Source organism: Malus domestica, chromosome 13 (assembly GCF_042453785.1).
Source record: "Malus domestica chromosome 13, GDT2T_hap1".
Taxonomy (NCBI): Eukaryota; Viridiplantae; Streptophyta; class Magnoliopsida; order Rosales; family Rosaceae; genus Malus; species Malus domestica.
The window spans coordinates 7,633,844-7,755,739 of NC_091673.1; the positions used below are offsets into that span (position 1 = coordinate 7,633,844).

At 38.1% G+C, this 121,896-nt stretch overlaps 14 protein-coding genes and 1 long non-coding RNA gene across 23 annotated transcripts in view; 8 read left to right on the top strand and 7 right to left on the bottom strand.

Moving 5' to 3' along the window:
- Positions 1-1,397, bottom strand: part of LOC103452081 (putative ABC transporter C family member 15) — a 6,490-nt gene extending 5,093 nt beyond the window's left edge. Inside the window, exons 1-2 of one of the 2 annotated variants that reach the window (XM_008391564.4) lie at positions 1,184-1,397; positions 60-1,002 (exon numbers count right to left, since the gene is read on the bottom strand). In XM_008391564.4, the coding sequence (XP_008389786.2) occupies positions 60-888 (829 nt within the window). In that variant the 5' untranslated portion in view covers positions 889-1,002; positions 1,184-1,397. The remainder of the gene's footprint in view (positions 1-59; positions 1,003-1,183) is intronic. The other variant, XM_017337052.3, reaches the window with a different exon arrangement.
- Positions 1,398-41,878: 40,481 nt separating this feature from the next.
- Positions 41,879-43,695, top strand: LOC103452084 (mitotic spindle checkpoint protein MAD2). The gene is made up of 7 exons (XM_008391569.4): positions 41,879-42,213; positions 42,332-42,347; positions 42,478-42,608; positions 42,696-42,816; positions 42,928-43,031; positions 43,118-43,239; positions 43,359-43,695. Exons 1-7 carry the CDS (start codon positions 42,141-42,143, stop codon positions 43,413-43,415), a joined length of 624 nt encoding a protein of 207 aa, XP_008389791.1. The 5' UTR covers positions 41,879-42,140; the 3' UTR covers positions 43,416-43,695.
- A 1,678-nt stretch (positions 43,696-45,373) lies between these two features.
- On the bottom strand, positions 45,374-49,456 carry LOC103452087 (trihelix transcription factor GT-1-like). 4 transcript variants are annotated; one of them, XM_070810427.1, is made up of 5 exons: positions 48,699-49,404; positions 46,899-46,937; positions 46,293-46,439; positions 45,902-46,126; positions 45,374-45,766 (listed from the first exon to the last, which is right to left on the bottom strand). In XM_070810427.1, exons 1-5 carry the CDS (start codon positions 49,234-49,236, stop codon positions 45,564-45,566), a joined length of 1,152 nt encoding a protein of 383 aa, XP_070666528.1. In that variant the 5' UTR covers positions 49,237-49,404; the 3' UTR covers positions 45,374-45,563. The 4 variants fall into 4 exon arrangements, with proteins under 4 accessions (XP_070666528.1, XP_070666529.1, XP_028946723.1 ...); XM_070810428.1 differs by having other exon boundaries at positions 46,293-46,421; positions 46,896-46,937; XM_029090890.2 differs by lacking the exon at positions 46,899-46,937 and having other exon boundaries at positions 46,293-46,424; positions 48,699-49,456.
- A 65-nt stretch (positions 49,457-49,521) lies between these two features.
- Positions 49,522-51,698, top strand: LOC103452085 (uncharacterized). 2 transcript variants are annotated; one of them, XM_008391571.4, is made up of 3 exons: positions 49,522-49,653; positions 49,748-49,932; positions 50,462-51,698. In XM_008391571.4, exons 2-3 carry the CDS (start codon positions 49,788-49,790, stop codon positions 51,472-51,474), a joined length of 1,158 nt encoding a protein of 385 aa, XP_008389793.2. In that variant the 5' UTR covers positions 49,522-49,653; positions 49,748-49,787; the 3' UTR covers positions 51,475-51,698. The 2 variants fall into 2 exon arrangements, with proteins under 2 accessions (XP_008389793.2, XP_008389794.2); XM_008391572.4 differs by having other exon boundaries at positions 49,534-49,653; positions 50,478-51,698.
- Positions 51,699-52,149: 451 nt separating this feature from the next.
- On the top strand, positions 52,150-52,697 carry LOC103452088 (uncharacterized). The gene has a single exon (XM_008391575.3). The coding sequence runs from the start codon at positions 52,388-52,390 to the stop codon at positions 52,571-52,573; it is 186 nt and encodes a 61-aa protein (XP_008389797.1). The 5' UTR covers positions 52,150-52,387; the 3' UTR covers positions 52,574-52,697.
- Positions 52,698-54,076: 1,379 nt separating this feature from the next.
- LOC103452089 (F-box protein SKIP14-like) lies at positions 54,077-57,892 on the bottom strand. Its single transcript, XM_008391576.4, has 2 exons — positions 56,166-57,892; positions 54,077-55,764 (listed from the first exon to the last, which is right to left on the bottom strand). Exons 1-2 carry the CDS (start codon positions 57,099-57,101, stop codon positions 55,210-55,212), a joined length of 1,491 nt encoding a protein of 496 aa, XP_008389798.2. The 5' UTR covers positions 57,102-57,892; the 3' UTR covers positions 54,077-55,209.
- A 2,385-nt stretch (positions 57,893-60,277) lies between these two features.
- Positions 60,278-64,195, bottom strand: LOC103452090 (uncharacterized). The gene is made up of 6 exons (XM_008391577.4): positions 63,926-64,195; positions 63,676-63,812; positions 62,574-62,926; positions 62,023-62,119; positions 61,650-61,931; positions 60,278-61,527 (listed from the first exon to the last, which is right to left on the bottom strand). Exons 1-6 carry the CDS (start codon positions 64,065-64,067, stop codon positions 60,529-60,531), a joined length of 2,010 nt encoding a protein of 669 aa, XP_008389799.2. The 5' UTR covers positions 64,068-64,195; the 3' UTR covers positions 60,278-60,528.
- A 1,664-nt stretch (positions 64,196-65,859) lies between these two features.
- LOC103452091 (probable thimet oligopeptidase) lies at positions 65,860-73,182 on the top strand. Its single transcript, XM_008391578.4, has 20 exons — positions 65,860-66,139; positions 66,315-66,436; positions 66,954-67,117; positions 67,308-67,398; positions 67,566-67,745; positions 68,124-68,204; positions 68,375-68,455; positions 68,813-68,905; positions 69,153-69,233; positions 69,310-69,472; positions 69,565-69,685; positions 69,775-69,847; positions 70,226-70,333; positions 71,179-71,276; positions 71,357-71,402; positions 71,566-71,662; positions 72,042-72,115; positions 72,186-72,290; positions 72,479-72,559; positions 72,712-73,182. Exons 1-20 carry the CDS (start codon positions 65,983-65,985, stop codon positions 72,820-72,822), a joined length of 2,127 nt encoding a protein of 708 aa, XP_008389800.2. The 5' UTR covers positions 65,860-65,982; the 3' UTR covers positions 72,823-73,182.
- Positions 73,183-74,984: 1,802 nt separating this feature from the next.
- LOC103452092 (serine/threonine protein phosphatase 2A 57 kDa regulatory subunit B' theta isoform-like) lies at positions 74,985-86,989 on the top strand. 3 transcript variants are annotated; one of them, XM_070810430.1, is made up of 3 exons: positions 74,985-75,206; positions 75,409-77,066; positions 86,412-86,989. In XM_070810430.1, exons 2-3 carry the CDS (start codon positions 75,864-75,866, stop codon positions 86,769-86,771), a joined length of 1,563 nt encoding a protein of 520 aa, XP_070666531.1. In that variant the 5' UTR covers positions 74,985-75,206; positions 75,409-75,863; the 3' UTR covers positions 86,772-86,989. The 3 variants fall into 3 exon arrangements, with proteins under 3 accessions (XP_070666531.1, XP_008389802.3, XP_070666532.1); XM_008391580.4 differs by having other exon boundaries at positions 75,002-75,253; XM_070810431.1 differs by lacking the exon at positions 74,985-75,206 and having other exon boundaries at positions 75,300-77,066.
- Positions 86,990-88,223: 1,234 nt separating this feature from the next.
- On the top strand, positions 88,224-91,669 carry LOC103452093 (serine/threonine protein phosphatase 2A 57 kDa regulatory subunit B' theta isoform-like). Of its 2 annotated transcripts, XR_011574501.1 has the most exons (4): positions 88,224-88,612; positions 88,765-90,479; positions 90,816-91,275; positions 91,368-91,669. XR_011574501.1 is itself a non-coding variant. In XM_070810432.1 (3 exons), the coding sequence occupies exons 2-3, from the start codon at positions 89,268-89,270 to the stop codon at positions 91,170-91,172; spliced, it is 1,569 nt and encodes a 522-aa protein (XP_070666533.1). In that variant the 5' UTR covers positions 88,224-88,612; positions 88,765-89,267; the 3' UTR covers positions 91,173-91,669. The 2 variants fall into 2 exon arrangements, 1 of the variants encoding a protein (XP_070666533.1); XM_070810432.1 differs by having other exon boundaries at positions 90,816-91,669.
- A 77-nt stretch (positions 91,670-91,746) lies between these two features.
- Positions 91,747-93,226, bottom strand: LOC103452404 (stemmadenine O-acetyltransferase-like). The gene has a single exon (XM_008391892.4). It carries the CDS (start codon positions 93,148-93,150, stop codon positions 91,843-91,845), a length of 1,308 nt encoding a protein of 435 aa, XP_008390114.2. The 5' UTR covers positions 93,151-93,226; the 3' UTR covers positions 91,747-91,842.
- Positions 93,227-93,966: 740 nt separating this feature from the next.
- Positions 93,967-95,294, bottom strand: LOC103452405 (serine/threonine-protein kinase 1-like). The gene is made up of 4 exons (XM_017336804.3): positions 95,103-95,294; positions 94,674-94,874; positions 94,507-94,592; positions 93,967-94,323 (listed from the first exon to the last, which is right to left on the bottom strand). The coding sequence occupies exons 1-4, from the start codon at positions 95,112-95,114 to the stop codon at positions 94,128-94,130; spliced, it is 495 nt and encodes a 164-aa protein (XP_017192293.2). The 5' UTR covers positions 95,115-95,294; the 3' UTR covers positions 93,967-94,127.
- Positions 95,295-100,740: 5,446 nt separating this feature from the next.
- Positions 100,741-104,738, top strand: LOC108170964 (uncharacterized). The gene is made up of 10 exons (XM_070810433.1): positions 100,741-100,947; positions 101,113-101,155; positions 102,317-102,399; positions 102,485-102,846; positions 102,968-103,182; positions 103,286-103,345; positions 103,426-103,518; positions 103,948-104,019; positions 104,118-104,183; positions 104,273-104,738. The coding sequence occupies exons 3-7, from the start codon at positions 102,371-102,373 to the stop codon at positions 103,516-103,518; spliced, it is 759 nt and encodes a 252-aa protein (XP_070666534.1). The 5' UTR covers positions 100,741-100,947; positions 101,113-101,155; positions 102,317-102,370; the 3' UTR covers positions 103,948-104,019; positions 104,118-104,183; positions 104,273-104,738.
- Positions 104,739-113,009: 8,271 nt separating this feature from the next.
- On the top strand, positions 113,010-115,762 carry LOC139190739 (putative ABC transporter C family member 15). The gene is made up of 5 exons (XM_070811198.1): positions 113,010-113,430; positions 113,524-114,085; positions 114,223-114,387; positions 114,500-114,797; positions 114,899-115,762. The coding sequence occupies exons 2-5, from the start codon at positions 114,041-114,043 to the stop codon at positions 114,988-114,990; spliced, it is 600 nt and encodes a 199-aa protein (XP_070667299.1). The 5' UTR covers positions 113,010-113,430; positions 113,524-114,040; the 3' UTR covers positions 114,991-115,762.
- Positions 115,763-115,863: 101 nt separating this feature from the next.
- LOC103452102 (uncharacterized) lies at positions 115,864-116,629 on the bottom strand. The gene is made up of 3 exons (XR_531746.3): positions 116,494-116,629; positions 116,273-116,360; positions 115,864-116,179 (listed from the first exon to the last, which is right to left on the bottom strand). It is a non-coding gene; the product is annotated as an uncharacterized lncRNA (long non-coding RNA).
- Between the last annotated feature and the right edge of the window lie 5,267 nt (positions 116,630-121,896).

Sequence of the window (121,896 nt, forward strand, 5' to 3'; positions counted from 1 at the left end):
AAAAACGACTGAAAACACAGAAACTGAAAAGAAAAGTGATTCAAGAACAAAGGTTTTACCTGCAAAAACACCGTTAACGGATAATGATATTCGCACTGCCCGCATTATGGAGTTTGGCAACGAAGAATCCTCCATCTTCTGTTTCGTCAGCAATTCATCGAGCAAACAGGACGCGTATTCTGCTTTTTCGGAGGGAGGAACAGATGGAATATGAGGCAATTCCAGCTTTTGGATTCGACCTCGTTTGAAAAGCGGGTTCAGCCATTGAAACGTAACCTTACTCCAAATTCCAGCATTGGTAAAAGTATCACTCTCTTGGGAGGGAATTTCATTTTCCTTCTCAAGCAATGGGTGTTTAAGGTCATTGCTTTTCTGAACAAAACTAAAAGCACAAAAACAAAGCAGTATTGACAAAGGAAACGAAGCGAAATCGACTAAATTAGCCTTTGGGAAAATATGTGGGAAATTGTAGGATTGGAAGTGAGCAACGAGGTAAAAGCACACAGAAAGTGAGTAAAAAACGCAGGAAAATATCCACCAGAAACCGAGGACCAAAGGCCACCTTTTTGCCTCACTGTGAGTTCTGTAATTCATTGAGTAAACTGTAATTACTGTGGCAAAAACCCAAGTCATGCCTGAGAAGATGGATTTACAGCTTACAATTCCACCACCCCAATACTCATAAATCCCAAAACCAAGGTAAAAACTTGAGATTAAAGCATTTGCAGAAAAGGTGACCAAATCAGAAAATTTACACCCTCTATCTTCTGCTCTATATCTCAAACCTGTTTGGCTACCATTTCTTCTTCCCCTCGTAATATCAAGCAAAACCCACGTCAATAACACTACGAAAAACGCTACATTCACGATCTCCAGAGAGATATCCATCAATGGAAGAAATAAATTCAGTAACTTTTTGAAATTGTAACCAAGCCCAACTCAAAAAATATTAAATAACTCTGGCGGCTTCTACGTACGGAGAGGGAATTTAATCGGCGAGACCTGCACAAGAAGCGCCAATTGGATAAGAACAACGGGAACCCAATTCAGATAAGAAGGAAAAGATTGAAACCCAACAACCCAATGAAATGTCGCAGTTGCAAACAAAAAATTTGGGATTATATAAAATGGAGAGGAAAACAAAGAAAAATGGTGGGCTGAGTCGGTTTTTATTGAAGCGAACCTGTGAATGTCTGAGAGGACGCACGTGGACGGAGGGTAGTGACGAGAAAGATCAAAAGATGCTGAATGCTTTACACCTGCTGCTGGTGGGTCTCTCTCTTCTCTCTCTCTCTCTCTGAGACTGTGAACAGTGCCTTTGGACACTTATAAAGAACAGTGGAACACGGACTGAAGAACGTATGCGACATGAAGTTCGAAGCTTTGCATTCCTATATATATGAAATAATATGACAACATGGTGAACCATGATTTTTAATAGATGATCGTTAAATGAGAATAAAAGAATGTAAATAGGTTCGATCGTCAAAGTGCAATATGAAGTTATTCCGATTCTAAAATTTATGAGTTCATTATTTATTAAAATGATGACATATTTAAGCTAGAACTGCAAGCAACAGATCTAGTGGTTCACTTTGTATATGTAAGAGGTCTCAATTTCAATTCTCATGAACTCTGAGGACGTTGTATATTTGTGTGGAGTTCCATATTTGTGGCCAATTGTGTTGCTTAACTCAAATCACTCTTCCCTCACAACATGATTAATTACTTGGTTTCGGAATGAGAATGAATAAGTATGAGAAGGAATTATTATCTTTGCATTCCTATTTATATGAAATAATATGACAACATGGTGAACCATGATTTTTAATAGACGATCGTTAAATGAGAATAAAAGAATGTAAATAGGTTCGATCGTCAAAGTGCAATATGAAGTTATTCCGATTCTAAAATTTATGAGTTCGTTATTTATTAAAATGATGACATATTTAAGCTGGAACCGCAAGCAACAGATCTAGTGGTTCACTTTGTATGTGTAAGAGGTCTCAATTTCAATTCTCATGAACTCTGAGGACGTTGTATATTTGTGTGGAGTTCCATATTTGTGGCCAATTGTGGTTCTTAACTCAAATCACTCTTCCCTCACAACATGATTAATTACTGGTTTCAGAATGAAAATGAATGAGTAAGAGAAGGAATTCTTATCGGATTATCCTGTACTTATTTTTTCATGTATGTCATACTCGTACTTAATTTTTCATATATGTCATACCCGAAATCAATAGGTTGCCATTCCTTTACATACTTCTATGGTAAAGTTTATGCACAAATATATTACCCTTGTGGTAAAATATTGTTATATATTCAAAAGTTTATGGAAGATGAAAAGAAATAGAAGATAATCAAATTCAATTTTAAGAGGAAAATTAGGAAAAAAAAATAGAAAAAACCTCATGTAGTACTAAAAATGAACTATCCACATCATTATCCAAGATTATTTTTGTCCCCATCAAGTTAATTAATCATTGATTTATTTTAAAATATGAATTGGGACCATAATCTAGTAGCATACCTATGTCATTAATTATTTATCAATTTACTGTCTTTCTCTGTGGCCTGAATTTTCAACCTTTCAATTTCTTGAAACTAAATAATGTGCTCATGCATGTCTTCATTTCAAGGATATAAATTTTCAACCTTTCAATTCCTTGAAACTAAATAATGTGCTCATGTATGTCTTCATTTCAAGGATATAAATTGCACATTATTCGCCTATTTGAAATCTAAAAAGTTCAATTGGAAGATAATTAAAAACATGGTTTCATTACATTAAAATGATATCACATGGTACTTGATTCTGCAATTGCGGTCCAGCTAATATCACATGATGTCACTGATAATTATTTTATTGGTGAATTGATTCAAGCTTGCCGTTCAATATTAATGCATGATTGGAAATATGATATTTGACATATCTATCGTGAGATGAATTTTGTTGCTGATAAGTTGGTCAACCTGAGCCTCTCTCATCTTTTGGGTACAATCTATTTTGAGCAAGCTTCAGGCCATCTCCAACCGATGGCTGGCCAGAGGGCTCGTTTTAACCCTCTGGCCCTCCAATATTCTCCAAGATATTAATATTTTAATGAACAGTACAAGGCCATATTTGCCTCCGTCTCCAACCGAGAGTCAGAGGGCCAGAGGGCTCGGTTTAGCCCTTTCACAAAAAACCGTCTCCAACCGAGGGCCAAAGGGTCATAGGGCCAAACATAATTTATTATTTAAAAACTACAACTTAAATGTTTTTAAATGTTTTTAAAAATGTTGTTTAAGTTTCATGTTGTATAATTTTTATGTTGCTTAATGTTATTTAATGTTGTTTAATATTGTTTAATGTTGTTTCATGTTACTTAATTTAATTTAATGTTGTATAATGGCTTAGGAAGTTATAGGAAAAAAATAGAATTTAAAAAAAATATGAAACAAATTTTGTGAAATAGAAGTTATAGGAAAAAAAATGGAATTTTAAAAAAAAATATGAAACAAATTTTGTGAAATAGAAGTTATAGGAAAAAATGGAATTAAAAAAAAATATGAAATAAATTTTGTGCAATAGAAGTTATAGGAAAAAATAAAAGTTATATGAAAAATTTTGTAAATAAAAAAAAATAAAACTGTAAAAATAAAAAATAAAAAAAATGCAACGGCGACTAGCCGTTGCATTTGAATTTTTTCTTAAGATAATCGACAGTAATACATTTATATTAAATAAAAGCATGTATTTCTGTCGATTATAATCGACAAAAATAACAAAACATTAATAAATAAATAAAAGCCAGCCAGCCAGCCTTCCAGACCTCTCCGATTCCGTGGGAGTCTCCCAGATTCCAGAGCCCTCTGGCCTAACCCTCGGTTGGAGACGGTTTTCGGGCTATTGTCGGCCCTCTGGACCCTTCGGTTGGAGATGGCATCATCTTCTTGTAAGCAATTATTAGTGTTCAATATTTATGAGGTATCTCGACCTCGCGAAATTATTTTGTAGTTTCTCTTTTGTCGGGCTATTAGTTCATTTGTCAATTTTTTATACCACATTTATATAATGTATTTAATAGAGATGAGACTCAGATGTGTTAACGGACTCTGCTTCTATTTGAGAGGTGCTACAAATATAGTATAAAAATGTGATAAAAGTAACATTACTCGCATTTTATTGATTTTGGTGTGTTTAAGTCAAAACTTTAACAATTAAAACCTAACTACAAGATCAGCACAATAATATTAGTAGATAAGGATAAAAAAAATTCAGAAACTTTGGGTGATTCTCTACATCATCATAGGCTCATAGCTACCAAAAGTAGGCACACAATTGATCGATATTATTTGGTGCCACATTTGTTATAAACGTGTTTATTTATATAATATACAAAAATATAAATTTGTCATTTGCTCATAATTTAACACGTTATGTAGACTAATAAAATCGCGTGAATGCGTTTGACCAAAACCAAAAAAAATTGCTATAGTGAATTGGCAAAAAGAATGAAATTAGTAGGAAAATTTCTCCATCACTTGGTTCCTATTAATTCCTAATTTGCTCATATTCCAAGTTTTTTACTCACCTCTAAAGTAAGACGTTACGATAAAAATTTCGATAAAATTGTATGATCAAAACACTTCTTGTAGTAGGTGAAAGCAACGTAGAATTGTATATAACTAGTCATAAGACACGTAAGTAAGAAGTGATTGGACATCCTTACCTAAATTGTTCTCAAACCACCGGAGAACAAGAAGAGTGTTGGAGTGATGATTTTGGTGAGACAAAACTTGCTGAGGGCGTGTGGCTGGCCTATTGGTCCGGACCACCCGCCTCACTTTAACTGTAGCATACACGTGGTGGTGGGGACTTGGCCGTGTGCCGGGTAAATGCAAACCACTGTAAATGTGTGCGTCCCTCGTGCCAAATGTCAGCTCTGTCATTACCAATTTCGGATCAGGATCCCTTCCTGAGCAAAGAATGAAGATCCTCCTGATCAAGTTCATCGGACCGTTGAAATTTTATCCAACGATTACAAACAGAATATCTCTCTAAAAATTATAATAATTGTAATCATTAGATAAAATTCAAAAGTTCGATGTGCTTGGTTAGAAGGATCCTCATCTTTTGCCTAAGGATCCCGATCCACCAATTTCCATCTAATCACCACTTAATATTAACACGTGTTCTGCTAATGCTATTTTTTACCAGCAACCACTACACCACTACTTAGTTCATCCCACGTGTTATCTTTTCTTTGAAATTGTAACTGGTTTTGTGGGAACAAAAAAGCACATGAAAAATGAGTACAAATTGTACCCACAGGTGACAGGATCCTCTCCGATCTTTTTGGTGAGGATTCTGAAGATCTGTAAATCGTGTCAATTCATTGTATATTATGTAATTAGTTTTTATTAGGTATTGTTTGTATTTAATTTTAAATAAAAATATTTAAAATGATTTCTGACCGCACGATGTACGAGAAACGAATATGATTAGTAGATCTCTGACATTCTCACAAAGAGAATCCGACTAGGATCGGGATTCCAAATTGTAAAACTCACGAAAAAAATGCTTATGGGTTGAAGGGGGAAAAGTTTAGCCAAAGCCTACCTTTTGTCTTATGAAAGCCAACAGGATACTCCCCAGATTCTTTTGATGAGGATCCTTTCTGGATCCTTTTGATGAAGATCATGAGGATCTGTGAATCGTGTCTGTTTATCGTATATTGTGCAGTCAGTTTTTATCAAATACAATTTGTGTTTAATTTTAAATAAAAATATTTAAAATGATTTATGACCGCACGATGTATGATGAACAATTAACATACATGATTCAAGGATTCCTGTGATCCTCACAATGAGAATCCGACGATGACCCAAATTCTTATATAAGGTTGTCATATGAATATTGGTAAGTTTTGAAAAGATTGTTACTTTTGTTAAATTTCGTGCATGCATTTTTTTAAAAGAAAGTATAATTTTGCTCACCATGAGTAATGATAATACTTACCATTCTATTTATTATTTGAGATTTGCACCATACCACTACTTAGATCTCGATTCTAAATTCATCAATTGATGATAAATAAAGTGGTGAGTCTCACTATTACTTGAGGGTGACAACGCAAAAAATATTTTCTTAAAAGAAATTGGAAACTTGATGATTTTCTTAAATAATCACAAGTTTATTTGGCTTCTAAACAAAATAGATGTCGAAGTTTGAAAATAGTCAAAGAGAAATGCTAAGAAAACTATCTTAAAGTGGGATCTTTATGAATTTTCTGTCACCTCATAATTTAACGTTAATTTTCGTACTAATATTAAAAAATATTGTGCCATAAACATAAGATGGGTGATAGTTCATAAAGAATCTTACTTTTAAAAGAGTTTTTTTTTTTTTTGATAAACTTAAAGGAGCCTTCTTAGCATTTTTTTTAGTGAGAATAATTCACTACTAATCAATTTTGTTATTATTCGCAACTTAGCTACTCGTGTAATTTAATAAGTGTAAGTTTCATAAAATTATTAATAAAACCATTCAATATTAAAAACATTTAACTTTATGATATTTTCGATGTAGATGCTTCAAAGGTACCAATGAGGTCCTCATTGTTCAAAGTAATATCATGATTCATGGATTATTCTGTCACATAGCTTTGGAGTTTTCTGCAATAAAATAGTGAGCCTTTTGCAGCTTTTCAATTTTTCAACTTTGTATCTACTATGTATATAGTGTTTGTGTCTCCTTTATTGTATTCCGTGCAGCCATCTCTCACATGCTTTTGTTTTGTATATCTTTATTGTTCAACCCACATGTGCCTTTTGGCCCCCTTTTGCAGGGAGATGGATTTTATGTCCTCTCATTCCCATACCCTCTTTATAACTTTTTTTTTTCGATTATGGTTAAGTCACGTCAATATTTTATATTAATTTTTTTATAAAAATAATAAGACAAAAAGTAAATATTGACGTGGCTTAACCGTGATCGCACAAAACATGAGTGTATGGGGAGCGAGGGCAGACAATCCATCTCCCTTTTGTAGAGTATATGGAATTAATTAAATTGTAACACTAGAAGGGATACATGTTGTTATACACACACACACAATAACAGAGAGTACACACTTTGAGTATGTGAATAATTTTTTTTAATAAGTGCATATTTTTTTTAATATTACATAATTACTATTTTGTCCTCCTTATATAAATATTATGTATCAAAAGTGAGGGTAAAATTGAAATAATAAGTATATGATTGTCATTTTATGAAAAAAAAGGTAAAATAGGAAAAATAGATATATGATTGTCATTTTGTCAAAAAGTACAAAATTACTATTTTACCCTCCTTTTGTCAAAAGTGAGGGTAAAATAGGAAAAAAAGGAAAAAAGTTGACAATGATGGTTCTCTTAATAGATATATATATATATCGACAACAGCAGCCTCTAAGGCCATCTCTAACCAAGGGTTGGCCAGATGGCTCATTTTAGTCATCTGGCCCTCAAAGATATTAATATTTTAATGAACAGTACATGGCCATATTTGTCTCCGTCTCCAACCGAGAGCCAAAGGGCTCGTTTTAGCCCTGTCACAAAAAAACTGTCTCCAACCGAGGGCCAATGGGTCATAGGGCCAAATATAATTTATTATTTAAATTTAAAAACAACAACAACTTAAATTTAAAAATTACAACTTAAATTTGAAATAGAATGAAGTGAAATAGTATGCAAGGGTGAAAATTATGTAAGAATTGGTGTAGGAATGGTTTAGGTATTTATAGAAAAAAAAGGTTTAAATTCATAAAAAAAAAAAATGTAAGGCAACAGCTAGTTGCAGTCGGCTAGCCGTTGTATTCAAAATTTTAAACTATTCGTGTCGGTTATAACCGACACGATTCCGCCTATAACCGACACGATTCCGCCTAGTCAAATTGATTCTTGCGATGCCATTTATATTCAAATTACTATTCATGTCGGTTATAACCGATATGATTTCAATAATAAAAATTATTCATGTCGGTTATATTCGACAAGAAATCCGACACTTTTACACAAAATTTTGGCCAGCCAAGGGTTGGCTGGAAGGGGCTAGCCCTCTAGCCCTTTGGCCCTTTCAGATTATGTCGGGCCCACGAACCATCTGGCCTAGCCCTTAATTAAAGATGATTTTTGGACTATTTTCGACACTCTGACCCTCTTAACCCTTCAGTTGGAGTGCATATCTCAAACCTGACCCGAATATTCTAAACTAGCATCTTCAGTATACCCTCTGATATCAAACCCATGCATGCGCATCAGTTTCCATCAAGACACAGACCGCACGTCAAGTCATTGCAGCATTTCCCCGAAATTAGGATGAAGTGTAAACCACAAATCTAGAGTGTGCAGAAATGAGGAAATGAATGAGCACATGGTGTCGACATTTTCTGGAAAGCTCCAGCACGGATGATGAATCTTCATATGCATTCCCTTAGTTTGTATACCACACTTTTAATTTTGGCCACAAATTTTTTGACCCTTTGCATATATTATGACCCCAATAGGGCAAATGACCATACACACATTTTTCATTTTTGTACCTGCAGAAGTTAGCTTTCTGTGTCTTGCTATGTGTGTGTGTGTGTGTACGTATATGTGCGCACAAAAACTTGGAATATTCAGCAGCTGGCAGGTAGTGCAATATGCATTGGAGATATAGGTCATGATTGGATCTTCCAATTGCCTGTAGATATCGAAAATGGATGGGTCAGTACTAGGACTGGGCAAACGGGTCATGGACCCGCGGGTTGGGGCGGGTACGAGATGGGTACATATATTGTAAATTCAAAACGGGGAGGGGCGGATACAAATTTCAAAGAAAACGGGCCCCTGGCCCGAACCGTTTCAACCATTCATTATAGGGAGATTAAATCTCCAAGGTTGATAACATACACTACTACAAAAGGGCTTTATGGTACCGTTTGGTACGTGAGATGGGACATAACACAGTGGGATGAGGTGTTCTATCCCGCGTTTGGTACGCCAAATTGAGTGGGATGCGTTGTCCTGTGGAACGAGTTTTAGCCATTTTTTCGTTCAACCTTCCCCTCTGGAACAACTTGTTCTAGCCCATGGGACACATAATTATAATTTTTTTGGAAACAATACCCCTCCTATTTTTCATTAATTCCACTCTCTACCCTCCATCTCTCTCCCGTAGCCCCCCTTCTCTTCGAACCCAATCCCAGCAAATCTATTCGAACCCAATCCCAGCTTCCTTCCACAGCCTCCCTCCTCCCTGGTTAATGCCACGGTCTCTAGAACAATGCCATGGAAGGTTGCTTGATGAGATGCTCTCACAGCGGCGCTCTTCTGAAAGCCCTCAAACCTTTCACTGCATTCTTCTTCTTCGCGTGCGTCCTTCTCTGCTTTCTTCTCCTCATCGTGGCTTTTGCCCGTTGATTACTCCATCTTAAAGGCTCTATTTTTCTGGGTTCTGATCAGAATTTTGTGCCATTGTGTTTTGATCCAATCCGAGATTTTAGTCTCATTTGTTCAAATTCCTTTTTTTGGGTTCTTATTTTGTATTTTGTCAAGTTCTGAATTTTTGTGTTTTGTTTTGTGGTGGGTTAGTTGTCTGCAGAGTGAGGCTCAGTGGTGAGCAATGGCTAACAGGAATCTGGAGAAGTTGGCGTCCATTGACGCGAAGCTTCGGCTTCTGGTTCTGGCTATAAAATTTGGTTTCAATTGGTTTGAGACGTTCATGTTGATTTCGATTGGTACCCATGATGCAAAAAAACTTGAATTTGTGATTGGAATATGCTACATTTTTATTCTACTGCTAAAAGTATGGAACTTTGTGTGCGAATTTGAAACTCCTTATCAATTTTGTTTGAACCCTGTTTGTACCATACTTAACCAATCCCGAAACTACTGAGCATTGGTCAACGTTATACCGTCAAGGATCCAGAAGAGTTTCATTCCAACCAGGAGGCCAATCACAGTACGACACGTGTCGACATCAGAAGCCAATCATAGCACGACACGTGTCAATATCAGAAGCCAATCACAACACGACACGTGTCAATGTTAGAACAAAGCTAGAAACTCTATTCTATAAAAGGAAATCATTCTCCCATAATATTGTCTAATGTCATTTGTACTAAATCATTCACTAGTACTCACTAAAGGAGAGTTTGAACCTATGTGCTTGTGTAAACCCTTCACAATTAATGAGAACTCATTTACTCCGTGAACATAGTCAATTTGGGTGAACCACGTACATCTTGTGTTTGCTTCCATGTCTCTATCCATTTACATACTTATCCACACTAGTAATCGAAGCAATCTAGCGAAGGTCACAAACTTGACACCTTCTGTTGTACCAAAGTCCTCACTGATTTTGTGCATCAACAAACCCTTTTGATTTTGGTGGATTAGTGGACCCTTTTGATTTTTTTTGGGATTTGATTTTCCTTACAAAGGTTTATAACTTTTGAGGTTTTGCAGAAGTTGATTGGGTTCTGGGTTGAGTGTTTTGCTTTCTTCCTCTCTGTGAAAGGAGGCTGGATTTGTGAGTTTTCTGAGATGCCAATAGTTCTGATCAAATTAAATAATTTCTGGATTATGTTAATGGAGTGGTTGATCAAATTTTGGGTTAAGCATTTGTTATTGCAATGTTGTTGACATCAATCCTTCTGTTTACTGGGAGCAATCTGGGCATGCGAAGAACAAGAAACATATGGAATAAGAGAAAGCAGCAAGACGAGAGAGATAAAGTCAAATAAAAAGGGTAAGTTAGTCATTTAATCCTGTTCCGTCCCGTTCCATCTTGCACATACCAAACATGACATGAAATCTTTGTTCCATCCTGTTTTGTCCTGTCCCATTCCATTCCGTCTCGTCTCGTTTGTGTACCAAACGGTACCTATAGAGTCGGTAGGTGATGTCGGTTTAATAAAATATAGTGGCAGACAAGACATCTGTGACACCTACTGAACATGACGTCGGATTTACTGTTGCTTGTAAGCGTTGTTTGTACCATACTTGACCAATCCCGAAACTACTGAGCACCGATCAACGTTATACCGTCAAAGACCCAAAAGAGTTTCCCTTTAACCAGGAGGCCAATCACAGCGCGACATATGTTGACATTAGAAGCCAATCATAACGCGACACGTGTCAACATCAGAAGCCAATCACAACACAACACGTGTCAATGTCAGAATGAAACTAGAAACTTCTCTTCTATAAATAGAGATCATTCTCTAACAATATTTCCTAATGTCATTTGTACTAAATCATTCACTAGTACTCACTAAAGGAGAGCTTGAACCTATGTACTTGTGTAAACCCTTCACAATTAATGAGAACTCCTCTACTCCGTGGACGTAGCCAATCTGGGTGAACCACGTACATCTTGTGTTTGCTTCCCTGTCCCTATCCATTTACATACTTATCCACACTAGTGACCAGAGCAATCTAGCGAAGGTCACAAACTTGACACTTTCTGTTGTACCAAAGTCCTCACTGATTTTGTGCATCAACATTTGGCGCCGTTTGTGGGAACGACACTTATTCCCACTCTCTTTAGCTTTGTTAAGCTGGTTTCCACCATTCGTACACTTTCTTTTGACTAGACATCCCTCTTCAACGAAGGAAGCCACAACACGCAGAATGACACCCCTCTTGCACTTGGTGCGAGACAGCGAAAGAAGGAATGAAAGAGGGTTGCTCTTCAAGCTAAAGTTGATGAACTAGAAGCTCAGAACAACAAGATAACAATGAAGAATGAGGTCCTCCAGGAGCAGTATGAGAAGCTCTTAGAGATGCTCCAAAAAACTAGGCGTACTCAAACACGCGAGTTCGTTATCCATGTGGACATCAACCATCATCTGGGTGCCCCCAACACTAAGGGTCGCCTTCATTTGACATGGGTATCCCTGATGAGGATCGAGCTAATCATCAAAACATTGATCAACATGAGACTTCTCTCAACCCAACTGCTTCGACCCGAAGTAGGAGAAGTGGAGAAAGACACCTCATTACAGAAGGAGTGGAAGAATCGAAAGCCTTCTTTCACGACTGTCGAGATTTCCTAAAGCAACATCGAGATAATCCCATCCATGTAAGCTTGAAGATCAATAACCTAAGGGTCTCTGAAAGACTCGGTCTCCTCCCATGTCTCAGGCCGACTACCAATTTGGGGAAGGGGCAACAAGTCCTAGAGAAACACGAAGGTATAGGGGACTCAGAGATGTTCCGACATATATACCTTGGAAGTCAGTACGGCGAGTCCAGGGAAAAATCACATGCTCTTGATCAAACCTTCATACTTCCAAGAGGATATGGAGATTTACGAAAGAAAGCTCCAATGGTACATGACTCCACTAAGGACCCTCTTGTCCTACAGCTTCTTAAGGAAGTAAACAAGTTGAAGGCCGAACGACAAGCTGAGATATCTGATTGGAACCAACCTAGGCCTGGCCCTCTTACAAAGAGGATCCTCGACACCCCCTTCAAGCGAAGACAAAACAAAAGCTTGGTTTACAACTCTATACTAGAAGTGAGGACCCAATTGAACACCTTAACCTCTTTGAGTCCACCATGGCATATCGGATACACACCGACGAAGAGCGATATCTTCTCTTCCCCTCCACTCTCTCTGGCGGAGCTCTAAACTAGTATTACCGTCTTCCACCTGAGACAGTAGACTCATTTGAGAAACTGAGGAAACTGTTTGTCTCTCAACACATCTTCCAGGCTGATCTCTTGCATTCTGCAGATGACTTGTACACTATTCGCCAGAAGCCGGACGAGTAACTACGAGAGTATACCGGTCATTTCAGCCATGAGTATTCTCGCTGCACTGAGGCAGATGACAAGACCACCCTCAAGGCCTTCACGGCAGGCCTACGTGATTGTTTCTTCAAGTACATGATCAATTCCAACACTTGGAAGACTCACTCTGAGGTGATGGTATATGCTTATAACCATGCATCTACAGAGGTAATGACATATCAAGGGAAACTCCCACAGCCACCCCTTATCAGCAAGTAGGGAGTGGATGCTAGATCCAATCAAATGAGAAGGCCCCGACCTTCCAAACAACAGTGGTGCCTGCCCCTGCCTTACTTAATACTTTGCCAAGTCAACAGACATATCAATCTCAGGGCAAAAGGAAAGATTTCCATCCTCACCAGTCTTATTTTAGTAAAAGGAGTAAGGGACACTACCGCGATAACTAAGGGTATCGCCACGATAATCCCTGACCCCAGGTAGTCAACACAATGGGTCAAGCATATGTCAGGACAACCCCTACCCCGAGGTATGAGGCATACACACATTTGAACACCACATGCATGGCCATTTACCCCAGCATAGCACACCTGATACCGAACCCAAAGCCGAGGCACCCGGATTACAAGTCCACGAAGAACATGGGCACGTTTTGCTGCTACCATGAGTATAACGGCCATGATGGCGAGAAGTGTATCACCCTTCGTGATCATATTGAAGCTTTGGCACGTGAAGGCAAAATTGATCAATTCCTCCTTCACCCTTCAAGGGGTAACCGTAACCAACACCAGGTGAATGTGATATATTCCATAAGTGGTGGAACACCCATATCTAAATCTTCCAACAGGGCTATGAAAAATAGTGAACGAGCTTTAAGGTCTGGCCACCAAGTGTTTCACGTGGAAGACATCAGGGGAGGTAAGTATCAAAAGCCTAATTGGGATCCAATATGTTTCTACCCTGAGGAAGAAAGAGGTATCATCTACCCTCACAACGACCTATTGATTGTGGAAGCTCACATAGCCAACTTTGAAGTACGACGAATCCTGATAGACACGGGGGCTTCGGTCAATATCATGTTTGATGAAGCTTTCAGAGCACTTAATGTAGCTGAACACTTGCTCGATCGCTCGATTTCCCCTCTGATAAGCTCATCCAGTGATATCATGCAACCTTTGGGGAGCATACACTCACCTTTCACCATTAGTACATGCCCTTACACAGCTACCATTACCACTAACTTCCTGGTGATTGATTGCTCAACGGCATTCAATGTCATATTCGGACGCACATGCATCAAAAATCTCAAGGCCATGGTATCCACACATATGTTGTTGATGAAATTTCTAACCCCCTATGGCAATGGTTACATCAGAGGAGATCAACTTAGTGCACGATCATATTACAACACTTCGGTCAAGCAACAGCACCCGCATGTGCTTAAGGAAACCTTTTCTATACATGACCAAGTCATAAAGACCAGCTCAGACGAAGCCAACTTGGATTTTCACGGTGGCAACAGTCAACCCGATGATCCTCGAGATGACTTTTTCACCCAGCAAACACAACCCGCTAAAGAGTTAGAGAAGGTCTCTATCTCAAAAGATTATCCGGATCGCATGGTGAAGATTGGCACCACCTTGTCACCACTCATTCGGTTGGCATTGATCTCTTTTTTTTGCAAGAGAACACTGAGGTCTTCACCTGGTCATACGAAGACATGCCAGGTATCTTTCTCGATATCATCTGTCATCGCTTAAGTATTGACCCCAAGACCAAGCCAGTGAGACAGAAGCGAAGATCTTATGACGCTAAATGGTACGAGGCAATGAAGGCAGAAGTTGAAAAACTCAAAGGCATAGGCTTCATCCGCGAAGTCAACTATCCAACGTGGGTAGCAAATGTTGTTCTTATTAAGAAGAATACAACCAAGGAAAGTCTCTTCCTTCAAAAGGTCTTGTGGAGAACGTGTGTCGATTACACCGACCTAAACAAAGGATGCCCGAATGATAACATTCCTCTTCCTCTTATAGACAGACTTATAGACTTTAAGGCAGGGTGTGAACTTTTAAGCTTCATGGATGCTTACTCAGGATACAACCAAATCCTCATGAACCCTCCGGACCAAGAACACACAGCCTTCACTACTGACAGGGGACTATATTGCTATAAAGTCATGCCCTTCGGCGTAAAGAATGCAGGAGCAACTTATCAGAGACTGGTCAATTCAATGTTCGCCGAACAGATTAGGAAGAGCATGGAAGTTTACGTTGATGCTATGCTAGTCAAGAGCAAACATGTTAACCAACACATCACCAACCTATCTGAAACTTTCACCATTCTGAAGAGGTATCAAATGAGGTTGGACCCCAACAAATGTGCTTTCGGCAAGGCTCTGGTAAATTCTTAGGCTTCATGATAAGCCAACGAGGCATTGAGGCTAATCCTGAGAAGATCAAAGCAATCATCGACATGAAGGAACCGGTAATTTCAAAAGACATCCAAAGCCTTAATGGCAAGGTGGCAGCCTTAACTAGGTTCATCTTCAAAGCCATAGACAGATGTGCTCATTTCTTTAAAGCACTTAAGGGAAGTAAAAAGTACATTACTTGGACTGATGAATGTGCTGAGGCATTCAAGAACCTCAAAAGACTACATGAGTAAAGCCCTTCTGCTCTCCAAACCTGAGGTTGGTGACACTCTCATTATCTATTTGTCAGTATCGGCTTCAGCAGTAAGTTCCGTTCTTATTCGAAATGATGGTAATGTCGAACGGCATGTCTACTACGCTAGCAAGGCCTTACAAGATGCAGAGACACGATACTCCAACATTAAGAAATTGGCTCTAGCATTGGTCATGTCTGCTCGAAAACTTCGTCCTTACTTCCAAGCACACTCCATCATCGTGTTTACCAATCATCCTCTTCGACAGATACTCCAAAGTCCTGACACTTCCGGGTGAATGATCAAATGGGCGATAGCATTGGGTGAGTTTGACATCTCCTACCAACCAAAACTAGCTGAGAATGGCCAATCAGTGGCAGACTTCATCGCCGACTTCACATATCCTGTTGACATTGTTTTTATGCCTAAAGAAGTGGTTTCATTACCCTCGGAAGCTTAGAAAATAGAACCAACAGCCCCAGCATGGAGTCTATATGTTGATGGCTCGTCCAACCAACAGGGTTATGGAGCAAGACCAGTCCTTACGACCCCCTGACAAACTGGCGATGGAGTATGCTCTTCGTTTTAAATTCAAGGCGTCGAACAAAGAGGCCGAATATGAAGCCCTCCTAGCAGGCTTACATTTGGCCAAACACCTTGGGGTTAAACGAATTGATATCTTCAGTGACTCCCAATTGGTGGTTAACCAAGTCATCAACAACTTTGACGCTAAGGATAGCTCCATGGCAGCATATCTGGCACAAACACAATTGTTGCTCAAGCAATTCCACTACCAGATCACCCAAATTCCTCGAGTGGCAAATAGTCATGCAGATGCTTTGGCTCGCCTTGCCTCAGCGGTGGAAGACAAGATTGGGAGAAATATTCAAGTCGAATTGTTGGCAGTACCAAGCACAATAGCTGCAGAAGTGTGCAACTTACAACAAGGGGATAATTAGATTACCCCAATTTATAGATTCCTTACTCATGGCACCCTTTTAAATGACAAAGTCCAAGCTAAGCAGATTCGATACAAGGCTACCCATTACTTAATTATTAATGACCAACTCCACAAGCGGGGTTTTAACCTACCATACCTAAGATGCCTTACGCCCGCAGAGGCAGAAACTGTCATTCAGGAAATACATGAAGGAGTTTGCGGAGATCATGCTGGATCTCGATCCCTAGCACACAAGACTTTTCGCCAAGGATATTACTGGCCAACACTCCACCAAGATGCCATCAGAATATCCCACTCATGTGATGAGTGTCAACGCTACGCAACTATTCCTCACTCCCCTCCCGAGCTGCTCAGTTCTATGATCAGCCCTTGGCCCTTCGCCCAATGGGGACTTGATTTGATTGACCCAATGCCTGCAGGGAAAGGTAAGGTTCACTATGCAATTGTTGCAGTCGATTACTTCATAAAGTGGGCCAAAGTAGAATCATTGGCAACCATTACTGAGGCAAAAATAGAAGACTTCTTATGGAAGAACATCATTTGCAGATTCGGCATTCCCAATGCGATAGTCACTGATAACGGGCGACAGTTCGACAACAATAAGTTCAGGATGTTCTGCTCTAAGTTCAACATCAACTTATGTTTTGCCTCCCCAGCTCATCCCCAGTCTAATGGACAAGTTGAAGCCATCAATAAAATAATCAAGCGAACTTTGAAAACCAGCTTGGACAAGGCTAAAGGTTGTTGGCCAGAATTTGTACCCCAAGTTCTTTGGTCATACTGCACTTCGTATCAGACATTAACAGGAGAAACCCCATTCTCACTTGCCTTTGGTACAGAGGCAGTTGTCCCAGTTGAGCTTGAGCAAGCAACGTTCCGAGTCCAGAACTACGTGCAAAGAAAAAATGACAAACAACTTACCCTCAACTTAAATCTAGTCGAGGAACACATAAACCAAGCTCACTTGAGGAATGTCGCCTACAAGCAGCGCATCTCCAACTACTATGACTCAAGGATCAAACCTCGTTCTTTCAAAGTGGGGGACTGGGTATTGAAAAAAAGATTACTCTGCAACAGAGTCCCGAGTGTAGGAACACTTAGTCCAAACTGGGATGAACCGTTTGAAGTTGTTGGCATCAGTCGCCCTGGCTCCTACAAGCTTAGAAGCTCTAATGGCAAGATCTTTGGCCATCCATGGAATGCTGATCACTTGAAGTACTATTACAAGTAAACTCACATTGTACAAGTGTTAGGCTTCAGCCATTCAACATCATATGTAACGAAGACTATTTGGCATGAATTCAATAAAGAGGTGATTTAGACAACTCGGTCATAATCCTCTTACATTCCTAGCAATGAAACACTAGGGTTTAAAGCTTCAACATGAATGCTTCCAACATGAAACAAAGTCTAAGTATATGTCAACAAGACTATACAAATAAACGAACAGCTTCACAGTATACGTTCAATCATACATTCCAACAAATTCATACATAAGCCAACTGTGCTTTGAAAGGGTTCAACATACTTTGTGTTATTCGACACTTGCTACAATGTGCTTAGACACATTGCTCTTATTCTTACCAACTAGGTGATGAAATGTGAAGAATGAACTCATCTTCATGCCTCCAACCAGGTGATGAAATGTACAACCCGTACTCTCCTCGTTCCACCAACCAGGTGATGAAATGTGATGAAAGGTGATGAAAGAACTCACATTCGTACCACCAACCAAATGATGAAAGGAACTCACCATTCATTCCACCTACCAGAAGACAAGTGGTACAACTTGTACATGTAAACTCATAGCATTTACAAATAGTAAAAAACCCTCAAGCTTGACAACTCAACTAAGGGAGCACTTATGCCCAGCAAGAGTTATAGTCACCAACAAAGTCTTATTGCAAGCCAACAACAATTTCAGTTCATGGCATACGAAGATCAAGCTATTCAGCCCTCTTTCATCTGCTTCAAACATTTCCCCTCTGTAACAATGCAAACACTACAACTCGTAGAAAGCTTCACACACTCTTGATCAGGACAGTGTGAAGCTAAACCAATTTATGGTGCCAACAAGAGCTTCATCAAATGAGTTCAACCACAATTCTCAAAAGCTTCACACACTCTTGATCAAGACAGTGTGAAGCAAAACCAATTTATGGTACTAACAAGAGCTTCATGAATGGAGGGCAACCCTAATTCTCAAAAGCTTCATACACTCTTGATCAAGACAGTATGAAGCAAAACCAATTTATGGTGCCAAAAAGAGTTTCATCAAAGGAGTTCAACCACAATTCTCAAAAGCTTCACACACTCTTGATCAAGACAGTGTGAAGCAAAACCAATTTATGATGCCAACAAGAGCTTCATCAATGGAGGGCAACCACAATTCTCAAAAGCTTCACACACTCTTAATCAAGACAGTGTGAAGCAAAACCAATTTATGGTGCCAACAAAAGCTTCATCAATAGAGGGCTCAAAAGCTTCACACTATCGTGATCAAGATAGTGTGAAGCAAAATCAATTCATGGTACCCAATAAAAGCTTCAACTCCAAAGCTTCACCTACAAAGCTTCAACTCCAAAGCTTCACCTACAAAAGCTTCAACATAAAAGCTTCACCCATAAAAGCTTCACCAACAAAAGCTTCATCAATGGAGGACAACTACAAATTCTCAAAAGCTTCACACTATCTTGATCAAGATAGTGTGAAGCAAATCAATTTATGGTACCCTTCAAAAGCTTCAACTCCAAAGCTTCAACAGAAAAGCTTCACCCACAAAAGCTTCAACACAAAAGCTTCAACTCCAAAGCTTCACCTACAAAAGCTTGACCCACAAAAGCTTAACCTACAAAAGCTTGACCCACAAAAGCTTGACCCATAAAAGCTTGACTCAGAAAAGCTTGACCCACAAAAGCTTGACCCACAAAAGCTTAACCTACAAAAGCTTTACCCACAAAAGCTTCACCCACAAAAGCTTCACTGACAAAATCTTGACCCACAAAAACTTCACCCATAAAAGCTTCACCTATAAAGCTTTAACACAAAAGCTTCACCTACAAAAGCTTCACACTATCTTGATCAAGATAGTGTGAAGCAAAATCAATTCATGATGCTCAACAAAGCTTTAACCTCAAAGCTTCACCTACAAAACTTTAACACCAAAGCTTCACCTACAAAGCTTTAAAAAATATATATATATATATATTTTTTTTTTCGGAAATTCAAAAATTCAAAAATTCAAAAAAACAAAAATTCAAAAAAAAAAAATTGCCTAGGCCTCATCTTCTTTGGGCCTAACAACTTTCATAACAAATATATATGAAGAAGGAGTTTTGGGCTACCACTTAAAAAGGAAATGCCTTATTCGTCAACTTTCTCGACTGGAAACTTGGGGAACTCCTACCATATGCTACTGCACCTTGATACTCGGAAGTCTCACGACCACTCAATGACTCGGATTTTTCAAGTCTCCAAACGAGAAGTTTTCCACACTCAGGAAATTAAGGGAGCACTACCTCAACCTACATGCTTCACTCAGAAAGCTTCAACATACAAGCTTTAACAAAAGGAAAAATTTAAAGAACTTAATGAAGAAGGCCTTGGTGTATTTAACACAATACGTTGAAATGAAGCAAAGTTTTTTTATTGATATCTCCAATAAGTTACAAATATGTACATATACATGAATCAAAATAAACAAACACGAGCAAGTTTTCACAAAGGTTGCTCAGAATAAGTCTCAGTAGTCGGCAGAGCCCCAGAAAAAGAAGGCCCCAGAAGGTGATTATTCGGAGCCTCAGTACTAGGCAGAACCCCAGAAGGAGGAGGCACCGAATGTTGATCATTTGGAGCTTCATTACGCAGTACAGCCCTAGAAGACGAAGGCAATAAATGCCTTTGGAACAAACCCACGAACCTCTGATGATCAAGTAAAATCTGACCATCAGATTCCTGCAGCTGGTCGAGCTTCCTTTTCATGTTTGTAACATAGTCATGTGCCAGCCTGTGCAACTGTTTATTCTCATGCTTGAGCCCTCTGATCTCCTGTTTGAGACTTATCACTTTAACCGCCAATGATTCAACTTGGCGGGTTCTAGCAAATAGACGTTGGACCATATTAGACACAGAACCTGCACACTGAACATTGAGAGCCAGAGAATCCTTAACAGCCAACTCATCAGACCATTTGGAAAGTAGTTTGTTATCTTTAGGAGTGAGAAGGTTTCTGGCCACCACCGCAGCGGTCATATCATTTTTCATCACAGAGTCCCCAATGGTAAGAGGACCAGTAAAATCTGACCATCAGATTCCTGCAGTTGGTCGAGCTTCCTCTTCATGTTTGTAACCTAGTCATGTGCCAGCCTGTGCAACTGTTTATTCTCATGCTTGAGCCCTCTGATATTCTGTTTGAGACTTATCACTTTAGCCGTCAATGATTCAACTTGGCGGGTTCTAGCAAATAGGCGTTTGGCCATATTAGACACAGAACCTACACACTGAACATTGAGAGCCAAAGAATCCTTAACAGCCAACTCATTAGACTGTTTGGAAAGTAGTCTGTTATCTTTAGGAGTAAGAAGGTTCCTGGCCACCACCGCAGCGGTCATATCATTTTTCATCATAGAGTCCCCAACGGTAAGAGAACCAGTAGGGGATAAGAAGGATGAGTGCCATATGTTGTCTTGAGAAGGCATGGCTGCCTTTTCACGAAAGTTCAAGTTAAAACGACTGTCGGATAGGCCAGACATTCTCAGAAATGATGAAGGAGAAATGAGGTGCAATAAATCTCTGAAGTAAGGGGAAAATTCCTACAAGCAATAACTCTCTGAATGTACTTCTTCCACACAATTGGTGCCCTTACAAAAGAAAGGGCAACATGGTTGTTGGTTCAAAAATCGAAGAGGCACCACTCTCTGGATTTCGAAGAGGCACCACTTTCCACATGCAACATCAGCTACTCGGGTACCACAGATAACTTTGCCAAAGATCTCTGACAAAATTTAGACACATAAATTTTAAAGGTCCAGCTACCCTACTATTACCTACAAGGGTAAAGGAACAACGCCACTGCTTGATAACTAGAAAGTCCCAATGTGTGTCAACCTCCGTGCTCCGTGGCAAGGCAGATTGGCAAAAATGCCCAACCTTTACTCACATTCGAGAAAACACTCCCAACAAGATTGCTTGCTAAAAAATCGAAGAGGCACTGCTCTCAGACTCCCAACAAGATTGCTTTCTCAAAAATCGAAGAGGCACCGTTCTTTGAATCTCGAGAGCCAGATCCCCGACAAGATTGCTTGTTCGAAAACCAAAGAGGCACCGCTCTTCGAACTTCGAGAGCCAGATTTCCTTGGATAAAGCTTGTCTGCAATCTTCACACAGAATATCAGCTTTCCAGATACCACATACCACTTTTCAAAGCGCTCTGACAAAGTTAAAACATGTGAAGCTTGCAGCTCCCACTACATTGCTATGACCAAGAAGGGTAAAGGAATAGCATTATTACTTGCTCAAAAATTGAAAAGGCACCGCTCTCCGAATCTCGAGAGCCAGACTCCCAACATGATTACTTTCTAAAAAATTGAAGAGGCACCGCTCTCCGAATCTCAAGAGCCAGACTCCCAACAAGATTGCTTTCTCAAAATTCGAACACCGTTCTTCGAATCTCGAGAGTCAGATTCCCGACAAGATTGCTTGTTCGAAAACCGAAGAGGCATCACTCTTCGAACTTCGAGAGCCAGATTTCCTTTAATAAAGCTTGTCTGCAATCTTCACACGCAACATCAGCTTTCCAAATACCACACACCACTTTTTCAAAGTGCTCTAACAAAGTTAAAACACGTGAAGCTTGCAGCTCTCACTACATTGCTATGACCAAGAAGGGTAAAGGAATAGCATTACTACTTGTTGTTAAGGAGACTCCTATATATGTCGACCTCCATCCTCCACGGACAGGCAGACCTGCAAAAATGCTTAACCTCTCGAAATACTCAACTTTCTTCCCCCCCCAATAATACATATGCAAACCAGCCACACAAAAGCAAGAGTATCTCATATCATCAGGGTTAAAAGCAAGAGTATCCCATATCATGCTTTTTCCCTGTCTTTTCCTTTGCCCTTGTTCTTACCTGCAAGACAAGGAGAAAGAAAGCAATCAGTCAGCACTTGGAATCAAGCTTCCAGTCAGGAACTGACTGCCTGGAACCCCTTGCCTGATTACTTACCTAGCATTGCTCTCGAGTACTCATCTTCAACATCTTATGCTTCCAGAAAAGATACCACATCTGCCTGAGGAACAGATAGGGCAAGTGAGAAGGATACAAGGAAGCATGTGGAGATAAGCGCAACAGAACATGTGCCGATTCATCTATTACTTCGTCAACAGAAAAAGTATCCCATATCATTAAGGTCAAACACACTCTTGATTTGATGGACTTGTTTTAATCCTCAAATTCTTGAGTCAGCCTTATACTTTGGACGAAACCAGAAAACCCTCCAGCCTAGTTCAAGAATAAGTTTGTGGAAAGTTACTTCTTCAAAAGCAAAAGTATCTCATATCATCTCTTCTCTATTTGCTTCTCCTTATCCTTGTTGTTGTTTACGACATAAGAAGAAGGAGAACAATCAACCGGAAGCCGAAGTCGAACCTCCGATCCAGGTTGCTTGCTTGGAAGTTTGATTACTTACCTTGTCTGTTACCTCTTTCGGCAAATCTCCTAGCTCGGCGACTTGGGGGACTCTTACTATAGGGTTTTGTATCGCACTAAACCAAGCCTGAAACTACAAGTAAACTTCAAGTGAAATTGATACATTACCTTGTGCATCTTCATCGGTTAAAGATAATAAGAGTGGCAAGTTGCCAAATAATATTAGAGTACGGGTTGTACATTTCATCACCTAGTTTGTGGCATGAAAGAAAGTACGGGTTGTACATTTCATCACCTGGTTGGTAGCATAAAGATGAGTTCCTTCTTCACCTGGTTGGTGATAACAGTGCAAGTTGCCAAATAATATTAGAGTACGGGTTGTACATTTCATCACCTGGTTGGTGGCACAAAGCTAAGTTCCTTCTTCACCTGGTTGGTGATAAAAGTGGCAAGTTGCCAAATAATATTAGAATACGGGTTGTACATTTCATCACCTGGTTGGTGGCACGAAGGTGAGTTCCTTCATCACCTAGTTGGTGAGAATAAGGGCAAGGTGCCAAAGCACATTGTAGAAAGTGTTGAATGACACAAAGTATGTTGAACCCTTTCGAAGCACAGTTGGCTTATGTATGAATGTGTTGGAATGTATGATGTTTATGTATGAATGTGTTGGAATGTATGATGTTTATGTTGATTGATAGGAGTGATGCTTATGAATGTTTTGCTATGCATGAGGAAATCCATGCTTTTGATATGTGAACCATGTTAGTTATAACACATATTATCACTTATTTTGTGTCAAAGTACGCATGTTGGAGCTCTGAGTTGGAGTATAGAGGTAGGTCAGTGTAGACCAGTGTAGACCAAGTGTTCCAATGCTAGGAATGCAAAAGACTCAGAAAAAGTTGTCTGGATTCTTTCTTCTTTAAATGTTTGTCGAATGGCTTATGTGACAAAAGATTTCAAGTGGTTGAGGGTCAAAACATTTGTAATGTGTATGCCTTCTTATAATAGCATTTCCTTCAATACCTAGTCCACCACTTTGAAGAGTGAAGCTTGGCCCCTGATGCGTAAAATAAGTTAACACACAAATTAAACCCTCTTGTTGACAATTGTAGTATGGATGTAAGTAGGGTATCGTTCTAGGCCGGGGATTAGGAGGGATTGCTAATCTATTCTAAATTAATTTAAAAATATTAAATAAGACTCAAGGACACAAAACTAGGCTAAAAACTCTAATAACTCGAAACACACTTAGGATAACTCAAAATAATGAAAACAATCAAATTAGACACTAGGAACTGCAATGGACAGAAATTGAATTAAAAGACTAACAACAAAGAAAACTAACTAAATAAAATAATTTAATAATGGGGGGTTTGGTTTTGACGAGAAGTAAATTAAACTTAAATAAATTACAGAATTGACAAAAACATGAAATTAAGGTGAAAGGATAGGTGATGGATTAGCTAGAGGGTTCTTCTCTACACATGACACATATGCAACCTAAATTGATTTTCAGTTGTTCTTTCAATAAGTTGTGAATCTCAACACTTCAGATTAACCGTGAACAGCACTTTTTTAATCTTCAAGTTTTCCTTAAGTTATTGAATTGGACGGGAAAACGCATACAACAATTCAAAAAATTCTTCAAAAGTCCCCTACGTGAAAAGCACAATAGAGATACAATCAAAGATCATTAAACTTTGTGAAAACTATAAGCATTGACGAGGCATTCGTAACTATGAAAAGCATGATACTCTTGCCAAGAATTCACTTAACACGATTGTGGATAACAACCTTCATTACTTGTGAATATAAGTTCATAACGATTAGGTGAAATTCACTTATATTCTAGCATCAAATTCATGCATGTAAATTAAGTATGCATCCTTAATCGACATACAAAAATAAGTTATCAATCAAGCAGTTAAGCAAATTAAATCACAACTCAGAAATCACAACTGAAGGTAATCAATTCATATTACAAATATATTCATGGCTTTGAATTAACCTCTAGCCAAAATAAATTTAATTACACATTATTAAAACAGAAATAAAATATAAGTTTGGAAAGATTAAACCGAAAGAAGATGATTTGCTGCTTCTGTCACTAGCTGCCAGGCACTGGAGCTTCGCCCTGTCAGTCCTCACATTTCCTTTCTTTTCTGCACGTTCTCACCTTCTGACCGTCCTCACTTCTGCTGCCCATGATCTCTCCTTCCTGCTGCTATTTTATTCTTCCCTTTTTTTCTTCCAGCTCACGCTGTCTCTCTCTACATAGCTGCCAACGCAGCCTTTCTCCCGCGTCTCACACGCCTCTGTCTTCTTGCTGTGCCCCCTGCTTTTCTGTCAGTCCCTCACCTTTATTTCTTTCTTCTTTCTTATTCGCTTCCCTCACGTCTCTCTATCCTCTCTGACCCCGTGCTGCCAAAGGCAGCTCCATCTCTCCCCCCCAATTGCGTCTCTGCGAGCTGCTTTCTCCTCTCTATCTTATTATTTTATTTCCCACTTTTCCAAGTCTTCTCTGTCTCCCTCCTCTATCCCTTTCACGCCTTGGATTCTCCTTTTTCTTCTTCTTTTGTATATCTTTCTTTGGATCCCTCATTTCCTGATTATTTCTCCCCCGTATGCCTTTGCTTTCCATTCTTTTATTCCCTTTTTTCAGCTGCCCTTGGATTCTTTCACCGTTCTTTTCTGCTCTGACTCCTTCACGTGTCCAGCTCCTTCTTTCTTTTATTCTTTTCACCCTCCCGTGTGGACTCACTTCTCTCCCACGTCAGTCCTCTCTTGGATTCCCTTTTTTTCAGCTTTCTTTATTTTTATTTTTTTTCATTTCTTTTCTTTATTCTTTCTACAAAACATAAATATGATGATGTTTCACAAAAATAACGTAAATAGCTCAAAAATATAAGGAACTAACTAAGAAAAGACGAGTGAATTCGAAGTAAAAATATATATAAATATGATCCGATCAGCCCCATAATCATAATAGTCGACGGTACATTCACCCCTGGTTGTCTTAATACGAACTTTTATCCCTCTTGTTGTAATGAGCTTGCTGAGAGTAAAAATCCTTCCCCTTACCAAGATACGTATACGTTTGGTTACTTAGTGAGTAGCTAAATGAGGTAGGAAAGGATGCAATGGGTGTCTGAATGGCCAAGATCTCCTCACTTGGTAGAACTTGACTTCCACTTCCTACTTGTTGATAGGGGTTAACATATGGGGGTTCCCTTGGTATGTCCTTACCTTGGCAAATGCATGATTATAAGCTTGCATCGTTACCTCAGAGTAAGTCTTCCAAATGTTAGCATTGATCATGTACTTGAAAAAGCATTCATGCATGCTTACTGTGAAGGCCTTGAGTGTTATTTTATCATCTGCCTCAGCACAACGAGAGTACTCATAGCAGAAACGACCGTCATATTCACGCAATGACTTATTTGATTTTTGACGAATAATGTATAGCTTATCAGCGGAGTGTAAGTGATCAGCTTGGAAGATGTGTTGAGCCACAAAAAGTTTTTTTAGTTCAGCGAAGGAATCCATAGTATTAGGTCGAAGATGACAATACAAATTGAGAGTTCCAATAGAAAGAGTTGAGAGGAATATGAGACATCGTTCCTCATCATTGTGTCTTCGATATGCCATGGTAGATTCAAAGAGGTATATATGCTCAATCAGATCTTCCCTCCCAGTATAAGATTGCAAGCTAAGCTTCTGTTTCGTTTCTCCTTGTAGAGAGTCGCCAAGGATTCTCTTTATCAGAGGGTTAGGCCTTGGTTGATCCCAACCAGGGATTTGGGCATGACATTCGACCTTTAGCCTATTCACCTCTTCGAGGAGATGCAAGATAAGAGGGTCCTGAGTGGAGTCAGGCATCATTAGAACTTTCATTCGTAAGTTTTCCTTATCCCTTGGAAGTATGGAAGTTTGGTCAAAGGCATGTGATTTTTTCTTAGATTCACCGTACTGGCTTTCAAGATGTGCCATTTGGAAATCCCCCGAGTCTCCTTCACCTTCTTCTTTCCATTCCTTCTACAAGAATGTGCCTTTCTCCACTTCTCCTACTTTGGGTCGAAGCAGTTAGGTTAAGAAAAGTCTCATGTTGATCGACATTTCGATGAATAGCTCGCTTCTCATCAGGAATACCCATGTCGAAGGTAGGTGACCCTCCATGTTAGGGGGCACCCAGTTGATGGTTGACTTCCACGGGGGTGATGAGCACGTGTGTTTGAGTATACCTAGCCTCATTGAGCATCTCAAAGAGCTTCTCATACTGCTTCTAAAGGACCTTGTTTTTCATTGCTATCTTGTTATTATGAGCCTCCAACTCTTCGACTTTAGCTTGAAGAGCAAACTTCTTTCGTTCCTTCTTTCGCTGCCTCACACTAGGCGTGATAGGGGTGTCATTCTATGTGTTATGGCTTCCTTCGCTCCCTATGGGATGCTTGGTCAAAAAAGAGTGTACATATGGTGGAAACTAGCTTGACAAAGCTGAAGATAGTAGGAATAAGTGCGTTTCCCACAGACAGCGCTAAATGTTAATGCACAAAATCAGTGGGGACTTTGGTACAACAGAAAGTGTCAAGTTTGTGACCTTCGCTAGATTGCTCTGATCACTAATGTGGATAAGTATGTAAATTGACAAAGACATGGAAGCAAACACAAGATGTACGTGGTTCACCCAGATTAGCTACGTCCATGGAGTAGAGGATTTCTCATTAATTGTGAAGGGTTTTCACAAGTACATAGGTTTAAGCTCTCCTTTAGTGAGTTCTAGTGAATGATTTAGTACAAATGACATTAGGCAATATTATGAGAGAATGATCTCCTTTTATAGAAGAAAGTTTCTAGCTTTGTTCTTACTTTGACATGTGTCATGCTGTGATTTACCTCTAATGTTGACACGTGTTGCGCTATGATTGGCCTCTGATGTCGACACATGCCGCACTATGATTGGCCTCCTGGTTGGAGGGAAACTCTTGTGGATCTTTGACGGTATAACGTTGACATGTGCTCAGTAGTTTCGGGATTTGTCAAGTATGGTACAAATACATGATAATGACTCTTTTGATAACTGAGGATCATAGCAGGTTAATCAATGTTTATTTAAGGCCATTGGTTGATGAGCTAAAGGATTTATGGACAAACGGTGTGCGCATGAACAATAAGTCCACTAGGAAGATGTTCACTTTACGGGCAGCAATTATATGGACTGTCAACGATTCTCCAGCATATGCAATGGTTTCTGGGTGGAGCACTAAGGGTTATATTGCATGCCCTGTATGCAAGGATGATGTAACATTTGGTTAGCATGCCAAAAAAGTTTGTTACCTTAGTCATCGGAGATGGTTGCCATAGGACCACAAGTGGCGAGAAAAGGATAAAGAGTTTGACGAAAACACAGAGCATCGCCTCAAACCTAGAAAATAGTCCAATGATCAAATTTTGTAACAGCTTAACTGTTTGGATTTTGCTCTGTTCAGGAAAATAGTGGGTCGAACTTGACTTTCTACACATATGAATTGGATGCACAAGCTTATGTTTTTTGAGCTCTCGTATTGCTCGAAACTAAAATTGAGACATAACCTCAAAATTATGCATGTTAAGAAAAATGTCTTTGACAAATTGATGGGCACCATTCTAGATATCGAGGGTAAGACAAAGGACACAATCAAAGCTCGTGTTGATTTGGAAAGAATAGGCATATAGAGGGGTTTATGGATGAATATGGATAATGATAAAGCTAGAATGGATCTTGCGTTTTTTTTCCATGAAACCGAATGATAAAAAAGAGTTTTTAAAGTTTGTATCGTTTGTAAAGTTTCCCGATGGGTAAATTTGCTGGACTAAAGAGCCATGACTGCCATGTGTTTATGCAACGCCTACTTCTTGTGGGTATTCAACACCTATTGTCGGAAGATGTAGTGAAGCCAATCATGTTGTTGTTGTCTAGATTTTTTTCCCAATTGACGGCAAAAACGTTACGAAAGACAGACGTTAATCAATTGCACCATGACATTGTCCAAGTCCTATGCAAGTTTGAGATGATATTCCCTCCAACTTTCTTCACAAGTATGATCCACGTGATTGTTCACTTACCCGAAGAGGCATTGCTTGCTGGTCCTGTCAACTATCGTTGGATGTATCTAATAGAAAGGTATATAATCCCCATCATTTGTTTATGCATCATTAGCCCACGCTTACTAATTTGTATCATATCGTTTTATTTTGGCAGGCTTCTTGGGGAGCTGAAAAAAAATGTATGCAATAGGGCGAAGCCCGAATGATCAATTATAAAGGCTTAGGTTCAATACGAATCGCTTACTTTCTGTGGAATGTATTTAAAAGATGTGGAGACGACTTTCAATCATCCTTAGCACAGTAATGACATGGGTGTGAGAAAAGAGAAACTTTCTATTTTTACCCAAAGCGCACGACCTTTTGGAAATCTTGTATGAGGTGAGTCATTTTCCAAAAATGACATAGAGGTAGCGTATTGGTTTGTACTGAACAATTGTGATGAGATAATGGCATACTTAGATGAGCATGAAGAGATGATGAAGTGAGAACATTCATCACATTTGTATGCCAAGAAACATCGAAAATTGTTTCCACAGTGGTTTCTTGAATATGTAAGTTACAAGTGTTTTGTATTTGACATATATATTGTAGTATTTAATTTTCTCAAACTAACATGTGTATGTTTTGTATAATATTAGGTGAATAAATTGAAAGCATTGAATTCCCCCACTTACAGTGAAGAGTTGTATAACTTGGCGTTCGGCCCTATTCGCGCTGAATTGTTCTCGGGTTGCCATGTTAACGGTGTCAAGTTTTTGGGGACTACACGAGATGACAACTTATGTACGCAAAATAGCGATGTCCATGTCCTAGGTGGAGGCAAAAGTACGAACATTGATTTCTATGGCAAACTAACAACTGTCGTGCAATTGCTTTACAAAGATCGATACCAAGTTATCATGTTTAAGTGTCGATGGTTTGATACAAGCCCAAATAGGCAGGGAAGTGTTAAAATCAACCATGGCTTACTATATGTGAACATTAACAGAACTTGGTACGATGACAACCCTTACATTTTGGCAAACATGGCAAAACACATTGTGTATCTAGATGACCCTAAAGCTAGGATAGGTTGGAAAGTTGTTCAGAAGATGGATCAGAGGAACGTGTATGCTATACCAAAATAAGACCCAATAGACAATGACGTCGACAACGTCGCTGACCAATGTTTAGAATCTTCAATGGAAAATGATGCGGAAACACTTCGAGATACAAATCTTATCCAATAATTGTTTCAGATACAAGGAGTGTCTTCAATCGAAATACCGATTCAATCAATTACAATAGACCTCAGTGATCTTCCACGATACAATGTTGCAATGGGCCTAGATGATGACGGTGACATAGTTATCGAGGAGGAGGATTGGCAGACTGAAAGTGATGATAACAACGATAACAAAAGTTATTATAGTTTAGATGATGATTAATGCAATTTATTTGCGACTTGCCATGTAAAAATGATAGCGAAAGTTATTATTATAAATAAATTGGTTTTATTTGAATAAATATAAATTTTAAAAAATTTACCCGGGTAAATTAAATTTTCAACTCATTGTGCGACGAACAAAATATTATTTGTCTCACGAATGGCATTTGCGCGACAATTAATTACTCTTCATCACACAATGAGCTGAAAATTGAGCGTGCATGAAAATAATTTCGTGAAAATTTGAATTTATTGCTCGACGAATATCTTTTATTCGTCACGCAATAACTTCGGGATTAAACTGAAATCGCAAACACTTTTCCACTTTCCCCTCACCTCTCCTCTTTGTAAACTCTCCCTCTGATAGCCATCTCCCTCAGCTCTCCCTCACACTCTCTCTTCCTCCTCTGGCACCCCCTCTCTCTTCCTCCTCTGACAACCTTGTTTCTTCCTCCTCCGACAACCCTATCTTTTCCTCCTCCGACAGCGCTCTCCCTCTGAGGTAAGCTTCAATTTACTAAACTCTAGTCAAATTAGGAATTAGGGTTCTACAATTAGGGTTTTAATGTTTTGAATAATTGCTTTGATTTGATAATTGCATTGAATTAGGGTTCTAATATGCTTTAGGGTTCTACAATTAGGGTTCTAATGTTTAGCCTAAGTTCCATGGAACTTCAAAGTCCCTCATCCAAATGCGCATTAGTTGTAAGTTTTGCCTTCATTTTCTTTTGGAAACAAGTTTGAATCTTGTGTGATGAATGTTTCACTAGATTTTTACCAGGGTGTGGTGCAATTTGGAATAGATAAAAATTTAATAAGTGGGGTTTACAATGCCTGTAAGTGTACATTTATGGTCATAGTGCCGCAAAAAAATTGGATATAAATTAGGTTCCTATCCTTGTTTTGATACTCCATTAATTAAAACCTTATTCCTTTTTAATTTTTTATCAAGGTCCTTGGTATTAATAACATAATTAATTATTTCAATAATAAAGTAGTTTTATTTCTAAGTATATTCATTTAATGTTAAAAATGTTACAATTAGTATATTTATATTTATGGCTAAATTTTTTATCATATATTTTTATTTTTAGTTTGTACCCATTTTTAATTTGCAATCCTTTTTTAATTTGTACCAATTTTCTTTTCAATTTTAATTTGTACCCATATATTAATTTCTTTTTGTGCCCATATTTTATAAAGTTTTATTTGTATTTGTACCCATATTTTATTTATTTATATGTACCCATTTTTAATTTTGCTAAATGTACCCATGCTAATTATATGTACCATTCATGTAATTTTTTTCAAATTTTTAATCTTAAAATGTACTCATTCTTAAGTATACAAATTTGTTATATGTAAAATGTACCCTTTATTTAATATAAAATCTATTCAATTTTTTTTTCTAATCCATTTTTAAACTTATATGGGTACATTCTTTTTTCTTTGATTTGAGAATGTATCCATGTTAAGTTTAATCGAATAAATTTACTAATTTTATTAAGCCTAATATCTTTTTCTGTGATTTGGAAGAATGTACCCATGTTTTGATACAATAAATTTTTGGTTAATTTTGATGAATGTACCCATGTTTATACACACACACACAAAATAGTATATTTATATTTTAATATTTTTAATCCCACAAATTATGGTTTTTCATTTAAAATCTCATTAATATAAACAACTATAAATTTCAATTTTTAATTTAAATTATATAGTAACATACATAGAAATAAATTATCACATTAATTTCAGAGACTTGAATCAAAAATTGAAAACCAACAAGGTTTCAGTTAAAGAATATTCACAGCTAAGGACCGCATCCAAAGTCTTCCTAAAAAATATAACCATTTTCGAAGTTCTTTGTTAGTTGGGCATTATCTGTAGGGGTATTTCTTTTGTAAATACATCTTTTTATGTCAGGTTATGGTCTACTAATTGTGATGAACTGTTGGCTCATCCATAACAGTACTTGCATTTTTAAAGAAATCCATTATAAGCATTTAGCTATGCAGCTGGAAGTTTATTTATACCTTACTTTTGCGTAAAAGTAAAATCTTCCGGATACCAGTTTGCGAGGTTTCAAAATTGGAACAAATCTGTTTGTTTTGATGGGATTCTCTTTGCGGGTGTGTGTCTGTTGAACTAGTAGAAAGTTTTACTTTCTAGAAGACGTTAGAGTTCCGTTGGAACCTAAACTGTTGTGTTCATGCACGGAAAAATAAACTATTGTTCATGACTACACTTTTCACAGATTGAATTGGTGAACTGCGTTGGTTGGAATTGGTGAACTATGTAGTACACTTGCATTTTTCTTGGTTGGTTATTTTTTCTAAGGAACTCTCTATCTCACATTTATTTTTGCAGCTTCTTTATCTAAAAGTGCGTTTTCAGTTGTGTTCTTACTTTTTAACTTCATGTTCTATGTGTCCTTAAAAGATCATTCTTGATCTGTAATTATAGGGTAGGTCCTAAATATTTTCTAGTCATACTTGATAATTTTCCAACCAAGCACCATGGTTTCGGTATATGTCGTTAGATTCAGCTCAGCTTACATGTTCCAGGAACATCTATGGGAAAGATTTATCCTTTTCTATACATCAATCCCAATTTGTAAGAATTAAGGTTAAAAGTTTGTATTTTGACTATTTTCTTAACCCTTTTTATGCAAAAAATTATGGCTTGAAGTATAAGCTTGACTTTCATAGCATTTTGAAAAATTAATTTAGCATTAGACTTAAGCTTATATTTTTGGTACTAGATTTTATGAAATTTGTTTTTTTCAAGATGGAGAAGATCCAAGCTCATAAGAACTAGTTTTAGATTCTTCCATTAACAGATAGTCTCATGTTATGTTGTGTTCTTACTTCTTCATATTATTGTATTGCACAAGATATGCAAGCTTCAAGAAAGCTTATGAAATGTCTATGGCAGAGTCCTCATAAATTTTGGTTTAATCAACAATCGAAGAAATAAATGCCATCTTGTGTGTGACGGGCTGGTGTACGACCCACACTCTGAAAGTTCCCATTTAGTTGGACTATATGTTTTTCTTCTTTCTATTAGTGTATCAATTGCAGAAATCTAACTTTTTTTCTCTTGCTTCATATTTTGTTAATTTGTGGTTTCTCTTCAAACAATAATGTGAATTCAATGGCAATGCTTTTTATTTTCAGTTGGAAATAGTCTACCTAATATGCACTAATATGCACAATGTTTTAATTTGGCTGTTTGAATGTTGTAATCGTAATTGGTTGTTTAGCCATATATATGCATTGAATTTTTTTTTCCTTCTAATTGTGCAGATGTCGCAGCTTATTAGAAGTCATAAGGCGGTGACGACTGCACCCCGTTCAATGCCCCCACCTCCTACTGCAGCCGCCACTACTCCAGCAGAAATGGATCCCAGGCTAGCTAATTTGTTGGATCCGGTTGATCTGGTTCGTCCCCGGGTCCCCCAGACGCCAGCATCATCAGCCTCTTTAATGGCACTACTTGCAGCTAGCATCATGTGTGGTCACCACCATCTCTGCAAGATTGACACAACATCGGCATCCACTACTGAGGCCTTGGGGTCACAACTAGGTAAAGTTCAATAACTCCCTTTATTTCCTTGTGAATTTAGTCCAAATAGGAGTGACTCGCTATTAGAATCAATGCCTTATAAGATATATGATACGTAACTCACCTTGGTCAAGTTTTCAGAAACCCATTTAGTTCATTATGTTCTTAATCAGTTTGGAATGGTTATTTCATCAAGTTTGTCTCTCCATGCCATGAGTTGTCAATTTAATAGTAAATTTAAAAGGGCTACACTTAGTTTTGTTCTTATTAATCATCAATCTGCCATAAAATAGTTAATAGACATTTATAAGTCAAGTGTAAGTTTTCTACTGACTTAGAAAAGGGACTAGCCAAACGTGGCCATGCCATAGCAAGGGGCTACTTTTAAATTATATAACATATCTTACATTACCTTTGTGCTTCCTAGACTATCCTTTTTCCTTTGTTTTACTGAAGTTGTTTTGAATTTTCCATAATAATTCCTTGTTGTTTTTGTATTCTTGTTTCTAGAATTTTGCTAAGCTATTATGATCCACACAAAAATTTAGCTTAGTGGTTTCCATGACTTGATCCTGCATATGAATTTAAATTTTGTTAGTTTCTCCAGCTTATTGGAAATTACTATTACTAGTGTGCTAGTATAAAGTTTAAGTGACCGGCCTTTCTTTCAATCAAAATTGTTACATAATGCAATTGTGCGTTTGATCCAAATTTGGCTTATTCAACTGTTGTGATTGTTTTTGGATATCATATATTATTCATTACAATGTCCAAGGTTTGAGAATTGTTATAATTTTAGGGGAGGTTCTACCGGAATTTCGATTTTATTTGTTGTGTTTGTTTAAATGTTTTTTATTTTTTTGCAGCAAAGAAAAATATGCGGGGACCTTGTCGCCAGTTGAAGACGGCAAAGGTCACCCGGTGACCAACGGACGTATCACGATCGAATACAACAACCGACATCGGGCTGCACCAACGACGAAGCAGCATAGCACATTGGCCCACGATATTGGTCACATCGTTCAAACCTATTGCCCTATGCAATGGAAGTCTTAGAAGGCGATGTCGGATGAGGTGAAGACAAAGGTGCGTGGGCAGTTGTCGGTAAGTATCCTACCTTTTAATTGTTTTCCTTCAAATTTTATATATTTATATTACTTAATGTATGTGGTTACGTTGTAGACGAACGACAATTTCGACGACATCAACGATGATATGTTGGCGTACGTCAACAAGCTCTTCGCTGAACAGTACAAGCAGTGGAAAAGCGACCTGCACCAATATTTTGAGACATTTGATAATCCGCAGGTCGCTCTTGAGGAGGGTTGCCCGAAAGAGTTTGAGGACCGGGAAGATAATTGGGTGTGGCTCTGCAGTCATTTTCAGGAACCCGGCTATGCGGTACGTTTTTTATATTAAGTTTAAAAGTATTATACGTTTCTTACTAATGTTTATTGATTTTTTAATATTTCATTTAAATTATAACTAATGCGTTTGTTTTTTGTATAACAGAAGAAGGCGAAAGCCAACAATAGCAATTGGGAGAAGAAGACTCTTCTCCACCATTCTGGTTCAAGACCCTTCTCATATAGGATGGAGGCGTGGCAGCAAGTAATAATAAAGTTTTTCATATTCAATTTTTAATATGTCAATAATATTTTTTTTTCGTACTAACAATTTTCATATCTTGTTCTATTCAGGGGGGTTCAAAATTCCCGAAGATCAATATCTTCAGCAACATTTATGTTCGACCCGGTGATGAGTTGGCCGAGTCACTTCATGTAAGTATTCTTCAATTGTAATTACTATCTTAGGCATTCAAGTATCATGATTGTTATTTGAATGTTATTATTAATATTTTCATGTTATCTTACACAGGCGACGATGATGGAAAATAAGCAGTTGGTTCTTCCGGAGTCCACCTCCCAGCTTCCTCCTTACACTTCGCTCGAGTTTGTGGATCCCCTAGAGGATGCGGGGTTTTAGATCATTACGGATCAGACTCTCGGGTGGAGGCCGGTGACGTATTGTAGGAGGATAAGGAATGCCCGGCTATGAGAACCTAGAGCCTCTTCATCATCACAGTCAAAAAGTCAGGTGACAGCTTTGAAAGTAAATGTGGCTAACCTTAGGACTGAGCAGGCCTCGTATAAGAGCCAGATGTCACAGTTTGTACAGGCCCTCAATTAGTCCGGCATTCGTTTCCCAGATCTTCGTCCGTCGTTGACATCTGAACCCTTCCAACCTGAGCATGCCCACAACTCTGCCCCTTCGACCTCTTAGCCCGTCCCCAACCTTGAGACCTTCCAGCCACCTCTGAATGACGACCCCGTTGGTTATGCCGCATTATTTTCTTAGTTTTGTTTATACCATACTTAGGGCCTCCTATTTAGATCTCGTATAAATACTCGGGGAACTCAAATGTAATTATGTAATAAAGGAATGGGCAAATATGTAATAAGTGAGGAGCCCTTATTCTATAAAAGGACTTCTCACTCTCCTCATTGAGGGAGGCCAATTCCTAGGCCCTCTCACCCTCAGAAGCTCTCTCTCACAATCCTCTCAGAAATACAATAATCAGTGTGGACATAGCCCAAACCTTAGAGTGAACCATGATACATCTTGTGTTATTTACATTACTTGCAGATTCACAGTCGAATTTACGTTGTTCCAAGACCTCCGATTTTGTGCATCAACATTTGATGCCGTCTGTAGGAATTGACACAAAAAACTATGTCGGTTCTCTTTCATTTATTTCACCTCCACCGTGAATCTGCAAAATCTGCAAAAAATTGCAAAGTCTGCAGAAACCCAAGAACCCAAACCTTTCCCAGAAAACCCAACGGTTCATACTCTATCTCTCTCTCTCTCATTTATTCAGAAAGATGATGTATTTTGATTCGAAAGATACGTTGGCCATGGTTGAGGAGCTGAGGGCCAGTTATAATTCCGGCAAGACAAGAAGCTATGAGTGGAGGGGTGTCGCAGCTGAAGAACCTCGTGAAGGTGGCGGAGCACCACGAACAAGAGATCGTCGATGATCTTCGCTCTGACCTCTCTAAACCTAAATTTGAAGCTTACGTTCATGAGTTCTTCTAGATCTTCAACGCGGCCCAAGTAAAGTGTGCACATTTTTCCATCGAAAATGTTTGGTTTAAAGAAGTCTCATTTGAAGGCTGCTAAACATATCACACTGAATTCTGTACATCTGGCGTCCTCTGACTTAAACGCTTTTGAAGATGCACCAGTTGGACAGAATACAGGCACTGATCCATTCGATGGTCAGCGAGGACAGGAGAAGTTTTCTTCGTATGCATACAAGACTGTTTTGACTGAGAGGAACAAATACAAGACTGTCAACCCCACCTCCATCCTCTTCAACGCCGACTAGGGCTCCGTTGACCTCTCCATCAACACCAATGACAACACACCCATGATCACGCGCCACCTACAACCACGCCACCTGAAACCGGTGAGTTCGTTGCGGAATGAGCTCGGTTTGTTTCTGGATGTGAGTCGGGTCGGGTTCACGGATGAGTTCGTTTCTAAAATGAAGCCTTGGTTCCAAGCGGTTTTCAAGGACATGGAGGAGCTGAATGAATAGATCGGAAGCTCCCACACACCCACGCAAAAAAGGGTAGCGAGAGCGAAAGAGAGAAAGGCGAAGATAAGTTAAGGTCGGCGACAGCAGGGACGAAGGGAGGGAAGAAGAAAGGAGCGCATCAAGGTCATGGACATCGCCTCACTGGCGAAGATCCTCCAAGAGCACATCAAGGTCGGTGGCAAGGCCGGTGCTCTCGACGACTCCGTCACCGTCTCTCGTGAGAAGAACAGGATAACCATCACCTCCGACTCCAACTTCTCCAAAAGATAATATTAATGGGATGCATGGTGGGGTGGTGCAGCCCACAACCATGATGATGATGGGCCAACAAGTCAGCTCATCCGAATTCAGATCTGGCAGTAACTGTTACGTTTTATAGGAGAACATGCAGGAAATGGAAAAGAGAAAGAAAAGCAAAAGAAGAAAGTAGAAAGAAAAACAATTAAGTGAGATGCGGCACAAAAGCAAAAGACAGAGACGCAGTGGAGAGAAAAGAAGAAAAGCAAAAGATTTTCCTATTATTATGATTCCTTCTGTCTGCCAGATTAAGAGACAGAGATAGTGTAGCAGAAAAACACAAGCAAAAGCAAGGAATAAACACCCACACTGCAAAAGCAAGGAATAAACACCTCACCAAAGTGATGTGGTTTACTTTCCTTATTTTTGAATGATGTAATTTATTTTTCGTATCTTTCGAGGATATCTATATAAACCCCATCAGAGGGTAATAATAAAAAAAAACAAAAAAACACAAAAACACAAAAACAAAAACGGCAAAGCCCAAAATAAATGGGCTAGAATGTTGTGTGGAGGGCGAAGGCCCATAAGCCTAAAATAGCACCAACCAGGTGATCAAAAGTACGCCCAGTACTCCAAAATTATTCAGCAACCTGCCACTATTACCACCAACAAGGTAATCAAAAGTACGCCCAATACTTCAAATTATACATGAGCATTACTCATGTTAATCATACAAAAACATTCATGAGCATTACTCATGTCAATCATACATAAACATTCATGAGCATCACTCATGTCAACATTCATGAGCATCACTCATGTCAACATCCATGAGCATCACTCATGTCAATCAACATAAACATTCATGAGCATCACTCATGTCAATCAGCTTCAAAAGCTTCATTTACAAAAGCTTTAGCTTCAAAAGCTTCATTTACAGAGCTCCAACTTCAAAAGCCTCATTTACAAAAGTTGTAGCTTCAAAAGCTTCATTTACAGAGCTCCAACTTCAAAAGCTTCATTTACAAAAACTCTAGCTTCAAAGCTTCACTTGCAAAGCTTCACCTACAAAGCTTCAGTGCAGGGTATACAAATACCGCCTCCGAACAATCACCACTTCGGCCCATACATGGATTCAATTTGAAGTCTCCAGCCAACAGACTCTATTGACCGAAGACTTGGGGGACTACATTATACACCATATATTGGGCCTCAACTGGGCCTCATGAAAAATACTTGGGGGACTTAGCCCATTATTTATGTATTGAGAAGCGAGCCCTTATTCTATAAAAGGGACTCCTCACTTTCATTAGAGAGCATCTATTATTCATGTACTGAGGAGCGAGCCCTTATTTTATAAAAGGGACTCCCTCATTTTCATTAGAGAGCATCACCGCCAGCTAAGCAACCACCTCGCCACGAGCATCACTCATAACCCATCACTTATGTATTGAGGAGAGAGCCCTTATTTTATAAAAGGGACTCCCTCACCATCATTGGAGAGCATCGCCGCCTACTGAGCAACCGCCTCGCCGCGAGTATCAACTCTAGCCCATCATTTATGTATTGAGGAGCGAGCCCTTATTCTATAAAAGGGACTCCCTCACCTTCAACGCCACAAGCCGAGCCAACCAAGGCAACATAAGCCAGAAGCAGAGCAGCCTCGCAACATGTGCAACTTCTAGTTGAGCATCATTTCACTTTGAGCACCGCCTCATATCCAGTATCAGTTCAAGACGACATCTAGTTACTTCGGCCCACACATGGACTGAATTTCAAGTCTCTAGCCAAAAGACTCTCTTGACTGAAAACTTAGGGGACTACTGTTTATACCATACTTAGGGCCTCCGTATTTAGATCTCGTATAAATACTCGGGGGACTCAAATGTAATTATGTAATAAATGAAGGGGCAAATATGTAATAAGTGATGAGCTCTTATTCTATAAAAGGACTCCTCACTCTCCTCATTGAGAGAGGCCAATTCCTAGGCCCTCTCACCCTCAGAAGCTCTCTCTCACAATCCTCTCAGAAATACAATAATCAGTGTGGACGTAGCCCAAACCTTGGGGTGAACCATGATACATCTTGTGTTATTTACATTACTTGCAGATTCACGGTCGGATTTACGTTGTTCCAAGACCTCCGGTTTTGTGCATCAACAAGTTTGTACTTCTTTACTTTTTAAACATTTTCCTTGTACATACATTTATGTTTATTTAAATAAATTATTTTTCTCTTAATTGCAATTTAATTTTATTACAAAATTTATAAAAAAAAACAAAATTTAAAAATTAAATTTTAAAAAAAAATTATTTTTGCGCGACGAATTCCTTCGTCTCGTAATATTATAACGACTAACAATGCTTCGTCACGCAAATGTAAACTGTCGTCGCGCAAAGTTTCGAGAGACGAATACTAGTCGTCTCACGCTTGTATTTTGGTATTTTATGTGACAAACACATTCGTTCCTATAAATTTTGTGCGACAAAGGCTAAACCATTGCGCCATGTTTTTGCGACCAATGCTATTTTTCGTCGCGTAAAGTCTTTCTTCACGATCTTTGCGCGACGAAGTTTCCGTCACGCAAACATTTGTGCAACGGAATGACACTTTGCGCGACCAACTTTTGTGCGTCGCGCAAATAGTTTAAGTGGTGGGTATATATATAGTAGGGTTATGTGATATCATATGAGAATCGTAGTTAGGTTTGCTAGGGTTTGAATGTGGCCTACACTGGCTTGGGTCACACGTCTCTGCACCCTTATTTTGTGTTATGCTGTATGCATGAATATTGTGGTCTCATGTTCTATTTTATGGTTCCAGAGTGTAAAATGCATAAATGTACCTCCAGTACTAGTTGTGATACACACAATAACTTTATCATGTACGCCGTATTAGATATGTTTGATCGTGTTATAACAGTATCACGCACGTCGTACTATATATATTTGGTCATGTTATAATTGTATCACATACGTCGTGTTATTAGTTTAACCCGATTAAGGGTTCAACTGGTAAAGACAGCATCATAGAGGATGAGAACAAACACCACCGATAATTATTTTTCATTTGCTATTGAAATTTGAGTTCCACAAGTTATGATATGTACACAAAGATGAAGAAAACGAAGAAGGAAATTGTTGTAACAGGTTCGGTCCTGACACACTTGGGCCTTTATGTAAATCCAACAAAATTCAGGACCGCCTCTCAGCCACGGGTTCCCTTATTCGACGTCGTATTCGTCCTATCCAACCAAACAAGAAATGTTGAATATGAGATTTTTCAGTGAGTCCTAAACACATGACGAACACCACATGTCATTATACAATTAGAGATAAAAAAAAATTTGAACAAATGATATTATCTACACTAATGAGGTGAGGGATTGCACTAAACCTTACAATGGGCAGCAACAGTATGGTTCAAATTCGTCTTTGGCGAAAATCAAACATAAAACCTCTCATTTACAAGTGAAAAGATACCATTAAACCGTAATAGTAAGTGACGGAAGAAAGTTTTTTATTCTAGCGTTTCTTCAATTGTATAATGACATAGGTCTGGACTATGTTTTGAGGGGGAAGAGATCCTCTTTGGATCTCTCCCACCAAAGCCACCAAGTCCAATAATCTAGACTTTTGAAATTTGATCCAATAGCTACAAATAGAGGGTCGCTTAAAAAGTTATAATAATTTTAATGATTGGATCAAATTTCAAATGCTCGAATGATTGGACTTGATGGTTTTGGTGTGAGAGGATCTCTTCCCGTTTTGAGTACACTGAAAAACCTCTCGTATTTGTTTTCATTCAGATTACACTTTTCGTTCTTGGCCTCGTTACGTGGCAGCACACATGGCCCGCTGACGCTGGAATCTAAAGAGCCGGCCCACTTCCATAATTTCATACCAGAAAATGGCGCAAATTTAAAAAAGTTACCGTTAGCCCCCGGACGGACGGAATAACAAAAAATAAAAAAACTAGCCGTTGCATTTGCACTATTTTACTTTTAGTCGATTTTCTCAAAGCCCTAAAATCTATTTCTTCAGCCTCCTCATCGCGGACAACTCAAAAACCTCTTTTTATTCTCTGGAAAGTTCAGTATTTTCTTTCTTGCCAAACAAAAAGTTGGGTAGAATCTTTACTGGGTTTGGAAGCGCATCGTAGTAATGGCTTCAAAAACAGCGACCAAAGATATCATCACTCTGCGTGGCTCTGCCGCCATTGTCAGCGAGTTCTTCGGTAGTTTTATCATCGATTGGATTTGATTCTCATTTTTCTTTGTTGGGTATTTTTCGGTTTCCGAGAAATCTTTGTCTGATCTCTGTGTTTTGTGTTTTTTCTGCGTTTGTTCTTTCAGGATATTCAGCAAACAGGTAATGGGCATGGGATATTGGTCTTTGATCTTGTTGTTTGTGTTATCTTTTTTTGTGCTTGCTTCATTTGGGATATGTATTTATTGGATATTGAAGTTAATGTTGGTTGGAATTTTGGGTATTCTTTTAGTATTCTGTACAATCGAGGAGTGTATCCTGAGGAAAGCTTTGTGAAGGTGAAGAAATATGGATTGCCAATGTTGCTTACTCAAGACGAGGGCCTCAAATCCTTCATTGCAAACCTAACTGCCCAGCTTTCTGGTACTTTTCTACCCTTTTTGGGTCTAATTTATTTTAGTACGTTGATACCGAAAAGTTTGACACGATGTACTTATTCATTTTGTAAAGAATGGCTGGAATCTGGAAAGTTACAGAGAGTTGTTCTGGTCATAATGAGCAAGGCCACCAGTGAGGTTCTGGAGAGGTGGAACTTCAGCATTGAGACCGACAGTGAGGTCGTTGAGAAGGGGTAATTCAATTCAATTTTGGATTATATTTAGTCCCCCGTGTTGCATGAAACTACAGTTTGTTTTATTCATTTCTAAATCATGTTTCATTGTTTTGTTATGTTTGATTTAAGCATGTCGAGGGAAAAGAGTGACAAGGAAATCATGAGGGAGATTCAAGCGATCATGAGACAGATTGCTTCGAGCATCACTTACTTGCCATGCCTTGATGAACCCTGTAAGACAAACACACTCACTTATCCAAATGATTTACTTATTCATATTGGTATTCATCATGTTCATTTATTCGATTGCTTGCTTTAGGTGTGTTTGATGTGTTGGCGTACACGGATAAAGATGTTGCAGTCCCATTCACTTGGATCGAGAGTGATCCGAAACTGATTACAAATCCAGAAATAGTGAAACTGCATTCCTTTGACACCAAGGCAAGTTCAAGAAGTTGCATTCCCATTTCATTATTTTCATTCATTTAGAAATCTCTTCACCATAAAAAAGGAAAAATGCTTTTGTTGCTGACAGTTAATTTGTTTGCTGGATCATGCAGATCCACAAGGTTGACACTCTAGTGTCGTACAAGAACGACGAATGGGACGAGCAGTAAGGAGAGGAGGGGGATGGTAACCAGTATTAATGTTTCGTGGACTTTTGGTATTGTGAATCTTTTATTCACAATTTGTTACAACGGTTGGGACGAGGATGAGAAATTGTGTACTGAACTATCCGTAAGATGTGTTTCCGTCTTGATGTTTTTGACGTGGGTGTTGGATGTATAATTGTATGTTGGTGGGTGGAACGCGTGTTTTGAGTTGTATTCATTTCGTACCAGACAAGTCATCGAATGTGTTAGCTTTCATATATAAAAACAGATTCTGTTGTTCCCATGTTCTTCGAAATGCAGCACACACAAATCACTTAAATCGCATGAAACAACTCACTAATGTTTCTGCTTTCAGCATATGCTGGGCCCAATAAAATGGTACCAAATTTTTGAATTGGTGGGAAAGTAAATTTTGTTCCAATGAAGATGTGTAAATTTGACATTTATACTTCCGGGAGATGTAAATTAAATTTGGATTTGTCTCAATGGAGATGTAAATTAATTTGGGCTCTAAAAAAAAGGGTAAATTCACAATCTATTAAATATTTACTACATCTTTCGTCCAAGATGAATATATTTTATTTTTCTCAAAAAAATTGCTCATGGGAGAGTTTTCCAACCAACAAGAAATGTATTATGTGTTACACATCTCTATTTGGAGATGCTCCAAGGAAAACTTGAACAAGGTCACACCATGTAAAATGATGTTACTGATACACTAGTTATGATGTGTGCACGATAAAATATATGCACAATAGATACCAGTGGATTTGGACTACTACATGTCGGTGTGACAGTCTTACTGAAAAGTTTACCCATGAGTGACCACCAATAAGGAAAATTAAGACCACCCATACTAGTCGGTTGGAAAATTATATTAACAGAAAATTAAAGGTTTAGGAGCCGTTTAATGACCAAAAAATGAATTAATTGAAGAGTAAACTGTCGGTTTACCCCCTGAACTTTCATCTCACTTTCGATTTCCCCCCTGAACTTTTCCATTGGAAAATTAAGGACTCAAACTAATTTTTTTAGCCAATTTGCCCCCTACCGTTAGTTTTTCATATATTCCATCCATATTTCCGTTAAGTGAGACCATGTGCACAACATGTGAGGGTAGTTAAGTTATTTCACTCTTAAAAATGATTAAAAAACTAAAAATAATAAAAAAAGCAAAACTTTCCCTCTATTTTTTCCCGCTAATTCCTATCCTCGATTTTATTTTTCCCTCTCATTCCTATGCATGAGAAATGACATATGGTGTTATTGTCTACCATTTTTATTTTCTCTAACAAATTAATAATTTGACAAATGATAATGGTGCTATTGTCTCCAAAGCAGTGCATTAATATAAGAAACCCTAGTCTTTTTTATGGACATGTTTCTTATATTAATGCACTGCTTTGGAGACAATAACACCATAAGCATTTGTCAAATTATTAATTTGTTAGAGAAAATAAAAATGGTAGTACATGCTTCAAAAAAAAGATTAACTTAGCTACTTATGAAGACAATAACACCATATGTTATTTCTCATGCATAGGAATGAGAGGGAAAATTAAAATTGAGGATAGGAATTAGTGGGAAAAAATAGAGGGAAAATTATTATTATTATTTATTTTCAGTTTTTAATCATTTTTAAATTGAAATGACTTAACTATCCTCACATGTTATGCACATGGTCTCACTTAACGGAAATATGGATGGAATATATGAAAAACTAACGGTAGGGGGCAAATTGGCTAAAAAAATTAGTTTGAGTCCTTAATTTTCCAATAGAAAAGTTCAGGGGGGAAATCGAAAGTGAGGTGAAAGTTCAGGGGGTAAACCGACAGTTTACCCTTAATTGAAAACGAAATGGTTAGCAAAAGGCACCTTGATTTGTAAAAAAACAATAAAAAAAGGGAAGCAGAAGAACCGTAAGACATAAATGAACATGAACATGAAAGGAGGTAATGATGTGTAGAAGAGTAGAAACTTGTTTGTAACTTCAAACGTACATAATTACAAACAGCAGAGGCCACTGTGCAAGGATAAAATCGTCTTTGACCTGCCATAATACACAATGTGCAGCACTGAACAAAAAGAGGGTCCATAAACCATCCACTATTACATTGAGAAGGGAACATTACAAGGGCACGTTTGGTACCCTCAACTCACACCGCGGTATATTGCACCCGGGCGAAGTTCATCCATATTTTCAATATTTCTGTACCCATCAAACTCCCTCAGACACGACCACCCCCTGCGGGACAGAAACTCGCGATAATCTTCTTCCGTGTAGAATAGCTTCTCCTCTGTATGTACTGGTATGTGGTCCGACTCGTCATAGAGGCACACTTTGATGGCCACCCCTGAAATTAGGACTTTAGCATCAAGTTTTCATTATGAAAGGGGGACCAAACGAAAATATAATTTTCAACCATTTTTTCATTTAGCCGATGGCTAAGTAACATTTAAATTCATTATGGTTGATATGTAACCTATACCTTCATCAAGATGAAGAGTGTAATTCCCGAGAGGCATGTCCCTGTCAAGACTTCGGACTATCTGGTCTTCATCCTCCAACCAGAAGGAGCGTTTTGTTCTCAACCTAAAAGCAGACTTAATTGCATCCTTAATGGCATCTGCGGTGCCATCGATACCAATCCTTCTAGTATAATCACCCCAAGTGACTAATATGACTCTACCACCATATGCTTGACCCTCCCCACCTGCCAAAAAAAAAGAAACGAAAAGAATTTGAAATAAATGAAGTATTGATAACATAATAACGATATATCTTGGGTGCTACTCATCCGCAAAAAATGTTTGGAGCATAAACACATACAACAAGACACCCGTTGAGAAAATTTCACAACTTCAATTTAATATACTTACCATTTCCAGGGGTTTCTCTCCAATTCCATGGTGGAACTCCACCTGGTGTAACTGCATCAGCTGCAGTGATGGCAAGAGGGTGACCATCGTGATCCAAACGTCTTTCAAGATTGAGTGTTGGCCTGCCACTAGCTGCACACCAAGGAACTTAAAAAGAGAGGATAGATGTCTCTTTGAAAAGAAAAAATGACTTGGGAAAAATATTATATATAGAAGCAGAACATAGGACATGAAACACGCAGAGAAGTTAATATGCTTCAATTTTTCCTTACAAAGTGAAGAACTCATCATTTCCGGCCAAAACGAAAAGAAAAAACAGAAATCAGCGTTGACAATAAAAAAGAAGAAAAAAGCTTAATCACTGGTCATTGAATCTTGAATGCCATCTAGTATGCTAGTAATATCCAACATGAGCCATGAGATGAGCTATTTGAGATGGTTGTACCTGAATAACCTTAACGAACTGATCATTCCCCAAAAGATAAAGCAATCATAATTTCTTAGAGTGATCAAGAGTTATCAGGCTAGCCAGTAATTAGGTGATGAAACAACATAAACACCCACCAGAATACTAAAACTCAGATTAAATTTAATTAATTAATATAGCTTCAACAGGTGCAAAAGAAATGCTTGCATCTTCAATACCTACATGATCAGAAAATCAGTCAAATGGATTTTCAACTACATAGACAATGGAGAGGTGCGGAAAGAAGAAGTCATTTATGTTGCAAAATTTTCACCCATATGAACTAGTTATAACATTTCACCCCTAAATCCAAGTCCAACTAGGTGATGCAATAGCAGAACTTTCAAAAGAAAAGACTAAAGAACACAAGGCACTACCCAAGTGAAGGAAAAGAAAAGGAATGAGTTGTGCAATCCCCCATGCAGCACTTGATGCATAAGGAACATGGACGGAACATGGGCAAGGATCACCTGAGCTGCAGTGCTCCCCAAATTAGGACAAGAAAAGGAAAAAAAATGAAAACCTATAAGAGCCAGCCCAGCCCATTCCTAACTTTCCCCCACCCCACAAGGTAAGGTCACACAGCCCACCCCAAATTGCAAGGCCGCTTAAAACAGCGCAACTCAACAGATAAGTCCCCCCATTGTCCGTTTACAGAAGTTATGCATTTCTTGCAACTTCACAACGTGTCGTTATTTGATAAAGTCTTTAGAGCGCACTATAGAAAATGTAACATCCGAAGTTGATGTCAGTGGATATCATCACAGGAAATGGTGTTTTATACAGCCTACAATGTCTAGAACAGATGCCAGAGTACCATTAAGACGGAAAAAAACAACCACGACACAGAAAAATAATTAGACATGAAAAATTTCCTTGTATATAAGATTTGTTTTGTATGAAGCAGTGCCTTCAATACTTTACTAAATACTACACAACATCTCATGCGCGTCAACATGCTTTGAAACCCAACATACGACACCTCTATAATAAAAAATGATAAGAAAAAGGACAAATTCAATGCGTTGCCACAATAAGCCAATACCTTATGCATCTTTTATAATATAAAGCAAATGCAAACAGAGTACATTTCCAAACTAGAACACTAGAAAACCCAAACATTCTTTCTTGCTTCTAGCCTCATATTTCTGTTCATTTATGTAAAGCACAAGATTGTTGGGAAACAATCATATTAAGTGAGCTTCCATTCTCAACCAAGTCTCGACCAAGAACAAAATGACTTTTGAGTTTGACTAGGTTACAATAATCTGTTAATTTCCCTCCACTGGTTTATTAGATGTGCAATCTCATAGCCAAAACTGGAAAATACATCCAGACTGCATATTAAGCGTAATGAACCTCAGCCTCACCCAACCCAGTATTCCAGATCGCAATCAAGTGGTGTGCAACATACTCAAAACTAATTTACCGCACAGTCCGTTTCCGATAAATAACATCAAATCACATCATGATTTTCATATCTTGTATTTATCGTTAGCCATCACACCCAGATGTGCATGCAGAATTATCATATCTATGTCTTAGAGAGCAATTATTGCAGGAACTACTCAATTCATCTGCAGTTTGAAGACGATGACTTAACTACGGTCATACTCCACATTACTAATTATAGCCATTTCCATAGACAGAAACATTTCTAAATTGAAACAATAAATGAAACCCTCTAAATTTATTTTCTAACAGATTAATAATGTACCAAATTCAGAGAAACATGAACCACTTACACAAATGGAAAAACTACAGAAAACCAACATATACATAAAAGGGAAGACAACCAATCCCAACCCCTCTAATTTAAGAATTTTCTTCAAAACACTAAAATTTTCAGCTCAAGTTTAACAACCCCACCTCGAATTGGAACACAAATATTCAGACAGCAACCTGAAAATTCAGAAAAAAAGGAAAGAAAAACTCGATACCTTTATCCGAAAATTGCACGAAAGAATCGACCTTTGGGAGAGTGGGGCTTTTGTGCTGCGGATTCTTGCTTCTCTCCTTCAAAATCTCCTCAATCTCCTTGTAATACGACATCTTTGCAGACCCACTTCCCCTATCATGGTGCTTAGCCTTCTTGAACTCCTTCAGCAAGTTCCTCCACTTGTCCGTGCACATCGTCGGCGACCGATCGAACCCTTTTTCCCTCATCTTCGCCGAAATCTGCTCCCACAAGTGCTTGTTCGACTTGGAGGTGTTGAACAAGCTGTCCATCTCGCGGCGGAGGGCTATTAAGCTACGGGTCTCGTCTTGCACCCAAGTCTCAGCTCGCTTCTTCGGCGCCCTCACTTCGTGGTCCTCTCCGCTGCTGTCCCCCATCAGCATCTGCTGCGGCGGCGGCTGGTGGAGATGAGCTTGAGATTGGGATTGGGAGAGTTCGTTTGAAACGACCACCTCCATCATCATGTCCCGACTGCCTTCCTCCTTGTAGAAATCGATTGGTTGAGGCTTCTCCGAGTACATGCCGTGGGTGTGGAAATTAAAAATATGAGTTTGCTGAAAAGGGGAGAGAGTTGTGAATGTGGGTCCGATTCCGACTCAGACGGATAGTGGGAGGAGGAGGAGAACAAGAAAGTGAAGTACTTAGCAGCAGCAGAACTAACCCATTTTTGTTACTTTTTGCAGTCGGTGAGTTTTGGGGTTCTCTCAGCTCCGAGACAGAAAGAGCTCTCTAGAGAGAGAAATGAGAGAGAAGCTAGAGAGAGGGGAGGAAAGTGCTTGAATTTAAAGCTCTTGTCTTTTGATTAGCGAAGAAGGAAGAAAAGACTTCAGCTCTCTCTCCTCTCTCCTCTCTCTCTGGTTAATGAGCTACTCAAAGTTCCGAACTTTAATCGCTGCGTTTACAGCCGCTTTTAGTAAAACGACGTCGTTAATAGACAGGTAAAAATACGTGGCGTCTTGGATTTCGGAAAAATGTTATCATCTAGACTGCTACCCGCCTTAAAATCTTCTTCTCTCTCTAAAATTTTGCCAGAAACAAAACCCTAAAAATGGTTGCCGGAAATTTGTGAGAGATGAAGCTCATCCAAGTCTCTGCCGCCCGGTCCAGAGCTTCTCTGTATTTTATTCATGGAGGAGTGACCTCTCGGACTCCCAAGCCACGCCCTGCTTCCTCTGCAGCTCCCAAAGTCGGAACCTTTAGTCGGAGCCGTCTCTCAGGTATTAAATCAAACACCTTCGGTGCAATATGTTTTTTATCTCCCTCATTTTCGAATTAAGGACTGCTAATCATGTGGGTTTTGTCTCTGAAATCGAATTGAGAGATTGGGGGAGGAAGTTGAGCTTTGTGGGTTTTCTACTTTCTTTTCCTCGGTAGCATTATTTGTATTTAGAGTAAGCATTCGTCCTTTGATTATCTTGTTTTCGAATGTTTCGCATTTCGAATACCGTGAATGGAATGATGCATTAAGTAGGAAGGATCGAATATTCAGTTCCTTCTCTGATAGAAGGATCAGTACTTGTCGTGAAGGAGGAACAATAGAATATGCTTCGCTTTCAGTTTTTTGTTTATTAAGGAGAAGATTACTGCCTGTTTGTGTAATGTTAAATGCGCCGAAGAAACCTATTTCGCGTTGTTTCTGATGAATTTTGTGTGTTGATTTTGTAAATCAATGCCGCAATGTTTTCGTGTCAAATGTTGATAAAAATATCCATTCAAAGAAGTTTCTTCAACTAAACTTTCAAGCAGTGTGTGGCTTTTGCAGGACCCTTCAACGAAACAAAGTAGCTATGGATGGCATTGTCAGATCAGCAACAAGTAATGCCTATTGCTCCATGTTCTGCAGATCTCACCATAAAGCAGTAGCATTGCTATCCTCAAGAAAGATATGGTTTAGGAAAGATATTTTGAGACCTTTTTCCACGTGCACCGAACCATTGATCTCTCCAATTTCCCCTCTTATCATTCGTCGCCCCCCATCGTCGCTAGTGCTAGCCACCCGGCTTTCACCATCTGATGCTCCCCAGCGATCAGAGGAGTGGTTTGCCCTACGCAAGGACAAGCTGACCACGAGCACCTTCAGCACTGCCTTGGGATTTTGGAAGGGGACACGCCGGCCAGAGCTCTGGCAGGAGAAGGTATTTGAATCCGAGAAACAAATTGTGGAAGCTTCTAAGAGAGCCATGGAGTGGGGCGTGCTCAATGAAGAAGTGGCCATTGAAAAGTACAAAAGCATCACAGGTCGCGAAGTGAGTTCATACGGATTTGCTACCCACGCAGATGAGCGATATGGTTGGATTGGTGCCTCCCCTGATGGTCTTCTCGAGGGTCTTATTGATTGCTATCAAGGTGGTGGGATACTGGAAGTGAAGTGTCCGTACAACAAGGGCAAGCCAGACAAGGCTCTTCCGTGGTCAACCATGCCTTTCTATTACATGCCTCAGATGCAGGGCCAAATGGAGGTAATGGACAGAGAGTGGGTTGATCTGTACTGCTGGACACCGAATGGAAGCACAATATTTCGCGTGTGCAGGGACCGGAGTTATTGGAACTTGATGCATGGAATTTTACGGGAATTCTGGTGGGAAAATGTGGTTCCGGCGAGGGAGGCTCTATTGCTGGGGAAAGAAGAAGAGGCCAAGCAATATATTCCGACTTCCACACACAAACAAACAGGGCTTGCCATTGTCAAAAGCTTGAAGCTTGCCAGTGAGTCTAAGCTGTTGTGCAGAGAAATTGCAGGTCATGTCGAATTTTTCTAGACGTAGGTTCAAGTCAAGGGATGAGGGAAATTGATCCATATTTTGTTTCCCCTACCTTTGATGCTTTAAATTGTAATCCTACGGTTCGCGATTTCATTAGTCAATTGTATTGCATCTCATGGTGTATTTATATAGTTCGATTATTTCTGGTTCATTAGATACTTTTGGTTAATTTTGACCGAATTAGAGATTTTAAACATCTGTAACGGTTTATTTGTTTTGAATTTGCTTCTTTTATTTTGAATGAACACCTTCACCAGTCAAGAATTTTCCTCCATTTCTGTCCGGAACATCGGCATATGCACGAAGCATCATGTAATCTCAGCGAGATTATGGAAATACCGACGACATTGGAGAAGAAATGGCTATCTAAGATGATAAAAATACCACTTTCCAAAACAGGCATTGTCTGAATGGCATGGTTAGTTATAATTTACAGGGCTTAGCATGGATGTAGATTTTAGAGTTTGACTTGACTGCTCGTTGCCTGCTGCTAGACTCGGTCAACCGCCGTTGATAGAAATGGCAAAATCTTGCGTGTAATCAGTTATTTATGGTCGTTGTATATTTTTTACATCACATGAATTCCGACAAAAGAAAACGAGTTTATTACTAACTACTTTAATCCAATAAGGAACATGACCGAATTAAGGATAATCGAGTTGGTTCGAGAAATATCGGGTTACATAATAAGCAAAAGACCGTTGGACAAATTTCTAAACTTGTTCATCAAACGTAACGAACTACTGCCAAACAATTTTCCTTTCGATCAAATTAAAGGAAAAAACAACACTGGATTAAAATAAGCAAACTAACCCTTTTGAACAAATTGCCAAAGCTCTGTCGCTAAAAGAAGTTTTTAACCTCTGAAAAGAAGAACACAAGAGAAAGAAAAGAAAAAACGAAGAGGACAATGGATTCTGGTCTGTCCTGGGCTGATCAATGGGACAACAACCCCGACCCGCCGCCATCGGGATCATCCGACAAGGACAAGAAGAAGGGCAAGGATGGATCGAAGAGTAGCTTCGGGAAGGCGATTTTGAGCTTCAAGTGGGTGGAGAAGCTCAAGAAGAAAACTCAGAAAGAAGATGGGCAATAAAACACTACACTGTTGAACAATGTAGCTTCTTCCAGCAATATATATTGTCACTAACCAGTTAACCCCATTTGTCTTCATATTTTCTGTTGAAAAAAATGGTTTAATGCTAAAAAAATTCAATTAATTTTCTCGTTTTTCTCGGCTAATTTACAATCAATGTTATTGCTTGCTGTAAATTAACATGGAACATCATGAAAATGAGAAGTAACGTATAACCGGTACGTTACTATAGAGGTATATCAATCAATCACGTATTGTTTTGCATTTGAATTTTCCAATGTGACATTGCGTGATTTGCTTGAGATATCGCCATATGAGCATCTCGTTGCATGAATATCGATTGTCATAAGCGGTCGTGTCCGTGACAAACGCATGGATCCGTCTCTGTTGCCAACAAGAAGTAAAATGTGCAGCAAAAATGGATGTCTTCCTTCGTTTCTGAGCGAATATTTCAGTTAGCCCCACGCAAGAAATGTGAGCGTATATATGATCAATGTCGTGTTGAGTTCGACCACGCATGTAAGGCGAGAGAAACATCCTTGCGCATGAGATGGCAACGTTATGATGACAATGTTTCAAGTCAATCACGCATTATCATGTGAGAAAAATTAATTTTATCCGCATCCTCGACATAATTATATATGTAAGAAAGAGCTATCAAAAACGTGAATAATCTTTTTCGTAGACCTAGAGCATCTCTAATAGGAGATGTAAAATGTCAATGTTTGAGCACTTTACATTTCTAGTTGGATGGAAAACTCTTCAATAAACAGAATGTAAAATAATCATTTTGGCCGAAAAATGTACATATACATATTTCAAAGCTAGGCCCTAATAATTAAAGCAAAAAAAATTAGATCTCAAATTTACATACGCTGAATTGAGGTATAACTCATATTTACATATCTTAAAAATATAAAATAAGATGTAAATGTGATGCTCATACATAACCAAAACACACTTCTTCCTTGCCTCCACTTCGAGGAAGAGTAGGAGCTAAGCAAACTTTTGAAGGGTCGGCTTTGTAAGTAAGATGCATTCTTTTTTTTTCTGGGTAATGTTAAGAAGACTAAATTTATAGATAAAATTTACAAGCTAAATGATGTCTCACCAATATGAATGAGTACGTTTATCAGCATTCAAGTAATAATCCAATCATTAACTTACATATCATTTAGTTTACACAATTTAGTCTACAAATTTAGTCTCTGTAGTATTACCTTTTTTGTGTTCCTGTGTAGTATTTGCAAATCTTTGTGAAACTGGTAAGTTCTCCATCTCACAAATCCGTAACCAAATTGACTAGAACAGTCTACTTCTGCCCCAACTTCGATAGGGACAACATTGTCACAAAACATGCTCAAAGGATCAACAATTGAAAGGATTAAGGCCTCAACGATCAACGTATGTGCCAATGGAGAAAAATATAAAAGATGAAAGAACATGTGGGAAAATCGTAAGATAAAGAGAATAATACATCCAAGGAAAGTGGAAAATAGAGAATACACATAGCAAGAGCAACACTTTTACATAAAACCATAACTTGATTGCCAAAGTACATTTTACAACATTCGTTTCGACCGAAAAGAAGCTGATAACTTTGTGCTCTATGCACACACGAAAGATAACATACAGTGAAGTTGCCATAAATCGTAACTGAGACAGACGAAAGTCGTCCTCCAAAGCAAGAACAATGTACCAGCACGGCCTTCTATGGACAACGTACAAGCCCCGTCACTTATTAACAACGTACATGCCCCGTCTTTTATGAACAACAATGTTTCCGGTGGCAGGAAACAATAGTAGCTTCGTTCTTGACTAAACAAGAACAAATCTGTGGAGTGGCATTATATATGACAATGGAGGAAAATCAGTACAGTGTATAAAGCCAGGTAGAGGATCCAGTCCTGCTCAGGGCTTCATCACAAATAACAGGTCACAGAAGAGCATGCTACTGCAGCAGCAATCTTCGAAACATAAACTGCTGCACAACTGGAAAAAATGAACAACGTAACTCCTTGTATGACTGCGAGAACCCACCTACTTCACGCTTCAAACACTTCACAAGTAACCAACGACCGCTTCCATGCGCCAGCATAGAGTTCACGGAGCACAATGGATGATGTACAACGAATAAGTTACCATTCCACTTTGCTCTCTACAAGTAGTAGTTCCCTACCGTTTACTGCTCTGGTAGGCTACCTCACATCTTGGTTAGATGCTAACAGACTTCATACACAATATTCAAAGGCAAATGAACATACTGCTCGTAGAACATTTATTCATGCCACAGCCAACTAACGGAATCACCAGAACAAAATTCCCTGCCGTGGACAGTGGATGCAGAACTTTGTTCACAATCTCCTTCACCCCTAAAATTTCCATCTCTTTTGTTTTTATTTTTTAACATTTTTTTTTCTATTCATCACAACGTACTAGCAGTGGTCTCGGAGCCCCAGATGAGATACAAACCGCCAAAGCTGAAGTCAACCAATAGACTAAGCCCAACAAAGCCAGCTGACCAAGCGGTATGAGATAAAGGAACCATAATCTTAAACTGATTGGATACCTTAGTAACCCCTTGTAATTTACTCATCCATAATACGGAACCAGCAGATCTACAGAACCAACAGAACCTAGCCATGCCGACCAAAGGTATCATTCCGTTCATGGAGAACAAAAGGTTTGGATGGACCGTATGTTCCGTCCTGTGTCTCTTGAGACTCAAGTAGCTGGTTCCAACAATCTGAGCAAAGCAACTCCAAACAAAATGTTTCCTCATATTCACAATCATTAACGCACCGACCACACTGAATACACCTCCCTATGCAAAGTGTGCAGGCCCTGCATACCTGAGTTGGATGTTCTTTCCTTTGACAAGCCTCGGCAGGGCAATCATAGACAAGCCTCAGGTTCTGGCATCTGGGGCACATTTCAATATCAATGTCGCTATCATCATCAGAGGGCAGGTAAAAGTTCCCTCTGTGATAAAAGTGTGGCTTGCGTGAATTAGGCTGCATCTGACTGTCAGTTCGCAACAAGAACTTCAATTCTTCAAAATGCTTCTGTGTCACACCATATAGTCCACCAATTCGTAAATGCCTCACACCTTGTGCACCCTTAGAATTGAAAGCCTTTAAGCTATTCACGATGCCCTCAATACTGAGTCTAGTACATCCTGGCACGCTCAACTGCACAAACAAAGGGAACGTTTAAATGAAGTTAATGAGCTTGAAAAACAATCAAATTTTTCTTCACTAGAGTTAACTTTGGTGCGATGGCAAGTGCCTTCGCCCATGAGCGGTAGGTCTCGGGTTCGAGACTTGGGAGCAGCCTCTCCATAAAATGGGGGTAAGGCTAGCCGACATTCACCTCTCCCAGACCCTGCGTAAAGCGGGAGCCTTGTGCACTGGGTACGACCTTTTTTAGAGTTAACTTTGAGCACAAGTCAAAGAAATTTAAGGTAAACAAGTAATAACCATGAATGGTGGTGCAGAGATATATATTTCTTGTAAAGAGACAATAATAAAAAAAAATTGAAGGAAAAAACACTTGCAATTGTTGAGATAAAATCCAGAAGCCAAAAACTAACCTTGGTTAGCCTGGGATTACTTTCAAGCACACGCTTCAGACCATCATCAGTGATCCTTGGGCACTCCACTAGGCTCAAGCTCTGCAGATTTCCTTGAGCCCGATCGGTTAATTGCAAGAGAACATCATCGGTAATCTTCTCGTTCAGCGGTTGATCTATGTGAATATTTCTCCACAAAAGGGGGTCACCGCGAACTGTAGAACGGAGAGATCTGCAAGTACCTTCTACATGAAGAAGATCCTGCACCCCCAGATAACTAAGGGCAAACATCATCGCCCCATGAGGAGCTCCTCCATCACCACCAGCGCAAATCCCATAGCCATGCTGGACTTCTACATTTTGCTGATTGGAAAAACCACAACTTTCATTGCCCAAATTCAGAACATCAGCGACTGGACATGCTGATCCAAAATCGCTGTGTAAGGACGCATCACCAACTCCCTTCTCTTTTGAGCACCCACAGAATCCACTTGCTACATTAGCCTTGTGATCAACCCCAATTTTCCCAGGGAATGCCTGGAACCTCATAGCATTATTCCAGATAAAATTCAATTCCGCGAAAAGTTCGTAGTTATCATTACTTGTCCCCACCTCATCCCTTCTGTAACCACCATAGTCCGCTTCCAAATCCTCAAGCCAGCCCGTGATAGCCGTAAACGTGGTACTTATATCCATGCCAAAAGGGTCCGAAGGCAATAGATCAAGAATGTCATTTGAAACTGGATCCTGTGAGCAACTCCTATCACATCTATCTCTTCCATAATCAAAGCAATCATTCACTTCCCGGTTTGAATGCCAAGGCCTACCAAAACCATCTCCATTCCTCTCAGGTATACCCTCCACGAGGTACCCATTGGCAATCCTCATTGGAGAAACCAAATTGTCCTCGGACAGATGCCCCGGAAAGATTGGTCGATGGGAAAAATTCAAAGCCATTGAATATACACCCCGACCAAATTTCTCTCTACATAAGTCTATACACAAACCCTAGATTTTTGAACCCTTTTTCTCTCTTTTTTTTTTTCGATTAACCAAGTAAGTGTGGGAAAAATTAGAAAAATATGTAACAAGGGGAAGGAAGATCTAACAAGAAAACCCTCAATTTCTGATGGCAAACTAAAACGACGCCCAAAAATTTCACAGAGTCTCTTGCAAATAACCTAAAATCAGCTGGAATGGAAACGAAAAAACCAACGCCGTAACCAATTTATCTACAGAGATAAGAATCAAAGAATTTAACTTTTTTTGGGGGTTTTTTTATTCGACTAACCTAGGGTTTATACGAAACGACAAAAAAACAGATACCCAATAGAGAACGGATCAAAGAAACAAAGTTTCGATAAATTGGAAGGAGAAACTGATAATTCGAGGGATACCCAAATGAAATCAAATCAGAAACAAATCGAAACAATTACCACCAACCCTAGTTTTTGCTCTGACGAACGCAATCGACAAACCAAAGCCGCCTCCTGGTACCGAACCCTCGCAGAATAAGAAGACGAAGGAGAAAAAGATATCAGCTTTCTGCTCGATTCGATTGAAATTGTAGGGCTTTCAGAACATTCTGCTCTTTTCCGAGGTGGGGAATCGATCCGAACAGAGGACGAGCGCTTGTCGATCGAGTTCAGAGAGAGAGAGAGAAGGAGAAACGCCTAGAAAATTGAATAAACGTGTAGAAATAATAAAAAAAAGAGGCGAGAAAAATATTAAGGGAAGAGAGAGAAAGTGAAGGGTGAGGGTGAATTGTCCAATTTAGGAGAGAGAGGGTGGGGAGAAGGACACGTGTCGGTAGTTGGAAAGAGTTACTGCTTCTTCGCAGTAAGATATGGCGGGAGGAGGAATCCTTGTTTCGCTCTGATTCCCAAGTGCCTCTCGCCTTCTCCCCCGCCCCCATCTCTCGCTCTCTTTCAACTCTCTCACCTTCCAAATTAAATTAATTAATATCTTTTTTTATATTAATAATTACACCTTGTATTTCAGGTTTTTTGCCAATTGGGTCTCCATTTTTTGAAATTGGACAAAGGGAAAATTTTGAATTACGAATTGTACACTATAACTTAAGAAATTAATGGAAAATAAATAAGAACATTGTTTAAGAAAAGTATACCCTTTAAATGTAAAAAAATAACTCACGTAACACATTTTGACATCTAGTTAAGCAATATATACTCAAAGAATATTTCCATATGAAAACAAAAATCACTTGATATTTTAATGAAACGAAAGCTCAGTGAAAATTACCATTTTCTTAATGTATTTTATTTTTCCTTTTTGTCTTAGTAAAATTCTTATTTATGAAAACTATACTTTTTAAATGTATAAAAATATAACTCACATAACACATTTTGGCATCTAATTAAGCAATATACACTCAACAAATATTTTCGTATGAAAACATAAATTACCTGATATTATTAACGAAACGAGAGCTCAGTGAGAATTACCATTTTCTTAATGCACTTTTTTACCCTTTTTGTCTTAGTAAAAATTGGATTTGGGTTTCCATTTGTGACCGTTTGACGTTGCACATCAGGTGGAGGGTAAATAAGTCATTGAGGATGGGAGGTTTACAGTTTGGTGGGTGAGCGTAAGTTGGAGGGAAGAGAGGCCGTGTTTGGGAATGTGTGTTGGTAGAGTTTCTTTCTGTTTGGAGGTTCGATCTTCTCCGAATTCTCTTTGTGAGAGGATTCTGATAATTTTTAAATCGTGTCCGTTCATCATACATTGTGAGATTAAAAATTATTTTAAATAATTTTATTTAAAATTAAATATTTTATTTAAAATTAAACATGAACAATACATGATAAAAACTGATCGTACAATATACGATAAACCAACCCAACGAATGAATTCCAGAATCCTCGGATCCTCTTTCCTGCTTCCAAGCGGTCAAGTTGCTGACGTGTCACACAGGGACCCACTTTTACGCGTGGTAGATTTAATTGGGCCTCGATGGCTTTCGGCATTATCTATTAGGATAATCCGAACCCTACCCCTTTCCCAAGTTTTTCTTTTTCTTCCGTCAAAAGTTCAAAAACCCCTTGGGGAAGTTCATCTTTCCTTTTTCGTCCTAACCCCTTTCACAAGTGAATTTACATTTTTACCCTTTTTGTATGTTGATTTATTTATTCATTCATTTGGTTATTTAGGTGAATTGATTGATTTATTTGTTTTGTTGCTTTGTTTATTGGTTGGTTGTTGATATGTGGGGCTTGAAAATGGAGAGGTAATGAAAATCTATTGTATAGTCTAACCAAAATATAACAAATTACTTTTAGTGGAAATTAATATTATTTTTTTGTTTATAAAAATGAAAAATAAGAAGAAATTAATGGCTTTGAAATGGTCCAAGCCTTGGAGGAGAAGTAATGAAAAAAAATGTGTAGATTGATATTTTTTCTCAAGTGCGTTAATTGAACTTTTATATAATACAGATATATCATTGAAACGTTGATGATAGAATTGATATTGCTGATACGTCAATACTTCGACTTTTAAAAACGTTGATATGGTTGTTGATGTTTTGTCGATAAACTGAACAGAAAAATGCAAATAAACCTTAACAAATAAGCACTTAGATGAACACATTCTAGAATGTTTTCGGCTTTTAACCAATATAAAAGAGATGCTTAAAACAAAATAATGAATAAAAACAGTAGGAAATATATGTATAAATAAATAAGTTTATTTCTTGGACGTTAAGGAGAGAGACGGGAGGGTGACCAATTTCAAGGGCCAAGAAATCTTGATAACTTGGAGTTCTCAAAGATGCTCTTTCGGCAAGCATCTCACAACTCACATTCTCAAGGAAATCCGCACTTCCAAGGCATCTGCACATTTCACGCCACTAAACAAATCCATTCCCCGCTCAAGCACAAAAAATGCCCGTGAGATTTCTGGTGCATGCATTCACAACGCATGAAGCTTTGGCATCCGGTAACACGGGGACGGAGATAAAGAGACTTGCTTGAAACGGGACAAAAACTGTCAAATTTATCACGCGTTGCTACGGAAAAATAAAAACAAAGGTTTTATATTATTCGCTTGGACGCTACAATGGTGTCCCGACGGGTGCATGTAATGTAAGAACTCATGGAGTTGGGCACAATACGTAACAAAATACACCAAATTGGAATAATGGAGTGAAACATCAAATCACAGCTGAAATTCACAAGACATAAAAATCAAGTTCTGAACCCATTTTCCTATGAAATTCGTCATTTTTGATCGTCTTGAATCAGAAGCAGAAAAAAGGCCAATAATTTAACTACAAAATCTCTCTCTAGTCACTAGGGCACCAAATTAAATTGTCTAATTCTGCAACCTGTCACAAAAATCAACCCGGAAAATTGGATCCTTATCACTAGTTCCTAGATTTTTTTCGCGACTTTGATGAAGAAGGCTTGGATGGCTCTGCAACTGCATTTTGGGAGGCTCCTTTTGAGGTAGCTGCTTGGTTTGATTTTGTGTTTGAAGTGTTGGAAGCGGCACCAGTTTCATGTTTATCTCTAGCTACAGAACCCTGGGAGCCTCTTACCTGAGCTGCTCTTTTATCCTTTCTCTTGGGCCTGTAACTTGACCTTTCTCTCTTGGGGAGCCACCTCTCGGGATCTGGCGGTGGCCCCGGGTTTGCAGGGTCAAACCCTTTAGGATACTTTGGCTTTCTCTTTCTCTTTCTCTTTGCCTTGGCCTTAGTCTTCCCCTCATCATATGTCTCCGTGATCTTAACATGAGATACACCCTCATTGTGTTTGGCCCCAGAAGTCTTCTCCAGACTATCCACATTGACCCCCTTCAAACCTGGTAACGGTTTCAGCTTCTGCTCATAAGCTTCTGCCTTCTTAACATCCACACGAGCAACTGTAGTTACAAGCCCAACCAATGCTTCCACACTTCCATGGCTTTTCACAAGCTCCTCATATAGACGGGCAGCCTCCTCTTCTCGGCCATGCCGGAGCTTGAACGAAGCAGCCTCTTGCATTAAAACGCTAAGCTTATTGTCCTCAGTCATGGCATTTGACCACCAGTTGATTGCAGCATCAAGAACAGCAGTTGCACCATCAATGTCCCCGGCACGCTCTCTAAGAGACACAAGAGTAGCAACAGTGGCAGGCATGTGCTGTATATCAGGTATCTTACCAAGAGACTCAGCTGCAATAAGAGGGTGGCCAGCAGCAGCAGCAACCTGTGCCCTCACTAAGAGAACCACCTTGGATTTGTCAGGGAACTTCTTGGAAAACTGCCCTAAAATTTCTTCAGCTTTCCCAGCCCTGTTCTCTCTTACAAAAACTGCAGCTTGAAGTAACACAGGCATCACGCTATCAGGAAACATGTCAGGCAGTGCAGCAACGATTTCTCGAGCCTGTAAATTTGAAGCAAAGAGTTGAGATCAGCAAAGGGGAGCTGGAGCACCAATAATGGCCTACTTATGTGATAGATTCACAGCATAGTACTCGAAAAGACATAAAAAGCAAAGAGAAAGACCTGATCCATTTTATTCGCATGGAGTAGTAGAAGAACCCGGTTCACGTATATTGATTCTTTTTGTTTTGGTGAAAGCTTGTTGTCTAGTCCAGGAGTCATATGGAAGTTTTGCTTGTCCTTATCTTTTAGTCGATCAAGTTTCTTCAGGCCATCAGAAACATCTCTTGGACCTCTCAAAGCAATGAGGTTGTTGACTGCCACACCAAGCGATACCTCATCTGCCATATCTTGTTTAATAATGTCCGTATAAGCTTCGATGGCCTCTTGTTTCTGCCCAAGAAGCTGTTGGAAGAAGTTAATTTTCATCAGTGGCTATTGGATTCCTAACTTTGCAAAAGATAAGAGAAAATTCTACTTAACATTACAATATTACCTGCTGAACATAGGCCAACTGGACAGCTATTGGCGCCAATTCAATTTGTATTTTGTCTTCAGGTACATTATCAGAGAAGAGTTCTTCCTGGCCAATTCTGAGATACCAAGTGATTCACCTCCATCAGTTCATTCTCACTTTCAGATAAGAGTTTCTATAGCTCAATTTGTATTGTATAAACACAATGAAAGGCTGTTTAGTAGCAAAGTGAATGGTGGTTTTAAGAATATTACTAAAGGGACACGTTGAACTAAAATACAAAAACAATTCATGAGAAATTATTACTGAGGGAGGAAATGATTAACACTTTTACATATGACTTTATCAGGGGATTAATGAGGGGAAAACCAGATCTACACAAAAACTTTTTAGTCCGTGATACTTAGGCTCAAAATTTCTTCAAAAGATACTCTAAAATCAATCCAAACAAAATTTATAGCGTTGTATTACAAATTAAGGACAGAGAAATAGTAACAACCAAAAGCATTTACTGCCTAAAATATGACTTGCTTGGGAGTTGTCAAATTCAACAAATAAAAGTAACATTTTACCTTCTGGCTTTCAGAAGGAGCTGCTCTGCCTCTGTATACTTTTGCAATTGAACCAAAGAACAGGCAGTGTTGAATGCAAGCATAAAACTGTTAGTTGCTTTAACCCCAAGTGCTTCCAGTGTACGTTTAACTTCAGATGCCCTTCCAGCTGCAACCAAACTAGCTGCAGAATTTATCTCTAACAATTCGACCTTGGGTTTTGGAAGGTTCTGATATATATCAATACAAGCATCCATCTTTCCTGAGCGAAATAAAATCTGGGATTCTAATATCATGGTTACAGAATCTCTCTCTTGCCTCTTCAAGGACTCGAGAGCTTCATCTAGCTTGTTATTTCTGTATAAGCAGTATGCCTATTTAGGAACACAGAAAAAAGAAAAGAACATCAATGAGAAATATTTATGTGTGTCTTTAAAGCATTTTGCGCAACTAAACATACAACCAGAACCATCAGATAAATATGATGATGGACTTGCTCTCGGTACATTGTTCAAATCAGATAAATTAATTCTCAAATGTGGGAGGAGACATGTAAGTATTTGAACAGGAATTCTATGCTTATTCCACTCAAACCAACAACGCTAACCACCCGCAATTTGTAATTTCAAATTTCGTGCAGTTAGTAGTTACACTACTATATATTCCATAGACGTAGGTGCATTCTAAGTAATCAATACATAAACAAATTATATGGTGTATATATAAAAATCAAGATTCTGAATTTCTAAGATATTCTTGCATTCAAATGTGAATCGACCTCGTCTAACAAATATCAGACACGTTGGTAAACCCTAACCCTGAAAATTTACAAGGTACCAACCACAATCACGGGTTTGTACCATATCGGCGGAAATGCCGATGAAATTATGCTATTGATTTTTACAATGTACCAACCATAATCACGGGTTTGTACCATATCGGTGGAAGTGCCAATGTAACTATGCTATTGAATTTTTTCTAAATCACCAGCTATCTTCCATTTCACTAGTTATATATAACCAATGGCTGAACAGAAAAGACTTAATAACAAACAAGTAACATAATGCAGCGAAAATAACCAAAATTTACCGCTGATTGCTAAGAAATAATCGAAGTTACGAACCTCAAAGAAGCTGAAATCCGCGGGAGGACTCTTGGAAGATCGAATCGTGGAAAGGGCGGCGTCAATGTCGTCGGCCTTGATCAAGGCCACGACCTTGCATCGAAGTGCGTCCTCATCGCCACGGTTAATCGAGAGAACTGCGATACGTTACCAAAAAAAATCACAATTACGCAACTTAATTTGGAATTACAATCCAAATTTCAGGAAAAAACGAGATTAGATATTGAATTAACGAGGAGGAGGTTATAACCTTGATCTGCAACCTTGACGGCATTTTCGAATTCGGATTCCTCGATGTGCTTATTGAGAGAACTGAAGAGATCTTCAAGTGAAGGCGGCGGCTGCTGCGGCGACGCGGCGGCGCGCTGCTTGTCTTTGCCTTTCGGAGGCATTGGATTTTCTCGCTTGCCAAACAGACGACAGAGAAAAGTGTCCGAATGCAGAGATGTATCGGATTCGGCCGAGTGGTACCATCGAATGGACTACTTGACTACACCAACGGGTCGGGTAAGGACCATTCAATCCAGTTTTTTGGGCTTCAAGGTCCAATATTTAGTCTGACAGTCTGCGAAAATGACGGGCCCGTGTAAGGGAGTTCCTTGTAAGTTGTAACCTTCAACCTTGTAAATGGAAAATGGTAGTGCTATCAATACACATTTTTTTACTTTTCACATATTCTGCTTAATTTTTGGACTTTTGATTGAACTAATTAAAGAATATCAACAAAAGAATATCAACAAAAATGTGCGAGAGATAAAAAATAAAAAAAGTATGCGAGTAGAGATATCCAATGGAAAAATAGAATCCTTGCAAAATTATAATTCATTATTATTATCATCCGAAATAATCATATACAATTAATTTTTATAACTATGAACTAGGGCATGCTGATCTTTTTAATCGCTAATAACAGTTTCTTCGTTACGTAATTAAACGAATTAAAATCACAAAAATAATGAGCTAATTTTTTTTTAAACATAAAAAATATTTACATCTAGATGTGGCATAGGCGTCGATCTGCCTGTTTAGATTATGGAATCTAATATTTTGATAATTAAAATTTAAAATTTGAATGAAAAACATGTAGATAGATAAAAGACTGAATATTAACGTCTGAATAAGAGAATAACTCGTTATAGATGTTATTTTTATTGTGTACTATATAATATGACACACATTTTGCATGTGTACAACATGGTCCGTGTTTCCTCTTCATTTTATATTTTTTGATAACTCAATCTAATTCTGCCAAGTCCTAACTTCTACTAACTACAACAAATTGAATGAAGGGTAATTGCTTCTTAAAGTTAGGAGTTCTTGTTCAACATATTAATATGTATGTGCTGTGGACAGGGATTTGGATTCCATCCGGATCCAAATTGTGGGGATCATAGGATTCTTACATCCTAATCATTTATTGTATATTATAGGGTTAAAAATTATTTGAATTTTTTTATTTAAATTTAAACACAAATAATATCTAACGAAAACTAACCGTATATATACGATAAAGATACGAGGATTTCTAAAATTCCCAAGAAATGATCCATGGATCCTCATCCTGTCGACAGGTTAACATAGGGTCCCACTTCTTTACCACCATTCACTAAACTTTCAATTCATAACCATCCACAATTTGCAATAATATATTTAATTAAGTACTTACACCTATCTACCTACTCTCATGCTTGTGGAGTACACCTAATCAAAATCTACTCACCCATTCTCAACCATAACTCAAAAATATAATAAAAACATATTTTTCAATTCATAATGTTACAGAAAAAAAAAAAATCCATATTCTTCAGTGGCTATAGTCTAGTGATAATAAAAAAACGTATTCAAAAACTAAATTATGGGTGTTAAAATCACTAATTATAATTGTTTTACATTTGAAACTAGTATTTTTGAGTGCGGATAGCAAATGAAACAAAGTTATAGCTCCATTACTGTTAGTCAAGAGCATACACTTCTGCATTCGAGGTTCGAAGATGTTTTCCGCCTCTGTGATAGAAATAATAAATTGTTTTTTTTTAAATTGCAAAAATAAAATTGGATCCAAACCGGGTCATTCAATGGCCCAAACCCACTCCCCAATTTAATAACCCCAAAATTAAGGAAAAGCAAGGGCCGAGATTGCGCCATCTGACAAGGATAGGCCTCCAACAATTTCAAAATATTTATATCGCCCGGCTCGTTAAAATTGGGTCAACAAATTGCCTCTCTTTTCCGCCTATGAGTCTATGACATATAGTTTCCCTCCCTCGCAATTGCCGTTTGGTGAGAGAGAAAAAAAGCACTAAGCAAATGACGGAAATTCCGGGAAACGGCGAGAAAATGCCCAGACAGAAGCGGGAACGCAGCAGCCTCCTGGCCTTCGGCGGCGCCGCTGCTCTGCTCGCCCTCGCTGCTAACCTCGGAATCACCGCCTTCAACGCTCACATGAAGAACAGAAGGAAGAAAGGTAAGGCTTCTTCTTCGTTACTCATTGATTTTCTTTTCACTTTCCTGACAGCCGAACAGTCTTATTCGCACGCTTTAGCTATTCTGCCTGTGATTTTCGTTTTCCATACAACCAAACAGTCTTTTCGTTTACTCTCTCCCTCTCTCTCACTTTGTGCTTTTGTGAGTTCTTGCAGATCTTCAGGGCTCTAAGGTTCGGGTTAATATATCGGCGTCCGAAATTTTGAAATTGGCGGACCGAATCATTTCCAAGTCGAAAGAGGTCCACGATGCGGTTGCTTCGGTTCCACTCGATAAGGTTGTAAGCAATTCACGCAGTTCAGTATGAAATTCTAGCTCAGTAGCTTTCGCATTTGAATTTAATTTATGTCGCTAGTATGGTTTGGAAAGCTCGTTTAAGTCATGCATTTCTGAAATTCGATTTAGAAATTAGTTTAATTTGCATGAATTTATATTTTTCATGGAGAAGCCATCATTTCAGTGAGTAATTAAGTTGATTTTTCTTTTAATTTATGAATTTGAGCTGATTTTATTACCGGTTTGCGTCAGTTCCACTAGATACGGTTAATTGGTTGTAAGCAATTCACAAAATTTAGTATGAAATCCAGCTCAGTAGCTCTTGCATTTGAATTTATGCAACTAATCTGGCTTGGAAAGCTCTACGTTTCTCAAATTCGATTCAGGGAATACTATCGCTTGTAACAATATTGATTTTAGCGAACAAACAGAATTTAAGTGACTATTTTAATTTTTAAACTGCTTTGTTTTTTGTTTGATGAGTATGAGTCAATCTTAATACCGGCTGTTTTGTACAGGTTACATTTATGAATGTTATTTCACCTCTAGCAGAACTAGAGGCGCAACAATTTCCACTAGTCCAGTCTTGTGTGTTTCCTAAGATGGTTTCCACTTCTGATGATGTTCACAAAGCGAGTGCCGAAGCAGAGCGGAGAATAGATGCTCATGTTCTGACTTGCAGGTATGATTCATTAATGGATGATGGTCCCTAATTCTGAAAGTATATTGAACTTTTATAGTGTTTTGTGTGGTTATATATTTGATATATCTCATGTGCAACAACATTGAATTGAACTAGAAAGTTATGTAGAAGATTTTAAAGACTAGCGGAAATAAATAATACATCTTTCTGTATATTGCGAACTGAACAGCAAGCGTGAAGATGTATACCGTGTCGTCAAAGCTTTTGCTGCAAGAGGGGAGTGGGTGAATGCTGAAGCAAAGCACTATACTCAGGCCTTGGTAAGGAGTAAGAACGTTTTGTAGAGTTTATTTTATTTTATATTATGGTTTTTTTTTTATTCTCTGTCTATTATGCTTACTTTAAAATAATATGTTGTTCTGATAATTTTGCTTGAGGCTCTCTTTTTCTTTTTGCTGGATGTTGATTCCTTTCCAATCAGTGACAGATGAGAGACTTTGAACGCAATGGGTTGAATCTTACTTTAACTAAGACAGAGGAAATGCAACGCGTGAGAGTCCAAATCGATGAGCTAAGTTTGCGGTATGTTCAAAATTTAAATGATGACAGTACTTTCCTTCACTTCACTGAGGCTGAGTTGGCTGGGTTACCACCAGAGTTTCTTAAGGTGTAGTAATTTTTTTTCCCTCAATTTTTTATTTTTGTGCAAACTTACCTTCATGGAGGCCACTGTGTGCAAGTTTACTTACCCTGACAGAATCAACGGTTAAAGCTCTTTCCATAGTCTTGACTGACTCGTCATTTATTGCCAACTTGTGAAAAATATCTTTTGCGTAGCTATTTTTATAATTTATTCACATAAATACAGAACAATCATTTTAAGTAAAATGTAAATAAGCTTGTTACTATGTACATTGTCTCTTAATAAATCTCTAAACATGTTTCATTTATACAACAACAACAACAACAACAAAGCCTTTTCCCACTAAGTGGGGTCGGCTAAAACATGTTTCATTTATAAAATAAAAAAAAATTCCATGTGCAGAGTTTAGGCAAAGTTACAGATGGTAAATTCAAGGTGACTCTGAAAAGTCATCACGTGGCAGCAGTACTTGAACTTTGTCAGGTATGATCTGCTGAGTTCATATTTAAGGAAAATGTGTATTTCTGGACTTTGCGCCAAGTTCCAACACCAGAAAAAATTTGTCAACATTGACATTTAGTTTCTTGTGTTGTTTAATGATTTCAGAATCTTTATTAATGTCATTGACAAATTCATTTTGAGCATTTGTAAAGGTTGGAACAACAAGGAGGAAAGTTGCAGTGGCATATGGAAAGAGGGGTGGAGAAGTCAATCTTTCTATCTTAGAAGATTTGGTAAAAGATTTTTTTTCTTCTCCTGCTTATTTTACTTCCAACTAGATAATCAATCTTTAAATCAATTTCGGTCTTGTAGATCTACAAAAATTGAATTAAACAGCTAGCCTTTAGTTTAACTCCAATTTTTAAATGCTTTTTAGAAGTTCAATTTTCCTGGTCAGACATTTTTCTATAGGTTTTGCTTAGGTGACTAAAATCTGTCATTATTCTTTTTGTTCCTTATCCTTAAAGAAATTTATTTTATTGACATTAATTTTCTATGTAGCATTGATTTTCTGTCTCCTTACATATCTCACTATGATTATGTTGTGAATTATGATGAAGACAATTGTGTCTGATATTTTGCTTGTTTAGGTCCAACTGCGCCATAAATTTGCTCGGTTACTTGGCTATGCAAGTTATGCAGACTATGCAGTTGGTCTTAGAATGGCAAAAGCACCCTCAAAGGTTTGTTTGACATTACATTTTTCTTAAGATATTCATGGTTCAACTGTTTTTCTGTTCTATGTCTATTTGGTTGGATTATTTTTGAGGTAGTGTGATAACAGTGGAAAATTTGATGGCCTGATGGATAAGAGATTAACTGACTAACCTTCAACATTTATGTCCATTTGTTCTTTTATAGGGACCATCTTTCACTCCATTTGCTTGCAATTATTTCTTGTAGCTCATATTTGTGGGTGTGACTATTCAGGTTTTTGAGTTCTTAGAGGACATATCCAATAGTTTGACCGACCCGGCTACCACGGAGCTTTCCATGTTGAAAGATTTGAAGGTTAGAATATCTTTTGCATTTCCCAGTGGTTTGGTTTATATCATGGCTGATTGTGTTGTGTTTTATGTTGTATCAGAGAAAAGAGGAAGGAGACCATCCGTTTGGAATTGAGGATCTGCTATATTATGTCAAGAAGGCTGAAGCACAGCAGTTTAACATGGACATTGGAGCTCTGAAACAATACTTTCCAGTAAATTTGGTTCTATCTGGGGTCTTCAAGATAGTGCAAGACCTTTTTGGTAATTCTTCATGATACTTTAATATATCCCATAAACTTATTCTTTTCATGAAAGATAATAGTGATAGTTGAAATTCAATTTTTCTTGTGTAGGTTTAAGATTTGAAGAACTTAAAGATTCTGAGGTTTGGCATTCTGATGTTTCCGTTTACTCAGTCTATGACTTAAGTTCTGGTGAACTTTTGGGTCATTTCTACCTCGATATGTACACAAGGTTGAAGGAGTGCTTCCTTCAAAATTTTAGCTCTTTCTCTATTTATTTATTTGAGTTGCTAACAAATGGTTTATGTTGTCTGTGAACAGGGAAAGAAAATATAATCATACCTGTGTGGTGGCTCTTCAAAATGGTGCATCATCAACGAATGGATCACGTCAGGTTGTGTTTCCAGTTTGTAATCATAAATATTATCCGCGTAATATAAGCCTTGTTGTCAAAAGGAAATTGATATTCAATAGCTGTAGTAAAAGAAATATTGCTTTTGGTGAGTGATCTCCTCTCCTTGAGATAGATTTGAAACCTTCTTTTGATCATGGCTTTTTTCTTACAAGAACATTTTTGTGTGTAAAGCTCCAATTTTCTTCTCATTTGTACGTGATGCACTGCTTCTCATTGTGATTGAGTGAAAATGACTATAACTATTAGTAGTTCAGATATTTAATTGTCATATTAATGTAGCGAATCATGTTAACTGAAATTTTTAAAAGCCATTGATCTGTGCTATTAACTTACATCTTTTTTTTTGTTGGTAACTAGATTCCAGTGGCGTTACTCTTATCTCAATTCCAAAAGGATGCTAGTGGTCAACCTGCATTACTGAGATTCTCCGAAGTTGTGAATCTTTTCCATGAGTTTGGCCATGTGGTATGTTGTCTTCTATCATTCACATAATTTCTCAGTAATAATCAGAACTTGCAATCTCCTTTGCTACATGTTATTTGTTTTTAGAAACTCTTCTCTGGTAAGCATAAAGCATTGCAATTTAAAATGCTGCACCCTCGTTACCCACCTTCATCCTTTACTGGTCCCATCTTTACTAACTCATAAATGGTTAATAAGTCTTTGACAGCCTTCAAAGGACTTTAAATAGGTCAGGAAATGCACATGTAGGGTGATGACATAGGAAAGATGGCTACTTGTGAATGGTATGAAGTGCATTACTGACAGAGAAGTTCCTCACTATCTAGTTTCTGCCTTGTTAAGATGCAGAGATTAAGGCCTTTGGCAGTGCGTTCAACAATGTTGCTCTACGAGTAGGAACTTTGCTGAAATAGGGACTTTGAGTGCAAAGGCTTTGCTCTTACGAGAAATGCCTGGTGGTAAAGTCCACCTACTTCCAAGGATCCACTCTAACTTAAGCCTGGGTGGTGTCCCTTAACTGCCACTAGCTTGCAACCTGCATACTTGTGAAGATCTAATAGTCAAATAGAATATGAATAAGTTATCGGGTCTCCTAGATGTTTTGAGAACAAAATTAGCTTTATTGAATGATGTCTCAATGATGGCATACTGGAACTTACTTTAAGTTATTTAAGTTTGAAATGATGAATCTCGAAAAGATGTTTAATTGATTGAAAAGAACCCCTGCTATAGTTAATTGATTGTAGAAAATAGAAATCGATTCAGCCTGGAACATCATTCTTCTGAGTTTGACTCCATTATCTGTAGTCCATAAATAACAGGTTCTTCTGTGAATTATAAACCTTCAGGTCCAACATATATGCAATCGTGCATCGTTTGCCAGATTTTCTGGGCTGGGTTTTGATCCAGATTTTGTAGAGGTTCCTGCTCTGGTGCTGGAGAACTGGTAATTAATGGATCATATTGTACCCTTTTCTAGGAATATGCATGGCCCAAATTAATGCTTCTTAATTGTGTAATTTTCAGGTGTTACGAAAGCTTCACTTTGAAGTTGATATCTGGTTTCCATCAGGTAACACATGTTTTATTAATATTTTTGTTTTAAATTAAAGTGGTAAATGCTTTGGAAATCAATGTGCTCTCTCCCCTTCCCAAAGGGAACCTCTCATGTTTTTTCAGCTATATTGAATGAGTTAAATTGCCTGATGTATCATATACCTTGAATTTACATGTAGGATATAACAAAGCCTATCAACAACGAAATGTGCAAATCCATTAAAAGATGGAGATATTCCTTTTCTGCGCTTAAAATGAAGCAAGAAATTCTCTATTGTAAGTACTCTAACTATAGAAGCTGCACCTCATTAATTATTCAAAGAATCGTTTTTTAGGTTGTGTTTGTTTCTTAGATAAAAAAAATTGTTAGACAGCTTTTGTCCTTGGAAAGCATTTGCTGGTAGAACCTTTTGTATTTTTATTGGTTTGGTGTTGATTTAGATCTTTCGAAAAAGTTTGTACAAAGAAATCCTGAAATGTCGAATTATCGTTTGTTTTTGGTGAAGCAGATATTTCAATTTTTAATGTAAACTTTGATTTGGATCTCTCGAAAAAGTTTGTACAAAGAAATCCTGAAATGTTGAATTATCGTTTGTTTTTGGTGAAGCAGATATTTCAATTTTTAATGTAAACTTAAAAGTCGTTATATTTTCAGGTCTTTTTGATCAAATTATACATTCTACTGAAAATGTTGACATGGTTGAGTTGTTCAAGCATCTTCATCCAAGGGTATGTAGTTGTTTCCAGTAATTTCTTTGTGAAGTTGCATTTCAGGGTATTATTGACTCTGTTTCATCAGATCATGTTAGGGTTGCCAATGTTAGAAGATGTCAATCCAGCTTCACGTTTTCCATCCAGCGCCATTGGTCACGAAGCTGCTTGTTACAGCCGTATTTGGAGTGAGGTTTGTCACCCATCCATTATTGAAAATAGTAAAGCAACATATCCTTGTTACATCGTTTCCCAAGTTTGCAATAACAATTGCCAATTGTGGTTGTATTGCCCGATTCAATGGTTACGTTTGAAGAATTTCATCCTTATCATCCGTGATTCTCCAACAACCAGCGCTGATGCCTCAAATGTTTCTTGTAGGTTTTTGCGGCTGATATATTTGCTTCAAAGTTTCATGAGAGTTATCTGAACCAGTATGTTGGCATGCAGTTCAGAAACAAGGTAAAGAAGTTGCTCGATAGAGAGAGAAGTGTTGCCAATTTTGATTTAATTTCTCCATCTCCTCATACTCGTTAATCTCCCTCAAAATCTCTTAATTAAGATCGAAGTAGTCTAATCCCGTTTGGTTTATTTCGTTATTATTGTCCTTGTAGGTACTGGCCCCAGGAGGGTCAAGGGAACCCATTGAACTGTTAACTGGCTTTCTTGGGAGAGAACCATCAATTCAAGCTTTTATCGACAGCAAATCACAATACCGATTGTGAATGCAGACGGAACTTTGCCTACCCTATTCTCCGATAAGGCAAGATCATCTTGCGGTTTTGGTTTCCGGTAACATTATTCAGTATCACCTCTTGTGTTTTTCGTCAATCTTCGCAGCGTTTGCAGCGGCAACGAGTTTTTCTGTTGAGGTTAGGGCTAGACTTGCGGTTGTAGGTTGCTTAAGTTTAGAGCATTGCAATTTTGGTCGCTCCAGAAAAGCCAGCAACTGTCGTTCTTGTAATTATTCGTCTCTCTTTAATATGGAAGACTTGTTACTTAAGCCACGACCCCTTCCTGTTCATAACTAAAAACTTATTTGCATTCTATTGCATTCAAATTAATCAATAATTTAGTATTTAGTATTTTAAAATGTGTTGATACACAAAATCAGTGAAGACTTTGGAACAACGTAAAGTGTCAAGTTTGTGACATTCGTTCGGTTGCTCCGGTCACTTAGTGATGATGATGTGTAAAGAGGTAGAGATAGAGAAGCAAACACATAATGTACGTGGTTCGTCCCAAGTCCGACTACTTTCACGGAGCAGAAGAGTTCTCATTAATAGTGAAAGGTTTACACAAATACATAGGTTTAAACATAATTATCATTAGTGGGTTTTAATGACTAGTTTAAGTACAATAATGACATTAGAGATTCATTGTAGGAGAATGATCTTTTTTTATAGTTAAGCAGAGTCTTTAGCTTTTGTCCGCGGTCGATGTGAGACTCGATGAGTTTTATTATGATGTTGACATGTGTCGCTCTATGATTGGCCTTCTGGTTGGAGGGAAACTCTTGTGCTTCAGTAGCGGTGCTTCAACATGAACCCCTCAGTGGATTCTTGAAGGTATGATGTTGACTGGTGTTTAGTAGTTTCGAGATTGATAAAGTATGGTACAAACAAAATGAAAAAATTATGGGCATTATTAGAATTTAATCACAACTTGCCATGTCTGACTATCCAGAAGAACACCTCGTGCTTGACGGTTGACTTGGTGTAGCACTGTGAGTTGAAGATTGAATATTTCCTCCTACTCCCGGTCTAGGTGTCAGAACACGGGAAAAATGCTGTATGTCATTATACAAGTAAAGAAAAACTTGAAAAAAAATAATAATTTGTATAACAACATATGACTACCTTACATTTCGGCACATTGAAAAATTACTTTCCTTTACTTATACATATGTCATACCGTTTCGTATTCTTGACACGTTTGAAAAAACTCTTTCCGCCACTCTTTTTCTCTCTCTTGAGATAGGTGAAGTATAACTATGTGACAATTATTTCTTGTTACTTTTTTCTTTTTCATTATAAAGAATTCTATGGTGTTGGGGAGACTAGTTCATCATGAAGTTGGACTTTGGACGGCTAAGAGTGGCTCGTTCTGACCCGCACAGCGAAATTAGGAAGCAACATCTCATTCTTGGATTAGGTTTCTAAGGTTAAAACATATACCATCACTTAGTGCTACGATTTTATGCTATTTTTTTTTAACTTGTAAATGTTCGATTCTCATTAAAGATGAATTTGAATCACATTTTTATTAGCTTATTATGAGGTCAAGTCTATCATCTCTCCTTAGTTTATACACTATCAATTCTAAAAGAATCAAATCAACTACCACTTTTTATTATTATTTTTTATTTTTTTATAAGTACAATGATATATATAAAGGGAGAAGTAAAAAATGGTGAAACATTCATAATTCCAAAATTGTCATCTCCCATTAAATATACAAATAAAATAGAAATTCACAGAAAAAAAAACCCACTCCTGTAGCTAACTTTATTTTTTTTAAATATATTACTTTATTTTTCTGTTTTTTGTTTTTTCAAATGAAAAATCAAAAGAGTCAATTGCCACATGAGTACTTGTGTGGCAAGATGGCTAGTTTTAAATTAAGATAAATCTAATTTGATATCGAATTTGATAGACATGAAATTTAAATCTAAAATCTTTTATTTATAAGTGAAGAAAAATACTATCAGATCAATAAATGATTTGATTTCTGGTATCACTTATTAGATTATGTACTTTTAAAAAAAACGACCCAAAACAATATCCTAATTTCAGAAGAAAAAAAAAGAAAGAAAGAAAAAGACCCGGTACGGTATGGAATGGGTGCGTACTAAATATGCGGGCCCGTGTATTTTGGTTTTGACTTGACTTTCCAAAGAAGCCCAGAAAGGAGTCGAAGAAAAGCCAGAGAGAGAGAGAGAGAGAGAGAGAGAGAGGCAAAGGTGAATATAAACTGAATTAATCAAATCAGCAGTGGAAAAGTAATGATAAAACCTCAACAATTATTTATTTGATTTCTTCGGTCAACAAACTACAACGAGAATGAAGGTGGATAATAACGAAGGCCGAGTCCCTCCCTTGGTATACTCGTAAGTGTTGTCACCCAACCCTGAAATTCTTCGTTCTTCTCATCTGGGTAATTGTTTATTCTTCCTGTTTGCATGTGCTTTTGCTTCTTTTTTTTTCCTTTAAATTTGTAGCTATTCAATTTGTTTTTTGAGCATTGGGAAATAATGTGGTGATTGCACACTCTGATTTTTGTGTTTTTCCTCTTTTGATTTGGATGAACAGGGCAGGGAGTTGGGATTCGTGAATTGAGTCTGGAAAATTTCTGTTGATTTTTTTTTTTAGTTTAGAGTGGATTTTGGCATCTGGGTTTTGGATTTTTAGCTGAAAGTTTGAATTTTTGTGGCGTGTTTTTGTTTTTCCTAACAAGGGCAGAAGGCTAAAGGGGAGTTTGTTTGTTGGGTGATTGAGATTGGGAAAATAAGGGCTTGGTGTGATCTTTTGTGTTAGATAAGCGGGTCGGGTTTTAGTTTTCGGATGAAAAGGGGGGTTCTTGGCCCCCTTTAGTGCATTGTTTTCAGAAATACAGGCATAGAATTAGCTTCTGGGTAGCCTAAGATTATAATTGTTCACGAAAGCTGTGTGATTCAGTCGGCCGGGAGTGGTTTTGCAAAAAGCTTTTGGAACCTTAGATACCGGTGTGCTTTGAGAGGGTGGAGTTTTGTTTGTTTGTATGAACTATGTTGAGACAGATACTTAATAAGCTTCCCCGGAAGTCTTCTTCTAAGAAAGCTGAGAATCGTGATACATTGTATTCGAATGCTCCCACCAATTCAAGAAGCAGTGATTTGGGGACCAGTAAGTCTGGGAATTTGACTACATCTTTCCCACCAGGAAATTCTGTTCCAGACACGGTGAAAAGTTACAGCAACAAGAATGTGAGGGGTGCAAATTTGAAGCCGAATGGTTTCGTGCTCTCTTCTTCTTATGAAGCATTGCCTGGATTTAGAGATGTTCCAAATGCGGAGAAGCAAAGCTTATTTATTAAAAAGGTGAGTTTGTGCTGCGTTGTATTTGACTTTACCGACCCAACAAAGCACCTGAAAGAAAAGGAGATCAAGCGGCAGACACTATTAGAGCTAGTGGATTATGTGACTAAAGCAAACGGTAAATTTTCAGAAGCTCTTATGCAAGAGCTTGTAAAAATGGTGTCTGCAAATTTGTTTAGGGTGTTTACCCCACAGCCTCGTGAGAATAAAGTTGCAGATGGCTTTGATTTGGAAGAGGAAGAACCTTCAATGGATCCTGCATGGCCTCATTTGCAAGTAGTGTACGAGTTATTGTTAAGGTTTGTCGCATCACCTGAGACAGATGCAAAATTAGCTAAACGATATATTGATCACTCGTTCATTCTCAAGTTGCTGGATCTTTTTGACTCTGAAGATCCTAGAGAAAGAGAGTATTTGAAAACAATACTGCACCGAGTTTATGGAAAATTTATGGTGCATCGCCCATTCATTAGGAAGGCCATCAACAACATCTTTTATCGTTTCATCTTTGAGACTGAGAAGCATAATGGGATTTCTGAACTCCTAGAAATTTTGGGCAGTATTATAAATGGATTTGCTCTACCACTGAAAGAAGAGCATAAATTGTTCCTCGTTCGGGCTCTAATTCCCCTGCATAAGCCAAAATGTTTAGCTATGTACCATCAACAGTTATCTTACTGCATTACGCAGTTTGTAGAGAAAGATTGCAAGCTTGCTGATACTGTCATTAGGGGTTTACTGAAGTACTGGCCGATCACTAATAGTTCAAAGGAAGTATTGTTCCTAAGTGAGTTGGAAGAAGTGTTGGAAGCAACTCAGCCATCTGAATTCCAGCGGTGCATGGTTCCCCTCTTTCGCCAGATTGCTAATTGTTTGAACAGTTCTCACTTTCAGGTAGCGGGTTCTTTCTCTGCTTTGAGTTTTTCCTATAAGCTGTTTAGTGCACCTTTTCTCTTTATAACTTCTTTAGTCTGCCACATGCATGATACTCAAGTTGTGCACTTATTTTGTTCCAAGCAGGAAGACTTCTCTGCATTGTTATCTTTCTTGTCCATGTTAAATGTGATACATTTAATTTTAAGTGTTTTGCTTGTGTAAATTTTCTTCTCTTTCCATCTCTGGCTGGTAAATTTAGACACCTCATTAATCCAAATTGTTCTGCAGCTATATCTTAGGTTCCCATATTGTAGGTGATCAATTTGTACTTGCCTTTCCGTGTATGTTGTTTTTTAATTGAGGGATTTTTTTACTATGTTTTTCTTTGTTAATCGTCAAGTACTAATTAAGCCATCTAAACCTTGGATCCTTTCCACTACTGTCTCTTCTCAAAAAAAAAAAAAAAAAAAACCCTGGATCCTTTTTGTCATCCAAAGAAAAACCCTTAATTTTTTTCTAGTTGGATTTCACTTTGTTAGCCCTTTGCTTTATTGTCATTTTAATATTAGGACTTTTGTCAAGAAGATTCATGTTTGTTGAGTTCTCTTCAATAATTTCATGTTTGGAGGAGAATGCATGAATACTTTCTCAGGTCTAACAAGTGGCGTTTGAAGGTGAGGACGCAATTTTGGTGGTCCACCTCAGAGGAGTAGATAAAGATTGAAATAAGCTAACATAAAATAATGAAGTAAAATTCCATGCTCAGCGAACTTCATGACCGATAGTCCATGGGTTTGCATGTATTGGAGATTCTAATTAGGCCTGTACAAAATTAGGAAGAAATAGAATATCACAAGAGTTAAAGCTCAATCTTGGTAGTCTCTTCGATTTCTGAGATCGGCCCTCGTGGTCTCTGAGCAGCCCAGCTTTTGAGAAAGCAAGCGCCTCTTCGATTTCTGAGATCGGCCTTCGTGGTCTTTAAGCAGCCCAACTTTTGAGAAAGCAAACGTCTCGTGGTCTCTGAGCAGCCCAGCTTTTGAGAAAGCAAACGCCTCTTCGATTTCTGAAGCTCCGTCGAGTGCAGATTTTTATCGAGGCTGGCATTAAGTTCCAAAGCACACTTGAATCTCCACCAGTAGAAGCTCCATTCTTGCACTTCTAAGATCTTGATTTGTCCGACCTCTTCTCTCTTCAACACCTTTGAAAATGTCTGGCCCCTCCGACCGTCGTTTTGACTTGAACCTTGTTGAAGAGGCAGCCACGCCTTCTCCAGACAACATATGGCGCCCATCCTTCGTCTCCCCTACTGGTCCTCTTACTGTTGGGGATTCCGTGATGAAGAATCATATGACCGCTGCGGTAGTGGCCAGGAACCTTCTCACTCCCAAAGATAACAGACTACTTTCCAAACGGTCTGATGAGTTGGCTGTTAAGGATTCTCTGGCTCTCAGTGTTCAGTGTGCAGGTTCTGTGTCTAACATGGCCCAACGCCTATTTGCTCGAACCCGCCAATTTGAATCATTGGCGGCTGAAGTGATGAGTCTCAAACAGGAGATTAGAGGGCTCAAGCATGAGAATAAACAGTTGCACCGGCTCGCACATAACTATGCTACAAACATGAAGAGGAAGCTTGACCAGATGAAGGAATCTGATGGTCAGGTTTTACTTGATCATCAGAGATTTGTGGGTTTGTTCCAAAGGCATTTATTGCCTTCGTCTTCTGGGGCTGTACCGCGTAATGAAGCTCCAAATGATCAACCTCTGCTGCCTCCTCCTTCTAGGGTTCTGTCCAGTACTGAGGCTCCAAATGATCCCCCTCCAGTGCCTGCTCTTTCTGGGGCTCTACCGACTGCTGAGACTTCTCCTAAGCAACCTTTGTGAAGGCTCCCTCTTGTTTGTTTATTTTGACTCATGTATATGTACATATTTGTGACTTATCGGGGATATCAATAAATAGCTTTCCTTCATTTCAACGTATTGTGTTGAATACACCAAAGCCTTCTTCGCTAAGTTCTCTGAATTTTCTTTTGTTGAAGCTTGTATGTTGAAGCTTTGTGAGTGGAGCATGTAGGTTGGGGTAGTATTCCCTTAATTTCCCGAGTGAGGAAAACTTCTCGGTTGGAGACTTAGAAAATCCAAGTCACTGAGTGGGATCGGCTATATGAATCTTTGAACGCCATTGTGCTCGGTCCTGTGTCATGTCCTCCGTTAGATCCAAGTACTCTAAGTCTTTTCTTAGAGTCTCTTCCAAAGTTTTCCTAGGTCTTCCTCTACCCTTTCGGCCCTGAACCTCTGTCCCATAGTCGCATCTTCTAATCGGAGCGTCAGTAGGCCTTCTTTGCACATGTCCAAACCACCGTAACCGATTTTCTCTCATCTTTCCTTCAATTTCGGCTACTCCTACTTTACCCCGGATATCCTCATTCCTAATCTTATCCTTTCTTGTGTGCCCACACATCCAACGAAGCATCCTCATCTCCGCTACACCCATTTTGTGTACGTGTTGATGCTTCACCGCCCAACATTCTGTGCCATACAACATCGCCGGCCTTATTGCCGTCCTATAAAATTTTCCCTTGAGCTTCAGTGGCATACGGCAGTCACACAACACGCCGGATGCACTCTTCCACTTCATCCATCCAGCTTGTATTCTATGGTTGAGATCTCCATCTAATTCTCCGTTCTTTTGTAAGATAGATCCTAGGTAACGAAAACGATCGCTCTTTGGTATTTCTTGATCTCCGATCCTCACCCCTAACTCGTTTTGGCCTCCATTTGCACTGAACTTGCACTCCATATATTCTGTCTTTGATCGGCTTAGGCGAAGACCTTTAGATTCCAACACTTCTCTCCAAAGGTTAAGCTTTGCATTTACCCTTTCCTGAGTTTCATCTATCAACACTATATCGTCTGCGAAAAGCATACACCAAGGAATATCATCTTGAATATGTCCTGTTAACTCATCCATTACCAACGCAAAAAGGTAAGGACTTAAGGATGAGCCTTGATGTAATCCTACAGTTATGGGAAAGCTTTCGGTTTGTCCTTCATGAGTTCTTACGGCAGTCTTTGCTCCTTCATACATATCCTTTATAGCTTGGATATATGCTACTCGTACTCCTTTCTTCTCTAAAATCCTCCAAAGAATGTCTCTTGGGACCCTATCATACGCTTTTTCCAAATCTATAAAGACCATGTGTAAATCCTTTTTCCCATCTCTATATCTTTCCATCAATCTTCGTAAGAGATAGATTGCCTCCATGGTTGAGCGCCCTGGCATGAACCCGAATTGGTTGTCCGAAACCCGTGTCTCTTGCCTCAATCTATGCTCAATGACTCTCTCCCAGAGCTTCATTGTATGACTCATTAGCTTAATACCCCTATAGTTCATGCAATTTTGTACGTCGCCCTTATTCTTGTATATAGGCACCAAAGTGCTCGTTCGCCACTCATTTGGCATCTTCTTCGTTTTCAAAATCCTATTGAAAAGGTCAGTGAGCCATGTTATACCTGTCTCTCCCAAAACTTTCCACACTTCGATTGGTATATCGTCTGGGCCTACTGCTTTGCTATGCTTCATCTTCTTCAAAGCTACAACCACTTCTTCCTTCCGGATTCGACGATAAAAAGAGTAGTTTCTACACTCTTCTGAGTTACTCAACTCCCCTAAAGAAGCACTCCTTTCATGTCCTTCATTGAAAAGATTATGAAAATAACCTCTCCATCTATCTTTAACCGCGTTCTCTGTAGCAAGAACCTTTCCATCCTCATCCTTGATGCACCTCACTTGGTTTAGGTCCCTTGTCTTCTTTTCCCTTGCTCTAGCTAGTTTATAGATATCCAACTCTCCTTCTTTGGTATCTAGTCGCTTATACATATCGTCATAAGCCGCTAACTTAGCTTCTCTCACAGCTTTCTTCGCCTCTTGCTTCGCTTTTCTATACCTTTCACCATTTTCATCGGTCCTAACCTTGTATAAGGCTTTACAACATTCCTTCTTAGCCTTCACCTTTGTTTGTACCTCCTCATTCCACCACCAAGATTCCTTTTGGTGTGGGGCAAAGCCCTTGGACTCTCCTAACACCTCTTTTGCTACTTTTCAGATACAACTAGCCATGGAATCCCACATTTGGCTAGCTTCCCCCTCTCTATCCCACACACATTGGGTGATTACTTTCTCTTTGAAAATGACTTGTTTTTCTTCTTTTAGATTCCACCATCTAGTCCTTGGGCACTTCCAAGTCTTGTTCTTTTTTCTCACTCTTTTGATATGTACATCCATCACCAACAAGCGATGTTGATTAGCCACGCTCTCTCCTGGTATAACTTTGCAATCCTTACAAGTTATACGATCCCCTTTCCTCAAACAACAACAACAACAACAAAGCCTTTTCCCACTAAGTGGGGTCGGCTATATGAATCCTAGAACGCCATTGCGCTCGGTTTTGTGTCATGTCCTCCGTTAGATCCAAGTACTCTAAGTCTTTTCTTAGAGTCTCTTCCAAAGTTTTCCTAGGTCTTCCTCTACCCCTTCGGCCCTGAACCTCTGTCCCGTAGTCACATCTTCGAACCGGAGCGTCAGTCGGCCTTCTTTGCACATGTCCAAATCACCGGAGCCGATTTTCTCTCATTTTTCCTACAATTTCGGCTACTCCTACTTTACCTCGGATATCCTCATTCCCAATCTTATCCTTTCTCGTGTGCCCACACATCCCAGAAAGCATCCTCATCTCTGCTACACCCATTTTGTGTACGTGTTGATGCTTCACCGCCCAACATTCTGTGCCATACAACATCGCTGGCCTTATTGCCGTCCTATAAAATTTTCCCTTGAGCTTCAGTGGCCTACGACGGTCACACAACACGCCGGATGCACTCTTACACTTCATCCATCCAGCTCGTATTCTATGGTTGAGATCTCCATCTAATTCTCCGTTCTCTTGCAAGATAGATCCTAGGTAGCGAAAACGGTCGCTTTTTGTGATCTTCGCTAGATTGCTCCGGTCATTAGTGTAGATAAGTATATAAATGGATAGAGATAGGAAAGCAAACACAAGATGTATGTGGTTCACCCAGATTGGCTACGTCCACGGAATAGAAGAGTTCTCATTAATTGTGAAGGGTTTACACAAGTACATAGGTTCAAGCTCTCCTTTAGTGAGTACAAGTGAATGATTTAGTACAAATGACATTAGGAAATATTGTGGGAGAATGATCTCGTAATCACGAAACTTCTAAGTATCGGAGTGTGGTGTCGTCTTGACTTGCCTTATCTGTCTCATAGGTAGATGTGGCATCTTCTCTGGAAGTACTTTTCCTCCATCTAGGGGTGGTATCTTTAACTGGTGGAGATGCACAAGGTAATGTATCAATTTCACTTGAAGCTTACTTGTAGTTTCAGGCTTGGTCAAGCGCGATACAAACCATGTAGTAGGAGTCCCCCAAGTCGCCGAGCTAGGGGGTCTGCTGAAAGAGGTGACAGACAAGGTAAGCAATCAGAGCTCCGACTGATTGTTCACCTTCTCCCCATCTTGCAATAGCATAAAGGATAAAGAGAAGAAAAATGAGAAGAGATGATATGAGATACTTTTGCTTTTGAAGAAGTAACTTTCCACAGGCTTATTCTTGAACTGAGCTGGAGGGTTTTATGGTTTCCTCCAGAGTATAAGGCCGACTGAAGAATTTGAGGGTCAAAACAAGTCCATCAAATCTAGAGTACGTTCCACCCTGCTGATATGGGATACTTTTGCTTTTGACAGAGTAATGGATGTATCGGCACGTGTGCTGTTACGCTTGTCTCCACATGCTTCCTTGTATCCTTCGCACTTGCCCTATCTGTTCCTCAAGCAGGTGCGGAATCTTCCCTGGAAACATAAGCTGTTGAAGATGAGTACTCGAGAGCAATGCCAGGTAAGTAATCAGGTAAGGGGTTCCAGGCAGTCAGTTCCTGGCTGGAAGCTTGATTCCAAGTGCTGACTGATTGCTCTCTTTCACCTTGTCTTGCAGGTAAAAACAAGGCCAAAGGAAAAGACAGGAAAAAAGCATGATATGGGATACTCTTGCTTTTAACCCTGATGATATGAGATATTCTTGCTCTAGTATAGCTTGTTTGTAGAGGTATTATCGGGGGGAAAGAAAGCTGAATATTTCGAAAGGCTTCGTTGGGAGTGCCCTCTCAGATATGATGAAGGGTTGAGCATTTTTGCAGGTCTGCCTGTCCTTTGGGGATGGAGGTCGACATATATAGGAGTCTCCCTAACAACAAGTAGTAATGCTATTCCTTTACCCTGCTTGGTCATAGCACGATAGTGGGAGCTGTCAGTTTCACATGTTTTAACTCTGTCAGAGCACTTTGAAAAAGTGGTCTGTGGTATCTGGGTCTCGAGATTCGGAGAACAATGCCTCTTCGATTTTTGAGAAAGCAATCATGCTAGGGGTCTGGCTCTCGAGATTCGGAGAGCAGTGTCTCTTCGATTTTTTAGGAAGTAATCATGTTGGGAGTCTGGCTCTCGAGATTCGGAGGGCGGTGCCTCTTCGATTTTGGAGCAAGCAATCTTGTTGAGAGTGTTGTCTCGAATGTGAGTAAAGGTTGGGCATGTTTGCTAGTCTACCTTGCCACGAAGCACAAAGGTTGACACACAGGGACTTTCCAATTATCCAGCAATGGTACTGTTCCTTTACCCTCTCTTCGATTTTGAGAAAGTAGTCATGTTGGGAGTCTGGCTCTCGAGATTCGGAGGACGGTGCCTCTTCGATTTTGGAGCAAGCAATCTTGTTGGGAGTGTTTTCTCGAATGTGAGTAAAGGTTGGGCATGTTTGCTAGTCTACCTTGCCACGAAGCACAGAGGTTGACACACAGGGACTTTCCAATTATCCAGCAGTGGTACTGTTCCTTTACCCTTGTGGGTAATAATATGGTAGCTAGACCTTCAAAATTTATGTGTCTAAACTTTGTTAGTGCTGTTTCTTTGCTATTCTTTTACCTTTCTTGGTCAGAGCGATGTAGTGGGAGCTGCAAGCTTCACGTGCTCAACTTTGGCAGAGAACTTTGGCAAAGTTATCTGTGGTACCCATGAGCTGTTGTTGCGTGTGGGAAGTGGGTAATTGAACAGTAAGATTCATGTGCTTTCTACTTCACCAGAAGTCTTCAACAGAATGCCCATAATTTCTGCAAAGCTGAGTGTGCGTGTGACAGGTGCTGACAAGGCTAGAAAAGTAGGTGCCTCTTCGATTTCTGAGATCGGCCCTCGTGGTCTCTGAGCAGCCCAGCTTTTGAGAAAGCGAGCGCCTCTTTGATTGATTCGGAGAACGATGCCTCATCGATTTTTGAGAAAGCAATCATGCTGGGGGTCTGGCTCTCGAAGATTCGGGGAGCAGTGTCTCTTCGATTTTTGAGAAAGTAATCATGTTGGGAGTCTGGCTCTCGAGATTCGGAGGGCGGTGCCTCTTCGATTTTGGAGCAAGCAATCTTGTTGGGAGTGTTTTCTCGAATGTGAGTAAAGGTTGGGCATGTTTGCTAGTCTACCTTGCCACGAAGCACAGAGGTTGACACACAGGGACTTTCCAATTATCCAGCAATGGTACTGTTCCTTAGGTGATCACATGTTTTTCTCTCTTCTTAAAGAAGGTGTCTCCCTGCCCACGTGTCCATTTAAATCTCCTCCTATAAATAACTTCTCCGTCTGAGCAATTCCTTGCACCAAGTCTCCAAGGTCTTCCCAAAATTTCTCCTTCGAACTCATATCCAACCCTACTTGAGGTGCGTACGCACTAATCACATTGATAAGTTCTTGTCCTATTACAATCTTGATTGCCATGATTCTATCTCCTACCCTCTTGACATCTACAACATCTTGTGTCAAGGTCTTGTCCACGATGATGCCAACACCGTTTCTCGTTCTATTTGTGCCCGAGTACCAAAGTTTAAACCCTAAGTTTTCTAGATCCTTTGCCTTAAGACCAACCCACTTAGTTTCTTGTAGGCACATAATATTTATCCTTCTCCTCACCATAACTTCCACTACTTCCATAGATTTTCCCGTTAAGGTTCCTATATTCCACGTTCCTAAACGCATTCTACTCTCCTGAACTCTACCCTTCTGTCCTAGCTTCTTCACCCTCCCCCGTCCAATAGAATCAAAGTACTTCTTTTGTGTGTCCCGTGTAAAGTTGATAGGTGCATATGCTCCCAAACAACTTTGAGTGAAGTCGTTCGAAAAGAAGTTTCTATGGCCCCCTTGCTCATTTAACACTGCATCCGGGTGCCTATAGAGATACAGCGACCCTTGCTCACTTATCACTGTGCTCGGGCCACACAGCGCGCCACTTACGGGTGACGCCCTAGCTTTAGCGCGATTTCGTTCTGAATTCATTTTCATAAGGATTCGACGTAACTGTGGAGTGCCGGCTATCGACTACCTGACGCCCTCCCCCTCCTCCTTTACCCGGGCTTGGGACCGGCCATGTAAGATAAACTTACATAGGCGGAGTTAGCTAACATAAAATAATGAAGTAAAATTCCATGCTCAGCGAACTTCATGACCGATAGTCCATGGGTTTGCATGTATTGGAGATTCTAATTAGGCCTGTACAAAATTAGGAAGAAATAGAATATCACAAGAGTTAAAGCTCAATCTTGGTAGTTTCTCATAGATCCCATGGGCCAAAGAAGTCGTCCTACAATGCTTGATTGATTTCTGTAAGTGTTGGCTGTTGAGAGGATCTAGATAATGTCCCAGGAAATTTTGGTGCTTCTTGTTTTTCCATCAACAAAATTGGGTGTTTGTTGGATGTTCCATTTTGGTTACATAGGATTTTTAGACTTTAAAGGGAGGAGTCTCAGACGTTTGAAGAGCATTTTGAATCTCTTTGGAGTTCTGATTTTCTGTTCCGCGAGTCAGTCAAGAACATTAAAACTAGTATTACAATGCTCTTACTTAAAACGTAGTGTCACTGTCAATTCCATATGGTATAAATCTTGAACTCAAACTCCCAACCATTTCTTTGGGTAGTCGGCTTGAGGATATGATTATGTATTAAGCAAATTATGACTCATCAATTAAAGAACTACTACATGAATTGGGAAAATGTTTAACCAAGTATTCAGCACGAAGTAGAGCTGAAGTAAACTTAAGGTTATGCATGTGAGTTCTCTTCGCAGTGGACGAGTAAATGTGAAATGAATTCCCGATTGTATCTTCTCAGGAAGTTTTATACTAGCCAATCATATAGAACTTTGACATTAGTCTCTCAGTAATTAATCCTACTTCTGTTTTATGTCATGTTTTCATTGTGAGAAAATAGCTTATTCTCGTTGCAGCTTTTGATTCTTGAATCTGATGCAAGCAATCCTTGTTTTGTCAGGTGGCAGAGAGAGCTTTATTTTTGTGGAACAACGATCACATTGAGAACTTAATCAGACAGAATCGTAAAGTTATACTGCCTATTATCTTACCTGCATTGGAGAAAAATGCTAGAAATCACTGGAATCAGGCTGTCCATAGCTTGACCCTAAATGTCCGAAAAATTTTCAACGAGCTTGATCCTGAGCTTTTCAAGGAGTGCTTACTCCAGGTTCAGGAAGACGAGTCAAAGGAGGGCGAGGTTGCCGCACGGCGTGAATCCACTTGGAAACGCTTGGAAGAAGTTGCTGCAAAGAAAGCTGCGAGCAACGAACCTGTGCTTGTTTTCGGCAAAGCACCTCCCAGCACTACCTCGCTTTAGCCGGAGCAAGAGACTTGCTGACAACACAATGACATCAAATTCTGTTAATCGAAAACGGGATTTGTAGCACTGTGACGTGGTTCGGGTGGTTCGGGTGCTTGTTTTCAAAGATCATTGTGTATGTTGTAGTTGTAGCTAGGAAATGGTTCTGGCAGATAACCCCGGTCCAAGAAAACATTCTGCCTTATTGATTGTTTTGTTTAAAAGTTAATTTTCTAGCTCCTCTTTCATCCATTTGACATAACGGGCTCACTTATTCTCCCAGGAGGAGAGTTCTTCAAGGCGGCCCCATCACTCGACTGTGTGGCCGAAGACTCATAGCCGAAATACAAAGTGTGCTGAGAGATGTTTTTACCTGTATCTAAGAATTTTTTGCCTCATCAAATATAAAATAATAACCACCGCTAATGTGTGAAATAAGAACTCTTACGTGAGCGAAAACAATGTTTTAAAAAAATCACCCCAAGGTGCGCCCTAGGCGGCTTTGGAGGCTGGCTGGAAGGAAAATCGCCTCTGTTTTGTGGGGAGTCAGCGAAAAACTCATCTAGGTTTCGTCGGGGCACGTCTCAGGACGTTTGGGGGCGTCATTTTTGTTTAAAAGTTGTCAAAATCTGAAAAATAAAAATTTAGGTCAAGTTTCAAAACTTTTAGTTGCAGAACCTCATGCTTCAAGGCTTCCGCCTAAGGTCTTTGTCGTTTGAGTAAGTTGTAGAAATGATCTCTTAATTTTAATCAAATTTGAGCAATGATCCCTCAACTAAAAATCAATTACTATTGGTCTCTCAACTTATCAAAATGTGTAGTTATAGTCATTTTTATCAATTTTGTCAAAATAAGTTATGTTGGAATAACCATTCATATAATTAGGGTTTCTCAACTCATCAAAGTGTGTAATTATGGTCATTTTCGTCAACTACGTCGAAATTTTTGTCAAAACGATTTATGTTGGAAGGACCATTGCTACAATTAGGTTAAAGTTAATGGATCATTTCTTTAGTTGAATTAAAGTTGAGGGACTAATGATAATGAATTTTTAGTTGATGGACCATAGCTGCACGTTTTGATGAGTTGAGGGACCAATAGTAATTGATTTTTAGTTGATAAACTATTACTCCAATTAAATTAAAATTAAAGGAGCATCGTTCTTGTTTTTTAAAACATTGAGTGACAATGATCATAAACTCCACTAAAGATACTGTTCTTTTTTGGAATCTCTAAAAACAATAAAAAAAAGTTAGTCAAATAACAAGGAACGAGGATCCTCTGGATCCTTTTGTGAGGATCTCGGACATCTTTAAATTATATTTGTTCATCATATATTATACAGTCAGTTATCGTTAATTACTATTTATATTTAATTTTATAAATGATTTCTACCCATATAATGCACGATGAACTGATACAATTTAAGAATATAAAAAAAATAAAAACACAAGGAGAGATTCGTTCGATGAGTTGGCTGTGAGTTGGCTGACTTTTCTTTCATGTAGCTCTCACTCAGTCACTTGTGGTGGGATTAATGATCACTTTTCTCGCTCTCACGATGTGGTGACGCTTATTTCTATTGAATGTGTCAATCCATATCGCTCTCTCTCCCTCCCTCCAAGTCCAAGTTAGAGAGAGAGTTTTTGTTCGAGAGCTTTGGTTCCTTTACCATTTTCTCTTTTCCCAACTTTTACTTTCTTTCAACACTCTCTCTCAAACGGTGGATTTTATGGGGACTGAAATTGTTGAATGTTCTCCTGGTCACCTTTTCTACTTCGTCTCTCTCTCTGTGACCCAAAATTTAATAGAAGAAAAGCTCTTTGCTTTCTTGCACTGCTTAGACTCCTGCTGATTCTGTAAGTATAAAAATTTCATCTTTTTACACTTGAGTTTGGTACCCTTTTACTTTTTTGCTCGCACCCTTTTAGATTTTTTCTTTTAGGCATCACTTTCCCTTGGATTATTTCATTGTTAATGATATCTGTGGAATGCTATCTCTGTGTTTCAGATCGCACTCAGATCGTGTCAGCTGCAGAGCTAACTGGGTTTAGCTGCTGATTTGGTAAATATATCTGTATGTATGTAGTCTTCAAGCTGTCCTTACCTGGAAGTAGATTAAAGACAAGAGCTTTTCTTAATTTGGGAACTTGTTATTGGACTTTGGCTTAAATCAGTTTCTGCTTCTGGGTTACTGAATTTGACCTTAGAAGGTGTCAAATTTTTCTACTTTACCGTTAGAGATGTAGAGAAGTTGAAGAATCACTAGAATATAATGATACATGACAACAAGGGAACTTGCTTGCTTTGATTATTTGCTTCTGAGAGTGTAAGTTTAATCTTCATATGGAAATGGGTGTCTCTATCTGGGTTTTCGATTTCTTATAGTGCCGATTGTTGCTCATTGAGTGTGTATCTGGTTTGATTCTTCTATCTGAGGTATCGAATTTTCGGTTCAGTTCTGCTTTGAGGGTTTGACACGATTTGTGGTTGGGGTCTTTTGTTTTTGAAGTCATGATCAAGAATTTAATTGGTAAGCTTCCTAGGAAGCCGTCTAAGTCAGCCGAGAATCGTGAATCTGGGGGTTCATCTGCCGCTACATTGAATGCTTCCTCTATAGGTTCAAGAAGCGGTGATGTAGGGAATAGGCCAATTAATTCAAATAGCGTACCTCTTTCAGGCCTTGATTCTGATTCAAATTTAGGATATGGCCATGGAAGTAAGCTCCCTCAACTTGTCAACTCAAGTCTGAATTCTGTTACCACTTCTTATGAAGCGTTTCCAGCTTTTAGAGATGTACCAAACTCCGAGAAGCATCACTTGTTTGTGAAAAAGCTGAACTTATGTTGTGTGGTGTTTGACTTCACTGACCCAACGAAAAATCTGAGAGAAAAAGACATCAAGCGGCAGACGTTGCTAGAGCTTGTAGATTATGTTACTTCTGCAAATGGAAAGTTCAATGAAATCATAGTGCAAGAAGTTGTAAAGGTGGTGACTGTGAATTTGTTCAGGTCATTCTCTCCACAGCCCCGTGAGAATAAGGTTTTAGAAGGATTTGATGTGGAGGAGGAGGAGCCTTTGATGGACCCTGCATGGTCACACTTACAGATTGTGTACGAACTTTTTCTGAGGTTTGTTGCATCGCCCGAGACAGATGCAAAGGTCGCTAAGAAGTACATTGATCAGTCTTTTGTTCTCAAATTATTGGATCTCTTTGATTCTGAGGATCCTAGGGAAAGGGAGTACTTAAAAACAATTCTGCATCGTGTCTATGGAAAGTTTATGGTGCATCGCCCATTCATTAGGAAGGCGATCAACAATATATTTTTCCGATTTATTTTTGAAACAGAAAAGCACAATGGGATTGCTGAGCTTTTAGAGGTTTTGGGCAGTATAATCAATGGATTTGCTCTTCCGCTTAAAGAAGAACACAAACTTTTCCTAGTTCAGGCTCTGATCCCCCTTCACAAACCAAGATGCTTACAAATGTACCATCAGCAGTTGTCCTACTGCATTTCACAGTTTGTCGAGAAAGATTGCAAGCTTGCAGATACTGTTATAAGAGGGCTGTTAAAGTACTGGCCAATCACAAATAGTTCAAAGGAAGTCATGTTCCTAAGTGAGCTCGAGGAAACTTTAGAAGCAACTCAGCCAGCAGAATTTCAAACATGTATGGTACCACTCTTCCGCCAAATATCTCGTTGCTTGAGCAGTTCACAATTTCAGGTATTGAGCTGGGTCTTCATTTAATTTACTATTTCTTTGTGCTCATAAATATTTGGCCTGTTTGAAGAAACCCATCTCTCTCTTCCCTTTGCGCTCCCAAAAGTTTTGCATGTCACCTTTTATTGATTCTGATAAGTATTTTCTGCCATTTGGTTTGTTTTTACTCTTGTTTATATCTTTGATCATTGTCATTGTATTTCCTTCCATATTCGACTTTAAGGGAAGTTCTTCTGAAATATTTACTTTCGACAATGTTATCGTTTTAGGGAGGTCAAGCTCACTTTCCATGTATATCCTGACCAAGAACCTTGAGTTGACTGATGTGTGCTTTTACAGGTGGCAGAGAGGGCCTTGTACTTGTGGAACAATGACCACATCGAGGACTTAATCAGACAAAACCGTAAAGTCATATTGCCCATTATCTTTCCTGCTTTGGAGAAGAATGGCCACAACCACTGGAACCAAGTGGCGCGGAGGTTGACGTTAAACATCCGTAAAATCTACTCTGACATTGATCCTGAGCTATTTGAGGAGTGTTTGCTCAAATTTCAAGAAGATGAAGCAAAAGAGGAGGAGATTAAAGCAAAACATGTAGCCACCTGGAAGCACTTAGAAGAGATTGCTGCTTCTAACGCTGTTAGCAGTGAAGCAGTTGTTGGCCGCTTGGACCCAACCCAGACATCTCCAAGCTAATGGTAGAGGGATATACTTATGCAGTTAGAAGTTCTCATATTTCTGTTTTGCTGCTTTTTCTGATCGTTGGGTGGGAGCATTGCGTGGCCGTGTGCTGTGAAAGGTTGAACACTATTTGATAGTTGTCCATAGCCTTTTCTGTTTTTCCCTCTATTTCAGCTCGTCACCCCTAACGTTTAGAGAAACGTTCCACAGCATTGAAGTTCATGATTCTGGGATTTTCACAGATACCATTTGCACGAAACAACACAACAGGAGTTAGAAGCTGCATTATGTATTCAGCACGGTGAACATAGAGGTATAGTTGATAAGGGTTAACATGAAAGAAGCTACAAAATACAGGTAATTTTATTCATTTGGAGTAGATTTAATTGGTTTGAAGTACTTAACTACTTAGTCTCGTTTCTGTATGTGTATAATATCTATCCATGGATCTCAGAAAGAATCTGTTTGCGTGTGCTTTTTTTTTAATATATTGATATATCTGATTGGCTTTAGTTGTGATGAATGTTCTTAGGCCCTAACTCATCATTAAAATGCATTTACTGGACTTGTACTTTCGTCTACATGTTCCTGAGCAAATGATGATAATTTACAAATGTGTAAACTATGAACATCAACTAGTTGAACCATAGGACTGGCTGGAAGACATAAACCCAGTTACATAGGCTTAAGAGCTTGGTGCCACAGAAACAAATTCTAGGAGCTCGTGATCACTTTCAAATTTAGCCATGTCTTCTTCGTCCAAGGTCACCCATGCCTCTATTCCGTCACCCGAGCTACTACTCAACAGTATGACAACATTCTTGATGGGCACATTACTAATGCATGCCCAGGTGGGTTTTCCCCATCCAAAATCAGTGTTGTATAGGGAAAACCTAATCCAACTGCTGAACCTGAAAAACTCAACCTCTCCTTCGGAGACCAATTCACTCGTTTCTTTTAGAGGCTCACAAGCATGTGAAAACCCGTCTTCACCTTGCAGTTTCCTCACACAATCATCATCGATCTTCCTTATTACTTTTCTTAATTGGACCACGAAGTCATGCAACTCTGGTTTGCTTTCATCTTTCATTATGGATGCAACAGCAACCCGCCAGATATTACCAAAAGAATGCTCTGGCAAAGGTGGAGCCATTCGTTCCCTTAAATACCCCACATGGGATATCGCCATTGATGGCCTGCCCCTACCCAATGTACCAATCTTTGCGTTCATGCTCGACTTGCATATAAGGGCTGTCAGAGCTTCCACACGAGTGGGAGCACGGCCGTCCGTGCACAATCCCTTGGATGCTTTGACTTTCAGCTTGGCCAAGCTGGATGCATCAAACACAAACCTCTTTGTCACGAACTTTTCTCTCTTGATCAAATTGGATGGCATGAAGATTTGTTTGTCCCTAGGTGGAAAGATGTTGGCTGAATTTAGGGAGGGAGTGATGTTTTCAAAAACACCGCGTGACCTTGTAGCCCAAGCATCAAGGAACGAAGACAATGTTGCACCATCTGCGATCTTGTGGGAAAGGCAGATTACAATGCCCATGCCACCGCAGTCAAAGAAGTTCAATTGAATGGCCATGGCTGCAACTGCCTTGTCCATTCTAATATTGTAGGGATCAAGTGGAAGAAGTTGTTGCACTAAATCCATTTCTGGAATTTTTAGTATCTCAGAGAGCTGAATGTTAGCTCTAGCTCTTGCGAAGGCAACAGCTCCGTCTTCACAATCCACGGATGCATTGCCCTCAATCCTTCCGGCCAAAGGGTAGAAACCGGTCAAGGTTTCCGATAAAGAGTTATTCAGCTTATCAACAATGGTGGTATCGTCAATGTTTTCAGGAGCTGAGTAGAAAAGAATGACTGGCACATAAAACATGGGAGCTATCTGCTCTAGCAAAGAGAGTTTGTAGCTCTTAAGGTGGTCTGGAATCGGAGATGATGGTTTGCATTGATCTTCAGAGACTATCTCAATCTTCATCTGCATTTTCACTTCTTTTTTTTTTCTGTTAAAATTGCAGTTACGGAGAAAGAGAACTTTGAGATGAAGATTAAGAACTAATTACAGCAAGATAAACTGATTACAGTTAATCTGTTTTCAAAACACTATTTATAAGCAGCTAATCTATTGCTGATAGCTACGCTTGCCAAACCTAACCATTTCAATTTTCAACCAACTCCTTGTTGAGCTTGGAGAGGATTTGGAAACTTGTTTAAGCTACTAGAAATTTGGAAGATTTAGGGTTGGTTTGGTATTGCTTCGCTTTGAAAAAAAAAAAGCTACTTCTACTGTGCTGTGAGAATAAGCAGCTGTGAAATAAAGCAGTAGGGTGTTTGGTAAACTTTTTTGTAAAAGTGCTTTTGAAAAGAAAAAAAAGCAGTATTATAGTGTTTGGTAAACTTTTATGTAAAACAGATGTGAAAAAAAACCGGTTTTTCAAGGCTGGGTTTTGCAGCTTTGTGTTTTAGTTTTTCACCCAAAACTGTGAAAAAAGCTGAAGTTGAATGTTTACCAAACACAAAAAAACTCCCAGCTTTTTTTTATACCCACTTTTTTCAAAATCACCTCAGTACCAAACGAGGCCTTAACTGGTCATCCAATGGATATTTACACGTGGCGTTGATTGATCGATTGCTTGGGAAGCAAGAACGTTGTATCACCATTGTGTGATGCATTAAAATTTCTTGGTTAATGTCAATGTCACGCATTAAAATTTCTTGTTTAATGTCAAAGTTACTGCTAGGTAGGTGATTAATGTCAATGTCACGCATTAAAATTTCTTGTTTAATGTTAAAATTTCTTGGATATGCTCTTAATAAACATAGTGAAAGCCAAGAATCAGAATAATTCCAATATAAACATAGTGAAAGCCAAGAATCAAAATAATTCTAATATAGAAATGTTTGGTTTGATGTGGTTTCGAGTTTGGTTTGGTCCCTTTTTGTGTATATTCTTTACATATGTTAACTGGAAAAAAAAATCATGGAAAGCTGGGCATGCTTTGCTTTGGCATGATGAAAAATGAAAGGGAACTTTAACAAAAAGTTTTCGGTACTGTTCATTTTAACGAAAAACCACATTTTTACACTAAAAATTTTTTGAATGGTCTGTTGCTCCTGAGTTGCTTGCATTTCTTGAAGCGGCATATCTTCGTAACACCTGAAAGCAAATGAAATCTCTAGAGTAAATAACAAGCAAAAAAAGCAAGTTGGCGGCGTGCAGGACATGCTTGCCGCGGCATAGATGATGTGACATGCTCACATATTACGCACATAAAACAACTTTCTTTTAATTTTTTATCAAGCCAAAGTGATAAATATAATTTGGTTGAAGAAGACATACATCTTGTGGTAGGCTAACGCTTGTGCCAGATTCATTAGAGTTGAACTTGTAAAGAGCCTTTTGTAAACACATGGAGGGAGGGGCATCTGCAGCGCATCAATAGATAAAAAAATGCTGAGAGAGAGAGGGAGGGAGGGAATGCAGAGAGAGAGAGAGAGAGATTTGACCTCGTTTTGCCCTCTTCGTCCCTTCTTAGACTGTCCATCACCAGTAAAAAGCTCCTGTAGTGCCTCCACGGCTACAGATCCACTATTATCCTGATGCATGCCTCCAAGAACATTGTCTGATAAGAGAGCAATGGGGGATATATCGGTTGCCCTCAAAAATGGAATAGGCACTGTATTACCAGCTGCATATATGGACCAAAGCTGCCATGAACATGAAAATAAGCAATTATATACTAGTGTTGAGCCTGTTGACAACCCGGTATTTTTTTAGGAAGGGCTGGTATTTAAGTCAAGGGGTTGGGATAATTTTAGATTAGTGATAAGAGAGGGAATTAGGGATGCCCCTTGAGGAGAAGAAATGAGGAAGGCATGTCCCACTGTGATAGGGACCTATCAACAGGCAAGCATAGACCTCAGAGCGAATATTACCTTATCTTGCATTGCAAAAGCTTTCCGGCTGACAGCTTCATTCTTCACTTTGCCACTGCTTATACTGCTTGGACCTCCAACCTGGACTTGAGATGTGCTTTTTGTCTTTATGCTCTGCTCAGATGCCTGTAGAGTGTGCGTAACTGGAATGCCGTTTTTGGTAATACTACTTGAATTTTCCTCCCTGATAGAGCATCATCGTAAATGTTGGTATCGTCAATGGTGGTATCGTCAACAATGGTGGTTTCTGATAAAGAGTTCTTCAACTTATCAACAATGGTGGTATCGTCAATGTTTTCAGGAGCTGAGTAGAAAAGAATGACCGGCACATAAAACATGGGAGCTATCTGATCTAGCAAAGAGAGTTTGTAGCTCTTAAGGTTGTCTGGAATCGGAGATGATGGTTTGCATTGATCTTCAGAGACTATCTCAATCTTCATCTGCATTTTCACTTTTTTTTTTTTTTTTCTGTTAAAATTGCAGTTACGGAGAAAGAGAACTTTGAGATGAAGATTAAAAACTAATTACAGCAGGATAAACTGATTACAGTTAATCTGTTTTCAAAACACTCTATTTATAAGCAGCTAATCTATTGCTGATAGCTACGCTTGCCAAACCTAACCATTTCAATTTTCAACCAACTCCTTGTTGAGCTTGGAGAGGATTTGGAAACTTGTTTAAGCTACTAGAAATCTGGAAGATTTAGCTGGTCATCCGACGGATATTTACATGTGGCGTTGATTGATCGATTGCTTGGGAAGCAAGAACGTTGTATCGCCATTGTGTGCTGCATTAAAATTTCTTGGTTAATGTCAATGCCACGCATTAAAATTTCTTGTTTAATGTCAAAGTTACTGCTAGGTAGGTGATTAAGTTTTAGACCAGGAGAGTTGCGAGGGTGATAAAACTGTTGATCAACCTATGGATTGCGAGATTAGGGTTGAACAAGTTTTTTAACCCAGAAGAATATGGAATTGGGTTTTCTTGGGTTGAAGAGTTATTTGAAGTGACCATGGCAGTTGTAGGGCTTGGGCTGGCTAGGATGTGTTCCTTTCATGTACACTCGTATCGTGTTGGGCAAACAAGCCGCTGACGGGGGATGACCCGTTTGAAATGCTTTTAGGAGAAGAACTTCTACTTCTAAGCGCTTTTATTATAAACACTTTTTTATTTGAAATGCAAGTGCTTTTTGGACAAACACTTAAATTGTTTTGATAATACCAAAACACTAGTAAGGTTTTTTTTCCACTAGAGCCGCTTTAAGTTTTTTATTTTATTTTTAAAGCGCTTTAAGATTGCAGGGGCTTGTAACTCAGTTGGGGTAGGAATGTAGGAAGGTAGGAATGTGGGTTTTTACACCAATCTTAATTATTGATGGCGGCGAATTCCGAGTCAAACAAATTCATGGTTTATAGGTATCTCATTATGGATTATAGCGAGGGAGCTACGTGTGACCTTTTTTAGTATTTTATTTTTAGAAAGTATAGGACATTTTTTAAATTTAAAGATTCATTTTACAACTTTGTTGTAGCACAAAAAAAAATCATACGTGGCACTTCAAATTTAGTTTTGTAGACTCTTGGATATGCTCTTAATAAACATAGTGAAAGCCAAGAATCAGAATAATTCCAATATAGAAATGTTTGGTTTGATGTGGTTTCGAGTTTGGTTTGGTCCCTTTTTGTGTATATTCTTTACATATGTTAACTGAAAAAAAAAATCATGGAAAGCTGGGCATGCTTTGCTTTGGCATGATGAAAAATGAAAGAGAATTTTAACAAAAAAACCTCTGGTACTGTTCACTTTAACGAAAAACCACATTTTTACACTAAAAAGTCAATTATGTTACTATTCACTTTACCCTTTATTTTATCCTTATCATTAAAACTCTAAGCTTTCAAGCCTTTTTCATTAGTTTTTCTAAAATTTTAAATGATTCAAATCTGAGAACTTGTTTCTGAGAGGAAGGATGCAAGAAGTTTGGATACAGGAGGACGGCCCTAACTAGCTGAGCCTAACCAACAAACTGCATTCGCATAATACAAACTTAAAAAAACCAAAAAAAAAAATAAAACAAAAAAAAAAAAAAAAGGGGCGGGAGATTCTTTTAAGTAATTATTAATCCAATAATTGAGAGGGAAACAAGTTAAGAAACAAGCTAGACTAGTTAAATAAATAGGCCCGATTGGATTATTAGTCCCTGACAGGTGATAAGATAGTTGGAAGATAGTCTATGTGGTAAAAAACTTAGAATTTAAGTTTTGTGATGAAATCTGTTAGGATTTATACCCAAAATGAAAATTCCGTTAACTTTCCGTTAATTATTAGCACGTGAGTCACACATATTAGGCTAACACAGAATTTTCCGTTAATTGTTAGCACGTGGGGATTACATGTGAAACTAACTTTATATTTTTAGTCTCACTAGTGAGCCTCATGTGCTAAAAATTAATGGAGAGTTGACGAAATTTTCAATTTTGGGTCTAAATCCTAACCGTCTTCATCACAGAGGCTTAAATCCTAATCTTTTCATCACAGGGGCCATCTTCCAACTACCATATTCCCACGGTAACTATTAATCCAATTAAACCAAATAAATACCAAGGCAATTAGTATGGACGATCAGTTTTTGATATTTTGTTGCAGAAAAGATCAATGTCTATTATGTTATTATTATATCATCCTTACGTGGTTGTTATGTCATTGTTGAGTTATCAATATATAATTAAATATGTCATCATTACTAAAGCTGATCATTTCTGTAACCAAATCTCAAAAGCTGATCATTCCTTCTAACTCCGTTAAATATCGTGTACATTGATAAGTACTCTTAATCACTTGAACTATAAATACCTAGGCTAGTCCAAAATAGACAAGAAAGTACTTTAAAATAAACAAATATTTCCTAATCACCACCTTATTTTAGTTACCCGTTTTAGGTAGTCTTTAATTTTGTCCTAAACGATTAAGGTACCTTATGTTTTCCTAGTCAATTAGGGTACTTTTATACTCACTATTTAAAAACACTTGTGTGCGTGACTTGTTTTTGGGATCCATCTTTTTTAGTTGATCAAACTCAAACAACAATCGTTCTAAACGCAACGAAGATCTAACTAGCTAGCTAAGCTTCTAAGCTTCAGAGATATCATCATCTATGGCAATGGCACCCATCATCACCGGCTGTCTCTCCATTATTTTTGGTCTGGACTCCTGCTTCTCCTTCTTTTTAACGGCTTTCCTCACCCACGAGACGTTATCCACATTCGACGAAAACCCCTTCCTAGAGTGCCCGTGGCCGTGGCCAGGCGAGATTCCTCCTTCCGGTTTGGATCAATATTATTAGCGTTCCATGCTTCCAGCTGCAATTTTAAACTACGTACGTTCTGTATTGCTGTACAAGATATTATTAATTAATGTTGTTAAATCAGCTTAATTAGTGTCTTTAATTTCTATGTGTATACCCATTTTCTTCGTTTATAAATTTAATGTATTACGCGTAGAATTATGAACTTGTGTCGCATATTATGCCTCATGCATATTATGTAAAAAAAAAAAAAAAAATAGTTCAAATCCACCTTGCTCAGACTCCCCGGTTAATTAAACATAATAATTAAGGATTTTGCATGCAGAAGAAAAGAAAATTAAGAGCTATAGCTTATCAGTGTTTATAACTAGTAACTACTATGTACACCTTTAATTAACATCTCCCAACTTAAGCTTCACCAAACAAAATATGATCAAATCTATCACCTTTCACTATACACCATCTGGTCTGACACATATACTTCATAGGAAAGTAATATTTTCGTGTATACGTACATGGAAGGTATAAATCTAGGTACAGTAGCTAGAAGTTTGATGTTGTTCAAGTTAGTAGAGTTCATGTTTGCTTACCACCAACTGCTATAAATTAAAGAACAACATGAACGACTATTAACATATCAAACATGCACACGACAAGGTGGCTAAATAATAACCGTACTTGTATATTATTAGGCACCCATAATGTTGAATTTTTTAGGTCGATGGGTCGAATGCCCCACTCCAACAACACCGATACTGTCCCCAACGTGATAATTACCAATTGTCCAATCCATCAGGTGTGGGGTTTTATCACAAAAGACTTCGATGTTAGTTAGAGTGGGGTAATCCTATTTAAATAAATTGCTTTTCTTCTTTCCCTCTAGCCGATGTGGGATTCAACACATAGTACTTTAAATCAGCTCATCTTGGGGAAGAGATCCTCTCCATATCTCTCCCACCAAAGCCACCAAGTCCACTCATCCGGGCCCTTGAAATTTGATCCAACGATTACAAACAGGGAGCCCCTTAAAAGTTATAATAATTTTAGCCGTTGGATCAAATTTCAAGGGTCCAGATTAGTGGCTTTGGTGGGAGAGATCTCTCTTCCCCTCATCTTGTACCACTATATTAGTGACTATCGATCTATTTTCTTGAAGTAACCACTTTAATGATTTTTTTTTATTGGATGAATTTAATTTTAAGTTATATCAGTTTCATCCATCACTAGTACATAACAGCATATTTACCACATCAATTCCATCACGGGCATCAACAGCTCGTGGTAGAAACTATAGAAAACTTCATTTTAATCCTTGGCAAAAATGATTTTTTGATTAAAACCATGAGTAAGATCAAAATCTAATTTTAGTCCCTTAATACATTAATAGCCTCATTTATTAATTATATTTTGATTTTTAATTATTTATCTTTTTCTTTCTAATTTTTAATGTATTAATTTTATTTCATTATAATTTTTATTTTCATTTCATTCATCGTAATATATTTTGTTGTGAACATTTAGATAAACTAATTTTTGTTATACAATATATTTCGATGTACTTTATCTTCTTCATTTAGGTATATTAAATTCATTATAATACATTTCGGTGCATACATTTAGGTACACACATTTCGGTACCTACATTTCGATACAAACATTTAGGTACATTAATTCAATATAATACATTTTCGGTACTAACATTTCGGTGCATACATTTCGGTACACACATTTAGGTACATTAATTTAATATTAAAACATTTCGTTGCATATATTTATGTACATACATTTTGGTACTAACATTTAGGTACATTAATTGAGTCTTTTAAATTTGAAGAATGTTAAATAAAATTAATAAATTAAAAAACTCTTTTTTGGTCAAAAAATAAATTAAAATTTGTGTATTAATAAATTTAAATATTTAATGGGAGACATTAAATAAAATGCACATTAATTATTTTGAATTAAGGACACATTAGGGACTGAAATCAATATTTAATCTAACACCAGTTTTTTTTTAAATTTTAATCTTCTTGAAGGATTAAAGTTCAAAAACCCCTAGAAACTATTCAATTACCACGGTTAAATGTAGCTCGTGGTAGATAACATTAATTCACCACGGTCAAATTCTGGTCCGTTGTTAAAAGTAAATAATCTACAACGGTTTTTAATCCCGTGATGAAATATCAAAACCACCACGCGATATGCTCGTTGTGGTTACTTCAAACTACCACACAGCCTTTTGAAAATTCACCACGCCATCGGCCCGTGGTGGATTTTTTTTTTTTTATAAATATTTTGAAGGATATTAAAATATAAAATCCCAATTATTTCCCCTCCCGTGAAACTGTGAAACTGGACGAAAACCCTAAAAAGAAAACGTCAATCCTTCTGTTTCTCCATCTCTTCCGTCTCCGCCGGCTGGTCTCAGATCAATATTCTGATTTTTCTGAAACGATGACATTTATCAACTGAGGTTATGAAGGCTTTACATATTCCTAGAGGAGTACGTCGTGTGCTTTTACGAACATCAAATACTGACAGGTAATATATTCGTTGTATTTTTGTTTTTTTTTACTCTCGTGTGTGAATCCACATCGGGGGAAGTATAATGTTTATATTCTATATCTTTTCCAATGTACTGCTGACTCCAATTTACAGTGCACAGTTTGTATTCTGTATTTTTATTTTCTTTGGTCGTCTCTCCAGTCATCTCTCCCTCAATCCGTGGCAACCTCTCTACATCACTCAGGTTTCTTTTATCCTATATCTTTTGATTTCGTTTTCTTGTTATGAATAAGCATTTAAATTATCATTGATCATCGAACTTGGAGATGTGTATGCATTCTTGTGGCTTACAGCTTGCAAATTTATCTTCCAGCATTTCGCTCTCACACATCCATCCAAAGGCACACACTTTTCACATCATCATCGTAAATATATAATTTTGAGTTGAGAAGTATATTTTTACTATTTTGTTCTTCCAATTCAATAAAAAAATTGTATTTCACGCCCCAAAATCAACCCCATGTTACGAGGATTGTGTCATGGAGCACACTTGCTTGAAATTAGGTTCCCTAACTGCATGTTTTTACTGTTTTGTTCTTCCAATTCAATAAAAAGTTTGGATGTTGCAGCTACTGCTGTATATACATATATATAACAACAACATTCAAACTAGTAAAGAGAAGAATGAACTTCTATATATATTATCAATGTAGTAATGAATAAATAGAGAATAAATGTATACAATTAATCTGTTCAGACCAAAAACAATGTACAATCTTTAAAGGCCAAACTGTATCATCAAAGTTGATCAACCTCTTCTTCCTTAAGTTTTGGTGTAATATTGGAAATTAGGTGTGTATAGTGCAGTAGTAATCAAAGTAAGAAGGGGTGCCCTTAATATACATATATACACGCGCATATATATATATATATATATATATATATATATATATGTATGTATGTATGTATACAGCACGAACCAGTTATATATAAGGAAAAAATATATGCAGTAGTAATACTTCGATCAATTGAAACTGCAAATTCGACTATACTAGTGTAAATGTTGTAAAGAAAATGCTTGTTCACTTTTTTTATATAATATTTTCCTGCTAATTCACAGCAAATGATCTCTTTGCTAATTCACAGAAAATGCTTGTTGACTTCTTTTTTTTATATAAGATTGATTGCTAAGAAGATGGTTTCTATGTGTCTTGTTTGTATGAATCGTATGTACTAGCAAATGGTTTCGTGTATGTATTAATTTGATATTTGTAATTTAAGTTTTGATACAAGTTATACTTGAATAAATATATATAATATGTGTGTATGTGTGTGTGTGTGTATATATATACATATCATATTTTAGTATATTTTGCCATTAAGTTGTGAGTTGTGGTTATTTTAGGATTACTTTTGAGAAGCATTGTTGGAAACGATCATTGTCAACTATCTGATTGCAATGGACAAAGATTGGCTAACATTTTCGAGGTATATTATCTGCCTCAATGAATTTCATTTTTGACATTGATAACTAGGGTCTGTTTAAAGTGATTAAGATTTATTTATAATACAGACCATCAACAGAATACAGAGAGGGTGCACAAAAGTTTGTACAAGTAGCTAAAGAATATGGAGGAAATCGAGATAAGATCATTTGCCCGTGTATAATATGTCAAAACCAATGTTTTCAACTACCTACGATTGTGTATGAACACTTGATTATGAATGGAATAGATCCTTCATATACTACTTGGGTGTTCCATGGTGAACAAGAACCTATTCTTCAACAACATGACTATGCCAACGTGACAGAAACATATCAGATGTATAGGGATGTCTTGGCTGAAGATGATGGAACCGGAAAAGCAAATTTGCTAATTGGAGATGAGAATTTCAAACAAAAGGTTGAAGAAGCTGAAGCTCCTTTATATGAAGGTTGTACGAAGTACACAAAGTTGTCAGCAACTGTAGTTTTATTCATTTTTCTTTTAATCTTGTAAATGATTTTTAAATGTATAGGATGACATTAAGTTGGCTAATGAAATGCCAACAACAGACAATGGTTCTATAAAAGAGGATGCCTTATCACAAGCACTTGGACCTGAACATCGAGGTCGACTTCGAGGAGGTGGTTACGGGGTTACACCTTCTAGATACAATGCCCAAACATATGCCAGCATGAGTAATCGAGAGCTTAGAGACCGACTACAAAATGTCGAAGGAAAATTGCGGGAAGTGTTTGATCTTGTGTTGGCTAAACAACAAAATGAGGTAATTATATATGCAACTTTGTATATACTTATAAAAATGATAAAAGATTTACGGCATATCACTGCAGGGAAATATATTCTAACTTCTAATCATATCGCTGCAGGGAAATGGTAAAGAAACTAATACCAATGATGCAATTCAAGTCTCCACAAATAGGCCTCAGGTAAAAATGTGTCATTAGTAAATATAGGTATTTTGTTGAATCTGAAACTGATCAACTTCTATTTCTTACGTATTCACTAGTCACAGGGAGGCAGTATAGATCTCCAAAGAACTAAGAATGGTGTAAAACAGGTTACCAATTCCAGTTACCAGGTTTCCAGATCATCTCCCTAGGTATGAAACTGATTTTGTTTAAGTTGTCTCGATGTCTTCATCATTAGATAGAAGGAAAATAGTGAACGTGTTCTTAGGAAAACTGATATTTTCTATAAGATGTATGTGTGTGGCTCTGTAAGATATATGTGTATGGTTGTTTTTTTCTTCAAATCAGAATTAAATGAAAACGAAAAACTTCTCACCATAAAGTCTCTAGCATGTATTGTTCCCATCTCCACCAACTGACCATTCTCTAATCCCAGTTGTTTCACTATGTATTCTTTTGCTCAGCCAATTTCCATCTTTGTGGCTCCATTGGCGGCAGAGCAAATTTCGTTTTTGTTATTAGATATTAGATTTTTTTTGTTTTGTGAGGTCATTCCTGTGTACAAATATACTAAGACATAGCAGATGTTGATAATTAGATTGTTTTTGTTTTGTTATTAGATACAATGTGATAGAAGAAGTGCACGAGAAGTTGACGATGCTTCTAGACAAGCTTCCAAAGCTAGTTCCCAGGTATTCGAGAACAAGTACTAAATAGTTTGCTTATGAAACTTATGAGATTTTGATATAAACTGATCGAATTTTGTGTCTTCCATGTTTGGTTGTCACAGAAAAGTAGTCCAAACATACAAAGAGACATCATTAAGGGAAAAGAAGGTTCTAAAGCCACTTCTCAGGTAGTAACACACGCTTGATAATAATTGTTAAATAGTTTGATAACTTAATCATTTAAAATTGATGTTCTTATTTGATTTCTTTATGCTAGTTACAACCTGTTGGTATTTTACGAGGGTCTTCATGCAAGTTACTAAATTGGCTCGGAAATGGACAAGTTGTTGCAACTGGAGAAATAGAATCAACAAATCCTGAGGCGAAAGTTCATCACATGGTGCTTGGTCCTGATTGTTGGAAAGTTTGGGTAACTGTTGTCAGAGTGGAGAATATATCTTTGTACCGCCCTACAAGTGAATTTCGTGTCCTGGAGGATGCTATATCTAGTACAATTGCCTGGCCATCAAAGTACGTCCAAGTTGGAGAGTAATTTTAGTTCGTACTTAGACTAGAAAATGGTACTTTGGCACTACATGGATAGTACTTTATGACTTCCGTTGTTTATGTATTCATTAGGCACTACATGGATAGTACTTTATGACTTCCATTGTTTATGTATTCCTTTGGAAACTCAAGTATTTTTAAATTATGTTATAATAATATCAAGTATTTTTTATGTAGTTATTATATTGTAGTAAATATGCAATTTTGTTGGTTATTCTGTACTAAAATATATAAATACAGATATATATATATATATATTTGTTAAATATTTTTTTTTAATTTTGGAAAATAATTTATAACGGGCATTAGCTGTGGTCAATTAGTAATTGACAACGGTCATAGCATGTGGTGTTAGATCTCAATCTATCCCGGGTACAATCCGTGGTTATATTACATTTGACAACGGTCATAGCCCGTGGTAGAAACTAAGACTTTTTATCACATCCAGAATACTAACGGGCACAGTGTCCGTGGTGGATTGCAATTTATCACGGGCATTCACCGTGATAGATGAGCTTGGTAAATAAATAATGTCACCCTTCCTACCATCGAGTTAAGACGTGTACTCGACCAGATGCCAACTCAGATTACAAGTCAGCAGAGCTGAACAGGGACGAAAGCAGCTGTTCAATTCATGCAATGGTTGGGAGGAAGAAAACATCAGAAATAGAAACGTCAAAGTTGGCAAAAAGCCAGTTTATATTTCCCTTTTTGTATTCCTTGCGAGTTTAGTTATCCTTGTTTAGGTAGGTAAGCCTCATACTTTTCTCCCAGTTACTATCGGAATTTACACTTTCCTAATCAGTTAGAGATATATATGTCACTATTTAAACACACTTAAGTTGTTTATGTCACTGTTCTATCCTCTACACGATCAATATCAGTACCAGCTATCAACAAACAACAGCACTTACTTCCCAGTACTGTAACGAAGTTCTAGCTAGCTAGAGATCGAGATAGCATCATCACATTCAACAATGGCAGCAATGTTCACAACATATTTTTCCATTCTTTTTGGTCCCAACTCCTGTTTCTCCTTCATGCGATTAGCTGCGCTCTTCGTCCACGAGTTATTATCCATCGTCGACGAAAACTCCACTGTTGGGCACCCGTGGACGGGTTTTTATCAATATTTTTAATGTGTGTGCGAGCTGGAGTACTCCTTGGGCTTCAAAGCAGCAGGCACGCGCTTTGTTTACGAAGGCAATTTGTATGGTTATGTAATTAACATAATAATAAGATCATGTTCAGTTTAACCATAATTTATCTGCATCGTAGAATACAAAAGACAATATGAAATGAACGTCTATGTTCAGTTTAACCATAGTTTTCTCGAACAAATATAAAAACAGTGAACATGGGATATGCCAGTTAAAATTTGGTGACTTAATGACACTGGTATAATGCCACATGGTGTCAATAAAATAAAAATTTGTGAAAAAATTTGTGCACACGTCCTTATTAATTGGCACGTGACGTCACATGGACACATAAAGCAAAATAATATATGTGCATGTACGTATGTATGCAAAATTACTAATCTTGGTTTCTAAAGCATGTGGAAATGATGTTGCAAGGTATTAAAGCTAATTAAATAAACTGAAAATATGACTTTAGTCCTTGCAACTCAATTTTCTCCACTTAAAATCCAACATAAGTTTTTTACTCGAATAACCCATTAACTAGATTCCAAATAAGCAAATTGATTAATTATGTTTGAGCAGCTCACACAACCTTAATCTACAAGAAGTTGATCTCTACCTCTGTCAAACCCTTGTGGTCCAAGCAATGGAAATATCGCAAGTTTAGCCAACATGGACATAGCAAGAATTGGCTTAATCCACATCAAGTGTTTCTAGCATTGGTTATTCTATACAGAAATCTTGGTGTAAAAGGTCATGATGTAATCTGAATCCTTAATACGTGGAAATTACAAAATATCTTGCCCCATTTTTTTATGTCTAATGTTTACTTCGAGTTTCTTTACAACTCAATAAGTTTTCAAATGTGTTGATCTCTTAATTAGCTAAAACTGTACAATATAATTAGGTAAATAGCATTATTGTGTAACCCTAAATCCTAATCCGGCCCTGATTTGCCCCGTTGACAGTCCTGCATATATAAGACATGAAACTCAAATTTGATATTTGGATTCATGAATAAGGTTATCTTATACCATGGAAGTTATATAATGATTTGGGAAAACTCTTTGGAATTTCTGAAACGGAGGATTTATAGAGGAATAAAGATTAATCTGAAACCAATTAAAGATAGCTATATATATATATAAATACATAACATATCATCATCACTTCTAAAATATGATCACTGTATGCGTGTGTGTGTCTATATATCTTTCACGTCGTTACCAGCATTCCCAACTATGCAGCTCGATATATGTTTGATTGTGATTATCAAGCAAGAAAATCGCGGTCTCATTTGCTTTCCACACACAATTTCCGTTGCAGTAATCCATTAAAGCGTATCTAACAGCAAAGGCATCAAATCTTTTATGTCCTCGACTCCATCGTGTGTCGCAAAAGAAGAGAGTACTTCTCCAAATGTTTATGTGAAACTTCCAACTGAACTCCTGGTTCACTGGGATATTTCGATCCCCTAAATCATTTTCCTTGGATTTACAATGAACTTGCAATGTCTCGCTTTGGAAGCCGTTGACGATATGCACCCGAATCTTCTCGAATGCCTTATTGTCTAGGGCGGATTGGCTCGTCAGAAGACCGATAAGCAAGAAGAAGAAAATGGAAATGCAGGTTTGGCAAAGTTTCATTTTCATTAGGGTCGATGCTAGTTTGGATGAAATAATGTGCTTCTGATTCTCTCTAGCTTTGCTTATAAAGTGATTAAATTTAGCGCGGAACAGTAACATTGACACATGATGCATGCCACATGCATGATTTGTGCAACTTGGTAAGAAATTTTTTTATGCAATCTCTCTCACAATACTGTTAGATTCACATTAATGGCGTGCGTTAGTGCAGAGACAATTAATTTCCTAGACGGCTTAAAAACTTGGTTTAGATTACAGAGGAGTTAGTGACCGTTTTGTACTTAAATAACAATTAGGTCAATAACAATAACATGTGTTCATTTGACATCAGTGTTAGGTGGCTGTTTTATACTTAAATAATGCAATTTACATTTCAAAATAAGGGATTTTAAAATAATGAGATTATGTTTAATTTTCATCTATATATAGTAACTAATAAGATTATTTTTTAATTCAACTATATATAGTAACTGTTGAGATTTAGTCCCACATTGATGGGAAGAGGGACCTTGCATGAGCTTCTAAGAGGTTAGGCTACTCCCCATATTGCCAATTGGTTTTATGGTGGAACCTCAACTTTTTTCATAGTATCAAAGCAGATTGTCCCACGTGTGAAGCCAAGAGCCACACGCGCTCCACGTCACCTCGTTGTGTTGTGGCCACACGTGCTCCACGTCATCCTGTTGTGTTGTCCACGTGTTAGGCTTGAAAATTCGCCACATGTGAGGGGGCGTGTTGAGAATTAGTCCCACATTGATGGGAGGAGGGACGTTGCATGGGCTTATAAGAGGTTGGGCTACCCCTAATGACACGCCCCAATCACGATGTCCGAGGGACATCGAGATGGCCACGTGCTGGCCGACACCCAAGGGTGACGAAAGCCATTTAATGAATGCATATGCTAAGAACATGTAAAACATGCGTATAAATTATAGCAAAATAATAAGATGTGACTATTCATTTCTGCGTGAAAATAATGATAGTGCATGACATGTTCAGAGCATACATCTAATTCAGAATACAACGGAATGTGTTATTACAATGATGACAAAGCAGAGATAATGACACGATATCACTGGTAGGGGAAAGCTTCGTAGCGCGAAAACCCTAGTTTTATGAAAACTAATAGCATAATATGTGATAGGTTTTTCGAAAACCCTAGCATGCTATAAAACCTTTCATAAAACATATCTCGTATATAGTGTGCTAACTATAGTCGACCCGAAGGCCCCTACATCACCCGACCCGAAGGCCTCTACATCACTCGACCCGAAGGCAAATATATAAATATCATCGCCCATTGGCAGAATAGTGACCACTAGATGTGCACAAAACCATTGAATATACTCTTTCCAAACATATTTACATATATCTTAAAAGCATCTTCATAGCATATAGTCATCCATCATATATACTACAAAGAACATAAGTTCGATAAAATATGGTAATCCAAAATATTTGCAGTAAAGCATAATATCTCATAAAACGTAATCATTAAAATCATGCTTTTCATGTATGCATTTCTACTATTAAAACATGCATTTTAGAAGGAGTCCACTTACAGATACTCCGTCGTCAAAGAGCCGTACAAAATAGGAATGACGGAATTGCCGCTAATAACTGCACCTGCGATTAACTGTGAAACGGTCGGAGGTGGCCGGGTTTTCACTCAAGGGTCTCGGGGTTAGCCGGAGTGCTTTCTATGCTTCGTCGTGCCTCGCAGCGACGAGGGATAGTGAGAGAGGGTCTGCGAGGGTGGTGGTGCTGCTGCGCCGTCGTCGGGGAGCCTCTATGGGTGTGCGTGGGTGTGTGGGTTCGATCGGGGAGAGAGAGAGAGAGAGAGAGAGAGAGAGAGAGAGAGAGAGAGAGAGAGAGAGAGAATGTGTGTGTGTTATGTGAGAGTGAGAGAGATAAAGAGCTGAGAGAGTGGGCTAAGGGAGAGAACTCAGGGAAAAAATGAGAAAATATAGGGTGAGTGCTTGCCACGTGGCAAGCAGAGGGAGAAGGAGAATCTAAAGGGAGGGTCCGGATTGGATTACGATAGGGGACTAAAATGTAACTTTCATATGCTTTTAGGGAAATTATGAAATTACATTAAACTTTTGGGGGTGCGGTTTCACACCTGATATTGTCAATCGGTTTTATGGTGGAACCTCAACTTTCTTCATGACAGTAATATGTTTCACCGATTACATAAGACAACATAATGAATTTGTTGCATGCACAATGTTGTGACATGCCATATGTGGGAATTTAACTGGTGAAACATATTCTTTTTAATTAAAATTTGTTACCACTAAATCTGAAGCTAGCTCGTATATGAATGAAACCATTTATGTAACACATATTTACATTACAACCATTGTAACCTATATTTACATAACACATATAACTTGCAATGAAGTTACCACCACCTACTACCTAGTTACTTTACATGTAGCTGGTCTATAATTAAAGCTAAACATAGAATAACTCATATGACACGGATAAACGGTTATGTGACGTCTTATACAAATTAAACAACATGTAAACATGATGACACTGTGGCGGTACACCAGTATTATGTAAGTCCTCGTAAACAGCAACAAAGATTTAGCAAGGCTAGCTTTTTAGTTTGAGAAAATTGAAGCATTGATACCCAAATTTTAGTACAATTAAGGTTTGGTTTCTAAGTTAAAAATCTGTGAGTATTAGTCCTTAAAGTTATAACAATGAAGTTTTCTTACTATTATTATATCAATTGCACTGATGCCTCAGGTTTTCTTGCTGAATTCTGGAGTTGTACTCTGGTAGTTTAGTATGATGTTTGAGTTCGATCTACTCGGAAGTTGGAACTCTGATTCTCAAGTTTTGAATTGTATTGATCTATGAATACTCTTCCATGGAAGATGCAAAATACCTTGAAATTGGGATTTTACATGTTTTGTTGGCCAAAAGTCCAGTACATACATGTATTGGCATTTTCAATGATTACTGGATGGAAGCTAGAACTGGAAAAAGCCTTGCAGCTTCTGTGACAAAAGGTGGTCCAAATACAACCAAATCATTCGATAAAAAAATAAAAGACGACGAAAATAATGAGCTTGTTAACTATACATATATAGTGGCCTGGCAATTCTTCTTCCTTGGTCTTGTCGTGTATGATTGAGATTGTATCGCATAACCATTGCCAGAGACAGTAGGCATGAGCATGGCTGCAACTGAAAAGGCTCCTATGCTTCCAAACTTCGGATTTGCATGAATTTTTGTAAGGATGCTATGTGCATATATGAAGACCTAAAAATGAACAATTCGGATGAGAATAACGTGTGATGTTGGCCCAAACGATAGTTAGTTCCGTATTAACTTACTATGATTAGTGAGATTAATAATATGATCAGATTAATATAAAAATTAGAAAGAGGGTACTACAGAGGAGAGACCTGTAAATTTCAATGGTTCATTGATGGCTCCACACTTTCAGCTTCATGTCCAAACTTAAGGACAGATGTACGTGTTGGCAAAGCGTATGGGATACCACTGAAAGGTCACAAGTTTTGTGAAATGGTGTGGCCAATTATTGTTGGATGAAAACTAGAAATGGAAGAAGTCCTGTGACAAAAGGTGTGTTGCACTACCTTTGGGAAAAAGAAGTCTTGTTTGACATAGACTTCAAATCAGTGAGCTAACTGATTGTGAGGTGGTTAATTATATATATAATCTTATGTTTATTAAATTAATTACCCCATGGGTGACCTGGGCCATAAACTTGTCTTAAACACCTGACCACTTTTGATATAGCTTGCAAGGAATTATTGATCGTGACCAAATGACCACAATTAATTACCACCACCTACTCGTTACTTTAATGCAGGTAAGCCAAACGGAGAATAACTCGTTACTCACATGCCACGGAAAAATCGTTATGTGGCATCTCATGCAAATGGAACAACGTACGAATATGACGACACCATGACAATACGTTCATGTCATGTAAGTCCTCATAAACGGCAACAAAGATCTAGCAAAGCTAGCTTTTTAGTTTGAGAAAATTGAAGCATTGGTTCCTAAATTTTAGTAGAATCAAAGTTTGGTTCCTAAATTAAAAATCTGAGTATTGGTCCCTAAACTTATAAGAATATTGAGTATTTCTTTAAGATAACTCCGTTAGAACTTTCACCTCTTATTTGCAAGGTCACAATAAGTTTTTTGAAATGTAGTGGCCAATTGTTACTGGAAGGAAGCTAATTCTGACTCCTACATGCACCTGTTACAAAACGGCGTTTGCACCACCTTGGAGAAAGAGACAACCCTAAAACACTTCAGAAGCAATGTGGCCTTGTGGTATTGAATCTTGAAAGGATTCAATGTCGTCTGCACCTGTTACAATATATGACCTAACATATTACCTGAATAAAGCAACTACAGTCCCCCAGGTTCGACGAGTCAATTTCCATGTCCATATATGGCATCACCATCAAGAGCCTGAAACAAAATTTAGAACTCATACGAACGAACCTACCAAAACTTTAGAAAGTGGCATAAACTTTCGTAGCTATGAATCTATACTTTCAAAAGAAAAGCAGACACAAATTAAGAAATAAAATTGAAACTCCATGTGTTCATTAAATTGTTACACATGTGTACCACAACCATGCCAGAGCAAAGTTGTGTAGACAAATGAAATGTAAATTTACGTGCAATGATCAAATCTAAATTTGTAATGATATAAGAGCACCAAGGAAATTGTATAACTAAGAATTAGTTAGAGCGATTGAATTGAGCAACACTGATTCAGAATAAGCCCATATAATAGGTCAATAACAATATAGTTAGGTATTTAACATCACCGTATATAACCCTAAACCCTAATTCGTCTCCTGTTCGCCCCGTTGTCATCCTTGATAGCCATTAAACTCAAATTTGATATTTGGCATTTTACATGTCCACTCAAGGTTTGATGAATGAATTATAGATTATCTGACGGTCATAATAATTTATATGAATATACATGTATTTAATACAATTACTATCTGACTGTCGAGATGGTGTTTGTATTATATACATGCAAGTATTGTAGCAAAATTCAGAATTATATGACTTTTGGGAAAGCGCTTTTGAATCTCTGAAACAGAGGATTAATGGGGGAAATAATGCAGGAAGGTCACTGTTAAGTTTTCGGAAATAATGCAGAAAAAACAAAAACAAAAAGCTTGTGTAATTTTGGAAGGAAATTGAATGCGTCTCTGAAACGTAGGATTAATAGCTAGAAATTAAACATGACGACCAATTAGTAGTGAGAAAATGGTCTACACATACATTATCCATCTTATTTATAGGTCCATGAGCAACTTTTCAGACACCAAAATCCCTCGGACCAAAGATAAAAGACACCAAACTCCTTCAAAATTTTCAAAGCAAGTTCCAGAGCAGCGGAATATATATCACTGCGTCTGCTCCAAAAGGTAAGCCATAGCCGCTGTTATATAAAGCGAAGATCATGATACATTAGTAGGTTTGTTATTACAAGAAGTACTGTATTATTGTGTTCTGCGTCGTGTTTTCAATATTTCTAAACTTGTACCACGCTGCATCATGCATGACTCATGGAAGTCTTTTTCTGTTGACAGATTACGATCGAGCCGTCATCTTTTCCGAGAATGTGCATGTGACCCTTATCACCATTGGGAGAGCTGGGTGATACTGAACTTAAAGGTTCTGAAGTTCGACTTTTCCTTCAGTTGGCCAATCAACGTTTGGCCTAGAACCTTCGATCACAAGCGGTGCCTCACTTGGTGTTCTTGTGAATTGAAGAATTCTCTCAATTGATATCATTGAGTTTTCGACATTGCATAGATTCCAAATAACCCAAGCCTGCAGGACCATGAGGTTAAAGCCAAAAGTGCCGTTGATGCCCATACCCGAACACACTTGTCCAAGGCAGGCAAAATTCTAGCTCATTGTTTTCGAGTGTATTTACTTAATGTTTATGCAGTAGTAATTGATCAGGAATTGGTTCAGGAATGTCTCTTGCAACTCATCCGACGGTCATCTATGTCACTCATCAACTAGAATTTTTAGAAGCAGCGGACTTTGTTTAGGTACGTTAATTATTGATTACATGTACATTTTTTTTTTTCTTTCAAATACTCACTTATCTAACTCATGATTATAATTCAATTATTTATATTTAGGTAATTAAAGACGGTGAACTCGTGAGGCAAATACAAAATCTCTACAGCAAGTTCGGACTTGTCCGCAAGATTCCTCAGAACACACTACTTATTGCCGTAATACAAACAGAACTGCTAAAATATTACACGTAGAAATAGTGGAAGAAGCTTCCATTAACAACAAAGTTGTTAATAAGAAAAGCCGAGAAGAGGAAGAAGAAGCACACAGAGGACGAGTAAGTGGAGTGTGTATTCGACATTCGTGACTCGCGCATATGGAGGCACACTTGTTCCTGTTATCTTGCTCTGTCAAGTTCTCTTCCAGGGGCTTGAAATGGCAAGAAACTACTGGATTGTTTGGGAGTCAAAGAAGGAAAATGGAATTACCATAGAAGAGATGAACTGGATTTTCGCTTTGTTATCGGGAGGGAGGGAGCTGTGTCTTCATCTTACAAAGGGCTGTTATAACCTCAGCCGTCACCATTGAAACTTCCCAGCGTCTCTTGCATGGGTGATGAGTTCAGTTTTCTGAGCACCTATGGCGTTTTTTTATTCCACTCCTTCTAGTCGAATCCTCAATAAGGTAAGTAAGATATTCTCTAGTTCACAAGTTCAACGTTAGATTTTGTTAAACTGTTTCGTTGAATTATAAATCAAATTCTAAGAGTACTCCAAAACATGGCTTTTCTTGTTGCGTACATAAACTTATGAATATTACAGTCTTCGACTGATCAAAGCACAGTGGACATGGATATTCCATTCAGATTGGCTGGATTAGTATTTGCACTCATCCAGCTAATAGGTTCCGTCATCCTTATGTCTGTAGTTGCCTGGCAAGTCATCCTCCTTTTCCTTGTCATCTTTGCACTCTCCGCGTGGTACATGGTAAACAAGAAGAGAACCTTAGTTCGTTCCACACTTAAAATTTCAATGCATAATCTTGTTTCTTGATAAAAATTAAACGCATAAGTACTTTGCTTTGCTTTTTTTTCCCCAGGTGTATTGCATTAGCACTGCCAGAGAATTATCCAGGATGGTTGCAATTCAAAAGGCTCCAATACTGCATCAATTTTCTGAATCAATCACGGGGGCTGCAACTATTCGTTGTTTCAATCAAGAACAAGATCGCTTCATGAAGAAAGTAAGAAGCGTGATTGATGATTTTTCAGGAGTAGCCTTTCACAATTATGCAACCACGAAATGGCTTTCTGTGCGAATGAACTTTCTCTTCAACTTAGCCTTCTTCATAGTCCTCATCATCTTGGGGACCTTGCCTGCATCCGCCATTTATCCCAGTAAGCCCCCTTGTGTCCCCTATGTTTTACTAAACCAAGATTTAAGAGGAAATGTTATTAATTCATTCAATCTGATTGGGATTAATGCTTTTGAATCTCAGGTTTGGCAAGATTGGCTGCATCTTATTGCTTTAACCTCATGGTCCTTCAGGCTTGGTTATCTGGAATCTATGCAATGTTGAAAACTCAATGATATCAGTTGAGAGAATTCTTGAATTCACAAGAATACCAAGTGAGGCACCGCTTGTGATTCAAGGTTCTAGGCCAAACGCTGGTTGGCCAACTGAAGGAAAAGTCGAACTTCAGAACCTGCAAGTTCAGTATCACCCAGCTCTCCCAATGGTGATCAAAGGGGTCACCTGCACCTTCCCGGGAAATATGAAAGTCGGTGTAATGGGAAGGACAAGAAGTGGAATGTCTACTTTGATTCAAGCACTGTTCCGAATAGTAGAACCCTCAGGAGGGAAGATTCTCGTTGACAGATTAGACATTTCAAAATTGGGTTGCAAGACTTAAGGTCAAGTTTGGGCATAATCCCACAAGATTCAACCTTATTTCAAGGAACTGCGAGGACTAATCTGGATTCCCTGGAGCAGCATTCGTGTCACAAAATAATTGGAATCTCGCCGAGTATGCTACATAGCAAGCTTGACTTGCTAGAACCAACAGCACCGAAAACACTTGAAGTGGAATAAGCCAAAAACTCCATGAATGGAAGTGAAGAACTCCCCGATTGCTTCTACGTCCATGCTGATTAAATTTATGATATTTCCATTGCTTGGGCAGGCTAGAACTAAGAACCAAAACTAGTTCATCAACTGTGTGGTCTTTTCATTAACTTTTGCTCCTGAATTTTGCCTATTGGGAAGCGATTGTTGTAAAAACTCGAGTTCAGAGTTAAGATCATATTACGGCCTTTTATCTAATGTCGATTAGTTGGGTATCCCAATCCAACTCTACTATTAGTCTTAACTTCATTGATTTGTATGTAAGTTCAGTGCATATTACTGCTATGGTTTTGTTTCTTAGCCCACAAGCAAAGTAGGAAATTAATTTTAGACCTGAGTTGAATAATATGAACTTTATCGAGAAACAAAATCATACACACACCAACAACTTGGCAGCTCTCAGTACATAGAATTCGTCTCATAAACCCTTTTACCAAACAAATTTTGTGTCCTACGTTCTCCAATCCCTGCAAGGTCTATGAATCGCATCATTCGATTCACTTTGGAATCTTTGGATCTGAGAAGTATTTGTTGATAGATGGCATGATCTGGGGGGCTCTGCTTCGGACATATTTCCGGAGTCCATGTTCTGCGTATCTCTCACCCTCTGCATGGTTCTCTAGCACCCCTGCAATTCTGTTCTGCTTGGTAACCCTGAAACATACATAACACAAGATTAATCAACACCATCGAATAATTATTTGTAATCGTTTCTATTTGTGCATACGGGCAAATGGGTCTACGTACCTGACTTCAGGGTTGGTGGTGATGTTCCTAACAAGCTGCATGCCGCAAACGCCAACAGCTATACCAACTGCAGCAATAGGGGGAACACCTATGCATCCAGGCCAACAAAAAAAATATTTCACGTATATGAGTGCCACATTAATTAGTTAGGGTTCTAAGAAACCAATATTCTGACCTTTAAGAAACATATAAGAAGTCGAGAATCGAAATAATTCCAGTACCTCGGGCCTTATCCATCTGGAGGACGAAGCCATCGTAAAGCTGTTGAGAGAAACGAAGAAGAAGAGAAGAGAAGATGATTGAACAACTGTTCCCTTCTCTTTCTTGGAGGTGGCGTGAGAGACAAGGCAGAGCAACCTGAGTTTTTTTCACAACTATGAGCTCTATATTTATAACACCCACTAATTACCCATTTTTAGATTCCAAAGAAAAAGCACAGCCTTGACCTATTTTTATCCAAATTCCAATTAATTCTAATTTTTCGGTTCAAAGTTTGTGGCCTTCCCTGTTGAGGAACTATTTGACTAAGTTTCTGTTTTGGTCCTCACCATATTTACAAGTTAATTGAGCCCCCCATTTTGGCCCAATGGACCTATGGAAGTTCTTTCGTCATGTCTAATCAACGAAATTTTTTTTCGCAATGGCTCGTTTGGAAGTGTTTTTAAATTGACTGAAAGTGGTTTAACAGAAAATATTTTTGGGTTTTAAAAAGTGCTTGAAGTGTTTCTTACAATAAACATCAGTTATGTGCTTCTTGCAAGAAATGATTAACTTGCATTTTAACTGAGAATTGATTTCAAAAACATTTTTATGAAAAGTGTTTTCTGTCATTCTGATCAGTTATGTGCTTCTTGCAGATCGATAATGACGAGAATGAACTCTTGAGTAACATAATACGATAGAAGACTAACAATTTGATTCCTCGTCTTCTATATTACATGAGCTATTCATGTGCATAAGAGAAGTACATCCGTTCTAACTAATGTGACTATACCCAAGTGTGCCATAATATTGTCAGAACAATGCTCAAGTACAAGTAGCACCGTAATCCAACCCAAAATCGGATTGTATCCCCTTTTTAAATTAGGAAAACTAATGAAAAAGACTTGAAAACTTTGAGTTTTAACGATAAGGACAAAATAAAGGGTAAAGTGAATAGTACCAGGATTGACTTTTTAGTGTAAAAATGTGGTTTTTAGTTAAAGTGAACAATATCAGAAACTTTTCGTTAAAGTTTTCTTTTAAATTTTGGACTGGCTCAGAGCCCAAAACAACTAAAAAGACTACCTAGCCGAAGGTATATCATCCCTTGCCCTTGCCTAAGGCATGATGCATCCAACAAAGAAGTCACTCGTCGTCACATTATCCGTCTTGTCCACAAATCGAGACCCACCTTCACGTTCATTGTTGTCATTTCCTTATTTTGGACCGCTCCTTTCGGTTTCATTGAGTTTCCAACTCTCGTATGCTATATAGAACGACACTCGTGTCATAGACTCATAATTAGGGATGGGCAAAATACTTATGGATTGAGGTAACCGCGGTTACTCACCTATTTAAATTTCACGGTTACGGTTATAGGTAACCGTTGAGACGAACACAATATTTACATAAGGAGGACAAAACAGTAATTATGTAATATTAAAAAAAATATGCACTTCTTAAGAGAAATTGTTCACACACACAAAGTGTGTGCTCTCTGCTAGTTCAATTTATGCATATGGGTGTGTGAAAAATCATGGAATGTAAACCTTCTGTTAATGCATATTGATAAATGGTGATACTAACTCAATTGACTTGGTACTCCGTTTTTGTTTGCTATTTTTTTTTCCTGATAACTGAGTGTACAATGTAAACCTTCTGTGATCACTTATCTCTGTTGGATTCATGCTAATTGGTATCGGTGTTCCTGAATGAGATACTAATTCAATTTATACATTTCTTTTGTAGGCCTCTTTTGATAACAACGAGTCGATGAGACTTTGTGATTGAACGTGCTAAAACATTAGTGTTCAAAAGTGTTTAGTTTCGGACTATTTTGGAGCTTTGAATCATTTAGTATTCAAGATAATGACTACTTTTTGTTTTTAGAAGCTTTACTTTGTAATTATATGGATTATAATTAAAGACTTGCTTGGGTGTAGCAGAAAAATATCGTTCGTAAACTATTATTTCAATTATTGGAATTGTATGAGGACTTAAATGATTAAAATGGGGAAATGCATGCTAAAATATACCTATAACGGTGTTTAATTGTCAAAAAACAAAAATTATGACAAATTTTTCTTTTGTAATTTTTAAGTTGTTAAAAAAAAACATGTAGACGGGTGAAAAAAAGGGTAAATGGATAAAAAAAAGGATAAACGGGTTATAAAACAAGTAAACGGGTAAACGGTTATGGTTAAATGGGTAAACGGTTATGTTAAATGGATACACGGTTATGAGTATGGTTAACCGTTTATAAAATGTTATGGGTATGAGTATAACCGTTTATGTAATTACCCAACGGGTAAACGGTTATGCGGGTATGAATATAAACGGTTATGGGTAAATAACCGCGGTTAGCCGCCCGTCATAACCGTTGCCCATTCCTACTCATAATCCAAGTTGTTGAGATGTTGCTATCAAATTAGGGTTTATCTATCCCTCAATCCGCTCAAACATCATGAGCTGGGCAACTGGAGGTACCTATAAACACGATTTGGCCAATTGAACAAAGCAAACTAAATTTATATAAGGAGAAATTAGGTTCTCATCCTTCTTTTTGCTACTCCATTGATTAAAATCCTATTCCTTTTCAATTTTTGATCAAGGTCCTTGGATATTAATAACATCATTAATTATTTCAATAATAAAATATTTTTTTATTTATAAATATATTCATTTAATGTTAAAAATGTTACAATTAGTATATTTATATTTATGACTAAAATTTTTATCATATATTTTTAGTTTTAGTTTTTAAATGTAATTCTTTTTTAATTTGTACCAATTTTCTTTTCAGTTTTAATTTGTACCCATATATTAATTTCTTTTTGTGCCCATATTTTTTAAAGTTTATTTGTATTTGTACCCATATATGTTTTTTTATTTGTACTTTTTATTTTGCTAAATGTACCCATGCTAATTATATGTACCCATTCATGTAAAACTTTTTAATCTTAAATCATACTCATTCTTAAATATACCCATTTGTTATATGTAAAATGTACCATTTTTTTATATAAAATCTTTTCAATTTTTTTCTAATCCATTTTTAAACTTATATGGGTACATTCTTTTTTCTTTGATTTTAAAATGTATCTATGTCAAGTTTAATCGAAGAAATTTACTAATGTTATTAAGTCTAATATCTTCTTCTCTTTTTTTTTGGTCGTTTTGAAGAATGTACCCATGTTTTGATACAATAATTTTTTTGGTTAATTTTGATGAATGTACCCATGCTTATATAGACACACACACACACTATAGTATATTTATATTTTAATATTTTTAATCCCACAAATTATGGTTTTTTATTTAAAATCTCATTTATATAAACAACTAAAATTTCTAATTTTTAATTTAAAAAAATATAGTAACGTACATAGAAATAAATTATCACATTAATTTCAGGAACCTCGATCAAAAATTAAAAACCAACAAGATTTCAATCAAAAAAAATTCATAGCTAAGGACCGCATCCAAAATCTATCAAGGTCCAACATTTCCAGCTAACTCTTTGTGTTATATTCCTATTGTTTTTCTCGCTTTCTCTCTTGTTCCGTCGGCTGCAAATTTTAATACAAATTCTGGCATCTGGCCTTGACTTTATGCAATTGTTCCCTTCCCAGCTTCCTTCAAATAGTTCATCGATCATTGGGCGATACATAATATTCTTAGTTTTTTATTTTTTGGCATAGAACCTAGCAGATCTCAACGAAGTTATTAAACAGAGCCACTGACAAGATTGGAGCACTGTCTTGTCCCTGTTCTATGTCATCATGCACGTCTGATTTTAATTTTGTAACAAATTTCATTGAGTTTTTTTAGCATGATTAAGTTTTGGATCGCTTGTATAAGAGTATGTTTAACTAATATAAGGAAGAACAAACTTAAAACTGACTTATAGGTCGGAAAAATATTCTTTGGAGAAGCCACATTATATCTATGTTTATGAAGAACTTTCAAATGCTTTTTTAGAAGCACTCGAAATATTTTTTTTAATTCAACATTTAGCAAAACACAGTTATGAGCATATTGAGCTTGCAGAAGTAGTCACCAACGAGCTCTAAGTGTGTGTTGAGTTAGATTGGGGTAATGTTTTTATGTTAATTAATGTTTAAAATAGATTTTTTTATTTATTTTATTTTATTTTTACAATTGATAAGATAATCTACACTGATTCATCTAAATTACAGGTTTGAAAATTCTAAATAGAGTCTCGAATACAAAAACAAATACGCTTAACAAACTGAACTACGAGTTACTTACTGATTAATTACTTAGCCTTTACTCTTGAGTCATTTCATTTCATGGTTGAAACTTTTGTTATTGAAAATGCTATTAAGGATAATGAAGGACCACCAGATTGTAATGCACATAAGGCACTAGATTAGTACTTAGCTTAGCTATTAAGCTAAGTTTGATATAGTCGGTTATGTATTGCTGACTCAGCATTGAATAGGATATTATTATTGATGTATATATCCTTGTGTAATAAGAAATCAGAAAATGTAATGAGAATCATTTTTCTTACAATCCAAATCAAGCTCTCTCTCTCTCATCAACTGCACAGATTCATAACTTCATCATGGTATCAGAGCCGGAGTCCACCGACGTCGATCCTTCGCTTCCCTCATTTTCTTAATTTCTTGGATTTTTCTTATCTCCCAAACAGATCTTACCTACTTTCTTGCATTTTTCTGATCTCCCAAACAGATTTTTCTTTTCTTTCGTGCAATATGTCTACAACAACTATGGCGCCTCATCCACCCTCTTCTGATTCCTCTCCTCCAGCTACCTCTTCTGGTCCTACTCCTCTTGGTGAGATCTCTACCAATGTGCCTCCATCGATTGCGACAATTACTGTTCAAAACATTGCTGGAATGGTTCCGACGAAACTCAATCGGCACAATTACATCACCTGGCGTAGCTTATTCCTTCTCGTTCTGAAGCGATTCAAGCTTTTAGGGCTTCTTACTGGAGATGATCCTTGTCCTCCTCCGTGTGTTCGTGATTCGTCTGGATCTCAGATTCCTAACTCTGCGTACGAACTATGGTGTGAACGTGATCAAATCTTGACAATCTGGATCAACTCCACTCTTGCTGAAGATCTTCTTCCTCTGACCATTGGAATGGAGGATTCTCGTTCTCTGTGGCAGTCTCTTGAACGTCGTTTCGCAGGCGCTTCGCGCACTCATGTTCATAGTCTCTGATCTAAAATCCAGAATATTCAAAAAGGTGATGCTTCCATGACTGAGTATCTCAACACTATTAAGGACATATCTGATAAACTTGCTACTGCCGGTGAATCGATTTCTGATTCAGATCTTGTGGCTTATATTCTCGCTGGTCTCCCGGATGAGTATGAATCTTTTGTTGACTCCATCAAGACAAGAACTGAGTCTGTTAATGGTGATGAA

What these genes read in the sequence shown, in the direction of transcription:
- LOC103452084 (XM_008391569.4), top strand. Translation starts at nt 42,141, where the DNA reads ATGGCTTCAAAAACAGCGACCAAAGATATCATCACTCTGCGTGGCTCT. An exon ending in AGTGAGGTCGTTGAGAAGGG is followed by an intron (nt 42,817 to 42,927) that starts GTAATTCAATTC and finishes GTTTGATTTAAG; the next exon opens with CATGTCGAGGGAAAAGAGTG. An exon ending in TGCATTCCTTTGACACCAAG is followed by an intron (nt 43,240 to 43,358) that starts GCAAGTTCAAGA and finishes TGGATCATGCAG; the next exon opens with ATCCACAAGGTTGACACTCT.
- LOC103452087 (XM_070810427.1), bottom strand. Translation starts at nt 49,236, where the DNA reads ATGTACTCGGAGAAGCCTCAACCAATCGATTTCTACAAGGAGGAAGGC. An exon ending in CGTGCAATTTTCGGATAAAG is followed by an intron (nt 46,938 to 48,698) that starts GTATCGAGTTTT and finishes CTGATCATGTAG; the next exon opens with GTATTGAAGATGCAAGCATT. An exon ending in CACTCTTCATCTTGATGAAG is followed by an intron (nt 45,767 to 45,901) that starts GTATAGGTTACA and finishes TCCTAATTTCAG; the next exon opens with GGGTGGCCATCAAAGTGTGC.
- LOC103452085 (XM_008391571.4), top strand. Translation starts at nt 49,788, where the DNA reads ATGAAGCTCATCCAAGTCTCTGCCGCCCGGTCCAGAGCTTCTCTGTAT. An exon ending in TAGTCGGAGCCGTCTCTCAG is followed by an intron (nt 49,933 to 50,461) that starts GTATTAAATCAA and finishes ACTTTCAAGCAG; the next exon opens with TGTGTGGCTTTTGCAGGACC.
- LOC103452088 (XM_008391575.3), top strand. Translation starts at nt 52,388, where the DNA reads ATGGATTCTGGTCTGTCCTGGGCTGATCAATGGGACAACAACCCCGAC.
- LOC103452089 (XM_008391576.4), bottom strand. Translation starts at nt 57,101, where the DNA reads ATGGCTTTGAATTTTTCCCATCGACCAATCTTTCCGGGGCATCTGTCC. An exon ending in GTAATCCCAGGCTAACCAAG is followed by an intron (nt 55,765 to 56,165) that starts GTTAGTTTTTGG and finishes TTGTTTGTGCAG; the next exon opens with TTGAGCGTGCCAGGATGTAC.
- LOC103452090 (XM_008391577.4), bottom strand. Translation starts at nt 64,067, where the DNA reads ATGCCTCCGAAAGGCAAAGACAAGCAGCGCGCCGCCGCGTCGCCGCAG. An exon ending in CGGATTTCAGCTTCTTTGAG is followed by an intron (nt 62,927 to 63,675) that starts GTTCGTAACTTC and finishes GTTCCTAAATAG; the next exon opens with GCATACTGCTTATACAGAAA. An exon ending in ATGCGAATAAAATGGATCAG is followed by an intron (nt 61,528 to 61,649) that starts GTCTTTCTCTTT and finishes TCAAATTTACAG; the next exon opens with GCTCGAGAAATCGTTGCTGC.
- LOC103452091 (XM_008391578.4), top strand. Translation starts at nt 65,983, where the DNA reads ATGACGGAAATTCCGGGAAACGGCGAGAAAATGCCCAGACAGAAGCGG. An exon ending in CAGTACTTGAACTTTGTCAG is followed by an intron (nt 68,205 to 68,374) that starts GTATGATCTGCT and finishes GCATTTGTAAAG; the next exon opens with GTTGGAACAACAAGGAGGAA. An exon ending in TCCATGAGTTTGGCCATGTG is followed by an intron (nt 70,334 to 71,178) that starts GTATGTTGTCTT and finishes ATAAACCTTCAG; the next exon opens with GTCCAACATATATGCAATCG.
- LOC103452092 (XM_070810430.1), top strand. Translation starts at nt 75,864, where the DNA reads ATGTTGAGACAGATACTTAATAAGCTTCCCCGGAAGTCTTCTTCTAAG. An exon ending in TGAACAGTTCTCACTTTCAG is followed by an intron (nt 77,067 to 86,411) that starts GTAGCGGGTTCT and finishes TTGTTTTGTCAG; the next exon opens with GTGGCAGAGAGAGCTTTATT.
- LOC103452093 (XM_070810432.1), top strand. Translation starts at nt 89,268, where the DNA reads ATGATCAAGAATTTAATTGGTAAGCTTCCTAGGAAGCCGTCTAAGTCA. An exon ending in TGAGCAGTTCACAATTTCAG is followed by an intron (nt 90,480 to 90,815) that starts GTATTGAGCTGG and finishes GTGCTTTTACAG; the next exon opens with GTGGCAGAGAGGGCCTTGTA.
- LOC103452404 (XM_008391892.4), bottom strand. Translation starts at nt 93,150, where the DNA reads ATGCAGATGAAGATTGAGATAGTCTCTGAAGATCAATGCAAACCATCA.
- LOC103452405 (XM_017336804.3), bottom strand. An exon ending in GACGAAGAGGGCAAAACGAG is followed by an intron (nt 94,593 to 94,673) that starts GTCAAATCTCTC and finishes GATGCGCTGCAG; the next exon opens with ATGCCCCTCCCTCCATGTGT. An exon ending in GCGTTAGCCTACCACAAGAT is followed by an intron (nt 94,324 to 94,506) that starts GTATGTCTTCTT and finishes ATTTGCTTTCAG; the next exon opens with GTGTTACGAAGATATGCCGC.
- LOC108170964 (XM_070810433.1), top strand. Translation starts at nt 102,371, where the DNA reads ATGGACAAAGATTGGCTAACATTTTCGAG. An exon ending in TGGCTAAACAACAAAATGAG is followed by an intron (nt 103,183 to 103,285) that starts GTAATTATATAT and finishes ATATCGCTGCAG; the next exon opens with GGAAATGGTAAAGAAACTAA. An exon ending in TCTCCACAAATAGGCCTCAG is followed by an intron (nt 103,346 to 103,425) that starts GTAAAAATGTGT and finishes CGTATTCACTAG; the next exon opens with TCACAGGGAGGCAGTATAGA.
- LOC139190739 (XM_070811198.1), top strand. Translation starts at nt 114,041, where the DNA reads ATGGCGTTTTTTTATTCCACTCCTTCTAGTCGAATCCTCAATAAG. An exon ending in CACTCTCCGCGTGGTACATG is followed by an intron (nt 114,388 to 114,499) that starts GTAAACAAGAAG and finishes TTTTTTCCCCAG; the next exon opens with GTGTATTGCATTAGCACTGC. An exon ending in TGCATCCGCCATTTATCCCA is followed by an intron (nt 114,798 to 114,898) that starts GTAAGCCCCCTT and finishes TTTGAATCTCAG; the next exon opens with GTTTGGCAAGATTGGCTGCA.